This window comes from Lytechinus pictus, chromosome 12 (assembly GCF_037042905.1).
Source record: "Lytechinus pictus isolate F3 Inbred chromosome 12, Lp3.0, whole genome shotgun sequence".
NCBI lineage: Eukaryota > Metazoa > Echinodermata > Echinoidea > Temnopleuroida > Toxopneustidae > Lytechinus > Lytechinus pictus.
The window spans coordinates 26,358,353-26,502,531 of NC_087256.1; the positions used below are offsets into that span (position 1 = coordinate 26,358,353).

At 37.1% G+C, this 144,179-nt stretch overlaps 12 protein-coding genes and 1 long non-coding RNA gene across 17 annotated transcripts in view; 10 read left to right on the forward strand and 3 right to left on the reverse strand.

Annotated features, from left to right (window-relative positions):
• Window positions 1-5,466: 5,466 nt before the first annotated feature.
• Window positions 5,467-20,276, reverse strand: LOC129272343 (uncharacterized). Its single transcript, XM_064107443.1, has 10 exons — window positions 20,219-20,276; window positions 16,467-17,126; window positions 15,535-15,733; window positions 13,984-14,120; window positions 13,037-13,110; window positions 12,191-12,391; window positions 11,067-11,177; window positions 9,432-9,559; window positions 7,991-8,078; window positions 5,467-7,472 (listed from the first exon to the last, which is right to left on the reverse strand). Exons 2-10 carry the CDS (start codon window positions 16,654-16,656, stop codon window positions 7,308-7,310), a joined length of 1,293 nt encoding a protein of 430 aa, XP_063963513.1. The 5' UTR covers window positions 16,657-17,126; window positions 20,219-20,276; the 3' UTR covers window positions 5,467-7,307.
• LOC129272344 (BLOC-3 complex member HPS1-like) lies at window positions 20,001-58,492 on the forward strand. The gene is made up of 15 exons (XM_064107442.1): window positions 20,001-20,135; window positions 22,870-23,017; window positions 23,853-24,002; window positions 34,114-34,235; window positions 36,113-36,221; window positions 39,235-39,386; window positions 39,723-39,939; window positions 40,509-40,844; window positions 41,384-41,731; window positions 43,522-43,689; window positions 44,592-44,698; window positions 45,044-45,383; window positions 46,913-47,026; window positions 48,703-48,782; window positions 49,786-58,492. Exons 2-15 carry the CDS (start codon window positions 22,901-22,903, stop codon window positions 49,949-49,951), a joined length of 2,526 nt encoding a protein of 841 aa, XP_063963512.1. The 5' UTR covers window positions 20,001-20,135; window positions 22,870-22,900; the 3' UTR covers window positions 49,952-58,492.
• On the reverse strand, window positions 25,050-26,757 carry LOC135156167 (uncharacterized). Its single transcript, XR_010295321.1, has 2 exons — window positions 26,140-26,757; window positions 25,050-25,600 (listed from the first exon to the last, which is right to left on the reverse strand). It is a non-coding gene; the product is annotated as an uncharacterized LOC135156167 (long non-coding RNA).
• A 2,843-nt stretch (window positions 58,493-61,335) lies between the features above and the next one.
• LOC129273078 (ileal sodium/bile acid cotransporter-like) lies at window positions 61,336-64,112 on the forward strand. Its single transcript, XM_064107955.1, has 2 exons — window positions 61,336-61,463; window positions 62,092-64,112. Exon 2 carries the CDS (start codon window positions 62,104-62,106, stop codon window positions 63,556-63,558), a length of 1,455 nt encoding a protein of 484 aa, XP_063964025.1. The 5' UTR covers window positions 61,336-61,463; window positions 62,092-62,103; the 3' UTR covers window positions 63,559-64,112.
• Window positions 64,113-84,496: 20,384 nt separating this feature from the next.
• On the forward strand, window positions 84,497-113,999 carry LOC129272641 (zinc finger protein 271-like). 5 transcript variants are annotated; one of them, XM_064107536.1, is made up of 15 exons: window positions 84,497-84,662; window positions 90,417-90,497; window positions 90,618-90,704; window positions 91,980-92,045; window positions 94,485-94,565; window positions 94,748-94,822; window positions 95,898-95,978; window positions 96,258-96,338; window positions 96,898-96,975; window positions 97,367-97,450; window positions 97,570-97,650; window positions 100,982-101,068; window positions 103,155-103,241; window positions 109,459-109,545; window positions 111,664-113,999. In XM_064107536.1, the coding sequence occupies exons 2-15, from the start codon at window positions 90,431-90,433 to the stop codon at window positions 113,997-113,999; spliced, it is 3,378 nt and encodes a 1,125-aa protein (XP_063963606.1). In that variant the 5' UTR covers window positions 84,497-84,662; window positions 90,417-90,430. The 5 variants fall into 5 exon arrangements, with proteins under 5 accessions (XP_063963606.1, XP_063963609.1, XP_063963608.1 ...); XM_064107539.1 differs by lacking the exon at window positions 109,459-109,545; XM_064107538.1 differs by lacking the exon at window positions 100,982-101,068.
• Window positions 97,754-99,800, forward strand: LOC135156130 (zinc finger protein 84-like). Its single transcript, XM_064107542.1, has one exon. It carries the CDS (start codon window positions 98,897-98,899, stop codon window positions 99,440-99,442), a length of 546 nt encoding a protein of 181 aa, XP_063963612.1. The 5' UTR covers window positions 97,754-98,896; the 3' UTR covers window positions 99,443-99,800.
• Window positions 103,073-107,159, forward strand: LOC135156131 (gastrula zinc finger protein XlCGF71.1-like). The gene has a single exon (XM_064107543.1). The coding sequence runs from the start codon at window positions 103,337-103,339 to the stop codon at window positions 104,027-104,029; it is 693 nt and encodes a 230-aa protein (XP_063963613.1). The 5' UTR covers window positions 103,073-103,336; the 3' UTR covers window positions 104,030-107,159.
• LOC129272340 (zinc finger protein 84-like) lies at window positions 109,449-111,670 on the forward strand. The gene has a single exon (XM_054909493.2). The coding sequence runs from the start codon at window positions 109,641-109,643 to the stop codon at window positions 110,880-110,882; it is 1,242 nt and encodes a 413-aa protein (XP_054765468.2). The 5' UTR covers window positions 109,449-109,640; the 3' UTR covers window positions 110,883-111,670.
• A 14-nt stretch (window positions 114,000-114,013) lies between the features above and the next one.
• On the forward strand, window positions 114,014-115,833 carry LOC135156129 (zinc finger protein 268-like). The gene is given in 2 exon segments (XM_064107541.1): window positions 114,014-115,652; window positions 115,655-115,833. Coding segments are annotated over 2 exon segments (1,818 nt in total).
• Window positions 115,834-115,953: 120 nt separating this feature from the next.
• LOC135156080 (zinc finger protein Xfin-like) lies at window positions 115,954-119,346 on the forward strand. Its single transcript, XM_064107205.1, has 5 exons — window positions 115,954-115,992; window positions 116,118-116,543; window positions 116,646-116,915; window positions 117,097-118,417; window positions 118,622-119,346. Exons 1-5 carry the CDS (start codon window positions 115,954-115,956, stop codon window positions 119,344-119,346), a joined length of 2,781 nt encoding a protein of 926 aa, XP_063963275.1.
• Window positions 119,347-126,133: 6,787 nt separating this feature from the next.
• Window positions 126,134-135,522, forward strand: LOC135156188 (condensin complex subunit 3-like). The gene is made up of 6 exons (XM_064107833.1): window positions 126,134-126,227; window positions 128,988-129,140; window positions 130,064-130,267; window positions 130,909-131,137; window positions 132,197-132,342; window positions 133,225-135,522. Exons 2-6 carry the CDS (start codon window positions 129,033-129,035, stop codon window positions 133,324-133,326), a joined length of 789 nt encoding a protein of 262 aa, XP_063963903.1. The 5' UTR covers window positions 126,134-126,227; window positions 128,988-129,032; the 3' UTR covers window positions 133,327-135,522.
• Window positions 134,351-138,375, forward strand: LOC129274030 (putative nuclease HARBI1). Its single transcript, XM_054910894.2, has 3 exons — window positions 134,351-134,886; window positions 136,354-136,632; window positions 137,238-138,375. Exons 1-3 carry the CDS (start codon window positions 134,351-134,353, stop codon window positions 137,512-137,514), a joined length of 1,092 nt encoding a protein of 363 aa, XP_054766869.2. The 3' UTR covers window positions 137,515-138,375.
• A 535-nt stretch (window positions 138,376-138,910) lies between these two features.
• The window catches only part of LOC129274031 (uncharacterized), a 6,741-nt gene continuing 1,472 nt past the window's right edge, over window positions 138,911-144,179 (reverse strand). Inside the window, exons 2-5 of the mRNA XM_064107834.1 lie at window positions 142,371-142,507; window positions 141,727-141,851; window positions 139,991-140,097; window positions 138,911-139,279 (exon numbers count right to left, since the gene is read on the reverse strand). Coding sequence (XP_063963904.1) covers window positions 138,911-139,279; window positions 139,991-140,097; window positions 141,727-141,851; window positions 142,371-142,507 — 738 coding nt within the window. The remainder of the gene's footprint in view (window positions 139,280-139,990; window positions 140,098-141,726; window positions 141,852-142,370; window positions 142,508-144,179) is intronic.

Genomic DNA, 144,179 nt, shown 5'->3' on the forward strand with positions numbered 1-144,179 from the left:
TAAAAAAAAGAGTTATATGCACAACACAGTGACATGCAAAAGAGACAGTCGATGATGTCCCCCACCCACTATTTCTTTTGTTTTTTAATGTTTGAATCAAACTATATATATTTTTTTTTGAGATTTGACAATAAGGACCAACTTGACTGAACCATATAGTATTAAACAATTCAAATTCTACTGTTCAAGGAGGAATGACAATAAGGAGAAAATTATAATATTTCATATAATAAAATACAAAAGAAATAGTGAGTGGATGACGTCATCAGTCTCCTCATTTGCATACCAACCAAGATGTGCATATAACTGTTTAGTGAAACTTTAAAATGTCCTAACTTTCTTATTTTACATCCGATTTTGAAGAAATTTTCAGTGTTACGCTTGTTGGATTTTTATCTTTTTATTCAAATCAACTTTTTGTTGGGGTGGACTTGTCCTTTAACAAGTCCTTAATGAATTGTGTCTATTAAAATGACACTACTATTCAAAAAATTATATTCAGTGCTGAGAATGAAGTGTTTGGGGAATTCCTCCAGTACTCAAGTATTTTGTTATTATTTTGTATTAAGAAATAACTATTTATAATTATCACCATATATTTTTTCACCAAAATGTCTCTATGTCAATTACTCTGACATGGATTAAAACAGAAGGCACTACTAAGAGCTGGAACATCCAAATCAAATCAAATCAAATGATACCATAATATCTCAAGTTATTTTTAAACCAAAATTTATATTCAACAAAATACTCTGATATCAATTCAATGACAACAAAGTTTGGGAATGATGAATTTTATTGATATACCATATACTTTACACACCATTACCACTAAAAAGGAACAGACTCTGACATAAACTCCACAAGAATGATGAGTTTCTGGAATGATACATTTTATTGATATACCATATTCCTTCCAAACCATTACCACCAAAAGAAACAGACTTGCGTAGCCTTGCATAGAATAATACATTGACATAATCTCGACTAGTACAGAGCACAAAGTGCAAATAAACATTAAGTACAAATGAAAAGGATGCATAAACGACGAGCACACTATTTATTCTGAGTCAATATTCTTTAGTATTTGCACCCTTTATAAAATAAAATTCTTTGTATGAATTACAATGAGTTAGGAAACAAAGATATATGAGCTTTAGGGAGTGTTGAGACAAAATGTTACTACCAAAGTACTTTGGATAAGCTATCTTCTGAACTGAATCTGAGCATATTAATGTATGTCATGGGGGAAGTGATAGTATGTATTATTGCCTGGACCTTAATTGTGATTATTTGCTTTATATTCAGTATGTGTTGATTCGAATAAAGAAATGAAAGGGTAATATAATATAAACCTTAAGTAGGAAGGGTGAGGAGATCAATCCTTGGGGGGAAAAGGGAATCAATTTAAGCCTCTTTAGAACAAAAGAAGAATAGAATATCAACTATCATACACTCTAAAAATCAAGGATTTAAAATAAATCCAGCTCAGCTGTGGATAGTGACTAGCTGAATGTTGGATTTATTTCAAATCTTTAGGATTAACTATCAAATTTCAAAAGATTTAAATTCAAATCTTTTAGATTTATATTCAAATCTACAAGGTTTAAAACTAAATCTAATATTCGGCTGGTCACTATTCGCGGCCGACCTGGATTTATTTTAAATCCTTGATTTTTAGAGTGTAGTCATTATTCAAAACAAAAATGGCACTGGTTATCACAAAATGCAGCTGAATTGGAATAAACATCCTTGTTAATAAGGGACAATAGAATTCCATTGGATAACACATAATCTAGAGATAGACTATGAGAACAAATTGCTTTCGAAGTCTGTCAATAGGGGTGGGTTCTATCTCCAAACCGAATAACTTGAAGCCTCTTTGAAAAACAAGAATGATATTTTCCTGTCATTTTCATGAATTATCAACATGTAAAATTCTCAAATGAAAACATAATGTTTTTCCTTACAAAATGAAATCAAGAAGTTAACAAATGCTTGGGCTGATAACCTGGACATATTAGCAAGTTGAATATAAGGTCACAATAATTATGGAGTTTCACTTTAGTCAACGCAAAATTATTTTTTGAAAATGTTAAGACAGAAAATAAATATGCAAGTTGAGTTGAAAGGAAGTGTATACTCGAGACATGAAGACAGATAGAAAGATAGTATACGGGACTGTCATGAAGAACAAGGTGTGCATATAAACTATATCTTTCATTCTAATAAACAAAAGTTGTACAAACAAAAAGAAGCTCTCAACTTATTTGGTGGAAAGGTGTATCATACCTGAGAAACATACATTCATCTTCAAATTCGCAGCTATCCACATTGCACATGGTACATGATTGCAAATAGAGTTGTGCTTTCTGAATTTATGAAATCTGCCAATATACCCATAACAACTAAAGCCTGCCACCCACTCCACAATCGGCAGCGTTTAGAGTTGTGATGGGATGTTTTACCAAATATTTACGAGGTAAATTGACTTGGACTTAATCTCAAATGGCTGCATGAAATATCAATACATCAAGATTACAGAGTTCATTCTTTATTTACTTGAGAGAAATGTTTAGGTATTATTTTTGTTTGAGTTCATTTATTGATTGTGTATATTTTGATATTATTTGACTCAATAAAAGGCCTTTGGAGGGCTAAAAGTTGGAGAAAACAAGATTAGCGAGTGCTATGGCCAATCTAGTTCTAGACAAGGGCTAACCGGCCAAGAATTAGAATGACATCACTCCAACTGCAGCTGACTTGCAACTGGGGTCCAATTCCTCCCTTTCTATGACATGAATACTAAAAATTGTTAACGTTTTTCTAATAATTTCATTTGAATCCTTGGCCAGGGACCCGTTTCATAAAGAGTTACAACTGTTGTAACTTTGCCATTATGGCAACTACCATGGTAACTTTGATTTTGACTGGCTGCTGAGCCCTGTTGCCATGGTAGTTGCCATAATGACAAAGATACAACAGTTTTAACTCTTTATGAAATGGGCCCTTGATGCAATTTACAAATTTAAATCTGATCTTATTTCAATTTCTCTGAAAATCTTTTTATAGTCAGTCACAGTGTGAGGCAGCCATAACACACATTCAGATGGTAATAAGGGCATAATCATCTCTTTTCCTCAACAATGCTTACAAGGGTTAATAAATTGCCAATTCGTCTACTACCAACTCGTCCACTCACCACATGGTCTACTTTCATTAAGTCTAATGCAATTCTGTCCATCAACAGTTCGTCTACAACCATTTGGTCCAATCATCACTTCGTCTAATCACCATTTTGTCGTATAACCTTTTGATCTAATATCCATTTCCTTCTAATTCATTTTGCACAATTAACACTTAGTCCAATTAGACCAAATGGTACATATATATGGACTAAATGGCAATTGGACCAACTGGCCATTAGACGAAATGGTGAGTGGATGAATTGGCAATTAGACCATGCGTATAGTGGACAAACTGATGGTAGACCAAATGGTAGTAGACGAGTTGGCAACTGGACAAATTGGCAATAAACCATAACAAGTATTTTATAAACTATTGCCCCATACACTTCCAAATCAGATTTTTGCTCATGTGACATAAAGATATCACTACCATAAAGTAGAATTTTCAAATTTATAAATACTACAATTCAATTATAATACATTCAAATATAAAGGGAAATTGTGAATATTTAAATAAAAACATATTTAAGACAGGTGGAATAGATTATCAGATCAATCAGATTCAGCAGAATTTACAATTGAAGCACAAACCTTCATTACATAAAAATATAATGCATATATTTTAACAGAACTATCACTAGACTTGAGAAATAGAAGAATACTTTTTCTGCCAATATCAAATTTACAGCAGATGCAGAAAAAACGAAAGTAGCACACAGACCTTATAAGGAATGATTTGAAAGATCGTGCGAGGCAGTAAAACCTGGTGACGAGAACAAGAGGATCACAATTTTGATAGAAAAAAGGTCAATCCCAGATATAAACAATCATATCTGATCAATCTCTTATGATCAAATCCTTTAACAAGTGGAATGCCTCTGGCAGTCTCGCCTGCATTATGCGATTCAAAATACATGTAGCATCAGTGCGGACTTTAAAAACAACTAATATATAAGATGCATAATTATTTATTGAAAAAACACCATTCATATGATAATAATAAAATTGACCCCAAAAGACCTGTGACCTTGATCATGTGATCTGAAACTCATGCAAAATTATCAGTAATACTTGATTACCCTTATGTCCAAGTCAGTGGCGTAATGAGCCAAAAATTTTGAGGGGGCTAGATGTGGCACATCACGTAAAATTAATAAAAAGTTGCGAGCGAGCAAAAAATTTGACATTTTTCTTACAAAAATGTGATATATTTTGACATAATATTCAGAAAATAATATCATATTTCACCCTTTTCTTTTCTTGGTCGTAGTTTTTCTTTTGGGGGGAGGCAAGAGCCCCCCCCCCATCTGTATGCCAGTTGTACCAAGTTTCATGAAATAGGTCCATTTATGTTTAAAGCTATGACAATTAAAAAACACGTTCTGTAACCTTGGTTATTAAAGATTTCAATGTTGATACCACCAAGATGGTAGAAGTTCATTCACCTAAATGACCTTTGACCTTAATCATGTGACTTGAAACTTGTGTAAGTCGATCAGCGATACTTGATTACCTCTATGTTTAGGTTTGATGAACTAGGTTCATATACACTTTCAAGGTTATGATGACAATTCAAAAACTTGACCTTGTTTAAGGTTTCAATGCTGACAAAATGAAGAAATCAAATAAAGTACAACATTTGTTAGGCTGGCATCGATACACACATTTATCAGCCAAAAATATTTTTCAGTTTCAGTTTTGGGTGTATCGATGCCAGCCTAATAAATGTTGTACTTGTGAAGCATGAACTTTACAAAATATACCTTCCATTTTTCTATATTAATAATTGATTGATTGATTGATTGCATTTATTCTTTTTCATTCCAAAATTTAACAAAAGTTACAATGTATAGCAAAACACAAAAATATAATATACAGAAATGAAAAAAGGGAACCCACTGGAAAGCAAAGCTTGTTAGTATGGGTTCCCTGCAATAAATAGTTAATTAGAGTATATATTTGATCAATGAAATTCAAATCGTAAATTAAAAAGGTTTGTACAATGAAAAAGAATACTAGTGGGGTCAAGCTTTTTATGCCTACTATGTTACAATTAACAAAAAATATTATTTCATATATACCCCTGCTGTATAAAAAAAAACATGAGTTCAGGAGTGTGTGAACAGACAATCACTTGGACAAGACAGGACAAATACTAAAAACAAAACAAAGACAAAAACAAAAAAGGCACACAAACAAAAACAAAACAGGACAGAACAGGACAAGACAGAAAAAAAAGAAAAGGAAAAGAAAGATAAAGAAAAAAAAAGAAAAGGAAAATAAACATCCACCCTGATATAAGTAGTGTTTTAATACACAGCATTATGAAAATACTACTTTGTGCATTTTTTGTGCTTTTGTACAAAACATCTTCCAATATCAATTTTTAAAGAGTTAATGACAAAAGTGAAATTTATTACATGTATGTGGAATTAAATAGTATCAGGCTCAAAACCAGCACAAGCCTTACACTACATGTATTTTGAGCACAATAGACCCAATGAAAGAAAAGAGTAAAATGGTTTGAGGTATTTGGAAAGCCGAAAGAGAAAAAAAATATATAACTTTCAAAATTAAGCACAGAAAATGTGAGGAAATCAGTCTCATGTATAAATAAGAAAGCACCTAAAGGAAAAAGACACACATAGATATTAGTACTGCTATGAACATATATATATTGTTTAAAATATCAATAGTACAGAAAATGAAAAGGGTTGTACATAAAAAAGTTTTGTAACCTACGCAATATGTAAACAACAAATGGTAACTTATTTCCATTCAAGAATGTTACTTTATATTGTATTTGCTGATTTAATTGCTAATATAGATATCTATTTCATATTTTTATCAATAAATTTCTTAGAAAAGCTTTCATACATGTATGTCACCTGTGAAGAAGTTCATTGATATATCACTACATTGAAAAAATATATTCATATATGTGTTAGTTATTGAATACAATTTCATTTGTATCAAATATGAGTTAAATTGCAGCACTTTATAAGATAAATTTTAGAGGTTTATTCTATCAAAATTGTTGACTTTGATTACAAATCTATATTAAGGCATATATTTTAGGCAAGTCCATGCAAATAAGCTCTATTTGAAGAGTTTCTGTTTACTACAACACAGTTCATACAACTTGTTCTAATAACAAATTTACAAGAACAGTTATAAGCTACTGAAATCCTTCAATCTGATTGGCTGATAGTAAATTTGTTATAGAAATTGTGCATTTGTTATTATAACAAGTCTTTATGAAATGGAACTCAGATCATACAAATTATTTAACCCAGCAAATGTTTTAGTTTCAAACTTTCAAACATATATTTCATATCACGCTTGTGTAAAATAAATCTGATGATTAGAATTATAACATTTTCCCTCTCTAATATTGATAGTTTTGAAAAATTGTCTTTTTTTGTTTAAAATCACAACTAAGGAGTTTCTAGATTGCACAGCGTAATAATATATGAATTCTTCTTGAGATGAGGAAAAAGGAGCTGCTCTGAGTGCAAATAGAAATGATTAAGATGAAAGTTTTTTTTTTCAATTTGTCATTACCTTTGGTCACTTGCGATGAAAAGAGTTGAACAAGCTTCTTTCTACAAATCAACAACCAGTGCGAAATTATCTGGAGGTCTAGTTCATCCAGTTTATTACACAAGGCCTTTGATTGGTCGACTCGAGTGAAAGTGTTAAAAAGCCATCAGGCATTTTACCAAAGTCAGAGTTGATTATTTTCCACCAAGATCCAGCGAGTTTCTTTTCATGGCAAATCCTCATGCTTCATCATAGACATCTAGACTAATGTTGACAGAAGACAACAAGACTGATGTTGATGGAAGGTCTTGTGAATGACTATCAGCGTTACATATAAGGTTTGGCCTGGGGATTTGTGCTTTCATGGTTTACACATCAAAGCTAGCACATGCTTCAGCCTACCTGTGGACCAATCGCTTGCTGATTCAGACGAGGCCTCTGATTGGTCAATTCTGTACCTATAGGCTAATCCTTCCATGCTGATTCAGACAAGGCCTCTCAATTCAGTACCTGTAGGCTGATTATTCCCTGCTGATTCAGACAAGGCCTCTGATTGGTCAATTCTGTTTCAATAGATTAATCCTTCCCTGGTGATTCAGACAAGGCCTCTGATTGGTCAACTTTAGTGAAGCTCGCTGAGAGTTCTTTTGGCCTAGCCATGGGTAGCCATTTGTAATCAAGATCTTCATCTTGGTCGCCTAAAGTCCAGTTGTAACGTCCAACTAGGTACTGACTCACTTTCTGTATTTGATCAAAGAAGAAAAAATATCAATTTTTTAAATCATACACTTTGTTGACTGTATATATATCAAGAAAATGCATAAACAAGAAATATAAAAGGCTATGTTACTGTCTCAATACAAAAGACAGTACCAAGCTGAAAATAGTATCCTTTCTGACCCAAATTATTTACAGAAGCGACTAGGGAATAAATATTCAATGGAAAATAGTAAAAGAATGGGAAAATAAGTTTATAAGTATGAAAAAAAAATCATTATTACATTTAACAAAGGTGTACATTATGAGAATCATATATCAGTAGAAATATATCTCAGTGTTAAGGACAAATTATAGTAATGTACAAGTACATAGTCACTTATGAACATTCGAATATGCATAAATAAGGACTGGTTATACAACTGACACCATATATGTATTTTAATTCACTTTTAATCATTCCACCTGGAAAAAATCAAAAAATTCAATTTTCTACATGCAATATTTTATCTAGATACATGTAGTTCATTGACTATATTTACCTTAATCAAGTTTTTCATGAGTGATGTACCAACACAGCATCTAGGCCCATCACCATAGCAAAATAGCAGTTTCTCCTTTTCTTTGGAACTGTGAAAAATAATAGTAAAGAAACTTTATTTTTTACTTAACCTGATGACTTCTAAAGTCTCTAATTTCCAAAGGCTTTCTACAAGGACTAATAGGCTCTTGCCGTCAGAGGGTTAGCCCTTCTTGACTGATCCTGTATTTTCAATGATATACATGTAGGAGGAAATTTAAATCATTTGCTGAAATTCAAGGATACATATGACCAACTGTTACAAGACAATAAAAGGTATTGACCCTCCTCTTTAGTGGCAAAGACTTTTTCTTTTATTTACTGATTCATTTATTTTGTTTAAAGGCATAAATAATAATAGCTGGATTTATTAAGCGCTATTTGCCTGAGGATACAAAGTGCTGCTATTGTTACCCCGGCATTAGCCGAGCTGCCATATAGGTGCTAAAGCATTTAAGGAATTTCTTCCTACCAGGTACCCTTTCACATCACCTGGGTTGAGTGCAGCACAAAGTGGGTAAACTTCTTGCTGAAGGAAAACATGCCATGGCTGGGAATCGGACCCACGTCCCTCAGATTGAAAGACAAGCATCATAACCACTAGACCACGATGCCCCCACATAATAAATACATAATTCCAATGTCCAAGGGCCTGAAAGGCCCTTTTTTGGGGGGATTTTGGGGGATTTGTGACTGAATTCTATTTGATTGCATAAATCATTTCTACAGCAGGCAAAGCAAAAGATTTACCGGGTCTCAGAGCACATTGCCCCAAAATGTAACAAACAGTTATAGTTTGCAAAGAACCCTAATACATAATTCATTTTCTCTTGGTTTAGAAGCCAAAGCATTGTCCTTGTGTCTAAAAAATTTGTTTCCCCATAACGAAAAAAAAAATCAAGGCCAATGGCTTAGGATTTCTCTCTTTTTTTTAAGGTACAATGTATAATTTGAAAGAGCTCCCAAATCTACATTTAAATGAAGATCTGGCGTTGTTCAGGCAGGAGTGTACCCTGATTACAATATGGACGATGTTTTACAGCCCTTTGCCAATTGAAATAAGAATTATATTTGTTAGGGTTTGAATTTGAATTAAAATAAGTCGGAAGGTTTTATTAGAGCTGGTCGTTTTGGAATGTTAAAGGCTTGCTGGAGAAGTTTCACTATATTGTAAATACAACTTAAGACTTTCCACCCAGTAACTAAGATTGCATCGATCAATCTAACCGACAAGTCAGATGGTCTGGTGGTACAGTTGCTGACCGGCAATGGGTAGATGAGAGGTTCAAATCCTGCTGGTTCCTATATCTTTTTCTGACTTATCAGATATATCAATCAATGTGATCTCATTTACTGGTTTGAAAGCCATAAATTGGATTTCCAAAGTTTTGTTTCTTCCTTACTTGTCCGCCCATCTTGTTGGATCAAAGGTGTCTGGGTTCTTGAATACATCAGGATCTCTGTGGGCGATGGAGGAGACGTAGATGACTGCATAGCCCTTGGGCACTTTGTAACCATCAAGTATGAAATCCTAGAAATAAATAATTTTTTAATAATCATAAGAGTTCATCTTGAACAAGTTTAAAATCCTATACTTTCACTATGCTTTGTACTTGTAAGATGCTAACTCATACATTTACACACCCACCCATTATGCTGGTTCCGTGGCATTTGCTCTGGCAACAATTGCTCCGATGGAAAAATTTGCACGTTAAGTGAAACATAAAAATTGAAACCCTAACCCTTATCTTTACATTATTCTGAACCAAAAACTCCATTTTGATCCTATCGATAACCCGATGCCCTCGGAAAATTAAGACCGGGGTCCCATGACACAAAGGTTAGCGATTGATGGCTAATTTCAAAGGACAATTCTGATTGGTCCATAGTCAGTCTACTTAGCAAAATGCGCATGCAACGATGATCTTGCTTGGTCATTACATTTAGCGATTAATCGCTAACCTTTGTGTTAAGGCACCCAGAGCAAATGTTGCATGAGCATATGTTGTGTTACCTTATTTATATAGTTTCTCTCCCTTATTTCCTTCTACTCCCCCTCCTATCAACTCTCTGCCGAAGAATAGTAATGGTGCACTGAAAATGTACCTTTTATCAAATTTGTTTTTCTTTTAAAAGTTTAAAAGTTTTTAAGTTGTCTAACAATGATAAAATAAAGATGTTTAATCCCTGCATATTGACTGTTTCCAGACAAATTTCAGGGTTCCCAGCTTTTCAAGAAAACAAAATTCCCTGATTTTTCCCTGATGAAATTAATTATTCCCTGATAATTATTCAAACCCATTCCCAATTTCGCATGTTTTCTAAGTTGATGCAGTGAATTACACGTATTTTCAGTATAAACTTAAAAACAATAATGTAAGACTAATTAGTACCAACCTAACCAGTCATTCTATGGATATTGTTTTGATATGCAACAAAATATAACATGGTCTGACTGACTACCGTACTTTCGACTTTTGGGCTGATCAAAATTCCCTGATTTGAGGTATTTTTTCATCAAATTCCCTGATTTTTCCCTGACTGGAAAAAAGTCAAATAATTTTCCCTGATTTCCCTGATGGGCTGGGAACCCTGAATTTACAACACCAAGGATAGTAATTATTTGTCTCAGGCATTTGTGTATTTCAAAACCACATCATGCATCGCATCATCCTTATTCATCATCATCATCATCCCTGTAAATATTGTCATCATAATCATCACCATCGTGATCATCATCACCATCAATATCATTGTCACCATCATCTTCATCATCATCACAATCATAAACACTGTACTGTCATCACCATCAATAGACATTATGCATTGACGTCACTGTGCCACTATCTTAGCAACTGAAGCCACTGCTTTGCATGTGCTGGTAATCTGCACCTGGCGCATCTCTGACAACTCCCTTTATGAGTATTCCTATATCCTCTGAGGGAGGGCGCTATGAGATTATGACATCATATGCATAAGATTGATGGTGATGACTGTTGAGTGGATTTTTTTAAATGAATATAGGCCAAAAGGAATACCTCTCTGACAAGTCTCCTCCCTCCCAGGACTGGGGGCCATAGTCTCTCTGTTTCCAGCAAACACCATTCAAGATAATCGCTGCTCTCTCTTGCCATCTCTTGCATGTTATCCTATACAGTAAGGACAAATAGTCAGAACTTATTCATGTTAGAACCTATAAATTCATAGTGAAAAAAAGCAACAATAACGACAACAAAAAGGCAGTTTATCAGCAATTCTACTGCATAATTAACTTTTTGTACGCCCAATCCTAATTTTCCTCCATTCTTGCTAAATACCTCACGGAACTGTGCAAGTTGTGATCATTTCAAATTAATTAGAGAAAAAATGATTTCAGGAACGGCCCACAAAGCTGGTCGGACATACATATACTATGGAATAATTCTTATTGTATAGTGCTCCTATCTATGAGAAGTGACCGTCCGCATTCTCGAGCACTCCCCATCTTATTAATCCCAAATTCATTAACCCTACCGGAGCTATACAACATGTAGAGCTCGAAATTAAGAATTCAAAGGTGAAGGGCCATTCTCTATTACGGGCACTTCCTCGAAAGGAAAGGTGGTGCCCAATTTAGGGTCATCCAAGGCTATCAAAAAGGACATCAATAGTAAAATGTACTTTTGAAGGGGACACATGCACTGGGTTACCACAGGGCACCAAGACCTCAAGAAAAAGGGCAATTAAGTCTACAAATATCATGAATGCAAATCGGAGGGCATTGGAGGCCATATGGCCTTGGGTTACTTGGAGCCCTGAACAAAGTAACATTTTGAGGTCAAAGGAGCCAGTTCATGTCAAATACCAATTTACCTCACCTAGGTCAAGATATTGGTGTGATAAAACATGGAGTTTCATGAAATCTTAATATTCTGCAGAGTGATACAAATTAGACTACCATTACACATCATTTTGCTTAACGAGGCACATTGGACTTTTTTTTTCTCTTCTTTTTCTTAGACCCGATAGCTTAAATTAGATAGAAAATAATGTCACTTGATAAATTAATTGGTCAATGAAACTATTTGTCCCCATAATTGTGATTCTAGCAGTTATTTCATTATTCACTTGCCTAGTTTAAAACATGGTTTTAAAATTAGGTTTTTCCCATTTAATATTTCACCTTGCTTTTGGAGCAGAGGGCCAGTGTGAACGACGTCAGGAGTGAAGCGATTGCTTTCGGCACCAGGGCGGAAACAAAGGGTAGAATGTGTTGCTCTAGCTCTGATTGGTCCTTAAATCCAGCTTGCCTGGCTCTTGTTAAGAAAGAACCCTTGTCTGCCTGGCTTGCGAGACGAGTTCGTATTAGCTCCAAAAGTTTGTCCTGGTTTATAGGGAAAATGCAAAATGATGCACATCTATGTAAGACATCACTGATATGAGATCAACAATGTAGAATTATCATGAAAATGCTTTTTTTTTTATAATTTAGGCTGGCCGGGGACCCTCTTGGTCCCACATATTCAGTAATTAGTACATTTATCTGGCAATATAACTTATACTGTGTCAGCTTCAAAATACTGGAATGATTTGCCTCTCACAAGCAGCCAGTCCCCATCCCTAACAATTTTCAGAATGGCATTATAAACACATCACTTTCATAGTTTGTAGTTTGAAGATTATATAATTATAATATTCCACAAATTATTTCTTTGTCAGCACTTTGGGCCTTAAGGGAAAAGTAGTAATGATGACGATGATTATGAGTAAAAAAGCCCTGATTTATAGCAGTTTTATATATCAAAGAGGAAAAATTGTGATATTTATAAATAATACTGATTCTGAAATTATTGTGCACCTTGATCATCCGATCCAATCAAAGCTCTAGCTTTCCCCAGGAATAAACAGAGTTCTTATTCCAATCCCATGTTTTCTGACACTGCACTTGGCTGCACACAGAGGAGTAGTAAATACATGTAATATGGCATGCTTTTTTTGTGTGTGTAAGGGACAGTGTGAAGCAACATACCTTAGATTCCACAGCTTGTTTGCAGGATGAAGACCAATAAGAGACTTTTAAGTTCAGGGGAACAGATATCACCCCTGAATTAACCAAAAAAGGAAGAAAATACTCTTTAAACATATAATTATATCTCAACTTCTACTAAGTATCCCTGGTCACAGTGTTTCTTCTCAAAGATCCCTGCCACCATCATTGGGTCAGATGCATAAAAAGTAGAAATTGCACGCAAGCAATTACTTTAAGTACAAGCATTAGCTAGCCAAGCAAAAGATCATGCTTCAGCAATTGCTTTATTTCATATGCATAACCCTTTGCTAGTGCTTCAACCCTTTTCTTGCCTTCAGAAAGTAATTGCTAGCGGTTTGAACAATAGCGACGTCATGATGCAGCGTGCCAGCGCACTGGTGTAAACACAAAAAGCAATTGCTACTTTTTATGCATCTGACCCATTGTCTTTGCTATGTTCTCATTGTCTCAGCACTAATACCATCTTCATCATAATCATTATCAAAATAGTTACAATAGTCATCTGCATCTTCACAAGCACTATCTTCACCACAATCATCATTATATTCACCATCACCACCACTACCATCATCATCATCATCACCATGATCACCATCATCATCATCATCATCATTCATCATCATCACCATCATCATCATCACTCATCATCATCACGATCACCACCACCATCATCATCATCATTAATCATCACCACCAACTTCATTACCATAATTTCTGTTGTCGTGATCTCTATCTTCACAATGATATCCCTACCTCTCGCATCATCATCAGCATCTCTTCAACATTGTTACCATGGTCACCACCATCAACATCATCATCAAAACCATGAGATCTTCACTATGTTTGAACATCGCATCAACACCACCATCAGGTTTATAATCCCATATTAAAATTTTGATAACGATCTCTCAAGGTAAAAAACCTACCATGCCAATGTGTGGTTGCCAGCGACGCTACATCGTGGGCCAGGTCGGGAGAATCGGTAGCATCAAGGTCAAGGAACAGCGCTAGCATGAGCTCCGTCGCAAACAATTTGAATGTCTCGTAGACCTGAACTGAATCACTGCAAGAATTCAATATATAATCATCAAGGAGAGTAGGGTAAACTGATTTTCACAGAGTCATTTGATCTCTTCCATAATTTCAGGAATTAATAGCATAATCGCACTATCGATTAAAACATGCTTTTTGGCATGCTTATACTGCCTTCATATTTCTTAGACAAACTGACACCAACATTATGACAAAATCAAAGAGATTCTCATTGGTAATGATCACTGGATTAGATCAGGAAATTGGTTAACCATAAAGTTACGGCATAATGGTTTGGATCGAGGTATATATGAAGGATATAGTTTAAAGCTTCAGTGCTAGGGTGCACCATGAGTTCAATCTGCCTTGTCTATGTATATCAAATGAGGAAGAGTTATCCCCATGTGTGAGCTAACCAGGTTCTGGTACAGGTTAGCGGGACATTTCTTGAATGAACTTGTCAGATGATTTTATCAGAGAAAGACTGTTTTATCTAACAGTTACCACAGTAATGCACTAGTCAGACACTTGTGCTTCTCAGCCAATCAAAATTAAGGGAAAATATCAGATCTCACAAATGCGACTGGCCAAGCAAAAACCAACAATAAGCTGCAAAGTGAGGTTCTCTATCAATTGCCAAGATGGTAGGCCTAATTTGGTCTTCAAAAAGTAAAAATTATCTTATCTCGATACTGTCAAAATGTGAAGTTAAGTAAAAGACAAGATACAAGCATTTCTCCGACACCTTTTATTTTCCAGACTGCTTTAATAGGAGTTTCATCGAGATAGCACAGTATGCACATCTCATGCTTGACTGAACCCTAAACTTCAAACCTTCTTTTCTCCTATATTTTTTGAAGCTCTCACACAAATTCTTCTACCTTCAATCAAATACTTGTGTGGGTTATTGGTGATCAATTACAACATGTTATATATAGTGTGGAGGAGCCGTGGTGTAGTGGTTCTGACTCTCGCCTTGTAAACAGAGGGTCGTGTGTTCGAATCCCACCGCGGTCTGGCGTCCTTTGGCAAGGCGTTAATCCACACTTTGCCACTCTCGACCCAGGTGCTAAATGGGTACCCTGTGTGCGCCTCACCGGCGACTGACTGGAATACTCCCCAGGGAGTGGAGGATGTGCACACATTGTGTGCGGGAATGACTGATTGAATCTGATGACCGGGGTAATAATATATCTGTAAAGCGCTTAGACACGTCGTTCCGATGTATTAAGCGCTATATAAAAAACGGATCATTATTATTATTATAATTTCTAATGTTTAGGATGTGATTTTTCAAGCTCAATACAAACCTTAATGACTATTTTGGGCAACGTTTGTTTGTTTGTTTTGGGGTTGCAGGTCACAATTCGTCAAAATTGGAGATGAAACACTCTCTTGGACCACCAGTTAAACACATTTCCCTTCTCATCAAAATGACAACGAACCTGGAATGCAAGTCACTGAAATGCCTCTGGATGAACTTCTGGACGATCCTGTCAAACTTTGGCAAGGCGTTCTGGATGAAGACGTGGTGCATGAGGGCATGGAGTCTGTCTGCCTCGGTTGCCTCCTCAAACATGATGTTGTCGCCATAGAGATGGTGGAGCATGGCCTTATATCCCAGGCTCATCTTGGTATGGTGTTCTATGAGCATAGGAAATGAAATTCATAACTGGATCTATGAACATTAATGATCGAATACAAGAATGTCATGAACATATGAATTTCATACAAAAGTGTTTTTACTGGCTTAATGCCTATCAATGGAAGACTGTGATATTCTTCCTCATTAAAAAAAAGAAAGAACTATAATGCTTTCGCTCATGTGATTTTTGCAAATCATACAGAATTAAAAAAAAATCTCTTGTATGACATTCCTACTTGGCAATGTGGAGTGCACTGGTGCAAATTCAAGCAGTGAACCTGTGGTAGAGTGCAATTCCTCTGAGGACATTTCTCCTACTCTCTGATCCTCAAACTATCTCAAAGTAATTATAGTTGTAATTCATTAGCATTATATGCTTTCAATTCTGAACGTATTGCATTACAGTAATTATCAAATTGGCTGACAGAGAGCACAATGATAGAGTTTTACAACCTCCATAAACTTAATCTGGGGCCCATAACACAAAGCTTAGCAATTTTTTTAACGACAAATTGCATTGCCTAAAATGTACATTCAAGCGTACAATTAATCCCTTTAGTGTTACGGGACCCTGGTCCACTTTTCATGAATATTTTTCAATATAACTTTCTAAAATTCATCATAAATCTGCTCTCATCCGATTAAGCGCCATGATTTAAGAAGCTTATGATAATATCTTAAAACTTTTCATTGCTAGCAAGTTTCATGAATCAGGGCCCTGCACTGTCTTACCAGTCAACAGCTCCTTGACAGCACTGCATGAGCACACAAAGACAGTGGGTTTGTTGAGAATTCTCGACTGGAAGATCCTGGCACCATACTCCTCGATTCGGCTGTTGATGTAAAGCGGGACGCTCCGGTAGAACTCGAGAGAGCTGTCTCCAAGGATGGGGTAGCCGATCTTCCCTTTAGGGATCGCCATGGCGATGAGAAGAGGATGAGACTGATGGTGGCGAGGATGGTGGTTATGGCAATGGAGATGATGATGGTGATGATGGTAACTAATGATGATGATGATGACGATGATGGCAGTGATGGTGAAGATGGCATTGACTTGTCTGCAGATTCAGCCCCTACTTGATACCTTAATCAAAAGTTTCGAGAATCCTAGCATACAGTGTATGTTCAAATTTAAAGTGTGAGATCAACAGAGTATTAATACAAATCCTGATCAGATTAACAAGTCTGTGAATCTAGACCCCTTTCATTAAACCAGGCATTTCTTCCAAGTGATGGTGAAGCCTATGGCCAAACAGCTGCTGTGCTTTGTGGTTAATGCTGCCTGTAATTGACATGATCTGGTGTTTCTGCTGATGACAGTGGTTGAGGAACACATTCTTATATCTTGGGACATCATGAAACCACCCGACTAGTCACTCTTCCACTACTCACCTGGACAGAAAAGCAGAGGCAAAAGGGGATGGAGAGGTGGGAGGCAGGGAGAAAGTGAGAGAAAGATACATGTAGAATGGAACAGGGGGCCGGAGGGAGAAAAAAAAAAGGGAGAGAGGAGGGGAGAACAATAGGCCATCAGAAATCTCGACAAAATTCAAATGACATTTAGATCTTCCAATTTCCTGACACAGTTGAAGATTATAGAAGATAGTATGTAATATTTGACTTCTCAAAGAAAAGATTAACAAATATTTCCTGACATTCTGAGAGCAAATAGATAGGACTAACTATGTAAGTTACATTTCCACTGATAATGTTCAGTTGAGCCAAGCAATAGGTATTGTGACAGTCACTTCTGGATATCCACATAAACAGTGGTGGCGCCAAGTAGGGGTGAGGTCAGGATATTATAGGGGGGGGGGGCAAGACTTCCTAAATATGACACCATGGTTCCATCTTACAAAGAGTTATGATCGAACCGATCAACATCAGCTATGGAATCCATCGATGTCATAATTTTTTCATGCAGGAAATTTGCACAATGTCCCTTGTAAACAAAGAGGAACACACTGTATTGCCATAACAATGATGCAGGCATGAATCCACATCATATTTAGAATACATTTTTAACAGAAATACGCATTTTGAATGTTGAGATTGCTGGCTTTCCATAGTTGTGGTTGAATGGATCAATCACAACTCTGTGTAAGATGGGGTCAATATATCTAACAGAATTAGGCGATAGGGCTACATGTATATAATTGACTCCTCATATGGGTATTACAAACTTGTATGCTCTTCTTTCCCTTTCTCATTTCTCCCCTATTCTCTTTATTTTTTCTATTTGAAAAACCATATGGGGGGGGGGGGGTGGAGGTCGCCCCTGCTACTAGAAAAGGCTAGACATTTATCATAGTTTAGCCCTTGTTGAACTTACTTGTATTTGTGTTTTTATTGAAAGAAAACATAATCAGTGAATTAACTATGAAAAGTGTTTGGTATGATGATATACCATACAACGCTATCGACACAGAGTATACGATTCATGAGTAAGATGAAAAAACAGAAACTAAATAAATTAATGAAATAAACGAATAATGATCAACATCCATAACACTATTTTTAGAGGGAAACACAAGTTCATAACATCAGAAATGGCATGTAGCATACCCTGAATTATGAAACCGTCGCATCTTTTGGGTGAAATGACCTCGATCTAGATCCTACTCTTGGTTTTTAAGTTACATTTTTTAAGGTAATAAGCATCTAATATCCTTATCTTATTTACATTTTTGTTGTTGTTGTTGTTCGTTGTGGGTCGTTTCCACACCCAAATGATCTCCTCGGTATACCATTACGTCTTACCCCCGTTTGGGAACGGACCGCAGTTCGGATTGCAAACTGCGGTATTTCACCCCATTTTGCGTTTGAAAATCTAAAACATCATTTCCAAGCCCTGGGGGTCGTTTCATAAAGCTGTTCGTAAGTTAAGAGCGACTTTAACAACGACTGGTGATCATCGCCAGTTGTACCATTTACCGCAAGACATGATCACCAGTCGCTCTTAACTTACGAACAGCTTTATGAAACACCCGCCTGATCAACCCCGCTTGGCCAGGTAATCCCCACAGGCCAGATTATGAGCGTTGAGCCAAGGACGAAATGATAACAACAGCTGTGCTATTACGTAAGTCTTCTCTGCCTGTAGAAGGACCTTCGGAATTGAATTATTGTATTCGATATTTAATCACGTTTTCAAAGGCATATTGTATTCAGAAATTCAATGCTAGCCCATTTTCAATTTCGAACAAAGAAAATCAACCTCGAAATAAGGAAAGCCCGGAAGGAAAGTAAGTGAATAAAAAATGGCGACATATTTTCCCGGACCGCACTCGGGCTGTTGCGTTATCTTCGGACCGAGGTCAAGAAACAGGTGTTTTGATAATTACATTGCATGCCTGGGGCAGTAGGGTTTTCGTACTTGGAGAAGAGGGGTATAGTGTTATCAAACGGAGCTCTTTCGTCATGCTCTCAGTGTGTTTGTCACAAGGTTGATGAGCTGCTAGGTACTATTTGCTTAGATACTGGTGCTAGAAGTTGGCATTGGTGCTTTTGATGAAACGAGCCAAAGAAGATGTTATTATAGATTGCATTTGGGGTGACAATTTGGGGTTAGTCCCAAGGAGGGAAAAGAGGGATATATCTCGAAGATAGGAGGGGGTGCTTGTCAATACATTTTTGAACATTTAAAATGTGGACTGGAAGGTGTCAAAAGTTCCTAATCTAGATCTACCATATTTTTGCCAATAAGCACATTTACTGCGGTACTACTAAAGTTAGTAGGATGGGGGAGGAAGAGCGAAGAGGTCACAATTAAAGCCAAGGGCAAAGTCCGGAGAGTTAACTTAAGCCTCAAGGCAGCATCAGCCATCATCAGAAGTTCTCAACCGTCAACATAGTCATAGATCCACACGCATCAATTAGATCTAGAGCAGAAACTGATTAAGTGCATTTGGTATTTATTGCTGCAACTTATTTCATCATAACACACATAAGAGTTAAGACACACCATTTGATTTACATATGAAATAATGAAACATTTAATATTTATGATTTAATGTACGGTAATAATAAAGTCATATTAAGAAAAAGGAAAGTGGGGATGTGACATCATCAGCCCATCAAATGAATATTCATGAAGATGTGCATATAACTGTTTTCACAAAATATTCCTAAACTTTAAAATTCAATAACAGATATTAATTTAAACGTGAGACCAGCCACGGCCACCAGGCTAAATATATTTAGAGTCCGCCCGCGCCCGTGGGCGTGGCCCGCTCCACCAGCATATGCGGCCGGGTGTACCCCGACCCCGCCGGCCGGCGCGCCAGCCGGGATCGGAGCACTCACGTCGATCCTGGTCGGTTGCTCTTCGAATCTGACCCCAACGCCTGTCTTGATCTTGCGAAATTTCCACATCCAATGTTTAGTTAGGCGCCCTAATTTGTGAGTATGGAATTCGAATCGATCCAATTTAAGTTAAATGAATTTACTCGTCTTCTTAATAGCATTTACAAAATATTTTTTACCTTCGTTGTTGCAGAGTGAGAGGCTGTGCCTGCGACTGAGTGCGAGTGTGAATCATCTTCATTTCCTTAAATGTGGAAATGCATGAGATAGTCCCACTCATTTATTATTGTGTCATGTTAATGTTGACGTCGTGAAAATGCGTGGTTGGACCTTTTTATTATCTACTCCTCTCCAGGGCTAAAGTAGAGTAAGGTTCTAACTGTGTTAGTTCTGTAGGATGAGTGGTTTCAGTTTTGATTTGACTAGCTATCAGAATGAAGACAATGTACTACAAACTACAATACCCCCTGGCCCATTTAAAGTTGAATTAAGAAGGGGGTGAGTTTCCATAAATATAGGTTCTACACACAATATATAGTATATATAAGTTGTTCAAACAGATAGCATGTCACAAAAATCCTCTGCCTGCTCGATATTTTGCTTTGAAAGTCTATGAAATTAGCCACCTGTCAGAGCCCGAGAGACGAGTGTACAGAAAAGCCACTCGGAGTGTGACGTCACCGGGGGGAATTTAGTATAAGAGGTGCCTGAATGTCATACAGAAATGCTATGCAGAGAGAGAAAGATATTTTACAATTTTTTTTCAAATCAACTCAAATCAAACAAATAGGACTGATATGTACAAATCTTTACTTTCCCTGTATAAAAAACAGTATGAATAACCATCATGAACTCTTCAATCATGATGTAAGATAGCAAACAGTGAGTTATTGAATGATATTTTCACTATTTCTCATTTATTTTATCACGATGTTCAATCAAGTGAATAGCTGGAAAGTAATTCCGGCGGCTAGCTCAGCTCTCGCTCAGCGCGCGCTGAACGCATGATACTAGTAGACACAACACCCAGGCATTGAGTGTACTGTTATGGTCTGGTACGTCGACTTAGTTCATGGCCGTGCAGCGATCCCCTGGCGTTTTTTCTTCTTTTCTTTTGTCTTTGACTCCACTTTTATATCCTCTGGATCATTTCCACTCATAGCTCATTCCACAGAACAATCTTGAACCAAACGTATTATTCTTTCTCGGCCTTCTGAGTTGTTTTCTATATTTAATTACGCTAGGGGTCACCGTCACACATACAAACGCAATTCGCAAGTGAGTTGAAGACAGAGGGATATTATAGTAATTAGTATACATATCTATGGTTGAAGACAACAAGAAAGGTATGCGGTACGGTAGCTCGACAGCTAGCTGCGCCGGAGCGGGCGGCCGGTCGGCACAAAGCAATTCCGCAACCAACTGTGTTTTTTTGCAAGAGCCGCGTCACACGCGGATAAATATGTCATAATAACACGTCTGCTACGTTATCGACTGATGAGAAGATCTCGATCAAATTTCATATTATTCACCTTGAAATTATTCCTTTAGGGTCTATGGTATCATTCTGAGGGAATTTACATATTTGGAATAATAGTACGGCCACAAATATTTTAATCATTTCCTCTTTGCAAGTTCTATGGCTCGCAGATACAACTTCAACTGCAGTTATTCCATATGAAGGCGTACGTGCATAGTACACAAAGCGGCACTGCCTTGTATACTACACCGAGACCGAATACCCCCTGGTGACGTCACACTCAAAGAACACCCGTCTCGGTAGGCATTGCAGGAGCGAACTCATGGAAAACGGGTAGGGATAAATCGTTCAAATTCACTATTTTGAAAAAAGAAAATGGGGGGTCGAATCACCTCTTAGTGTTTGGGGGGTTTTAAGGTTGCTATTAATGTAAATATCTCAATATTTGGAATCGTCTTCTTAATTCAACTTTAACTAACTCATATGGAGCTCCGGCCCGCTTCCCGGAGCTTTCTGGCCTGGGTTAATTACGAACATGACTGAACTGACGTTAACTAACCTCGTACGAGACGACTAGTGTGAGAGTGGGCCCTGGGGCTGGGCCTGGCTTGCATTTTTATTTTATAATCTTGAGACAAGATCTAGATGAATATTAATACTATAGTAATTAGAACATCATTTGGTAGGTTTTTTATCAATTTTAATAAAAAAAAGTTAAAAAACCTGTCTATTATACTGACGAGTGACGTCAGTGTCCTTTTATGCTTTTTGTCTTTTCTTCTCTCTGTCTTTGCTCTGCCTTCATGGCCTTGCATTGGCTTAGGCTTATAAGTCATATTAGTTCGTAAAAGTACTTTCTTGACTACAGCCAAACATGGTGAAGTGAGGATTCTAGACTAGACCCCCTATGCACCATTTGTTAAATTATCATGTTTCTTATCCAGTGTTCATAGAATACTGAATAGTGCAGAAAGAAGAGGAAGATGACTCCACTTACCTTGTCAGACCAAAAAAATTATTTTATTCAAATTGGTTGGACTCCAGATCCAGTGCAGTTAGAATCTGTCATTTTAATTTGAATCATTCTCTTCATTCTCTTTGTGTGGCACTCGGCTGACTCGCACTTATACTAGCTCTATTGTTGGAAAAATGGATTTGCATATTACACAAATATGATGTTTATTATTTGTAAATATAATGATGCCTTGTCATTGCGCCAATAAGGCATAATGATGACTGGTCAGTCTTCTTGGATTGTGATATTGATCAAATTTGATGGGGAGAATTGATGGAAAGGCAAGAGTATGCTGAACTCAATGTCCATACATGTATTCTTATCCTTGTAAACAGAAGATCTGTGTCTGCCTGAAAAGACTCGAAGATGAAGTGCCTACTGGTAGTCCGGAATCCTAGCATGCCAGACATTGTCTTCATGTGGAATGATTGTGAGTTCAAGGCGCACCTTGCCAAGTCTGCATATGATCGGGGCCTGACAGAGGTAACAGACATAGGCAACAAATCCCCCCCCCCCCCATCTCCCCCTCCTCTTCCTTTTCTCTTACTCTTTTTCTTCTTTTCTTCTCGTTTTTCTTCCTCTTCTTTTTCTTGCTTCTCTCTTCCTCCACTTCATTTTATTAATTTTTTTCTCCCTCTCATCTTTCTGTTCCTTCTCCCCCTGTTCCTTCTCCTTCTCTTGCTCCTTCTCTGCTATCTTCCACTTCGTCCTCCTCTGTTTCCTGCACATTTGATATGAAATTAGTTAAATCTTATTGGATATGATGCAACCCTAGATATGGGGTACATGTAGGTCCATACGTATTAGCCTACTCTTTGAAGGTTGTTATGAAGATCATTTGATGGTAAAGCCAAGACTATTAGTGGGAGAGAGTATAGGGTGTGAGAATGAGGAGTTTAAAAGCCTCCTTTTTAAAAAGTTTTTCCTGATCTTGCTTCTTCATGTGTCTGTATTAAAGAGCTTGGTTCAAAAAAATACTACATAGGCCTATACTTTAAATGAAAAATAGAATCATTGTTGTCATGGTAGTGCTTCATAAGAGTGGTGTGTAATTATGCTCAACTTTTGGTTTTTAATATGGTATATAAGCTTAATAGCTTAATTTGAAAGGTATATAAGATAAGACTTGTGAGAGATAATAATTTTACAAACGAAGGTACGTATTAATTTACAATTGTTATACATTACACAGGTTTTCACTACACATGTATGTGCAGTGAACTGAAAACCTATTTGGTCAAATGCCAAATGGCAATACATTTATAATCAGTATGATGATCAGATCTTTGCAATCGCCTTTCCCATTTTTCTTTCACAGCCAGAGGAGATCCTTGGGGACTTAGACATCAGTGTCGTGACGCAGTATTTCTCGCCGATCATCGCATCCCATGGACTTCTCTCATCGGAAATGAACTGCCCTTACTCCAGTATTACCTGTAACAATGACTTCATCTTTGTCATGAAACAAGTGAGTAGTGTGCTACGACATAGTATTTCCACTACCTGCTATGCACTTGGCAGGATTGCCTAGTAATCATTATGATACTTTTGGCTTAATTTGAAAGGTATCGTGAAATTTGAAAGGGCGCGTCGTGGTCAAGTGGTTCTGACTCTCGCTTTTCAAACAGAGGGTCGCAGGTTCGAATCCTAGCCATGGCGTGTGGCGTGTTTTCCTTCAGCAAGATAGTTATCCACACTGTGCTGCACTCGACCCAGGTGAGGTGAATGGGTACCCGGCAGAAAGAAATTCCTCGAATGCTCGAGCGCCTGATCAAGGTAGCTATGCTAAAGCCGGGGTAATAATAATAACATTATCATGTTAAGCAGGGCCCGCTGGTAGAACAGTTTTCAGAACTGAAGTGGCTTCCCTTGGTAAAATATGACATTATTATAATTATTATTACTTGGCAACCCCCTGTCCTTGTATAGATTCTACATTTTATTGCATCGCAAAGCTTCGTTTCAATATAATTAATGCATTTTATAAAATGGTCGAATGATGCTCCTCAGGGAGTGGATATGGTGCACCTTATGTGTGAAATCGTGATGGATTTGATTACTGGGTTATATTATACAAATAATGAATGTTTATGAGTGCAATGGACAGAATACTTCATGAGGTTAAAGATGAAATGATCCATTCTACGAGGCGTATGCAAGTTGAATGGATCATTATTTCATCTTTCACCAAATGAAGTATTCTGTCCATTGCACAAATGAAAAAGCATTCATTATTTGGTTTATATGACACCTAAAAATTGAGGGTTTTTTCCATATGAAATTTATGAATTTGGATGCAAAACATGCTCCGAATGCAGTGCGAGTTCGGTCTGTTGATTTTTACGTCATTACAACATGCGCACTGGTAGTGCCTGCAACTGCAGTCTCGGTGCGCGCGTGCAATGGACAAAATCGTATGGATCCAAAATTGCACGATGAATGGATAAAAAAATGCATGGTTGATGACGTTGTTGGGACGGATCTGAGTATTTTGGTGAATTTGGTGGAGAAAATATTATGTTTCTTTTTAAAAACAAAGACAAATCAAACACACCAATCAATGGGACTAGGAAAAAACAGGGGGAAAACTAAACAAGCAACAACAAGCACGGCGACTCAAACACCCCAACTTTTTAGCTAAACGTGATCATTCAAGAAAAATAAGCACTTGACAAAATAATTAGTTCGATGACTTCGATTTATAATTAAAATGATTCGAATGTTTTCTTTGACAAATTTACAGAGTGTTTACAACTCAAAGAAATGCCTGTATGATATATCAAATATCTGAAGACAGTAAATAAAGTTATGTCGTATATTCAAAGGAATTATAACAGAGCAATTAATTATTTAATAAAATAGGATATAAACTCCAAAATAGGCCAAAGCGTTGAGAAGTTGACAGTTCGATCTACTTGGCGAATTGAGTTCGACCTGAACTTGGAATGGTGGAATACGTAGCTAGGCCTGTCGTATACAACGGAGAGTGGAAAAGCAGTCTAGATGGATCCTCGATCGATGTCATGTAGGACAAAAAATCGTCTATGGTGAGGGTCTCAGTGGAACCTGACAATTATCAAAATAAAACAAACAGTGTCCTAATACACTTATCGTCGTCGAACACAGATAAACGACCTCAAAACGTGTAAAGATATAATTTATCATCTCATAATAATGACAGTGAGAATTGTCTATTTAGCAGCAATTCTAAACAAAATATAAAAGTACATCATGTAAAACCAGGCTATATGCCTTTAAGAAATTCGACGAGAATGACTTTCATAATGTCAAGGTCAAATAACAATGTTCACTATCAAGTATAGCATACATCGGAAAACTCTCCATAATACCGACAACTGAAGATCGATTAAATACTAAGCTGTCTGCAATGACATATAAATCAACGTAAATAATTTCAAAGATCTATTTTTGCTTATAATATTCGACATTTCATGTGGATGACACTTTATACAAAAATAAAGTTGTCTACAAACGTACTCGGCATAATTTCTTCAGTACAAATACTTTGTCAAGAAATTAGTTATATCAAATATCTCTTTTCTCTTTTTACTATAAATGTTGTTATAAATATTAAACGTACATACCCGATAAACATCAGGAAAAAGAAGTAAAAAGTCAGCTAAACCAGGAGTCCATTAATTCTCCTTTACAAAATGACGAGCCCAAACAGCATCGGTGAAGTACGCTGTCGGGAGCTAAGCCGACGGTCTCGGGGGAGATATTGGTTCAAATCCCCATAGAAAAAGATGTAACCAAAATTGAACACAGACGACTCTGCTGAAGTATCAGCAACCGGGCTTTTTTCAAGAGTCCCGTATCGTTAATTAAGAACGCACGAAACCGCCCTTACAGGGCGAGATCTAATTGGTCATTTTTCGTAACCAAGAAAAACATTATTTACATATTATTACTAAGTCCGTGTCTCTTAGGGTTCAACACGTATTGGGAATGCTTTCTTTTGAAATTCACCTGCTGTTCCGGAAATACTGTCTTTAATAATAACAGGTGGAAATTTCTTTGCGTCCAACTAAAAATATCCAAATTGCTTTTGATTCTTTTTTTTTACACAGTATCACATAAAAGTGCTTTTGATTTTTGTTTTACACAGTATCACATAAAAGTATTTCAGGCTTCTTTGATATCCTAAAAATAAACTCAGAAATTGTCACTACATAAAATCCCCTCCTAGTAAGGAAGTCATGAATATGTCTACTTACGACAAGCTATTTACTATCAACAGAACTACACAGTATAATAGTCATACATAATTATGATAATTAATTAACAAACTGCAATATAACGTTCTGGAAATCGAACATATCGTCCAGATCGAGTTTTTCGGATAGGTGCAGTGGGTGTACTCGTGCGCGAACTCTGCACTGCACTCTTTACCGCAGAGCTTGGAATTCTGCCTTTAACGATACTTTAACGATAACTTTAACGAATGTATGCTACTTTCAAACGATCTATGCAAATCTGATCGCGTTTGCCATCAATGTCAAGCGTGAAAAAGCGGTCTTTGCGCTTTAGCACCTTATACGGTCCTTTGTATGGCTGTTGTAGCGGTTTGCGAACAGAATCTACCCTAACAAATACATGCGAGCACGAGAAAAGATCTCTAGGGATATGCGTCGATCCTTGCTTCGCTCTAGTAGGGGTAAGTGTACATGACGCCATGTGTCTACGTAACCGGGATATGTAGTCACTCGGATCTACATCAGTTCGCTCAGCCGTAACGAACTGTCCGGGTAATCTCAGAGTTGTCCCGAAAACTAGCTCTGCTGATGAGCATGACAAATCTGCTTTAATGGTAGAACGGATACCCAGGAGTGTCAAAGGTAATTGTTCACTCCATCGAGAAGGATCCTCGTAAGCCTTCAAAGCAGCCTTAAGTTGACGGTGAAATCTCTCTACCATCCCGTTTGCCGCAGGATGATAGGCGGTTGTTCGGATGCGGGTTGTACCTAACAACTTAGTTAGTTCCGCGAAAAGGCGTGATTCGAACTGCCTACCACGATCGGTGGTGACAGAGCTGGGTGCACCAAACATGGCAACCCACCTTTCTACGAAGGTTTTGGCAACTGTTTCTGCGCGGATATCGGTTATCGGGATGGCTTCCGGCCATCTGGTAAAACGGTCTATACACGTAAGTAGATATGTATAACCATTCGAATGGGGCAACGGACCAACGAGATCCAGATGAACGTGTGCGAAACGCGCATCTGGGGTACTAAAAGTCCCTTGTGGGGCTTTTACATGTCTATTAGTCTTTGACCTCTGACACGGTAGACATTCTCGGGCCCATTTGCACACATCCTTATTAATCCCGGGCCATACGTAACGAGCGGTAATCGCACGCTGTGTTGCTCGGACTCCTGGATGAGAGAGTCCATGGATAGCATTGAAAACTGCCCTCCTATGAATCTTCGGGACGAAAGGACGGGTGAGTCCGTGAGAAGTATCGCATACGATCGAGCCACCAGTGGTGAGCCTTGGTACTTTTTTGAGCACCATACTAGAATTGACCTCTGAATTGAGATACGCTTGCAATTCTGAATCGGTTTCTTGTGCTTCCGCAATATCCGTGAAATCGATCCGAGATTCGGTATGCAAGGCGCTGATATCGGGTCGAGATAGGGTGTCAGCCACCACATTGTCTTGACCTTTGACATATCTGATGTCTGTGGTGAATTGCGATATGAAATCCAACTGCCGAATTTCGCGGGGGCTATGACGATCTGGCTTGGCGTTTAATGCGTATGTTAAAAGTTTATGGTCGGTATAAACGCAGAAAGGACGACCTTCTAGCATGTACCTAAAATGTTTAATTGCCAAGTAAATGGCCAGCAACTCTCGCCCGAATGCGCTATACCTTGTTTCAGCAGGTAGCAATTTCCGCGAGAAGAATGCAATTGGCTCCCATGCATTGTCGTGGAGTTGCTGAATAACTCCACCAATAGCGCGGTCTGATGCGTCGACCATCAAGCTCAGAGGATAATCTGAATTTGGATAGGCCAATAACGTAATCTGCACTAGTTTCTCTTTGACTTCAACGAAAGCGGTCGTACAAGCAGGCGACCAATCTAGCGGTTTCTTAGATCGCTTCTTACGATTGCGCAGGAGGTCCGTGAGAGGCATGAGGATATGCGCGCAGTTAGGTATAAATCTACGGTAAAAGTTCACTAACCCGAGAAATCCTCGCAACTGCTTCAATGTCGTGGGGACAGTGCAGTTCCGAATCGCATCCACTTTGTCCGGGAGTGGACTGACTCCATCGCGGTTGATACGGTGACCTAGAAATTCTAGCTCCGATCGGCCAAAAACGCACTTGTTTGGGTTGACGACAACACCAAACTCCCTAAGTCTTTCAAAGAGCAGACGTAGGTGGCGTTCATGCTCTAGCTCACTATCGCTAGCTACAAGTAAGTCATCTATATAAGCATATACGAACGGTAGTCCACGAATGACCTGATCTATGAACCTCTGAAAAGATTGCGCAGCATTACGCAGACCGAACGGCATTCGTTCGAATTCATAAAGGCCAAAAGGTGTACATATAGCCGTCTTGCAAATATCGTCTGGCGCGACGGGTATCTGGTGATATGCACGAACTAAATCTATCTTGGAAAATATGCGCTTTCCATTCAAATTCGCGGTGAAGTCCTGAATATGGGGTACAGGGTAGCGGTCGGGTACGGTAGCCTTGTTAAGTGCCCTGTAATCACCGCAAGGTCTCCAATCACCGGCAGTCTTTTTCGGCACCATGTGTAACGGCGATGCCCATTGGCTACTAGACGGCCTAATTATGCCTACATGTAAATCAAGCATATGCTGGAATTCATTACGAGCTATGTCTAACTTGTCTCCGGTGAGTCTACGCGGCCTAGCCGTAACGGGTCGTCCTCGCGTTTCAATGTGGTGTACCACATTATGCTTAACGTCCTGCGAACGGTATACGGGTATCGTGATATCAGCGTATTCATCACGCAACATCTTCGTGTACGCATCAATAGCTTCAGGCGTGTCAAATACGGGACTAAGTGACACAGTGTCCGTATGTCTACCTGACACTTGCATGTTCGTTAGGGGATCAATAAGCCTCGGCTTTGCCATATCAATAAGAAATTGAAAATGGTGCAGAAAGTCCGCACCTAAAATAGGCATGGTTACGTCAGCTATGATAAATATCCAACGGCAGCTGCGACGTACGCCTAAATCTAGCGTAAGCGACTGTTGTCCGTAAGTTGTGATGCGCGAACCATTAGCTGCGCGTAGTTTCAAGGTAGAAGGTTTAACCCTCTGTTGCTTTGTCGGGAGGATTACCGACACAGCCGCGCCTGTGTCAACCAGAAATTTCTTTCGCGAATTAATATCATTAATGTAAAATAGGCGACTATCCGGTTGACCAGTTGGGTTTGTCGCCCCAACCCTCTGGTCTATGCGTTTCCCTGACTATTCCAATTGCAGGGTGCCTTGCAGCGATGCGCGTTCTCAGCATATTGAGAATGATACCAACAATATCCTCTATCTTCGGGCGATTCACTGACGGGCGTGGAATCACGTTTATCACGAGTCTTGCTTCTACTACGATTTCGACTACGACTACGGTCGTGTTTCAATTGCCCTACGGCTGTGGCTAACTCGCGAAGGAGCTTTGTCAAATCCGCAATTTGCCTTACAAGGTTTGAATTCGCACCCTGTATATCTCCGGATTGGGCTGGCTTAACCGTGATAGCATGTGACCCTGCATCAGTCACCGGCGCCACGGTGTTCACGACAGGCACGTGCGCTTCGAGAATTCTATCTGCCAATGCGGCCAGATCCGATAGCGCTAGCGACTCACTCGTGGAGGCTAAGATCAGTCTAACATTAGGCGGCAAGCGTTGTAAGAATAACTGCCTAAGTATACCGCTTTCTAATTTCTGATCTCCGACGAGTTGTTCCATGCGCCGTAATAATTGAGAAGGTTTTCGGTCTCCGAGTTCTTCTTCTGTGAGTAACATTTGTACTCTTCTCTGTTCCGATTCCGTCGTTCGCGATATGATCTTTTTCTTTAGCGTCGTATATGGCTCACTAACAGGGGGGTTTATCAGGACGTCGCGAATGTCCTGTGCTACCTCGGGTGGTAGTGTCGCGATAACGTAAGAGTATTTTGTACTCTCAACTACGATATTGCGCGTGGCAAATTGGGCTTCCGCTTGCGCGAACCATACCTCCGGATCGTTTCGCCAGAATGGCGGCAGCTTTAAAGCAACTGCTCCAAGTATGCTCTCAGAGTCAGCAGTAGACTTCGCGTCGGCATCTTCTTGTGACATTGTGAAAGAGCGCGAGCGTACAACCACTGCACTTACCTATTACACTGTTCCTATATTAATAAGAATATGACAGTCTTATTCTAATTCCTTCAACTCCAATGTGCGTTATCTATCCTGAAAGATCACGTCTTTATATGTATATTATATAAAATCTGTTTCGCCGCTATAAGGGTTAAGGGTTACTATTTTGTAGCTCCCTTTCAGATCACGTCGGGATCACCATTTTGTTGGGACGGATCTGAGTATTTTGGTGAATTTGGTGGAGAAAATATTATGTTTCTTTTTAAAAACAAAGACAAATCAAACACACCAATCAATGGGACTAGGAAAAAACAGGGGGAAAACTAAACAAGCAACAACAAGCACGGCGACTCAAACACCCCAACTTTTTAGCTAAACGTGATCATTCAAGAAAAATAAGCACTTGACAAAATACATTGTAATTAGTTCGATGACTTCGATTTATAATTAAAATGATTCGAATGTTTTCTTTGACAAATTTACAGAGTGTTTACAACTCAAAGAAATGCCTGTATGATATATCAAATATCTGAAGACAGTAAATAAAGTTATGTCGTATATTCAAAGGAATTATAACAGAGCAATTAATTATTTAATAAAATAGGATATAAACTCCAAAATAGGCCAAAGCGTTGAGAAGTTGACAGTTCGATCTACTTGGCGAATTGAGTTCGACCTGAACTTGGAATGGTGGAATACGTAGCTAGGCCTGTCGTATACAACGGAGAGTGGAAAAGCAGTCTAGATGGATCCTCGATCGATGTCATGTAGGACAAAAAAATCGTCTATGGTGAGGGTCTCAGTGGAACCTGACAATTATCAAAATAAAACAAACAGTGTCCTAATACACTTATCGTCGTCGAACACAGATAAACGACCTCAAAACGTGTAAAGATATAATTTATCATCTCATAATAATGACAGTGAGAATTGTCTATTTAGCAGCAATTCTAAACAAAATATAAAAGTACATCATGTAAAACCAGGCTATATGCCTTTAAGAAATTCGACGAGAATGACTTTCATAATGTCAAGGTCAAATAACAATGTTCACTATCAAGTATAGCATACATCGGAAAACTCTCCATAATACCGACAACTGAAGATCGATTAAATACTAAGCTGTCTGCAATGACATATAAATCAACGTAAATAATTTCAAAGATCTATTTTTGCTTATAATATTCGACATTTCATGTGGATGACACTTTATACAAAAATAAAGTTGTCTACAAACGTACTCGGCATAATTTCTTCAGTACAAATACTTTGTCAAGAAATTAGTTATATCAAATATCTCTTTTCTCTTTTTACTATAAATGTTGTTATAAATATTAAACGTACATACCCGATAAACATCAGGAAAAAGAAGTAAAAAGTCAGCTAAACCAGGAGTCCATTAATTCTCCTTTACAAAATGACGAGCCCAAACAGCATCGGTGAAGTACGCTGTCGGGAGCTAAGCCGACGGTCTCGGGGGAGATATTGGTTCAAATCCCCATAGAAAAAGATGTAACCAAAATTGAACACAGACGACTCTGCTGAAGTATCAGCAACCGGGCTTTTTTTAAGAGTCCCGTATCGTTAATTAAGAACGCACGAAACCGCCCTTACAGGGCGAGATCTAATTGGTCATTTTTCGTAACCAAGAAAAACATTATTTACATATTATTACTAAGTCCGTGTCTCTTAGGGTTCAACACGTATTGGGAATGCTTTCTTTTGAAATTCACCTGCTGTTCCGGAAATACTGTCTTTAATAATAACAGGTGGAAATTTCTTTGCGTCCAACTAAAAATATCCAAATTGCTTTTGATTCTTTTTTTTTACACAGTATCACATAAAAGTGCTTTTGATTTTTGTTTTACACAGTATCACATAAAAGTATTTCAGGCTTCTTTGATATCCTAAAAATAAACTCAGAAATTGTCACTACAACGTCATTGCAAAATGGGCTGAATGAATGATATCAAACAACCAATCAAATCACAAGGATCTATCTAGGTGTCATATAATAATTATTAAAGGTAAAGCACAGAAACACAAAGCATAAAGCTATATATGATTAATTATTATGAAATCTGATCGTACCTTAAAGAAGGTTAGGCTTATCAAGCTTGTTGCTGCCTGACAGAAAACAAAAACATAGTGAAAAATTGGTTATATAAGTCCGTAAGTCAGTTCAAGACCCTACACAAAACCTACCTGTTTAGTAGATGATTTACAAATTGTGGGTCGGTCAATTGGAGGTGCACACCAGTTTTGACTTTTAGTATTTGTATTAGTTGTGTCATTTTTCCCCCTAGAATGAACCATTTTAAGCAATACAGTGCGCTTAGAAATGTCTGTAGTACATGTAAGCGCCTAATAAATGTTATGAATTAATATATATAAAAATTGGAACACATAAGACACAGAGGCCCATATTCTGAAATCGGGTTTAACTTAAACTCAGGTTTAAAGTTGTAGTTTAAGTATGGATAGCCAATTGTACATAAATCACTAACAGTAGATAGATATATCATATTTCAGCTCATTTGGCTCTCAAATCATTCATAATTGTCTAGGAAGTATAAATAGATGATTGTCTTCACCATTGAAGAATCGGGAAAGAGCACAGTAAACATAAGAAACATAAAACTTAATAAAACTTTTGACACTTTTGGCTTCTCATAATTTTAGCACAGAGTTAGACCATGGTCTAAGTTAAACCTGACTTCAGAATACGGGCCATAGAATACTTGGAAGTAAAGCATACAACGTGCAATCAAAAGAATACATACTTTGATATTGTGTTATCCAAGTAAAATTCATGTATAAAAAAGATTACAATTATGATGAGCTTAATTCAAGAAAGTTTAATCTAGATGATTCCTTATATTTGGACGGTTATTTCACCATCCATGGTTTCAGGGTCTATCTGAAAAAAAAAATTGTAATGGATCAAAATAAAACTCGGACTCTGATTGAGATTGGCATCAAAGTATCAGTCTCTTTATCTTTGTACCCTTTAAGATTAATCTCAATTTTTTTAGTTTGAATTTGAATCAATCGCAACTCTTTGTATAACATGGGCCAGAAGTCCAAATATGCCACATAGATGTACCAGCCAAGATAGGGTTGTGAAATCTCATTCCTTGACAGTTATGCAACAGATTTATGCCAAAGATTAATTTTGTACACCTTTGTAAACAAGGGCCTGTCTTTTCTTTTTTTTCGCAGTTTGGACAGCACCTGTACATAACTGTCAATGGAGACGGAGAGGAGACTGAGCAATTCCTTCACAAGAAGCTCTTGGTCTTTCATCGCATTATTCAGTTCTTCTATGGTGCAGCAACAGAGCAGTAAGAACATTTCTCACCTTCTGTCACAGTTTAATCTTGAACATTGAATACAGATAGAATAATTGGAGACTAAATTTGGCCTCTCACTGGTCACCTATTAGTCTTTGATTATTATGTCTCTTATTGAGGTTGGTTGTATTTGTTGCTCGTTTTTCATTTAATCGGGTTAACGGTGTATTCATGTAACAAGATGGGTATAATGCGGGTATACTCCTAGGCATACAGAATGCTGCTGCTCGCCTGCTAATTGGTACAAAGATATAGGACCACATCACCCCTGTTCTCACGGAGTTACATTGGCTTCCAATTAAGTACAGGGTCAAATTCAAAGTACTCCTCACCGTCAAGGCTGTGCATGGTTTAGCTCCAGGGTATGTGACCTCCCTCATAGAAAAACGCTGTGTGCGTCTTGGCTTGCGCTCATCTGGTACTGGTGTCACTCTTCATGTACCCATCACACGCGATATTTCCGAAATGAAAAAAGATAACGCCGCAAAATTTTACGACTTTTCTTTGAGTCTCGCGCAACTTTTGAGACCAAATTCGCGACATATTGGTATGGCATCCTAACCCTAACGCCACTTGACTTTTAATGAGACGATGTCACGCTGAAAATGGCTCATTTTGATACTTTGTGTACAAAGTCTATGGGAAATGAAATTCATAAAAAGGGTGATTATTTATCATTCTAATTGGTCTGCTTGATTAATTTAGTTTTTAAATGGTCTGTAATAATTTCCATTAAAAAAAACAATGATAAACAAAGATAAAAAAACAGAGAAATACATGAGGAAAAAATTCACTTTCACAATTTTTCTTTGTGGAAACCTTTAAATTAGATTAAAAAGATGACATATGGAAAAAAAAGGAAGAAAATTTGCAGTGAAATTGGGTGTTAATATGCAAATAATGTTTTTCCCGAATAAATTTGAATATTTATTCATAATAAATAAAAAATTATCATTTTCAGATTTTTTTTTTGTACTTGCTTGTAGTTTATGTGGAAAAGAATGTACATGCCAAATTTCGGCGCGACCACGCAAACTGCGGCCAAGATCAGAAGGGGGGCCATAATGCCCCCCCCCCCGCCCTCAATACATCTCTTCTTCTATCACTCCATGCCTGAGGAACTCCCTCCCTTCTTCGCTCCGTGAAATTGACAGCATTGAGCTCTTCAAATCGTCTCTCAAAACTCACTTATTTCAGCAGTTGTGTAGTTATTAGCCTAATTGGATGAGTCTGCGCCTATGAATGTTTTTTAAAGAAATATGGTGCAATATAAATGCTGTGGATCATCATAATCATAATGCTTATTATGTACATGTTCATTCATGAGGGTGTGCTGTGTAATTAGGGACAGTTTATCTGTTTCATTTCTGCAAACCTGTACATGTAATTCCATTTCAAAGTTAATTTGAAGTGAAAATTCCATTTTGTTATAGAAAATGTACATGTACACAGCAAAAATATGAATTCCTTTTTGCAAAGTTACATGTAAATTCAGTGAATGTTCAGATGAAAAGTAAAGAATGGATTTCCTGTTTTGATTTACTTGCAAATGGAAAATCTCTGTCCCTATGTAATGTAATGGGATTTTTACAGATACATGTATGTATGATTATTTACATCTGAGGATCATATGGCTTGAAAAGAGCAAAGACCAATGCCTTGAATGCCCTATGAATTGGCCTTACTGCCTCTTTCACTGGCTTTGGATATTTCTGGTGTCCTTTTTCATTTTCCAAATTTTACTGGAATTATAATTTTTTTTAATTAGAATTTTTAGAAATGTGCCCTATAGAAAAGTGCCCTTGTCCCTGAAAATATAAAAATTTTAAAAATTTCATCATGTGATTTTTTGTTGTTGCCCTTTTCAGGTTACGTAAGGATAGTCCAAGTCAGAGAGATGTATTATGGGATACCTTAGGCTCTGTCTTGGACAGCTGGTGTGAGCTGTACCACAGGGAACAGTCCTTTCTTTTGGAGGTGAGTCACATACTTTGTCGCAGAGGGGCAGATCCAGGATTTTCCAAAGGTGGGGGGTCGCATTTCCCCGAGAAAAAAATTGACAAGCAAAAAAAAATGTAAGGTCTTCAATTTCAAAAAGGGGGGCACAATTCTGTTTGAACAGCATTTTTACAGTATTACAAATTTTCATTATGCCTCTCCCTGGATCCGCCAGTGCTTTGTCAGTATCTTTAAAAGTATCGTTTTCGTACTTGAAAATAGAAAAAAAATAATACAGATATTGCGTACCTAGAGATTGCATATAGGCCTACATGTAATATTTTATTTCCCTGTCAGATGTATGTTCTTCCCAAGGGATTATGTTATGCATGGAGCACACAGCGCTGAGGGAAAATATTCTCCTGAGGGGAAAATATAGTTTTGGATCGGAGGGAAGCTGGAATGTTATTTATTGAACAGATAGACTAGACAATATCTGTCATATCGTATACTGTGTTGTATGTAGTTTCACCATCAGAGTTTGCTGCAGCTTTGATACGTCCTAAAAGAAAAAACACGGCTTGCGTGTGCTTCATCCAAACTTCGTGTACACACTAGTTTGTGCATCATAAAAGCAAACTTCCTGACTGTGCAGTTTCAAAGCAGTGAATGATGTCACCTTAATTCCACCCAGGCCTGAGATTTCCCCGATATTTATCGGGTTCCCGATATTTTTTCACCAACATAGGTGGTCTTCGAGATCGATGTAAATCCCTATTTAAAATTAAGGGGGGTTAGGGTGTCTATTTTCAATGCCTTATTCGCAAAAATTGCTAGAAAATGAAGGGCACATTGGGCCCAAATTCACACAAAGTTATAAGTTCTGGCAACTTGCTGTCGTTACTTTTTATGAAAATTGCAAATGCATTCGAAAACTTGATTCTTCGACGGCTATTTGAAGTTTATTGCACACGGTCGGTATTGATCATGGGCGCTGCCATTTTGTATTACCCACCAGACCGTTCGCGCGTTGCAGTGGAGGAAACAGCGTGCACTCCGTGCGCGCGCGATGGCTGCATTCAATTCATGCATGCAGGCTAGGCGCTAGGATAACCCAGGGAACTCCGGCCCGGCCGCGCCCGCGAAGGGGGCAGGAGCTCCCTGGGTTAGCGCTAGCCGTGATTACGGTGATTTGTCGATACGGGAGTTCTTCCGTGCGAGCGAAAAAACAAGAAAAGTTAGTGAAAAATTATGGCTTTTCAACGGAAATTTCTTGATCGAGGTGAAGAGGCGAGGGTGAAAGGGATCGACGCTTCAGTTCGTGAGAAATGGACTTGGAAGTGGGTTGAAAAATCAGTGGATGGAAGGGTGGCAAGTGAGTGCATACGGAAAATTGAGGATCCCGATAAAGCTTTACTGTACATGGTGTAATAAGGAAGTCAAGTACGTGAATGGCGGCTGGGGCATGATCAAGCAACACATGGCCAAATCTAAATAAAAATCATAATCTAGATCTAGATAATAAAAAAAAAGGAATCAATTATCAATTAGATTTAGTTTAGACTAGATCTATGTAGGTAGATCTAGCCTCACTTATCCAATGTACAACTACAAGGTTATGATATAACCTTGTCCTCAATTAGAAACCATTGTGTGGTGAAATTACATGAATAAGATTGTCAATGTTTGCCTGTTTTTTCTCGTGATAGAATGGATAAATGTTTGATTTTTTTTTTGGTTCAGTCAGATTTTACTACACAGATATTTCATTACAAAATATGCCTTGGCCCAAAACTAAACTGAATTCTTGAAATAAAATAATTTTTTTCTAATTAAAAAGGGAGTCTGTGGAGACCCCCTCCGGGGCGTTGCCCCTGGACCGTTAGGTGCGAGACTATGGTCACTTCGCTCCCTACGTTCACAAAAAACAGATATTTTTTAAAAGGGCCACTCTCAGGCCTGATTCCACCGTGTACTTTACAATACAACACAGTTATAGTTACTGAGTAGATGTCAAATCCCAAGATACATGTATTACACCTTGCAGCTACATGTAGTATCACATGATGGCATATTGACTTATCACTGATTAAAATCTTTATAAGTAATAGTAATAGTAAATCTAAAGCTTTAACCCTATCTAGGCCGGGGTATTTTGGGAGTTCATATGGCCGGGGAGGGGGGGGAGGGCCTCCCAGGCCTGTCATCCCTCCAAAGCACGCGCCTATTACCAACATATTTCATTCTCCCTCGCAAACCGATCCACTGCTTCTTCCAAACCCAACATCTGCATCAAGTCCTCAAGTCTCCTTCCGATCCACAACCTACAGTTGAGGCCAGAAGTTTACATACATCCACGAAATTTAAAAAAAAGTTGACACTTGCCAAACATAAAATTTACTCTATCTTATAAAATATCTCTGCTATCATGACAGATTTGATATCAAACAAATGAGTATGTCATGCCCCTTCATCACATTGCTTTGTTTTCAGGGGCTGAAAAATGTTTAGGTGTCATTTTTCCCTGCAAAATTTTCATATTTTAGACAAATTAAAAATAAAAACTTGACAAAAACATTTCATATCTGTGCTAGTTACTTCTCAACACAAACATTTCAGATACACTTTTTTGTTCAGTGGTGACATATCATGATAGGAAATGCAATATACTGCGTAAATCATAGATTTGACTTTTATATATTTCTATGGAACGATGTTTGAAAATATAATAGCAAACGATAGAATACATTTGGCACAAATAATGCTTTTTTCTTCAAAGAAAATACCACCTGAAATATATTTTAATCCCAATGGCATCCCAATCATCTGAAAAAACTTAAAATGCTCATTCATTTGATACCAAATTTGTCATGGTAGTATTGATATTTCTGAAGATATAGTAAATTCAACGATGTTTGGCAAGCGAACAAATTTCACTGAATTCGATGGGTGTATGTATTATAAAACTTTTGGCCTCAACTGTATGTAATATCAGGTATTATAGCATTCTACATGTTATATTTTATTTTGTCTGCATTCTAACCGCCTTCAGGCTGTCGAGACTCTAGAAGTCAACCAAACCCTGAATGAACTCTGCATCGGTCTCTTGGAATCTGTCCTTCTCAAGTTCAGGTCTGCTGGAGATAAGAATGCAGCCCATGCCATGTTGATTACAGGAGCTAAGCTCTTGCAGCTCTATTCAAGGTAATCAGAATTTGATGTTTTTTCTTCATTTTTTCGCAGTCAACCTCACCCACGATCCCACGGGTGCTAGAAAATTTGGTTCATAAACAGTTCATTGAATCGTATAGACGGTGTGGAGTTTGACCAAGTGGATATTTGACGAAATAGGTATACTATAACCTGATTGAAAATTAGACGAAATGGTTAAAGGGCTAATTGGCAATTTGACCAAATAGTAAGCAAACAAAAGGGTTGTAAACTAACCCGGATTATATCATGTTGAATGAGACCAAACAAGTACGTGTAGATGCTGACCAAGTTGCCGTTTACCCTTTTATGTATTCCTTTTTTTTCCAGTCGTAATGCACCCGAGCTCCACCAGTCTGACATCCTCCTGATTGTGACGCTGGCTCGGTCCCTCTTCCCTGCACCAAAGGGCCCTCTGCAGGAGATACAAGACGAAGCATCGTCTCAGAGAGGTGGAGGAGGAGGATCCGATAGGGAGAACAGACAGTCTGGTGTCTTCAGCGATGGGGAGTTCATGAGTGCTGGAGAAGGAGGGGGTTCAGATGGGGTAAGATGTTTAGAAAGAATGGTCAAGTTCACCTGAAGAGGTTGTAAACAGGGAAAGTGTCTTCAAAATGATCAATATTGTTGTCATTTTTATTTTTGTTATTAGTATTACTGTTAGTGTGGTCATCGTTACTGTTTGTCTGATCATTGATATTATCATTAGTTGTATTTTAAGTGATAGTAATAGTAGTACAAGCAGTAGTCATAGTATCACCAGCAGCATTCAGTAATAATATTAGAAGCCCCAGTAGCAGTTTTAACCATTGTAGTAGTATTATTAGTAATATAAGTTGTAGTAATAGTAGTAGTAAGAGTAGTAATAGTGGTAGTTGTAAAACTAGTCATAATGGTAGTAATAGTAGCAGCAGTAGTATTGTCAGGGATGTAGTCGATGCCGTTACTTCCGTGTCACAAGGCCACTGAAAAAAAAACTTCTCCTGTAGACTTTGTGTACATGACACGGCTGAGGCCAAGGTCGGCAAAAATTGGCTTCAAGGCCGGCCATGACTTCATCCCTGAATGTCATGATTATCAGCATTATCGACATCACTCTCTGCTTTTCCTGTTCAGTCACAGTACTATAGTCCAGCCAACACGCATGAAGACCGGAGCCCCTTGCCATCAGATGACCCGGAAGAAGAGAAACCGGACGCCAGTTCCAATCCTCAAACCGAACAAGAACCAATACACGATGGAGAGCAGCAAGGGTCATCAGCAGGTCGAAGGTCAAATGGTGAAGGTCAGAGGTCGGGGAGTACGTCGGAGGATTCTCATACGGATAGCTGGTGTGACCTGGCCGGGGGTCATGGAGCAGACACGGCTAGTATACCTTCCATTGACTGCACTCCAGGTGGGCGTGTCCCGGAACCCCCAAACTCGCAAACCATCTGGTATACGCCCATTGAGGTAAGTCCAATATAAAGGGGATCATTACAAGAAGCATATTTAGACAAAATTGTGAATTTCAAGTGGCAAATTTGTGATTGATAGGTAATTTGTAAGTAGAAAAAATCATTATATTATTTTCTGTTATAAGGAACCAGAAAGCAAGTCATTGCAATACCTTGGATTGATTTTGGGATTTAAGAGTCTTACACTCAACTTGTAGTCATTGTAGAATAATAAATCTTGAAGAGATTTAATAAATGCACCTTTCCTTCTTGGACTGTCAGCTAAATCACTCTAAAATTCTAACTTCAACAAATCTGTATAATAATCATGGATTTTATAAAATCCCAACCTTGCTATGATCGTAAAGAAACGGAATGACCAGGATCAAAATAGGAGTACTTGACATATGTTTATAATGTAATATTAGTAATATAAAAACTATCTTACATGCATTATTAAAATGACTTGGCTTTATATATTCAAAACTCAATAAAAAGATGAAAATTTATGAAATTATGTGAAATATGATAAAATCCTTTCAATTTCTTATCAAGGGACCCAAACCCCGGGATGCGGACATCAGCAGCACATCCACCCTAAATTCCGATCAACCACCGACTCCCTCCAAGTCGGCCATGTCCATCCACAACACGACCCCATTGCATCAGCCTCGTCCGGCCCCCTCCACCCCCACCCAGGCCCCCACAAGCTACCATTCTACTTCTGCTTCACTATCGTCGGGGGCGGCAACCAGGAGGAGTAGGAGGGATAGGAGAGCAGGAGGGATCCTGGATGATGCAGCCCAGATGATGGTGTATCTCCAACAGTCTTGCCCCTGCAGCCCCCACGTTCTCCATGTCGTGCGGCTCCTCCCGAGCATCACGTTGGTGGTGGTGTCGGAGGTCAGTATCGCAAGTTGATATCCTCATGAACTAAATATTTGCATCATGTGATTAAATGATCTTCCAAATCGTGTCATGCAAATGAGCAATTTTGCCATTGAAGGTTGCAACATCTGGCATCATGATCTCTAATAACGAGACCTCTGTCATAACAATAAGCTTCCTTTTTTTTTTACCACTGCCCACCAGTGATTTTGTGGCAGAGACCAGAGGGAGAGAGAGATAAAGAAATAAGTAAAAAATAAAAAATTCAGTGTCATCGAACACTATGAAAATTAACCAGTTTAAAACTAAATTTCCATATCTACGTGTATATTAAAACTTAGGGAAATGTAACTATCGAGTTGGGTTTCTAAATTTTCATACTTAAATTGATCAGAATTTAGAGTTATGATAATGTTGCATTATAATTGGGGACTGCCATATTTGTTCTGTTTTTTTGCAACTCGTAATTGCTCCACTGCAGTTATAGTGCCATTTAGGGTCAAGGAGTGAAGAATCGTAGTAAATGGCAGTGTGCACTGACTTAGAATCTTACAGGACAATGAATTCAAGCAAGAGAATTGAGAATTCCTGCATTTTAATCCTATTTCCATAGTGCCATTTGACTGAATCAAATCTGATATCATATCAAACTTTTAAGAAATTTAGTTTTTAGACTGGTCTTCAAAATCTTTGACAATGTAAATTTCTTTTGTATTTCTTTATCTACACGTACTGGCCTTTGCTCATCTAATTCCATGGAATTAGGAAAACCCAGGGCCCCGTCTTACAAAGAGTTGCGATTGATCCAGTCAATCACAACTATGGACGGCTAGCAACGTCAACATCTAGAATGCAAATTTGTTCAAAATATTTTATAGATATGATGTATATTCATACATTCATTGTTCTCCTGAAGATTCATTGTGATTTCACTTTGTTTACCAAGGGGATTGTGCAAATTTCCTGAAGGAAAAATTATGATATGGATGGATTTCCATAAAATTGAGATTGATTGGATCAATCGTAAATCTTTGTAAGACGGGGCCCAGAACTAAAAGGGCATGGGGTGTGGGTGATAGAGCAAGTATCTGGAACTCTCGTCCCCACACAAGCCAAAATCTCATCCTCTCTACGGTTATTCCAAAGAAACTTGAAAACCTTTTTTATTTCTCATATTGTCTCTTAAAGGGGAATCCAACCCAAATAAAAACTCATTTTTGGAGGAAAAAGAAAAATCTGACAATTTGATAGGTGAAAGAACAATATCGGACAAACAATTAGAAAGTTTATAAATTTTTTAAATTTGTAATATTGGTAATCACTATACCCATGGAGACTTCAAGGTGGCCGCATATTTGACGTCATAGTGATGTAAGGCAAAGACTACTCTTACATGTACTCCAATACATAAAATGGCTAAACTGTCATTTTTTCAAAAGCTTTACTTCAAGTTGTATTTTTCTTTCATGAGAACATTAAACAATATACTACCTGGGTTATATTTACATTACTGCCCCAGGGGAATTGGTACTTAGGAGAAAACCACAAATCCCTGATAATTAAGTACATGGCCTATGGGAAAGTTGTCATTGCCCCTTGTCATAATTTACTTACCCAGTTGCCAATTTGAAATCTACATAGTCTTCGGAATCTCAATTTTAAAGCAGCCACAACTTTCTTATTGCTTGTCCGATTTCTTTCAAACTTTCACCATTCTATTAAGTTTGATTTTTCTCCTTTCCAACACAGCATTTTATGACCAAGGCTGGAGTCCCCTTTAACCCTCTTTTGTTATCTTATATCAGATAAACAATCAGGTCGCGACGTGGGTCAGTAACTGCTTGAAGCGCCTGAGTGATCTCCTGAATGCCCTGTCAAGGAAGGAGACCAGTGAAGCACTCCAGAGACAAAGCAGCGTAGGGAAACTGGATGCAGATCTCAAGCAGCTTGGGAATGCTGTCAAGAAGTCAAGGGTAAGTAGTCTTCAGGCGCAAACCCTGATTGAAATTTTAAAGTGGGTCTTCACACAAAGACTAGCACATATAAAACTTGCTGTTTCAATTTAGGAGGGCCTTCATTACACAAGACATTGTAGGATGCACATTCAGACCCCTTAACTCGAGTGAAGGGTTTGCACAAGGGTGTGTTGGAGATTTTGGCCCGTATTCTGAAGTCAGGTTTAACTTAGACCATGGTCTAACTCTGTGCTAAAATTATGGGAAGCCAAAAGTGTCAAAATTTTTATTAAGTTGTATGTTTCGTATGTTTACTGTGCTCTTTCCTGATTCATCGATGGTGCAGACAATAATCTATTTATACTTCCTACACAATTATGAATGATTTGAGACCCAAATGAGGTGAAATATTATCTCTACTGTTAGTGATTTATGTAACAATTGGCTATCCATACTTAAACCACAACTTTAAACCTGAGTTTAAGTTAAACCCGACTTCAGAATACGGGCCTTTGAGTGTGTGTTCTGGGACTCATTAGTTCAAATCAATTGTTACTATGGAATGCCGGTGATGCCGTGATTGATTATCTATATTTTGATATAATTGATTTATTTTCCATTAAAAGTCAAATTATGAAATACGATACATCGAACATTTTAAAAGAAGCTGTACAAAGTGGAGGGGGATCTTGGCCAACTTCAGGAGGAAGAAGACGATGTTGAAGAATGAGCAGCAGAGGTGGAGGAGGAAGAAAAAGAAGAGAAGGAAGGGTAAATGAAGATCTAACAATGAAGAGAAACTAGAGAATAGAAAAAGAAAATATACGTGGAGGAGGATGGGTAAGTGAAAAAAAAAGTAATAAAGAGAAACACAAATTGTAATCCTTGAATCATTGTATTTTCTGTGATTGCCTATGCAGATCCAAGGTGTACAGCAAGTCCACACAGGTCTCATCAAGCAGTGGACGATCGCTAAGGGGTGTGGCTTGACAACAAACCAGGGATCGAGTGCTTCTATGGCACCAAGGTAAGTTAACATGGAACATGTTATGGATTGACTTAAGCAGTGAAGTTCAATTCATTAAATGTTTGCTTGTTTATAAATTCAGGCTAGTATTGACAATCTGTGAGCGAGCAAGTTGGTGGATTTTTAAACATTGGAAGGAGAAACATATGGAATCACCATTCAGAGTATTTGTAGCTCGTTGGGAGGGTCATTCATTTCATTCAGATCGTTTATTTTCCTTTTTGAAAATTTCCAATTTGTTTTGTACATGTTCAAATTTATCCATTGATGGCCATTGCTTACAAACTCTGAACCTTGGAGTAAAGCATTCCTTAATTTTCGCACAATGTCTCTCAATTAATCCAGACTAGAATCCATTCTCTCGGAAATGGGCAAAACCCTCAAGACCATCTTCACCCGCTGCTACGTCCACCGCAACGCCCCCCTGATACGCCCCCCATCCCGCTACCTGCCGGTCATCGGGGACGTGCGTGCATCCCTGGAAGACTCCCTGACCCTCTACCACGAGTACCTTGCGGTGCGGGCGGAACGCAACATCACCATGACCAACTACCTGGAAGACTTTCCGGGTCTGGTGCACTTCGTCCATGTGAACAGGACCACCGACCAGGTGCTGGCGCCCTCTATCAGCGTCAGCTGTGAATCGGAGCATGTCGGTGGCAAGAAGAAACTTCTCCAAGAGAAGGTGAGTTCTCTAGATATACATGTAGGCCCGTATCCTGAAGTCAGGTTTAATTTAAACTCTGGTCTAAAGTTGTGCTCTAACTATGTATAGCCAATTGTGACATAAATCTCTAACAAGAAAGGTTCATAGTATCAGCTCATTTGACTCACAAATCATTCTTAACTGTCTGGGAACGATAAATAAGATAGTTGTCTTCATCAATAAAGAATTGGGAAAAGCACAGTTGACGTGAGCAACATACAATGTAAACAAATATTTTGACGTTGTTGGCTTTCTGTAATTTCAGCACAGATTTAGACCATGGTCTAAATTAAATCCGACTTCAGAATGCAGGCTATAAAGTCAGAAGTCAGAAATCATTCTTTTATTAAAAATTCTTGAGATACATCTGATCCAATGCTAGGGTCTCTCTGCTCCCTGATCAATTTGATCAAGCTGGTTGCTTGGTCTAGCTAATGATCACTTTGTGAACAAATGATTCTGTGTGCAACCAAAAGGATGTATTGTAGATTATTAAAGATAAATTCCAGTTGTGGGAACGATCTCAAAATGACTTTTTACAGAATTTAATATAATGATGACCGAAGTGTCTGTTTGTATGAATAAAAAATATGTGCCAAAGGATTCTGCAAGAAATTGTGTAATTGCTGAGAAATAAGCAAAATAAGCACGGATTCGGTCACTTCCGTCGGGTCTTTATTCCAGCAATAATAATACACTGTCCCACGTGTGCCTATCTGTGTTGGCGATCTTCAGTGTGATCGTTTTTTAGCTAGATATTATGATTTCACAAAGTTCAGTTTATGTAACTGTACCAGATCTAGATCCACGATGATATATCAATACTTTACCTTGGTTTTACAGACTTTCTCACGAATTCAGTGTTTTACTGCAACTACGTTCATTTAGCTTTAAATGAATATCCAACCAACAAAATTTGTCAGAAATTGTGATCAGGAACCTCAGGATTTTGGATTACTGTCACTTAGTAATATAATTATTGTTATATCTTATATACCAGGAAGATAGTGGATCATTGAGCTCGGGCGGTGGAGTGGGTGGGGCTTTGGGTTGAGGGAAAAGAGGTGCTTCCTCTTGTCTGCTGTCTGCACCTCATGTTCCGCTGCCTATATACATGTATAATCTGTTTGCAAATATGGGTAAAAAGGGTAATGCGGTAGGTTTACCAATATTGTCCCCAGTTACTCTTTATCCACTGGCAGCTACCCGCTGCTGTTTGATCAACTTGATGAAGGCTTATACCTTACCGATCAATGTAGCCCAGTAAGAGGAATTCTGGTACTTTGATCGACCCCAATTACCCCTGATCTACTGCTAGTCCAATCAACTTGATTATTGTAGTCCTTATTGGTTGATGTAGCTTATTGACTTTGATAGACCCTTTGGCTTTGTGAATTCCACAAATTGTTATTTTTATTCCGTGTGTATAAGGATAACATCTTTGATGTATCTTACTGTTATATGCAATCAAATGTGAAATGAAATGAATGAATTGCCCTTTCTTTCAGGTTTGGAGCATGGTTGAGCAGTGTCACGAGAAACTTCAGCAAGGCATCGTGATGGAGACGGTCCGAGAAGGAGACTTCACTCTCTCGTATCTTCTGTACTTTGAAGACCCAGGCGTAAGTTGCATGCCAATGTAACATTCAAGATCAGTGTGAGCGTTGGTGCTGAAAGTCGTGATAGTGATGATTGTGATTTTTGTTATTGTACGTGATGTTAAAGAGAGCATGAATGCTTGTAAGCAAGTAACCAGAGGACCGAAGGCTTATAGTCCTCTCCGAGGGACCTTTTGAAGAGGATAAATCCTGTAGCAGAGGGCACTAGTGCACCAAGTGGGAATTGAACCTGGGTCATCGGATTGCAAAACCGCCGCCCTGAGATATTACTACACTATCTACCCTACACAGGGGCCAATAAAACAGAGGGGGGGGGGGCTAAACCCCCCCCCCCCCTTTTTCTTCCAAAACTGTGTCCAAAAACATAAAAATTACCATCTGATTGTGATTTTTTGCATGTTCAGCCCCCCCCCCCACAACTTTTGGCTCAGCCCCCCACTTTCAAAATTGCTCTGGAGCCCCTGCTACATGTAGCTCCATCACTGAACATTGATTTTACAAAGTAAAACCAATTGCATGACTGGTGAGAACAGTCTGAGAAGACTCAATTCTCTGGTATCTCCTCTACTTTGAAGACCCATGCATAAGTGGCTCTTTGATAGAAGATTCAAGTTCAGTGGTAGTGCTGGTGCTATTGTTGAAAATGTTAATTACTACACTGCCTATTCTAGCTCCAACACTGAACATGGAATTAAAAATGTCACCGATTTCTTGACCAGAAGCTGAACACCAAGGCCCGCATTTTGAGCTTGAGTATAATTTAAACTCTGGTCTAAAGTTGCAGTTTAACTATGGATAGCCAATAGAAGCAGATATCTGACATTTGACACGCAAATCGGTCATAACTGACTGGGAATGATAAATGAACTAGTTTTTTACATCAATAAAACATTATGAAAGACCAACGTAAGGATTGGAAACTTATGTGAATGCAATTTTGAATCAGTTTGGCTTCCCATAATTTTAGCACAGAGTTAGACCATGGCCGAAGTTAAATCGGACTTCGAAATACGCGCTCTAGTATCATACTAGCAAGAATCACTTTTCAAGTTTGCACCTACAGTGTATGGCTGGGGTGAAATTGGTGCTACCATCAACACCAGTGGTCAATAATGAACTGGAAATAGCCAATTTAATCCTTCACATATCATGTTTCATTAGAATATGGCTGAACTCATAACCAGTAGGTTATAAACATTACATAATAAACAAAGTTGAATCTAACGAAGAGCCTGTTTCATAAATACTTTGCCATTATGGTAATCACCATGGAAACCATGTAGATGTTGCATGTATGCAGCCCACATGCATTGAATGACTTTATGAACTGGTTTATGCCACTGAAAAACTATGGGCATGATACGCATGATTTAAAAAGGTGACCTGAAACCTCCGTTTTTCGTAAAAACCTGTGCTTTATTTCAAATATTCAAAAACTTAATGCAAATTGCAAACAAATTTTGCACATTATAAAAAGATAGAATGTATACTTTCATTTGATATAAATAATTGCTCTGGTTTCTTTCAAAGCTTGAAGTTATGAGCATCTGAAAAAAACATCCAAGCTTCGAACGTAATTATCTCAAAATCTTGTATTGGAGACCAGCCAAGATTTGTGCCTGTTCCTAAAATCACTGACATGATTTGATTGTTGCAACACCTTTTCTTCCGTCCCACAGGGTCTGCTTGTTTTTAACAGAGGGCTCCCCAAGACTACGAGGAGCCCAGTTCCTGGTATACTAGCTGGAAAATATTTCAAGTAAGCAATTTGATGGGGTGTTTATCATCTATGCTTGCATGAAAATTGTCATAATTATGATATGCCATGAAAAGTTCCTTCTATCTTACCCCTAGTCAACATTATTTCTAACCAAAAAGTAGATGCTAAGATTCTATACCCCAAGATGGGCAATGCAGAAAGTAACTCAGATGAATTGTTTGGATTGTAATATCTTTAAATTCTCTGCCCATCGATTAGTGTGTTAATGACTGTAAAATATAATTTATAAGCAAGATCCAGTTTTGTGTACAAAATTTTTGCAAAAAAATTATCAAACAAATTTGTGTTGTCACTGTTGTTCACTCTCAGATGCATGTCAGATTGTCATAAATTAATTTGATATTGCTTTGACATTACAATTCATATTGAATCTGTTCAGTTCTGCTTGAAATATCTGGATGAGATTTTTTTTTTTTTTTTTAATTCTCCCCTCATGACAATTTTATTCTTAGATAAAATGCACTGCATCAATTCATTTACAAGATGAATGTCTCAGAAAGCAATGTTGTTTAAATTCACTGCCTAAACTGTGGCTATCGTTTTTGTAGGAAAGAGACGGATGGATTGCATTTTACGGTTGTTGTCATCATCTTACCATCATCTGGGTCGTAGATAGTGACAAGTTGGAAATAGATTCCCTAGACCAAATGGACAATATTCTCAAAAGAGGTTCCAATCGTACCATGTTACAAAATCATGGAAGATGCAGATTTTGTGCACATAAATTAGGCTTTCATTGCATACACTGAGAAAATTCCAATTATAAATGCACACTTTTGGCAAAGGGCACCAAATTTGTGCATGATAATCTGAGAAATCTGCATAGTCCATGGTATAATTGAAACCTCTTTTGAGAAAACGTGCAAATAGGTTTATTCCATGTGGTGTAAATTGTAGTCCAAGTAGACCAACTGCTTAATACCATATCAGTCAATTGCGTCTCTAATACATTATCATCCATTATTACTTTTGTTCTCTGCAGAGAGGTAGTGGCCCATGCCTTTCCGGGATTGACTGGGGTGACCTGCTGTGAGCTGTTCTGCATCCATCTTTCAGTGGTCCCCTCGCCGATGATTGCCAATCACATCCGGAGGTTAAGGATCATGCTACGCTCTGGCGATGCTATTGCTCCGGTAACCCTGCTTTGAGTCCTGATGACAGTGTGAGGATCATGCGTCGGTCAAGAGATGCAGCCATTCCAGTAATCTTGCTTTGTTTAGTGGCAACATTTCAAGGATCTTGCTACGCTCTGGCGATGCTATCGCTCTGGTAAATCTGCTTTGAGTCGTTATGACAGTGTGAGGATCGTACTTCACTCAATAGATGCAGTAATTCCAGTAATCTTGCTTTGTTCAGTGGCAACATTTTGAGGATCGTGCTATGCTCTGGCGATGTTATCGCTCCGGTAACCCTGCTTTGAGGAGTCATGAAAGTTTGAGGATCATGCTTCACTCAAAAAATGCAGTCATTCCAGTAACCTTGCTTTGTTTAGTGGCAACATTTCAAGGATCTTGCTAAGCTTCGGTGATGATATCGCTCCGGTAACCCTGCTTTGAGTCCTGATGAAAGTTTGAGGATTGTACTTCACTCAATAGATGCAGTCATTCCAGTAATCTTGCTTTGTTCAGTGGCAACATTTTGAGGATCGTGCTATGCTCTGGCGATGTTATCGCTCCGGTAACCCTGCTTTGAGTCCTGATGAAAGTTTGAGGATCACGCTTCGGTCAAGAGATGCAATTTCAAGGATCATGCTACGCTCTGGCGATGCTATCGCTCCGGTAACCCTGCTTTGAATCCTGATGACAGTTTGAGGATCGTACTTCACTCAAGAGATGCAGCCATTCCAGTAACCTTGCTTTGTTTAGTGACAACATTTCAAGGATCTTGCTACGCTCTGGCGATGCTATCGCTCTGGTAAATCTGCTTTGAGTCGTAATGACAGTGTGAGGATCGTACTTCACTCAATAGATGCAGTCATTCCAGTAATCTTGCTTTGTTCAGTGGCAACATTTTGAGGATCGTGCTATGCTCTGGCGATGCTTTCGCTCCGGTAACCCTGCTTTGAGTCCTGATGAAAGTTTGAGGATCACGCTTCAGTCAAGAGATGCAATTTCAAGGATCATGCTACGCTCTGGCGATGCTATCGCTCCGGTAACCCTGCTTTGAGTCGTGATGACAGTTTGAGGATCGTACTTCACTCAATAGATGCAGTCATTCCAGTAATCTTGCTTTGTTCAGTGGCAACATTTTGAGGATCGTGCTATGCTCTGGCGATGCTTTCGCTCCGGTAACCCTGCTTTGAGTCCTGATGAAAGTTTGAGGATCACGCTTCACTCAATAGATGCAGTCATTCCAGTAATCTTGCTTTGTTCAGTGGCAACATTTTGAGGATCGTGCTATGCTCTGGCGATGCTTTCGCTCCAGTAACCCTGCTTTGAGTCCTGATGAAAGTTTGAGGATCACGCTTCACTCAATAGATGCAGTCATTCCAGTAATCTTGCTTTGTTCAGTGGCAACATTTTGAGGATCGTGCTATGCTCTGGCGATGCTTTCGCTCCGGTAACCCTGCTTTGAGTCCTGATGAAAGTTTGAGGATCACGCTTCAGTCAAGAGATGCAATTTCAAGGATCATGCTACGCTCTGGCGATGCTATCGCTCTGGTAAATCTGCTTTGAGTCGTGATGACAGTTTGAGGATCGTAGTTCACTCAAGAGATGCAGCCATTCCAGTAACCTTGCTTTGTTTAGTGACAACATTTTTAGGGATCACGCTTTGCTCTGGTAAATCTGCTTTGAGTCATCATGGAAGTTTGAGGATCATGCTTCGGTTAAGAGATGCAAGTCATTCCAGTAACCTTACTTTGTTTAGTGACAACATTTCAAGGATCACGCTCTGCTCTGCAAATGCTTGAGTTACCATGCCGTGAGTTGTGTGAAAAGCTAGAGGATCATGCTTTCTTCTGGAGATGTTAATGCTCCAGATATCCCTGCTCATAGTCATGAAACTGATTGGAAGATCAAAACTACGCTCTGTGCTGCTATCGCTCCTGATGCTCTGCATTTAGGATCACCCTTTTCTCTTTAGGATGATATCGACCCAATCGCCCCTAGGGACAGTGATTTTCCGTTTCAAAAAATTGCCTTTTCCGTTTCAGAAAATCTCAAATTCCGTTTCAGCATGTCAGAAAACGGAAATTCCGTTTCCCCATAGACTTTGTACACACGGAAAAGTGACAATTCCGTTTGTAAAATCACAACACGCACACTCGCACTGGTCAAAATTTGTATCTGCTACTGTACCAACAACACAATAAAATCCGTTCTAATCGGATCTATGCGGGTGCATAAAATATTTTTACACACCCATTTTGCATGCATACATCCTCACCTTTCATATTATTAGCATTATTTCACGGTGAAATGATATTTCATCGATAATTTTGGGGGTTTTTGGACATCGTTATCATCAGTCAACGGCTTTTCCCCAATCCGCCATCTTGGATTTTAAGACCACGATATCGTGCTGTTACATCTTCAAACGTAGAGGGCAGCAACACACGACCGTGTACATGTAGTTGAACGACGTGCATATGTGAAGCCCAACCCGGCCGGCCGGGTACGGGTACGGTGCGGGGTACAAACGAGTGTGCTGATGTCGAGTGCAGTCACAATGTGTGAATTGTCATGATAGTAGCGAAGTGAGATCGTGTTTTCTGGGGTTTTTTGGCCATTTAATATTCTCATTTTGCTGTGATTTTGGAGTAATTTCTGTTGCTATTCTGTGTATTTTGAGGGAAAATACGTTTTCCGTGATTTTCCGTTTGAAATGCCACTTTCCGTTTCAAAAGGCCCTTTCCGTGAATTCCGTCCGTTTTCCGCGATCGCGGAAAATCACTGTCCCTACGCCCCTCTCTAAGCTATGACCAAGTAAGAATATTCTTGATTTTCCTATTGACCAGTTGCTTGAAAAACCAGGAAATAAGGTTAGCTCCACGGAGGAAAAACGATTATATCCATTGATTTAGAATTTGTCTTCATGGCTCTAAGGCCCTCGATAATGTAGATTGTTGTATAGTATTCTATTCATGCATATATTTATTAATCGGTTGCTAATAGACCAAGACCGCTCTTGCCAGGTGTACCCCTTCATTGATAGCTAGGCACATTGGTAGGATGAGGAACACTTCCAGCTAGCTGGGATGTTGTCATTCCAGATACCCTGCTGTGCTGTGGTTCATAAGAAAATAAGAATATATTTTATTGCTGTTGTTATTTGAAAGTCAAAAGTACATATACACTCCTTCAAATATGATTTTAAAACAGAACTAAACTTAAACAAGCATATAATTTAAAATCCCATCACGGTTGGATGTAAATAGGTAAGTTATGTAATTTTCATGTTTTATGTGTATACAAATGGCAAGTATTAAGTGCCAGTAATATACAGTGATACTCAATAGTTTGTGGACCCCACCAGAAAATGAATATATTTAAAGTTCTGCCATGTTTTAGATGATTGGGAAGTCTGATGATAACATATTACATTCAACAAAGTTTGTTTCTCTGGGCTTGTTGAACATCGTAGTGTTGTTGTCTGTATTCAATACTTCGCATGAAGGGGTGCATTTTGTGGTGGGGCTCACTACTTTTGAGCAAACTGTATGCTAAAAACAGACAAGTATACTTCCTGCAATTAAATGGTAAAAAAACAAGCTTTTAGAACTGTTTCTTACCAATGACACGAGATGAAATGAAGTTAGAGTTGAGTAAAGTTGTTATTCAGGTGTGTGTCATCCAAAACTATATTGCTTCATTGTTTTGTACTTGTTAAAGGTACATGTATGTGCAAGTGTTCTTCTCATGACGAGTGCAATTTTGATTAACTTTATTTGTACCATTGAAGTATAATCATTTGGAATAAGTTATAAATCATAATTTTACTGTAATTGTAAATGTCATATTTACTGGGGTATTGCATATATTTTATGGTCTCACTAACCAGAGGAGGCAACCTGAGGCATCATATATTATACAAATAATGCATGCAGCCGAGTGCGTTAGTGGAAATGCAGAGCACGCGAGGTTTCTTTAGATAGGTGCCGCACTGTGCACGAGCCGCTGGCGGCGAGTGCCCAGTGTGCACCATCTGAAGAAACTGAGCTTTCTTTGCATTTACTTTTACGCACGACAGAGCAAGTGCATTATTTGTTTTATAAAATAGCAACACAGAAAAAGTTGGATGTCATGTGACGAGTATTGGCCAATCGCGATGCTTGAAATAATACACCTATTTTATAATATTAATTCTTGGTTGTCCATATGTTCTGTTTTTATTCTTGCTTGATTACAAGGAACATGCCGCTCCCCACCATTGGTGGGTTCCAAAGAAATTACATTATCAACTTTTTTGTTTTTTTTATGTTTTTTACTTAGTTACCCGTAATGAAAGATATACAATATTGTATATTTGTTTGGCAATGCATATGTAACTGAAATGCAACTGTAACCAGAACAATGCTACTGTACATGTCTGTAATTTGAATATGTTTTGAATATTTTCTGTTACTTTCCAAAAGATTATATTTTTTAAAGCTGAATAATGAAGGTTTTCTTTATATACATCTCAGACTGTATAATTAAGAGTGGTCTAATTTTTGTGACTACAGTTATATATTCTTTCCTATGTTTTTATACTAACCAAAGATTTTAGATATTCTATGTATACCGCATTGCTTGCATATTGTCGGATTGTTCATTGTTGGAGGAAATTTGACACAACTCTCAAATTACAACTCGGCAAACTTGCCTGCGATTCTTTATTATTATTTGTTTTTAAAGCCAAGTTCGATTTCTGATGTAGAGATCTAATTTCGATGGGAAAAAGTTAGAAGCAATCCTGAAGTGTTTATCATAGGCCAGATTGCTTATTTTCAATAAAGTTTAATTGAAATAATCAAAGGTCATCTAGGGGTCAAAATGTCAAATGGTATGAGGTCATGTCCATTCTTTATTCAAGTTTTTGTTCCACCTGCTCTCATTTCTTTATTTCTGCATCAATTTTGATCACACTTGGTTCAAATGATTCCTGGGTAATATGACATGTGTTTTCATGGGAATGATTGGGTCAAAGGTCATCTAGGGGTCAAAAGGTCAAGTTTTTTTCAACTTCTCTCATTTCTTTATTTTTGGATAAATTTTGTGCACACTTGTACATATGATCCTTGGGTAATACCACATGTGTGTTCATGAGGATGATGGGGTCAAAGGTCATCTAGGGATCAAAAGGTCAAATGATGAGGTTGTGTCCATCCCTTTTTCAAGTTTTGGTTCAACTTGCTTTCATTTCTTCATTCCTGTATCAATTGTGTTTTCACAACTTGGTTCAAATATTCCTTGGGTAATACCACACTTGTGTTCTTAGGATGATAAGGTCAAAGGTCATATATGGTTCAAAAGATCGTATTGCATATTTATTGATCACGAAATCAGGCGAGACCTGTGGTTCGTAAGCCACCTTGTTTTATAGTGTGTTTGTAATTGTAGGTCTTGTTCAAGTTTGTGAACATTTTATTTTCTCCTGTTACTTGTACCAGAGTTTATCTTTAATGAAAAAAAAAAGAAATGATGTATCTTTGGGAAAAAATGTGAATGAGAGTAAACTTCCTTTGTGTTCAAACAAATTAGCGGTAGTTGTCACAAATAAGCCATGTAGTAATTAGCTTGAGAGCAACTTTTTGAAAATGACCCTTTTTTCAATTTGATAGGTGAAAGGAGATGTCATCATGAAAGCTTACTTGATATATCAATCTGTGGTATTTAACACTACTAAAGAAACCATTGCATAGACCTGTAGATGCAACTTGTGGTTACGTTGATTTAGAATTAGGAAAGCTTCTATTTCATTGTCCACTTTAATTAGCAATTATATGACACCTAGATAGATATCGTTCATTCAGCCCATTTTGCAATGACGTCATCAACTGTGCAATTTTGGATCCATACGATTTTTTCCGTTGCACGCGCGCACCGAGACTGCAGCTGCAGCTCATGCAGGCACCAGCAGTGCGCATGTTGTAATGACGTACAATAACTTTCAACAGACTGAACTCGCACTGCATGAGCATGTTTTGTATCGAAATTCATAAATTTCATATGAAAAGAAATCAATTTGTAGGTGTGGACAGAATACTTCATTATTATTCTGTCCATTGCACGAATAAACATTCATTATTTGTATATCATTTGACCCATTGCTGAATGCCAAACATGACTGGACGCTTTGTTGTTATTCTTTAAAATGATAAGCATATTTTTAAATGGCGTAAATAATCATGCTCATCTCTGTGATTTAACAAGCACTATTCCAATGTCCAATGGCCTTCATCTGCTCATGCCCAAATTGTACGTAGAAAATAGTTTATTCTATCCAAGGTTTGTTTACATTTTGTGTAAATTAAAGACTGGCTACTTGTGTGAGTTGTGTCTCCATATCTGCCATTTGACGTTGTTTGATATATAAGCTTTTTATTAATATGCAAAATACTATTATTGGGATGGGCTTAATCAGTTTGTAGCACAAATACAACTTAATTGTTACTTTTTGCCAGATGCCTTATTTGAGATTGGGGGGGGGGGGGGCATTCCATCAACCAATAATCCTTGATTTTGATTGGCTGAGAAGCAATGCTACTGTGGTACATGTAGTTGTCGGATGAAACAGAGTTTAATGTTCTGACAAGTCCTTTGATGAAATGCTCCTCTGGAATTTGTTCTGATAACAAAATGTTTTTTTTTATTTTTTTAATGATGATGTTTACAAAGAGTTTTTGGTTTCAGACAGATTTGGAGTTGCAGACATTTTTGTACATTTCATGTTCATTGAGGCACATATACATGTAATTTCAAATAAGCAAGAATTTGTATTTGAAAAGGATTATCAGATTATTTGGAAGAGCCGTGGTGTAGTGGTTCTGACTCTCGCCTTGTAAACAGAGGGTCGTGTGTTCGAATCCCACTGCGGTCTATAGCGTCCTTTGGCAAGGCGTTAATCCACACTTTGCCACTCCCGACCCAGGTGCTAAATGGGTACCCGGTAGGATGCGAAAGATATTGTATGTCTGAATTTGCCAGCGCCATAATGAGGCTGTGATGAATGCAAGGAATGATTCCCAGGGAGTGGAAATGTGCACTTTTCGTGTGGGATTGAAATGAATCCAATTACCGGGGTAATAATAACGCGCTTTGAGCCATTATGGGAAAAGTGCTATATAAAAATTGGCTATTAGTATTTTAGAGTGACAGATGCCCATGTTCTTTAGTCGAGTTGAGAGTCTGTGAGAAGGCACCTTATTTAAGAAAAACAGATTTTCCCATGAATTTGAACAATGATCATGCTGCTTGGCCTCTTATGTGCATGGCTTTTCCCCCTCTTCACATAGGATTAACGATGAAGAGATGCTTTTGAGATAACTGTCAAAAGATGCAGCTCTCTTGAGTTTTCTTGAGGTGCCAGAGATTAAAAATGCAAAGGTTCTTGGGTCAAGCTGAGAGTTTGGATTACTGTCAAGGTTGCAAAGGTCATTAATCATTAAAGGAGAATGAAACCCTTGAAACCAGCTGAATCAATATCAAAGAGAAAAATCAAAGAAACATATTGTTGAAAGTTTGAGGAAGATTGAATGAATAATAAGAAAGTTATGAGCATTTGAATATTGAGATCACTAATGCCATGTAGATCCTCCCATTGGCAATGCGACCAAGATCTGTGATGTCACACACGTACAACTCCCTCATTACTTTAGTACTAATTTCACTTTATATTCTCACTTTTATAGAGTCTATCACAAGGTGAGGTGTTCTCTTTATGAGACAACAAGTACAGAGGTTTCACAACATTATATCATTGATGAATCGTTTGTCAAATGATTAGAATGAGAAAAAAGAGATGTTTTGGGGTATATTTTCAGTGTCCAAAAGGGGAGAGTTGTTCATCTGTGACATAGATCTTGGTCGCATTGCCAATGGGAGGATCTCCATAGCATTAGTGATCTCGGCATTCAAATGCTCATAACTCTTCTATTGCTAGTCCTATTTTACTCAAACTTTTGTTGATCTTATTCTTTGATTTTTCTGCTTTCGCAAAAGCTAACTTGCTCCAAGAGTTTCATTCTCCTTTAAGGGGGCTGATTTGAATAGTAGGGACAGAGTGTGACAGGACAGTCACCCCCCCCCCCCCCTGTAGGATTTTTTTTTTTAGTATTGAAAAACAAATAGAATTTGAGATTAGGGTAGGTAAAAGAAGAGGGAAGAAAAACAAAGAGGCCTGGGTTGCATAACTCTATATTACACCTGTAATTCAATTAAGAAAAAAAAAGGTCATCTTGCTCCTCCTTCTATCAAAATACCATGGTGCCCCCCCCCCCCCCCTCTGTTGAACATATAAAATCACATTTTAGGATCTCTATGGTTTAAAATCATATTCATATTTTCATTGGAGGTTGGTGGTACGGATTGCAGTATTGATCAATTTGATTTTACAGATGTATTATAAACGCATTATTTTTGCTCAGTTGAATACAACATTTTATATTTATTTAAGAGAGGAAATAAAAGAACATGTATTTTCTTAATTTATGATGCAAATATTAAATGTGCAATCAGACGTATATTGCTTACAAGTATATATTGAAATGCAGCCCTTTGTGACGGTGTTTTCTTTCTGTGTGTGTTGAATGAATATGAAATAAATTGCGTTATGTCACTTGAGCTAGGAGAAAGAATTAACAAATGAAAGGCCAAAGAAAACATGAAGCATGGTTATTATAATTGAGAGAGAAGGCGCATAAACCTTGTACAGAAAATAATGAAGAAAAAAAACAAATGAATTGAAAATGAAATGAAAGAGAGAGAGAGAAAAATCTTGCATAAAAAGGAATGAAAGGAGAGAGAAAGGAAGAAAAAGAGAGAGTATGATGTTGGAAAGAGTTGTGACATTCTCCAAATATCCTCCTGCTGAGCCAAGATTTTATATTGATAACTTACCTCTACAAAAACTTCAATCTGTTAAAATTCTCGGTGTAATCGTCCAATCCAATCTAAAATGGGACCTACATATCATGGAAATCATCAAAAAATGTAACAGGAAGTTGTACATGTTTAGGCTTTTGAAGCGATATGGGCTGTCTCTATCGGATCTGAAATTGGTATACATGGGCTACATTCGTCCTGTTATGGAATATTGCACCCCAGTTTTTAATGGTGGGCTTACAAAGAAACATGTAAGAAGTTTAGAGCAAATTCAAAAAAGAGCTTGTAGAATCATGTTGGGCCCAAACTACACAGATTATGCCAGTGCTTGCCTATCATGTGAAATTCCTACTCTGGAATACAGAAGGGAGAAACTCAGCCTGGATTTCGCAATGTCTTTAACCAAACATCCAACATTCAGTACCTGGTGACCTCCTCCAAAAAACTTAACCATCAATCTCCGACATACTCCTAGATATCAGCAATACAAATGTAAGACAAATCGATTTCGCAATAGCCCCATACCATATTTCATAGATCTCCTGAATAAAGACATGCCCAATCAATAAACCCATTGCTCATTTGAAAGAAATATCAGCCTACTTGCAATATCAAGTTTTTTCATGAATGAGGAAATCAAATCTTTTATTTAATATCCATATATTTTTATTGATCTTTTACAGCTTACTTATTTTGTTTTTATTATTCTTAATTTACCTTTTCCTCATCTTATGTACATGTATGTAAATTTTCATTGCCTAAGTATTCTTGCCTATACACATATTTCTCATGTCAGTTTTTACAAAGGTGTACTGCTTTTTAATGTTTGAAATATGTAATGAGTCTTTTAATTGTTTTTACTTTGTATACATGACCAATTCAGCCATTTGGCTGCGACTCATGTTTTTAATAAACCTTGAATTGAATTGAATTGAAATAAAGGGGAAAAAAGAGGAACAGGGCAGTGACATAATGAGCAAAAATAGTCTGGGGCAAAGTTCCTCAAAAGTCGCTCACGTGCATTTTTTTACCCGACTTTGTCATAGATTTTGGCATGGCACAACAATCACGTTTACCTTTCTCTTTCCTACATTTCATCCCATCTAGACACAAGTAATGTGGAATTAACCATCAAACAAATTAAAAACACTGCAAACAGAATCTACTGAAACGGGATCTTACAAATAAAAAATAGTCTCTTGAAGTGTGGACTTCTGTCTGGTCTGGTGCATAGTTCAACATAAATCCAGACCTGCTTGACGTCATCTTGACGAAAATTTACACAAGTGCAAACGTGTTCATCACATTTACATAGCACAATTTACTATTTGATTGAAATATTGCTCACAGAGTACCTCCCCTTACATCAAATAATAATGACAACAAGAGGTATTTTCTTCGATAACACTTGTGGGCACTTGTTCCGTACGATACAGGGGAATTGTAGTTCTGCATAAGATTGCATGAGCTGGAATACTGACTAATATGTTTTTATAAAATTTCAAACTAATATTTTGAACATTTAATTACATTAAACTTTTCAAGTTCCATTGAAAACGAATCACGTACATGCAATAAAAGAGCATACGCACACAAATATCCATTATAAATGGAGATTTACGAAGTTGCTGAATCAGTAGTTACTGAAACATCGGTTGATTCTAGGAATATCAAAAATGGAGTTGAATAAGAATTAAGAACGAAAACTGAGAAAAAAAACGTTTGTCTATCGTACATCATTTTCGTAATTTATAAAATGAACGCTTTTTTTTTTAAAAGTCAAAACTTTTATCATGGACAAAGTCGATGGGGCCTGTTCTAGAGTAAGTCTTAAGCTGAATAGATAAAGTCTTTGGAATATAAAAACGGATCGAAGTTTCACTCAGGAGCATATTCTCAATGTAATAAAGTATTTATTTACCTTTTTGAGGGGGGGGGGGGTTAACGGATATCCGATTCATAATAATATATATTCATTTATTAATGCTGCATGGAGATGAATGAATACGGATTGTAATTCGAATATCTTCTGTTGTTTTAAATTATTCAAACTCCACGTTCCCTACTACTTAAATTTTTCCCGAAATCATGTTTCTCTTTCTTGTTTGGAATACCCTTGGATTTTTGTCTTATTATAGGCTTACTCGAGAATCTGATTGGCATTTTAACCATGGTGCCGTCAGCAGATAGATCTACCTGGCGTGTCCCAGCAGGGCAAATCCAAGTACTATTGTTGGTCCAAGGTTTCATACGCAATTATATTGTTTGCCCACCACTTTCCCACACATTGTTACCACCAATGCTTGGGGGAATCATGCTGATAGGAACCATAGCTCACTCTTTTGTTACCCCGCCAATGACAACGGAGGAACACAATACGGCTCATTTTGTTCGCTTATTTACTCTTTATGAATTTTTCAATATTTGCCCGTCTATAACATCGGGTAAAGAAAGGAAAAATTGCCATTTCATTCTGCGATGTCTTGAAGCTTTCTCAAATTGCATGTTTACTGTTTTTGGATCGATGGGAATAATAATGCTTTACAGACTTGTCAGGATTCGTTGTCAAACTTTCCGACGGTTACTGTAGAAAGAAGATATGATTTTGGTATTTCTTATTCTTTTCTCGTCTTAGGTAAGCTGGATATTTGTTTAACTTAATAAAATAAATTCTTTTCATGACACTTTTGCGTTCCCCTACAGAAGTAAAACAAAATCTCTATAAAAATGAATATTTATTTATTTTTTCGTTTGTTTATTTTTTTGAGTGAACATCACATCTAATAATTTGTTTCAATATCAGGATTAATACAGGTGAATTCTTCTATTAAAGTTTAATATCTCGGGAGAACAGAAATTCGTACGATTTTTTAGATTTTTTTTTTATAAGCGCACATGACATAAGTTGGTCTAAAAAAGTGCAGCATCAACTTGAGCGAATAAATTATATTCGACTTATATATGCAGGATTTGTAAAAGGGTTTCAACGGCCTCTGTTTACGAAATCCACACTACCACTTAATAATATGTGTTGCGATGATGAGAATATCAAAATCCTATCCAAAATCATTTGAGAAATCAATTTGATAAATCAAATCTTGACCATAAACAATTTGCTTTGAGGTTATGTTTTCAGATATAAATTGTACAAATTCATCCCGTACATTGGATGAAAATATTGTTGAATTCATGTTATGGAAATTGAATCACAAAGAATCTAGTTTTAAACAATCCTAGCAAGTAAACCCGTTTCATTCGTACAGGTGCCTTTCATCATGATTAAAATACAAGTCTTTCGGTCATTGCTAGCGTTGGCATTTGGAATTCATCATGTTTGCATCGCGAGCAGCGTCGACATCGCCTTCGACAACCACACCGATGTATACGTCACAGAGGGGGAACAAGTGGAAGTAAATGTGACCATGGTTGCTTATAATGGTCCAGAGAGTACAATGACCTTTCAAAGCGCCAACGAAGATGCCTTTGAGATAATTAATGCATCATCATACATAGTTTCCAACGGAACGGTGTTACCTCAGGTCTATCATGTGACAATCCGCGGAATCAATTACAGAGTCTCGAGTATGGAAATAATGGTGGCAGGAGTGGGATCAAGCGAGAAGACACGCGTCGGTGAAATACCCATCAAGATTTTACGACCGATCAATTACTTTTTTCTGAACATTCTGAACTATATTTTCTTCATCCCAATATCTGTCACGTACTTTTTGATGGGTTACACCATAGATATGACAATGGTTTGGAAGAACTTGAAACGTCCGTTTGCTGTTTTCATCGGGTTCGCCTGCCAGTTTGTCGCCATGCCAGCTTTGGCGTTTGGGATCGGGAAGGTGATGCAGCTAGAGCCACTTTCAGCTATTGGTTTGCTTCTAGTTGGATGCTGCCCTGGAGGGAAACTCAGCAATGACCTCTGCGTCCTTGTAGATGCAGATTTCACCTTGAGCGTCACCATGACGACTTGCTCAACGATCCTGGCCCTTGCAACGATGCCACTGAACATATTCATCTACACGCCTCTTATCACCGACTCCTCACTCGAGACACCCTACGACCAAATGGCTATCCAGTTAGTCGCCATGCTTTTTCCTGTCTTAGCCGGAATTCTAGCACGATACAGATGGCCACACTATGAGAAGAAGGTTCTAAAGATCTTCAAACCGGTCGTTGCAGTGATCATGATAGTGGTTATATGCGCTTCAATTCCGTTTCAGCTCTACATCTTCTTTTCACCCTGGCAGATTTACGTGTCTTCCCTGATTCTACCGTGTCTCGGGGCCATCTTGGGTGCCATCTTTGCCAAGCTTGGCCGGCTGAAGAATAACCAAGTGGCGGCGATTGCCTTCGAAACTGGCGTGCAGAACGCGATCATAGCCTACGTCATTCTGAGCAACGCTTACCCCCAACCTGAAGCAGATCTCGCCGGACGAGTCACCTTCATCACCATGATGTTACAGTTCTTCCTAGGAATGGCAGTTTTCGGGACCTACACCTTCCTCAAGCGATTCGTCTTTGAGGAAGACGAAGAACCCGAGAAAGACAAAGAGGAATTGGCCAACGATATTTCAAAGGACGGTTCGATCAACACTGGTATATACCGACCTACTACTTTAGATTCTCCTGTCCCAAAGGAAGATGAGGACGACGAAACACAGGGCCCAGCCCGTCAGTCCTCAGACATTAATTTTGCTTTCGGTGATACTGAACTTTAAATAAACTCTGCAAAATGTATGGACCTATACGATTTATTGTGCACATTCATTTCTGGAGCAGGGGCACATTTAATTTTTCAATTTGTTTTTATAAAGATAGCAATTTTTTTTTATTAAGCTCCAATATAGTTTTGTAATGATAAATTTAAAGTTCCTGCTTCTTTAACGGGAGAATTCTCTGGAAAAAGATACTAAAGATAATGTGCATATTTGGAAGCAAAGAAGTGGAGTCCAATTAATTCCTCTTGTGCCCTCTTCCCTCCGGATTCGCGCTTGTAGGTCTGCTTGAGTCTTGGAAAAAATGTCATTTTACTTCGTTTCAAGAGAAATTTGATAGGAATCTTCCAAATAAAAATCATCCTAGATGCTTCTTATTTTGTTCTTATCTGGTCCACCTATTATTTTAGGGGGGGGGGGGGTATTCTCCGCTTATATTTCACCTTTAGATGTTTTCTATCGTTTTAATACTGACTTTTAGTATATGGTTGCATGTCCCGGGGCATCATGTTCATGGTCAGTTATATACCATTGCTGGGTTATTATGTTATTATTATGGGTTAAAATGTAAATCTTTAGAAGGCAGCTCGATCAGAATGGATATGTTGGCAATCTTTGGTCCAAAACTTAACAAAGGATAATTTCGAAGATGATTGCGATATTATGAATCCCTAGCTCGTCCATGAAGATTTACTGAAATTCTAGTGAACTGGTATTAAATCAATAAAAGTTTAAGATAAGATACTTACCCTTTTCTTCGCGATAAATAGCAAGGATCCGTTGCCCCATTTCATTAAAATAAATTGCAATAATAACAACTCATGTTAAAATATTACCTTTCATTGGAAGAGCCAAGAGCAGATTTTTTACTATTGTCATGGTAGTTAACATAATATGAAATGGGGCCCTGGGCAACGTTTTAAGAAAGGACTTGTCGGACATTTTATCCGACAGCTACTGTATACTGTGGGTGCGTCGTGGTCTAGTGGTTCTGACTCTCGCCTTTGAAACAGAGGGTCGTGGGTTCGAATCGTAGCCATGGCGTGTTTTCCTTCAGCAAGAAATGTATCCACACTGTGCTGCACTCGACCCAGGTGAGATGAATGGGTACCCGGCAGGAGTAATTCCTTGCATGCACTGAGCGCTGGTGATGGTAGCTCGAGGTGAAGCCGGGGTAATAATAGCAGCGCTTTGTATCCTCTGGCCAAAAGCGCTTTATAAATCCAGCTATTATTAGGTGGTCTGTCAACGACAGATCACCTATTAGTTTTGTCAGAATTTTCTTTCTTCTTTATTATTATTATTATTATTATTATTATTATTTATTTTTATTTCCGCCAATTTTTTGTTCCAAGGATAACTCCAGATCGGTTTTGTCAATTTCTTTCAATTTTGGCACAGTCAAAGGTCATTGTCATAAGACGTGACAATAACATTTTCAAGGTCATCAGGTCATGATGACGTCATCTAGACGCCATTTCGTAAAATCACATTATCAATCATATCTCCATTATCAATTATCAAAAATTAACAATATTTACATCACATCAACATCAGGTCAAGGGTCAACAGTTCATGTCATCAAAGGTCACCTGGTGGTCACGACGCGCGCGTATGCGCTCGTCAAAATTTCAAATTGCTCAAAATCACTTTTTGACCAAAGTAGAGTACGTTTCAGGTCATTTTAAGCATTTCAAAAATTTGCGCACGCACACGTATGCGCGCGCGTTTCCGCGCGTAACGCCTTCAACGCAACGCATGCAGAAACGCCGTTTTTTATATCATTGCATTGATAATATAATTCTGAGCAATTTGATACCTTCATCAACCTTCTACGACCATTAATAACGAAATTAACACCCGTTAAAGTTTGCAGCACGTGTGCGCGCGAGCTCTTACTATAGGCCATATATGGGCAAAAACATGCCTATTAAAAATTCACTGTAGCTCTTTAAATAGTGCGTTGACCCCCATTTTTTTTCATATATCGATAGAGTATGAGTTGTAGATTTGATTTCATGTCACCATTGTCCCTCAATTTGATCATGACGTCATCATAATGGCGTCGGAAGTTAAAATATCAATTTTCCTTGTTATGACGTCATAATAATTATGCAAATTAGGCTTTAACTCCGTGAATATTGGTCAATTTTCGCCCAATTTTCGATAGGTTGTAGTTTAGAATGTACTCATTCTCCTTAGTTAACATGAATTTTCATTTTGAAAAACGCATCATGGCGTAAAATAGCGATCAAAAGAGGCATGTCATTTTTCCTCATTTTGCGTGTAATCTCTATGGGACATGACTTTTTCTCAAAACTAGATTCTACATTCCTCTATTTCGTGAGCTATATCTCCACTTTTTCTTGTCAGTTGTCTCTGAGCTTTTACAATGTTGTAGCTGAGATTCTAAGCTTTCGGAAGTGTGCCCTCTATTTTTTGATCAGATGCCGGGATCATGCCCGTTTTTCGCTTGCAAAATTGGATTTGCAATTCTCAAATTTGCTTACGTGTAATCTCTATGGGGAATGTCGTGGCTCAATGGATAACGCACTTGACTTGCGTTCTCGGGGGCGCAGGTTCGAGTCCTGGGGTAAACAAGATGATTTTTTTTTCTTTTTTTTTTCTTTTTTACCACCTCGTACATGATCCTTTATGATAATTAAAAGGTATAAAAGTTAAAATTTAGCAAGATAAAACAGACTATAATTACTTTTTTCATATCACATGTATTGTCATATATCAAAGAGACCATTTTCACAGTGCTTTATCATCTCCCGTCTTTCACAAGTATTCCATCCATAATGAACATTCCGTTGTCATCATGAAGATCATATTGATCTGCTGGAACATGGTAATGGTGATCATGATGGCGAGAATAAGGACAGACCACCTAATTCGTCCGCATGACGAATTAAAATCTAGTTATTATTATTATTATAAGAACTGTATGCTTCTCAGCGAATCAAAATGAAAAAAAAATGATGTCAGATCTGAAAACTTGTCAGAAGAAATTTTTGGGTGAAATGCTCCACATGGCGCAACTTTTGTAGGCCTACCAGAGGAGCGTTTCGTCAACTTTTGCGTCCGACAGTTACCATAGTAACAGTGCTTCTTAGCCAATCAAAATCAGGGAACATTGTCAGATTTGACAACTTGTCGCGGATGAAAATGTTGATGAAACGCTCCCCAGGACTTGGGACAAATTGTTTGACAAGTCCTGTCATAAAACGCTCACCAGTGGATTGTTTCAAGAAAGGACTTGTCAGACGTTTAGTCATCCGAATATACTGTTTTAACTGATAGTTATTATGGTAACAGTGGATCTCAGCCAATCATTATTAAGAAAAGTTATCAGACTTGACAACGAAAATGTTCATGAAGCGCTCCCCGGGACTTGTGGGCCTTGTGGGACAACGGTCTGACAAGTCCTGTCATAAAACGCTCCAATACAGATGTGTTATGCATTTCTCCTTGAGAAACTAAAGTCATCATTCATGCACAGTTTTCTATTTAAAAAGTGAATTGACTTTATATTCAGCAAGTCTGCTAATATTTTAACAGACTTAGAAAAAAATAAAGGTAATTTACCGGTTTTATTGTTTTGTTTTGTTATTTGGGGGTGTAAATCTCTTAAATTTTCTGTTATTCCTTTTATTTTATTTTATTCGTTTCGATATATAGCCCAATTGTGTCTTTTTTATTTAATGTCGCTGAAAACAAAATTAGTATCTTTTCATGTCATCATTAATTCTCTTTCAGTATAGGCCTATCCACGATCGACACATTGCAATGCATGCTGTGTAATTATCATATGTAAACCATAAGTCTTTTTGAAGCACATAGGGACGTGTTATATAATGTGAAATGCGGTATTGCAATACATGTGGTTATATGTGCAAAGAGCTATATTCCTGCTATATGAAAATGTTTTCAAAAATTCTTACATGCTTTGATTGCTAGCTGCAGTAGCATGCGCAAGATTTTTTTAAGGGGGTGGGTTCAAGCTGAATGAAAAGTTGACAATCCAAAAAAAAGAAAAAAAAATAGGAGGTAAATTTATACCCAAAAAATCTGACAAGCAAAAAAAAAAAAAAAATAATAAAGGTTTAAAAGAAATTTTAGGGGAGATTTAAACCCCTGTAACCACCTCCCTGCTTACAAAAAGGGTTATTAAAAATGGGGGGGGGGGTTGAACCCCTAGCTGTAACACCCCCCCCCCCCCCCCCCCCCCCCGCATACGCTACTGGCTCGTTGTGTATATAACTTCCCTGGAACTGGCTACGGCTAATGTTCAGCTGGGCCCATTTATTTTCTCAGCAATTTATCAATGTCATATTGTAGTGTGTGATGGGGTGTGTGAAAACTAAATACTTCCAAATTGTCATTAACGTTTCATTGCTTACTGTAAGTGGTCTTATGTCTCCATGCACAATAAAAACGCTGATTGGAATTTTATATAGCACTGTTTACCATACACGCCATATACTTTACTCTGTTTAGTTGCAAAACAGTTTTAAACAAGTGTATCTTAAACAATAAAGTTTAATTTTCAACATTCAGTCTTCAATAGATTAAGCTTGGATGGTTAAACTGTTAAACAAATACTGTTTTTTATGTTCATATCGTAAACAGCATTGTATAAAATTTTAAATTGTGTTTTTACTGTGTACAAAAAAGTTATTCGTTTTCCTGGAAGATCTTTTCCTGAATATGATATTTTAAGTGAGTTTCTTTCTGATTAAAATGGTTCTGAAATAATGTTTAACAATTAAGAACCTGTTAATGGAATCAAATATGCCCTATGTATGAGAACGCGTTATTACACAGTATAAATGCTGTTTAAAATTCTAATTTTTTAACAATTGTAAAAAATCTTGCTTAATTTATTGAGAATTAGATATTCAAAATTAAACATCTTGCTTAATTCTAAACACCTGTTTAAATTGTTAATAATAAACTACTGTAAGGACATAGAGTAGCTTTGTTTAAAAATTGCAAACGGCGTTTTATACTCTGTAGTTGGTCTCCCACATTTCTTTTGTTATATATATATATACACACACACGCACAATATATATATATATTTTGTGAAAGAAATGGACAAAGAGAACAACGGTAGGCGTAGCTTAAATCAAGGTTCCCCCGAGTTATCTGCCCTTTGGAAAATTTGGCAATGCCGAAAAAATGTCTCTGCCGGGAATCGAACCCGGGCCCCCAGCTTTGATCGCCGGTGCCTTAACCACTAGACCACAGAGACGGGTTAGTGGCTATAGGGCGACCCCGATCCGATTGACCGTCATATAGACAGATTTTCGACACTATACCAATTATAATTTCCTTTGTCGGGTGTAGGTGGGTTTTGAGAGTTGCCAAAGCTGTTGTACATGTATAATTTCACACATTTATATATATATATATATATATTTATATATGAATATATACTGGTAGTCCATATACATGTTTCAACAATTGATAAAAGGAAAACTTTCCAAGTACAATTTATTTTTAATTAAATAATGCCATGTATTTTTTAAATTGATGCAAAATGCTTGCTTATTGTTATATTGAAAAGTTATTACACTTATATAATTTTTGGAATGTGGAAATAACATCAAATCCAAAAATATGAAAATATCAGCATATATGAATTGTATCTGCCTAAATATATTAATACATATAAAACCAGAGCAGAGCTATCACTTATTTTTATATACTGTGTTGTATCACAAAATAAAATGCAAACAAAACACGTTATTTTTCACCAAACAAGTAGATGCAAGTGTTTGTGTCGGATATCTTTCTTGTCAACTGAAGTTACGTAATTCATTGTTAGTCAACTGAATATATTTCAATAAACATTTATTGCCAAGCAATGTGTGCCTTCCTGTTCGAGGATTTAATTTTCGTTTGTTCTGTTATGATCATTTAAGGGAAAATATTGTGAAATTTCATGTAATGATATGGTAACATATAAAAAGGTGATAAAAAGTAACTAACGGAAGCAGGAAATATAAAGAAATTTCCCAAACACATATAGCAAGACTTAAAAAAAAATCAAAATCTTCGGTCTGTAGGTCCTATGCAAGAACCAGGAGGCAAGGTAAAATGTTTTGTGGCAATTTTAGAAACAAACAAACAGCAATATTTGTAACGGAAATTCCTCATTAATTGCAGCTTAACCAGGCCTATACTGTACAGTATATGAAAACAATTCTTCTGGTTGGTATGTGGACCTATCAATTTTCCTAATTTGTATTGCTCACTAATCTGAAAAATAAATATTGATAATATATATTTGTCTCGGTCACCGTACTCACTTGTTTTTGTATAAAAGCTTGAGCCCCTTCAGGGGCTCGTCTTACAAAGAGTTACGATTTATCAAATCAATCGTAACTCTATGGAAATCCATCAGTGTCATAATTTTTTCAACAGGAAATGTGCGAAATGTCCTTTGTAAACGAAGGAGAACACACCGAACTGTCAAGAAATCAATGAATTTATGGATATACATTCATAATCTAAAAAAAAAAATTGAGCAAACATACATTTTACATGTTGACATTGCTGGCTTTCCATAGTTGCAATTGATCGGATCAATCGTAAGTCTTTGTAAGACGGGCCCCAGATTAACATTCAGGATATAGAGCCGGCGGGTAGCCCAGTGTCTGCCGTCGTTCTCCCGATCAGGGCCTCATATACCGTCGCAAGGGAAAATAAGATGACTGGTCTCCTCCCCTGGCTAATTCATAATTAATCATACTGGCGGATCCAGGGGGGGGGGGGGGGGTAAAGCCGGCCCATGCCCCCCCCCCCCCCAGTTGAGAAGCAAAATTGAAATTTGTAATTTTATGTAAAGTGTGCCCCCCCCCCTTTGAAAGTGAAGACTTTTTTTTTTGCTTGTCAACATTTTTCGGGGACGAAATATCCTTATTTTTTGTTATAACACCCCTTTTTTTGGTTGTCAAATTTTTCCTCGGAAAAATGTGAATCCCCTTTTGGAAAATCCTGGATCCGCCCCTGATTACCCAGATAACAAATTTGCATATTTTGACCTATATTATAATATAAAACAGACACTGTTTGCGTAATAGTGGCGGAGAGGACATTTCGGGGACATTTGAAGAAGAAGATGACAAGCTACAATGAGAGTATATATACTCAATCAGTCGCGGTATATCCAGGCATATATGATAAAACAGACACTCTTGTTCAACAATAACGGTTTGCGTCACTATTAGTGGTGGAGAGGACATTTGAAGAAAAAAAGATGATCAGCTAGGATGAGTATTGTATACTCAATCAGTCGCGATACTAGTCTGAGGCGCACCTGGGGGCTTGAGAAATTTTATGACATTGGTCGTTTAATACATGCCATGGCCTGCCATTGACAGCATGAGGATCATCATCGCGGAGACTACACACACAAAACGCGGTATAAAATTGCATAAGTTAAAATAGAATTGTATAAAAATTGCGAAAGTTGTATAAAAAGCATATAGTTGCTTTATAACTTTGCGTTGAATAACAAAAAATCGAACGATACATATTGATAAAAGCTAAAAATTATTCAACATTGAATAAAACGAGTCACGTGACCAATATTTTCGCGCCAAAGAATTATGAAAGTATTCAACATTGCATAAAAGTGAGCAGTCAGTCGGCAAGCCCCTGGGTTAATGAGCAAATGGGCAAGATTTATCCAAGTCCTCTCGTGGCTGAATTCATGTCCCTGCAAAATCTCGTGAATTGTGAGACTTTCTTTCTCAAAGAATGTAACCACTTTCTCTTTGAGTAAAATTGATTATTTTTGTACCATGGGGAAGAATAAATGTTACTCTTTTATATTGGTCATTTCTTTTGAATAAAATATTTTGATAAATAAGTGAATTTTTTACCTGAAAAGATGCATCATACACATTTTTTTTTCTGTTTTCACTTGCAAATTGTGCAATATTTTGTGTTTTAGGCACAAACATTATTTATATCATCAGAAAGCTCAAACTCTATATACTGACTAAAGCAGCTGAGAATTTGTATCTGTACTATGTGATACCTCCCCCCTCCCCCGCCCCCCCCCCCCGGCAAAAAAAATATTTCCAAATGTAATGCAGAGGAGCGTTAGCGCAGGGGAGCGAAAAAACATCCAACATTATTCAAATTACAGTGATTGTACTTTCACAGATGCTCGTAATCTATTTTTATCTCCAGCTTTCAACTTCTTGTGCAGTCAATTGGTTAATTCCTTCAAAACATATACACTCTCATTTCAAGATTTATGATTTAATTGTCAACTTCGATTATTGAGATAAGTACGGTTTCGTGTACGTTATCTCAAGTATTACACAACCCACATTATCAATCATGTCTATATTCACTTTCTCTGCTTTAAAGTTATTAGTTGTTTAACTGTGTATTTATCTTCCTTTTAATGTTCTATCAATTATTATTATTACAGACCAATTCTGGGTACATGTATAGCTTGGTCGGGGAGGGAAACCCTCGGGTCACAGTTATCAAGTTAGCTTTTCCCATATCCAGGCAGCTATAAGCTACATGTACCCATCTACGGCTCTGCTTTTATTCATATTTTGTTGAAATTTTATTGTATATTGTAATTGCCGAATTGATAATAAATAAATAAATAAACATAATAATTATTTAGAGTGTATTTAAGAACCATCTCATATGCATGTAACATCCATTGGGGGGCTTCAGGGCTTGGCATTTCGCTTCACGAGCTATTCTTCAATTCAGAGACCTTTTATTATCATTGTTATTATTTATTCGGCATTTCAAAATACATGAATTATAGTACAATACAAATTACATAATAATAGGATATATGTGACCAAAGGACCTGGAATAGAGATGAAGGGGCTGCCTGGGTTTGGAAAAGGTTAACTAAATTTCCTTCCCACACCCTTTGCCTCCATGCAGGTCAGTATAAAAGAAACATATAAATTAAAAGTATACAACTGAAACTGGCAACAGTTAATTTGGACGTAATAAAAAGGTACAGTATATAAAAAGGTGCAGTAGCGAATTGCATGGAAAATTGGGAATTTATGTGTGTGTGTATTTGTTTTTTAATAAGGTATTCAAACATTCCCCCCTGCAAAAATCGAAATGAATTGAATTGAAGTGATTTTTATTCAGACAGGTATCAAGATAACATGTCTCGAGGGGATACATTAAATATTAAAGTAACCAGTACGAGGCTATTTCCCGGAAGACTATATAAAATAAATGTAATATTTAAACTTAAAACATAAGTACACATAATAAGTGGTTCTGCCTTTCAAACAGAGGTTCGTGGGTTAGATCCTAGCCATGGCGTGTTTTCCTTCAGCAAGAAATGTATCCACACTGTGCTGCACTCGACCCAGGTGAGGTAAATGGGTACCCGGCAGACGCCTAGGCAGCCCAGTCAAAGCCGGGGTAATAATGATAACAGGGCCCGCAGGGAGAACAGTTTTTGGAACTGAAGTGGCTACCCTGGGTCCCGTCCCCCCCCCCCCACTCAGTGTTATTTAGGGTACGCCAATGCTCGTTCCCTTCCTTTGAAAGCACCCCCCTATTGAAGGTCTGCCAAAATTTCTGAACCCCCCTTTCGAGGGCTTCGCGGGCTTTTTCTGCCTTGGAGACCCCCCTAAATCCGGAACACTGCTCAATATGTACCCCCTATTTCAGGTGAGCTCTCATTCCAACAAAAGGTCCGTACTTTACTTTTCAAAATGAAATAATCCTGAATGAGCTTTCAAAACTAGCAGGAATTTCAGGAATTTGATCCCGGGATTTGAACTATTTTTTTATGTTATTCAAGATATTTCATAACCCCTTTTTAACATTTCTCAGGAGTCCAAAGAGAGGGATATAAAAAAAAACACCCCCTTTTAAAAGAAATCTCCGAGTGAAAATACAAATACACCCCCTTTTTTACAATTCGTGGGCCGGACTTGTCCCGCGAAAAAGCACCCCTTAATTTACCGGACATTATTTTTGGGGACACGCATGCGGTCCTTCCGACCCCGGAGTGGGGGGGGGGGGGGGGGGGGCGGGCCCTTGGTTAATATACCGCTATTATTATTATAAGCATAAATTGATTGATGAGTGTATTCGTCAAGAATATCTCAAGTCATTATGGGAAGAATATATTGACAGGATAACCCATGAAAACCGACAGGCTTATTTCCAATAGTAAAATATAACATTATTGTCACAACAAAACTATGATCAAGTACAAGAACATGATGAAAAAGAAGGACATATATCTATCAATCAAACAGTTTCCAAAAAACCTGAAGCAATCAACAATATACTTTATATCAAACAAGACCATATTTTGCTCTATATCATTTAAAATACTGGAAACCAACTGTACAAAAAATGTATGTAGGTGATACTGTTCTCGAGTAGATACACCCTGGAAGTGAGGAAAATTTTTACCACATTTGAATTGATTAGGAATAGAATTCCAAAATTGGATGCCATTGAATTGAAGTGTTCCCTATATGACATTCACGTTAAGTAATATAAAATCAGAATGAATATAGTATCGTACCTCAGGATATTTGAGACACGGGTGAAATTATTTGCTATGTAATGATCTAAGGTATTCGAATAGAATATTTTATGCATGTGGTGTAATACTGATTGTTTAGATCTGTGATCTACATGGAGTATTCTTGCTTTTTCAAGTTCATTATACATCCGACGTGTGCTCTTGGGCCTAAAATAATTATGACTCTTACAATCTTATTCTAAATTATTCTTAACCTTTTCTTATCGGTCACACCCAGGCTACCGTACCAAGCCGCATGCAGCATTATAATAATAACATGTCTAATGACCATATCTCTTTTAAGAATGTTAACTGGCCCATATTTGTATACAAGTGTGAAAATATCATAAAAGATGAAATAATTAAATCTGACGATGATATTAAGAACATTTTTTATTCATTTATGGAACGCTTGAAAGAATGTATTTATGAAGCAATCCCGAAAAAAAAAAGGCGGGAAAAAATCCTATCCCATGGTGGAACAAGGAATGTACTGAAAAGATTAAAGAAAGAAATAGAATAAGAAACTATCTATCAAGAAAAATCACACTTGATAGAATTAACGAATACAAAAAAAAGAAGGCAGAAGCCCAACGAGTTCTCCGCAAAGCGGAAAGAGAATATTGGCAAGCTTTTTGCAGAAGATTAGACAGATTCATGCCAGAGACAAAGATATGGTCATGTATAAAACGTTTAAATGGCGTAACTGTCAAAAAATCACAAAATATGCCTATTTTGATTGAGAAAGGTAAAGCCATTACGTCCTTACCAGAGAGAGTAGAGATTTTTGGAACTTATTTCCAATCCGTAGGACAGAAAAATAAAGATTTTAATAAAACATTAAATAAGGAAGTACAAAATTCTTTCTACCAAAATGAACATGTTATTAATGAACCTTTCTCGATCAATGAATTTGAGAAAGCAGTTAAATCTACTAAATTTGCTGCTCCGGGAAAAGATAACATTCCATACATTGTATATGAAAATATGCCAAAAAGTACAAAAGAAATTATGTTGAACATTATTAATAGAATATGGGATTCGGGGGATATCCCGAGTCCTCTAAAACACTCAATTTTAGTGCCAATCTTGAAATCTGGTAAGGACTCAAAAAATGTTATCTCCTACAGACCAATATCACTTACATCTTGTTTTGCCAAAGTTATAGAGCGTATGATAAAAGATAGATTGCAATGGTACATAGATAAAAATAACTTATTGCCTAATTTCATTAGCGGTTTTAGAAAAGGTCGTAGTACTACTGACAGTATTGTTTTATTAGAAAATGACATTCAAAAATCTATTAATTGCAGAGAGCACACTCTTGCAGTATTTTTGGATGTCGAAAAGGCTTATGACAGTCTTTGGATTGATGGGTTACTGTACAAACTCACTCAATGTGGTATAGCAGGAAATATGTTACAGTTTTTAGAAAATTATCTAACAGAACGTACCTTTCAGGTAAGAGTTACAAATACTGAATCCAGAACTTTCCAAATCCATAATGGACTCCCCCAGGGGAGTGTTCTGAGTCCCCTTTTATATAATGTCATGATGAGAGATATTCCAATTGATCCTGAAGTGACAATATCTATATATGCTGATGATTGTGCAATATGGTTTTCTGGAAAAAATGTAGAGAATATTAGATTAAGGATACAAACTTATCTAGATGTATTATGTACCTGGTTTAAAGACTGGGGTTTCAAATTTTCTATTGAGAAGACTGTTCCGGTGTTTTTCACTAAGCTTACAAACGTTATCCCTCCAACAGTTAAATTGGAAGGAAGTATACTCACTTATAAAAATAATCACCGTTTTCTAGGGATGATATTTGATAGTAAATTGTCTTGGCATCCCCATATAGAGAATGTAGTTTCAAGAAGTAAAAGGAAATTAAATATATTGCGAAGTCTGACAGGAACTAAATGGGGAAGTTCATCTAAGTCCTTACTTATGGTTTACAGGGCAATTATTAGATCAATTTTCGATTATGGTTGTCAAGCTTATGATAGTGCTCCAGTAACTACAAAAAAGTTGTTAGACTCGGTGCAATATCAAGCACTCAGAATATGTGCTGGTGGGCTACCATTGACATCGCTAGTTTCACTGCAGGTGGAAATGGGAGAACCCCCTTTAGATTTAAGAAGGCAAATGTTATCAAGCAAGTATAGACAAAATATAGAAAGACATAGTAATCACCCATTAATAACACATATCAAACCATGCTGAAAGTTCGATTATCTTAAAGGTAAGAACGTTAGTAAACCGTTTGGTTATAGGCTTCAATCCAAGATAGGAAAATAAATTAGTATTGAAAATATTATTTTTTTCAGCTTTTCCCCCTTGGTTATTTTGTCCACCAGTTATATCTACTGAATTAAGTTCACAAATTAAGAAATCGGACCATCCGATACAATTGCAACAACTGAGTTTGGAATTGATACATACAAAATGGTCACACCAACTCCATATTTACACTGATGGATCCAAAGCTCCTGAAAAGGGGATTAGTTCAGCCGCTTTCTATGTACCTTATTTTTCTTTTTACCAAGGAAAAAGGTTATCTAATTTTACCTCCTCCTATAGGGCGGAATTAATTGCGATTATTCTTGCACTGGAATGGATAGAATATTTAGATATATATACAGGTGTTGTTATTTTCAGTGACTCATTAAGTGCACTTTTATCTTTACAGAATCGGAAAGACGATCCTATTATCACAGAAATTCTGACTATTACTACAAGACTCAAATATAAAGGTTTAGATATATACCTAGAGTGGATCCCTGGTCACTGTGGAATAATAGGAAATGAAATAGCAGACTCCTGCGCAAAAAAAGCTTTATCAAACAAAATTGAAATTCATAATCAAATAACATTATCAGAAATTATGCAACTTATTTCAAAAAGTTGTAAGATAGTTTGGCAAGAAAGATGGAATAAAACTAACTCAGCACTGAAAGAATTGCAACCATCAGCGTTATCCACATATAAATGTAATCTAGGGAGACAGGAAACTGTACTCCATCGTCTCCGTTTTGGAGTCGCTGGTCTTAACCAAGATCTACTAAGATTAGGGATCCATCCAACAGGGTTTTGTGATAGATGTCCTGAGGTAGAAACTGTCAGACATCTTTTACATTGTCCAAAATATATAATTGAAAGGTCAATGCTCCTTGTAGAATTGAATGAATCACAGCCAGGACAAATAATGGAGTATTTAAAAAAAGATGACCCAGGGATACAGAAAGCATTTTTACGTTTCGTTTCAAGATTAACTAAACGTTTTAGTAAGGAGTGATGACCTACTATTCTTATATTGTATTGTCTATAAGAAATATGAAAGGATATGCTTGTACAAGTCTAATGTGAAAAGAAAAAAAATATATATAATGTATGATATAATATACAAAATGATATGTTCTGCACATATAACTAACAAAGCCCACAAGTGTTTTCGCCTTGTTGTTGTTGTTGTTTAAAAAAAAAAGAAACAAATTATTTTAATGTTTAACCCATCTGTAAGCACAGGTACACTAGCGCCCCCTCGTCTATGCATGGGTGACCTATAGGCATTTATGTCCGAAAAATCGGCACAATGTACCGTGCTGACCGGTATGATTGCATCTTTGAAAGGGCAGGGCAAGCGCAACTAGTTGGAACTGAGCTGAAGATTTTGTTTTGTTTTTGGTGAAGATTTGTTTATATGCCATTTTGACAAGAGTTACGACAAACTTTTGTACATACCATAATTATCCTTTTTCATATTAGAAGGATACACAAGAATAATATTTCATATATGTATACATCATATTGGTAATAATATCATTATGTGAGAAGTGAGATTTTTTATTAATAGAGTCAATGGCGACAATAGTCAAATATGACTAATCGCCACTCAAACCAACATAAGAAGAAGAAGAAGAATGCGTCTATAGACTTTACATTCAATAGATTGGTATCTATGCACAAATTTAAGCGCAAATTGGTCTTTATGGCGATCGAGTCTAGGCCCACCAATCCCGTCCAGCATGCATGGTGATAGGTCACTTATATCAAACCATGAAATCATGTGTATATTTAATTTTTCCTTTCGAACAAAATAAAACGATTTCCGTTTTCCCAACGAGTAAACTATAATCTTGTTGTTTGTCATCCATTCGATGCAATTTGCCAGTTCTGCACTAAGTTTTTCTTCAATTTTGTAAGGATTTGTATCTGAATATAGCAAGACACTATCGTCAGCATATAAAATATATTCAGATTTGTTAACACAAGCAAACATTGACAGGACATGGTGGCTCAGTGGTAGAGCACCCACCTCATGGACGGGAGGTCGCGGGGTTCGATCCGCGGCCGATTCATACAAAACTAAAGACTTTAAAAATGGGACCGTCTTGTTGTCAGGTGCTCGACGTATAAGAATGGAGAAGGGTAATAATAAAAACACAATTATGTTATGCAGGGCCCGCTGGAAGTACAGCTGAGAGTGCATGGCTGCCTTGGGTAACTCATAATTAATAAGTCATAAAAAGATGGGACCTAAACTTCTTCTTTGTGGAACTCCACATTAATAGGCAGTGAATCAGATATAACCGTCTGCATAGTATATACATGCATGATGGCGAATAGAAAAAATATGATTTAAACCATATGCCACACATGTAAAATCTTAACCCTGTTTCTGTTTGGTTTCTGTTTATGGCCTTCCGTATAGGAATATGAATTCTGCGTTCGTGCTGGTAAACGCCAAAGCTGGCATATAACCAATAACCTATGACACATTTACGTCTAGGTTAATCAGTCATAGGGCCTTTTTCACACATGAATCTTGAATCATCATTGTAATGATGATTGCTATTGTAATCGTGACTGTGATTAGCGTTCGTGATTCTAATATTGTTCTAGTTTGGTTTCACACGAGCTAAATATTCGTCGTTAGCCTCATTTTTCACTGGAATCATATCATTCATATTACGATTTTTTTTTTACCATGTGAAAGGGCGGATAGTACGTGGCTGACGCGGGGGCTGACGTTATAGACGACATTTTCTCTTTTTATCAAAGTGGAGACAATGGCAGAGTTGGGATTTTAACTCACAACCTTGCGATTATGAGACCCACCACTTCTAATTTCTTAAAAAGTATGTAATGATTTACAGTAGCAAAGGCTTTTTGCAAGTCTAGAAGAACCATTCCAACCATCATGACCATGCGCCCCTGTGAAATTCCATTCGTGAGGGTTTTTGATGCGTGCACCCCTGAGATCAGTGGTGCACCCCCCCCCCTGCCTCTTGGCCCTAGCCATATGGCTCCACCAATCATGAATTTTAAAAATGTAAAAAAAAATGGAATGTTTGAAAATTCCTCTAAACAGGATTTTAACTTTCTGAGACTTCATGGGAGAATTTTTTTTTTAAAAGAAGACAAGTAGAATGTGGTGAAAGACCTTTACAACTAAGAAGAGAACTGTCTGTTGACAAATACATGTTTTATCTGTTAACAAACAGAGATAGTCATCATCCTACTTTAGAAATTATTGAACCTTCCTGGTATACTGATCAATTTACTTGGAAATCAGGTCGTGGACCCTTTGTAATCAGAGCATGTAAGCCAAATGAAGAGATCCAAATTGAACAACTAAGCCAAAGAATATTACGAGAACCTTTTTGGTCATATGAAATACCTAGTATATCTTACTATATCCATAAGATTATCAATAAACAACGTAACTTAGTACAAGATATGAAAAATTGTGTCTCAGAAAGGATACATACAAGATGGAAAGGTTACTTAAATATCTACACTGATGGATCAAAACAAGAAGACAAGAGAACCGGCTCTGCTTTTTATATACCAGAACTGGATATTAAAAGATTCTTTAGATTAAATTCTGTAAGTATAATGAGAGCCGAATTAACAGCAATGGTAATGGCACTTGATTGGCTAGGAGATAACAGAGGTATGTCCGTGGTAATTTTTACAGATTCGTTGTCTGCTCTTCAAGCACTTGAAAGCAATCGTATACAAAACAATCTTATTGTTGATATCTTGTATAAAATCAAAGTTTTACAATTATCAGATATTTATGTCAATTTTGAATGGATACCATCCCATTGTGGTATTCACGTAAACGATGTGGCAGACCTTTTAGCAAAAAAAGGAGCATCAAAAGAACAAGTTGAATTAAACATTCCATAATGGAAAAATATATGTCAGGAAGGACGAGAAATAAGCTCCTGTCATCATATTCTCGAAAGAAGATATTTCGAAGCTGAAATAACTGTAAATATGTAATGTATTTATTTTTTCTTTTACGTAATACTTATGAACGTAATGGATACTACACTTATCAACAGAATTTCGCTTAATGATAACGAAGAACTTGACCCATTTCAAATAACAACAGCATCACTTTCTCCTAAAAATTTTTCCTCGACAAAAGCTTTTTCTCAGCCATTCTCCATTTCGCACGTGAATGTGAGATCTTTGAATCGCAATTTTGAAATGTTGAAAGAAGTATATGAAGATGAATTGAAATCATTTTTTGATATAGTCGCATTATCAGAAGTTTGGAATGTTAAAGACGTAAATCATTTTTTAATGCCAGGGTATAATCTTGAATTACAATGTAGAAATATTACAAGAGGAGGAGGAGTTGGTGCTTATATTCATTCAGGACTTAATTACAAACGAATGCCTAATTTGTCCTTGCACAATGCTGAATCATTATGGCTGAAAATTCTCATTCAGGATGTGAGTATCATATTTGGGGTAATTTATAGAAAACCAGACAGTAACTTTGAAGAATTTAGTCTTGATCTCAACGAGCAATTGCATAACTTGAATCTAGACAGAAACCATTGCATTATTGTAGGAGATTTCAATATAAATCTTTTGTCTCCAACTGAAAGTTGTCGTGATTTTATTCACATGACAGAATGTTATGGCTTACGTCAGTTGATAACAAGTCCAACAAGAATAACAAGTTCTAGCATATCTCTCATTGACCATTTTTATACTAATATGTATGCCTATCCTATTCAAGCAGGGTGTATTGAAGTAGATATTTCTGACCATCTCCCAGTTTACTCCGTTTTTAAGAACTTCAAGTGTGTTAAACAAAGAAAAAATAGTGTAACACGGAGAAACTTTCATAATTTTTCAATATAATTTTTCATTTTGTAATGATCTACATGTTACTACTAATTTTTGGAAAAGCGTTTTAGAATGTATGGATCCTAATGAAGCTTATAATATTTTCCAAAGACAGTTCTTATTTGTTTGTAATAAACATGCTCCTATTGAGACAAAATGTGTTAAACAGAAAAAGAAAAATAAACCCTGGATAACACGGTGTATTAAGCGTTCAATATCGACAAAGCACAAACTTTTTTCTCAAGTTATAAAATCAAATTATAATAAAGATTGTTTGAATAAATATAAAAAATACAGAAATCACTTAACAGCCGTCTTAAGGAAAGCAAAGCAAATGCATTATGAACATAAGTTTGAAGCAGACAAAAAAGATTCAAAGAAAACTTGGAGTCATATCAATGAACTTTTGAATAAAAATAGTGGCTCGAATCTGAATTCAAAAATTAACAAATTAGTTGTTAACCAAGAAAATGAACCTTCCGAAATTACTTCATCTATTGATATAGCAAATTCACTCAACAATTATTTCTCTACTATTGGGAAAAATCTAGCTGAGAAAACTGAAAAGCCAAATGTTAATTACCGAGAGTTCATGGGTCCATACATTAGTCAAACATTTTTCTTCCTGCCAATAACAAGTTCAGAAGTTAAAGAAATGTTATACACTCTTGATCAATCTAAAGCAAGTGGCTATGATGACATATCAGTTCGACTGTTGATATATGCTATGAGTTATACCAGTTTTCAAAAAGGGAGATATAGAATCACCTGGAAATTATAGACCAATATCGATTTTACCCGCGATTAGCAAAATATTTGAAAAACTAGTGAATGTACGATTGATGAAATTCATAGAAAAGAATGAAATATTGTATAAACACCAATATGGTTTTAGAAGTGGATACAGTACGAAACTTTCATTGATAAATCTGATTAATCAAATTACAAGATATACCGATGAAGGAAAGGTGACAGTAGGAATATTCATCGATTTTGCTAAAGCTTTTGATACGATTAATCATTCTATTCTCATTAAGAAACTAGAACACTATGGCATTCGTGGTAAGGCAGTAGAATGGTTTAATGATTATTTACGAAACAGAAAGCAATTTGTTAATTATGATGGTGTAAATTCCGAATACAGGTCGATTTCATGCGGTATTCCACAAGGATCAGTTTTGGGTCCTACTTTGTTCTTGTTGTATATAAACGATCTGGCAAACTCATCAAATTATTTCAATTTCCGTCTTTTTGCGGATGACTCAAATTTATTTCATACTTTCAATTGTGATGAACAACATATTGATTTATCAGAAATTAGTCTCAATTTAAACAATATAATAGCATGGTGAAATGCCAACAAATTGACAATCAATGTTACGAAAACTAAATATATGTTGTTTAAAAATAGACGAAAAAATATTATGATATCAGGACAATTGTCACTGAAAGGAACTTTATTAGAGTGTGTTGAATCAACATTATTTCTTGGTATATGTATCGACAAAAACCTTACATGGAAGAAACAGGTTGACATTGTCTGCAATGTGCTAAGCAAAAAAATTGGAATACTTTATAGATTGAGGAATTATGTAACAAAGAGAATCTTAGTTATGTTACACAACTCATTTATTTTACCACATATAACGTATGGTCTGGAAGTATGGGGTGGGACGTGCAAAACAACCCTGAACCCTATATTATTACTTCAAAAACGAATAGCTAGAATAATGACGTTCAACCATCATACTTATCACTCTGCTCCTTTATTTTATGATCTAAATATTCTCGATATTTTCAAACAATACCAATATTTGATAGGAGTATTTATGCACGATTTAATTAATAATCGGTTGCCGCATAGTTTTATTGATTATTTTTCATTTATAGACCATCCTTACAATACAAGAAATAGAGAAAAGCGAAATGTTAATCTCGACAAAAATAATACCAATTTGGGAAAACAATCAATTTCATTTTCTGGTCCTACTTTATGGAATCTTCTGCCAAGTAATGTTAGAAACACCCCCCAGTCGTAAGATATTTAGCAAATCGTTAAAATTAATGCTACTGGAAGATTATAATTAATTAGGTATGGTAAAATACTGCCTGAAAACAAATAATTGTTTATAAAGATTTTGTGAATAATTAAGATATTTTTTCTTGTAAATAGTGTAAATATGTTCATTGAAAATGATCGAAATTTTCTGCAACAGTATAAGTAGAATTAGTATTGAATTTGATGTACAATATTGAGATTTAGTTAAATTTATTGTTTAAACTATGATAATGACATTATTTGGGGCTAACCTCGATTAGCATCTTGCTATTATGTTAGCTCCAATTACCAAATGTTTTGTTTATATGTGATGTACTATTCCTTGTTATTGTACCTGACAGTGATATTTGGTAATAAATTCAATTCAATTCAATATATCAAAGAGGAATGGAAAACCCACATGTCTTTGATTTATAAAGAAATCTGGCAGGCTCAATGGGTATCCTCATCTAAAGGAAGACATTTATTTAGCATCCAACCCAACGTGGCAGATACAATTAGTTATCAAGGTCTCATTCGGTTTGAAGAGACTATGATACACCGTTTAAGACTCGGAAAATGTAAATTGAATTATTATCTGTATAAATTTAATCAACGTGAAAATGGTCTATGTTCCCATTGTCAGGTTCCTGAGACAATAGAACATTTTTTACTACAATGTAAGAAATATGAAAGAAAAAGAAGAATTATGCAAAGAAGCCTGAAATTAAACAAGCCAATATCAGATCTAGCAACATTATTGGGAAGAAATGCAGATTATAAAGTCATCCTGAATTACGTGAAAAAAACAAAGAGATTCGAATAAGGATATTCCACTGATCTCTCTCCATCTCTTTCTCTCTCTCTCTTCCTTTTGTTCTGATGATTAGTGATAATTCTTAGACTACTAAAATTGAGCTTCGACCTAGCTTCTTATATAAGTTTGCATACTATGAAGAACAAAAACGCACAATTTAATGGTGGTGGTAACTAATCATAATTATATTGCACCTCGCTATATGACAGGTCAGACTAGTCTAACGCCGAGAACATTGATGCGGGAATTAAGCAACTAACTCGGAAACGACCTGGCGCAGATAATCTACCAGATTGAAGAGCGCCAACTTAACTCCAACACCAACCAACCAAGAACCCTCCGATCAATATGGGGATTCCCCAATACAAAGACATCGACAGAGGGCGTCGCTACTCTAAAACAAAAGTGAAGTGAGGCCTGATGGTAAGGTCGTAACTTCAAATTAGAACTTCGGCTTTCAACTCAAGTCAAGACGAGTGGAATTGTGGAAAAGAACAATCATAGATAGATTTCAGTATCATCTCAAGGTAAGCTGCATTGGGTTTTGGAAGGTGAGAGTGAGATAGAGAGATTAAGAATGTAATTGTAAAAGGCTATTTATAAGTGATCCACATGCAGCTCTGCCCGGCCCAACGCCCTCTCAAGCCAGGGTAACCCAGGGAGCTCCCTGCTGACCCTGGGTTAATTCAAGGGTTCATTACATGCCGCCGCGCACAGAAAAATCAATCAAAATCAATGAAAAATCGTGTGTTGTGGACACCAGAAGTGGGATCGCAGCACGCATGACCCACTAGTTTGAGTAAAATATTAGGACTAGCAATACATAGAAGAGTTATGAGCATTTGAATGTTGAGATCACTAATGGCTATGCTATGGAGATCCTCCCATTGGCAATGCGACCAAGATCTATGAATGATGTCACAGATGAACAACTCTCCCCTTTTGGAAACTGAAAATATACCCCAAAACATCTCTTTTTGCTCGTTCTAATCATATGACAAACGATTCATCAATGATATAATGTTGTGAAACCTCTGTACTTGTCCTCTCATAAAGAGAACACCTCACCTTGTGATAGACTATAAAAGTGAGAATATAAGTGAAATAAGTACTAAAGTAATGAGGGGGTTGTACCACTGAACTAGAGATACGTGGAATGCGTGTCCCTATTCCCAACGTACACAAAGCCGTGCGGCAACGAAGAGCATCGGGCTTCACGCTCGACTGAGCGCGCCGCCATTTTGCTAGGTCAATACTGGCTGGTCGGCAAATGCTGCGTGTATATAGGCAGATGGGAGAAAGGAACGCAAAGAAAGTGTTCCTTGTGCTGTTTAAAGTTTTAGTTTGCTTTGTTACATCATGAACTATATGTTATCGAATACTTTCATAACTGAAAATGTTGATTTAGTCACATTTTTGTATTAAAGGGGAGTAAACATACAGTCATGAAATCATAAAAAACTCGACCTTTTTCACGCGCACGCTGTGACAAGGAAAGGCCCCACAACAAATATGCTTTCTGAGTAGGCCTAGCTGGTTGCATAAAAAAAAATCTTTTAACGATTAGAAATCATGTCCCTTTCTCTAGCTTTTTTTTAAAACCTCCCTTCTCATTCAACTATTCATCTCATCTCATTTTCTCTGATTTTCCTCTTCTGTCCATCTCTCTTATCCTCTCCATCCCCTTCTATTTCTTCCATTTCTACTTTCATGCCCCTCTCTCTCTTATTTCTCTCCTTTATATCATCTCGATCTCCCTCTTTATTATTTTCCTTTCTCTTTGGCTTCTTTCTCTCTCATCTCCTCGTCTTTCTCATCTCTCTCTCTTACATTCCCTCTCTCTCTATCCCCATAATTATATCTTTCTTTTATTTCCCCATCTCCCTTATATCGAGCCCTCTTTTATCTCCCTCTCGTCTCGCCTTTCTCTCCTCACCTCTTTCTCATTCCTCGATTTCCCCTCTCTCTCCCTCTCTCTCTCTCTTTCTCTTTGATCTTCCTCTTCTTTCCATCTCTTCTCGTTGATCGTCTGTTTCTTTTTCTCTCTCTCCATCTTTACAATTTTTCCTTCAACTTTCTCTATATGAATTTTGAGTAAATATTCCCTTCCCTCCCTCTCATACTCTTCAATCACACATTCAGGGTGAAAAATTGAATAGAAGTTTAAGGGCAAGAAGGTTGTTACTTTTAATGAGCCTTCAAAGTTGGACCTTCGTGTGCTCAGCAAGGAAATATCTACTATAAAGTACAGTGTATGTAAAAATGGGCACAATCGAATTTGAATTCTTATGAAATTTAATTTGGAAGAGCATGAATGTTGCACGACATGTGCTTACATCAATACACTTTTACATAAAGGAATGGGTGATGGATAAACAAAACCAAGTCAACTCTAACAAGTTTACTATTAGAGCACAAATCAGAAAGTCATAGCAATGGTAATTCCATTTAAAAAGTTGTTGCACTAAATTTCGCTTATTTTCACAAGTCAAAAATTGCACAAAAAGACCACTACCTCTTGTCAAATGACCAGACGTCCCGTATTTCCCGGGATCGTCCCGTATTTTGCTCCTTAATTTGTCCCGGCGTTCCGACAAATCCTTCCCGGGACATATCTGTCCCGTATTTTTAGAATATTGAACAAAATATAGTTGATAAATTAAAAAGTGACGAATTTTCATCACATAACCAAACAGAATGACGAAGCAGAGACAACAATAAATCGATAACTAAAACTTTTGCAAGTTCTGTGGGTGATTTTTATCCTAACCAAATACATTGCAAACGAGCTGGCTTCCTGCCTGTCACTCACACTAGTACGAGGTTAGTATTATTGCCTGCATGTGTGTGAAACAGGCTCTATGCATGTAGGATCGGAGCATAATGATGCAAACAATCTCACATGATAAACAGTTTTTCCACCAAAATAATCACAAAATCGGCGGAAAATTTTTATGATCATAATTCTCAGATTACTGATTTAATAGGATCGGAGGAACAAGTTTTTGTTAGTTTTCATAACGGGATCTACATGCAGTTGTTTTAGCTTTTTGAGTCTTGTTGTGTAGGATGCCGGCGCTGTTTCCTCTCATTTGTAAGTTGACAATGTTTCACTTTGAAATTTTATTCATTTCTAAACCACTTAGTTTTTACAAAATTAAAAAAAAACACCAAATATCATTATCATTTCTGTTAGATGACTGGATTGCTTTTGTTTGCTTGAAGTTTGAACTTTTTCCTCTTTCCTTTTTATCCTTCATCCTTCTATCCTTGTTTTTTTTTTTTTGTTCCATCTACATCTTTTAATATTTCATACCTTTCTTTCCTGATCCTTTCTGTGTTTTAATTTTCTTTCTTTCCTTCTTCCTCCGTATCTGCCATTTTTATTTCCGTCATTCTTTCTTTCCTTATACTTTTATTTACTCCCTTCCTCACCTTTTTCTTTTCGTTTTTTCTCTCCTTCCATTATTTTTTTTATTTTCTCCTCCCTTCAATCTTTCCTCCCTCTCTTTCATTCTTTCTTTCATTCTCTATTTTTTTCCTTCTTCTTCTTTCCCCTTATTCTTTCTTTCTTTCCCTCCCCCTTCCTTCATTTTCCCTTCCCGTTTTCTTCTTTCAAAGAAAAGAAAAAAAAATTATTTCCTTTATTCTTTGTTTCCTCCTCCTTTTTCTTATTTTGTCTTTCACACATCTTCCCTTTCTTTCTTTTCTTTCTTTCTATATTGGGTGAATTCAAAGAATGACGGAAACCTTTTTTTTTCTCTTTTATTCTTTCTTTCATCGTCCTTTTGATTATTCTAACTTTCCGCTTTTATTTTCCCCTTCATTTGTTCTTTCTTCTTTCTCATTTCTTTTCTTTCGTCTTTTTTTCTCTCCTTCATTCTTTCGTTATCCCTCCCTTCCAATTCTTTTTATTTTTTTCACAAGTATAACATCGTGTAGCCTTCTTTGATGAGGCGATTGTCCCGTATTTCATTTTGTGAAATCTGGGGGGTGTTTCATGAAAGGACTTGTCGGACGTTTTATCCGACAAGTCCCATTTTATCCGACAGTTACCATAGGAACAGTGCCTCTCTGCCAATCAAAATCATGGAAAGATGTCAGATCTGACAACTTGTCGGATGAAAATATTGATGAAACGCTCCCCTGGTCACCCTGATTTAGACCCTTTTTTTAACTACATGAATTACCAGGTCCCAGTACATTGTGCATATAGAAATATGTTTGTACATGATTGGCTTAATGACATTAAAATACACTTTGCCACACTATTAATTTTATATTTATAGAGAAAACATATTGCATCTTGCACATATTTTCAATTGCCTTCTACGGCGCGCTCTCGAACAATTGACCTAGCAAAATGGCGGCGGTCACGTGACTTATCGATTTCGCCGGCGCTGTTTTGCTTGGGTGAACACGACTTCCACGTATTTTTAGTTCAGTGGGTTGTACGTGTGTGACATCACAGATCTTGGTCGCATTGCCAATGGGAGGATCTACATGGCATTAGTGATCTCAATATTCAAATGCTCATAACTTTCTTATTATTCATTCAATCTTCCTCAAACTTTCAACAATATGTTTCTTTGGTTTTTCTCTTTGATATGGATTCAGCTGGTTTCAAGGGTTTCATTCTCCTTTAACCTCGCAATATGTGTGAGTGCCTAGCGCTCAGCCGCGCAGCATGGACTACCGTATTGCCTTGGAATTAAAGAAGCCGATTTGCCGCATCGCCATTGGGGTGCCAATGCAAACAATTACTGCTGGGAAATTTGCTCGTAATCGGCCAGTGCGAAACTGCATTTGCGCCCGAGACTGGAGCTGGCGCGCTGTATTGTGCGCGGCAGCGTGGCCATGGAGCTCTCACTCCCTGGCGGAGCTCCAGAATGTGAAGGTTACCTCAGCTTGTTTGTGTAAGTATGCTCCACTACTGCTACACTACATGACCCATCAGGGCTTGATAAATAGACTCCATAAAAATTGCAACTTGTCATTCACAAAGGTGGGATTTTTTTTGGGGGGGGGACTTTAGACTAGATTCTAAATTTGATGAAAAATCATGACCTTGCTAATGTACTCCAGCATTAAGACACTGTTTCACTCCTTGTCCATAATAAAAAACAAAAACTCTGATGAAGGCCGAAAGAAACAGATTTTTCAGTCTACTATGCACAAAATTGGCAATTTAAAGCCCACACATAATATCTCCGCACGTTTAAATTCACCGCCATTTTACTGGCGATACTTGTGATTCATGAATTTTGCAAACTATTAAAGTTCAAGTCCACCCCAGAAAATTGTTGATTTGAATCGATAGAGAAAAATCAAACAAGCATAACGCTGCAAATTTCATCGAAATTGGATGTAAAATAAGAAAGTTATGACATTTTAAGAAAAGTTTCGCTTATTTTTCACATAACAATTAAATGCACAACTCAGCGATATGTAAATGAGAGAGTTGATGATGTCCATCACTCACTATTTCTTTTGTTTTTTATTGTTTCAATAATACAATATTTCAAATTTTACAAATTTGACAAAAAGGACCAACTTAACTTAACCATATACTGTTAAAATAATGGTAATTCCACATGTTCAGGGAGAAATAAAACTTTGTTTCACTTGACAAGGAGGAGAAAATTAGAATGTTTCATATTTCACATAATAAAATACAAAAGAAATAGTGAGTGGATGACGTCATCAGTCTGCCAATTTGCATACCGACCAGGATGTGCATATAACTGTTTTGTGAAATTAAGCGAAACTTTAAAATGTCATAACTTTTTACATCCGATTTTGATGAAATTTTCAGTGTTTTGCTTGTTGGATTTTTTCTCCTTTTTTAAAAATCAACTTTTTGTTGGGGTGGATTTGTCCTTTAAGAAATAAAGTGACAAAAAAATGGGGACGTTTAGCCCCCTCGTCTTCATTTTAGTGAACACTTGCACATGTAAGGCGACAGATCTCAATTGCAGGAGAAGGAAGGGCTGCTGATCTTTCATATGAATGAATACAAGGTTTGCAGGTATTATGTTTTCATTATACGTTCTGTGTGCATACATGTAGCAATGGTAACGGAGAGTGGCGCTGTATTTGCATTGACCTACATTTCATAATAATAAGCATGAAAGTATTGGTGAAATGATAAGATACGTTGTCATTACTACATGTAGCGCTTTGATTTACAAATAAGTGAAGGGCTTGGCAATATTTCCCTTTATGGGAACTACTGTAAGTTAACCTTGATATTCTTTCTATTTTAACTTTGTTCATACTAGATCAAATCATCACTATGAAACAGGAAGTAAATGAAGGCATGACCCACGCTCATATAGGTCAAGACAAATGTACCACACAAGGTAAGATGAACCGATTTATTTATGTTCTTGAGCTAGCTTGATCAATGTTTAAAGGGTTAAAGCATGGCTTATTAGACTCTTATCTTAATTATTTCCTCGCTATTTATCTTTTCATACTAGGTAAAACCATCAAGGTCAAACAGGAAGTAGATGAAGACATGACCGTCACGAATACAGATCAAGACCAATGTATCTCTCAAGGACAAAGTAAGATAATTTGAGCCATATTCGCAAGTCCAAGCTATTTTGTATATGTTAGGCGTAATAGATTTTAAAGCATAAACAAGCATTCTACATGTAGAGTAAAGGTTCCCAGGACCTTTATCTTAAACCTACTTGTAGATTATTTTGAAATCGCTTATTGATTGAATGATTTTGTCTCGCCTGCATAACAGAGCGAGACTGTGCCACTTTTCCAACGACGACGGCTGGGTCAACATTGAAATCTTAACACAAGGTTAAATTTTTGAAATGTCACCATACCTTCGGAAGTGTATGGACCTGGTTCATGAAACTTGGACATGAGGGTAATTAAGTATTACTGAATATCCTCTCTCAGTTTCAGGTCATATGACCAAGTTCAAAGGTTATGTAGGACCAATGAACTTGGACCATGTTGGAGGAATCAACGTCAAAATCTTAACCTAAGGTTAAGTTTTTGAAATGTCATAACTCAAAAAGTGTATGGATCTAGGCTATGAAACTTGGACATAAGAGTAATCAAGTAACACTGAACATTCTATCTGAGTTTCAGGTTACATGACCAAGTTCAAAGGTCATTTAGAGTCAATGAACTTAGATTATGTTTGGGGAATCAAAACAAAATCTTTACCAAGGTTAATTCTTTTTTGAAATATCAAAACTTTGAAAGTACTGTATATGGATCTAGTTCATGAAACTTGAACAAGAGTAATCAATTACGATGAACATCCTGCATGAGTTTCAGGTCACATGATCAATGTCAAAGGTCATTTGACGTCAATTAACTTTGGCCATATTGGGGGAAAACTATTTGTTGAATTGTCATCATATAACTTTGAACGTTTATGGATATATTTCTCGAAATGTGGACATAGGGGTAATGAGGTATCCCAGATAATCTTGCACAAGTCTTAGGTCTCATGATCAAGGTCAAATGTCATTTAGGGTCAATGAACATAGTATACTGTTATATGAATACTTTTTTCGTGAATTATTATTTTAAATTCATTTTCAAAGTCAGCTCTGCTGCTATATTGAATCACATAATGCAGACGAGACCGCAAGAGGCGCTCCACTTGTTAGTAATGTTTAGATTAAATTGGGAACAGAAAAATACAGCTATTTCAAACTTTGATTTTGTTTTAAATTTCTCTGATTCTGTAATTGATATTGAAAACAGATGTTCCTTGCCTGCTCTGGAGCTAGCTTGAATGATTCTTTAAAATTTTTTTTAAAAAGTAATGTTGACCTCCATTAATTGTGATTATCTCTACAAACTAGGTCAAATCATCAAGGTCGAACAGGAAGTAAAACTGGACACGGGTCAAGAACAAATTACCACAAAAGGTAAGATATACTGATCCATTAATATGCTGGGCTAGTGATTCTTCATTGATACAATTAATACGTTAAAGAGTTTTAAGTAAGATCATCCTCGATCATTGGTGATTTCTACCAACCACTACACTGACAGCAGACTTTGTTACCCAGCATGCATTACAATAGAAAATGCCTTCTTTGGATAAGTTTTCATGCCATTACCTTTTCCATGACAACCTGTGAGTATGAGAATTCACACGAATCAATGCTAATTCAATTATTGTCATTCATAAATCGATAGGAGGGATGACAATGAGAACCAAGTAGATGAACCGTCAGATCAACACAGACGATGCAGTAACAGTGTAATATGGCTACTTGTGCACATACAGCCTGCATGCACAGTAATTAATGCTGTCTTGCATTTAGCATCTGACGCCCAAGGGGGGGGGGCACTGGCCAACAAAAATGAGAAAAATTCTGTTCAGAAGCCGCCGCGCCCCGCTCGCAAGACCCCCGTTACGAAACCTCTCAGTTCCCTTGCCCTGCCAAAATTGTCCAGCACGAGCACCGCATGCGAGAACTGCACACACGGCTTCACAACTCCTTTCGCTAGCAGCTCCATGCACCGCTAGCGCCCACATACATGTATACATGCACGTACCAACTGTACCGCGCACGTACCAACTGTTCCGCGATCCCGTTCGGTAGACTCTATTTTTCACATAGCCCCGTATATAGTTATTTCCCAAGACTTTGTATTTTACCCTTGTGGTCAGTTCCTTAGACCCCCATTTCAGGGTTTCGTCCCGGGTCACTCACCCGCAGAGGGGAACGTGTATGACCGTTACCACAAATGCAAGTAACCCCCTATTGTGGTCAATTTCAAGGACATTTTGTGAAATTTACCTCCCTATTTCCACGCAAAACAAGGACAAAATGGTACCTTGAAACACCCCTAATTATAAGATTGTAAGGACACTTTCGCCAATTTTCGCAAACTTACCCCTATTTACCATAATTCAAGGACAGGGCATTTATACCCTTTCCTCATTAGAGGAGATTGCAACACAGGCATCAGAGTGCTCAGTCCTTAAAGATGTCCAAGAGCCATGTCATACTGATACAATAATCTAAAAGAAAAATGAAGAAAAATTAGAATTCTTTGTAAAAATAAATGTAGAGTTGTCCACATAAAGATAAAGAGCTTGATCAGTTAGTATGCACTCCTGCACTCCTTATCCCGACCATTCACCATACAGCGAAAGGTAGGGGATGGGATGTGAGGCGTAGTCATACTAAGAATTCTCAATAAAAATTTAAAAGTAAGAGAGTTTACTAACCAGTCTTTCCCCCCCTAACCAAGGACACTTTCCTCTCTGATGGGATATTTATACATCTATACATTTAAGATTAAGACTAGTAACTTAGATGTTGATCTAGACAAGATGAAATTGTGCCTCCACCAGTTGGTGGCGCCATCCCTGCAATTAACCGCCTACGGCCTATAGGGTGGGCTAAGGTTTCTGCCGCCGAAAGCTCCGGGGGCGCAGGTCCTCATCTTTGGCTAGGGTATTGTGTATGGTAGTCCCATATGCTAGATATTAAATGGATTTCCTTAAAAAATAACATGAAACAACTTGTTAAAAGATAATTTAACCTTGACAGTCATAGTAAATCACTCTTTTCAACACGTTGAGGGACTTTGTGCAAAACATAATTACACAAAACTTTAAAAAATGAAATTTTTCTCTCATATCAAACACTTTTTTCGACATTATTTTGGAAGTCGATTTATGCAAAATAACAAGATATATCTACACAAGGGCACCTTTAAATGTTAAAATACTCACATTGGCGTCTAGAAAATATATCCATGAGTTGAAAGTGTCGAAGTATTTAATCACGAAATATGAGAAAACGTGTAATTTATTGAAATTGCTAGAGGTATGCACCTAGCAGAAGATCACAAGGGCAGAAAATTTGCCTGAGGGAACTAATTGGGGCTCCATGAAATATCTGACCAATCAGAGCACACTTCCGGTCTCGTCACTTTGTTTATTTACTACTCTGACATTGATATGAGCGCGCCCTCTGCGGCTGGTGCATCGGCGACAGGTTCGGGGATTTTTTCTTCCCGTGACCGTGTTTCTCCCCTTTTTCCTGACCCCTATTTCCATCAGATCGAGGACGGAGAGCACCCCTGTTTTCATTACTTCGAGGAGTGTGCTGTCTGCGGACGTTCCATGAAATTGACCCCTTTTCCCGCAATTTTTTTAACGGTCATGCGGTCCCCAAGTCACATTGAGTGACTGCACCGGGGGTTTCGTGAGGCACACCCCCATCAAAAAATAATTTGAGTGCCCCCCCCCATAACGATAGTATTGACCAATATTGATCACTTTTATATAGTACGTGGCCTTATCTGGTCTTAACTGTTTGCTATTGTATCTGTGTACATATTAGGTCAAACAATTCAGGTGAAACAGGAAATAGATGAAGACATGACCAACCCTGATAGAGGTCAAGTCCAATGTATCACACAAGGTAAGATGAACTGATTCATTTATGTTGTAGAGAATGATTGATGCTTTGAAGAGTTGGTTGATAGATAGAAAGATACTAGTAGATAGATAGATAGATACCCGGTAGATAGATACATGTACAACTGAATTCCATAATTGGTAATTAGTTACTTACTAGTGCTATGCAATTATTGTTCATTCTAGATCAAAACATCAAAGTCAAAGAGGAAAACACGTTGACCCTAACTGGTACAGGTCAAGGCCAATACCCCTTAGAAGGTAAGATAAACTGTTTCATGAGGGATAATGCTTTCACCCTCAAAGGACCGGACTAGACCGGAACTGTTATTTTTCAGTGGAAGTTGTGACAAACCAGTGAGCATCGAAAACCATTCCTTTAAAGGGAATGTTCATCCTGACAAAACATTTATTCTAAAAATATGAAAACAAATGAAAACAAAAATATGTTGTAACGAATCATTAAAAAAATGAAATTTATGCATTTTATATTACGTACCATATGGGGCAGCTGCTCATTAATGACGTCACAAATTCAAAATTCTAATAACTTTTTTAGTCTTTAGTGGAATTTCCTCAAACCTTCACCAATGCATTTTATAATTTTTTCTGCTATTTTTACAACAAACTTTTCTTTAGGTTGTGAACTTTCCCTTTAATTAAGAAACCCATGATGATGAACCTTTTTTGATTATGATCTTCCTTTGAATATTTGTACACAAATCACAAAAAATTGCCATTTTGTGATGCTTCTCTCTCATTGAAAGTCATGTGGTGTGTGGATACTATACTCATCTCATCTGGTTTACAGTCCTTTTCAGGACTTCACTCGCTTTCAAGAAAAGAATACTTCTAATTTCCTCTTTTCATCCTTGTCTTTCCGTTTCATTTTTCTGCCTGTATTTCCTTCTTTATATTACACATGGTGAACCATAAACCTTCTCCACGTGATACTAAACTTGTATGTCACCAGTTCATTCTCAGGAGTTGTGCGAGACTTCAGAGATTAAAATAACCTTTTGCATTATTAGATGTGTATCTGTGCATTAACGCTGCAAAGTGTTGTAGGGTGATCATGGCCTTGCAGTCTTTTTAGAGTTCAGGTGGGTGTTTCATAAAGCTGTTCGTAAGTTAAGAGCGACTTTGAGATCGACTGGTGATCCTTTCTTGTGGTAAATGATATATTGAATTGGCCATGGTTTAGTGCTTAAGAAGGGTTCACCAGCTGTTCTTAGAGTCGCTCTTAACTGTCAAACAGCTTCATGAAACGGCCCCCAGAGTGTACAAGATGGACTTCCATATAATTAGTTTATTATTTCATTTCTGTTCATACTAGGTCAAACCATCACCATCAAACTACAATTACTTGAAGACCCAACCCTCACCAATAACGGTCAAGACCAGTGTACTTTACAAGGTAAGATAATTGATTCATTGATGATAAGTGGTAGCCTGACAAGGTTACTCCCCAGGGAGTGTAGATGGTGAGCTTTATGTGTGGAGCACTGATCGATCTAATGACTGGGAAATGATTATTACAAAGCACTTAATAGAAAGACAAGTATTAACCGTTACATTAAGGTAGTTATTATGATCTCTTATTATGAATTATATTTCTTGTGTTACCATAGTTTGAAAAATTGATGCCTTGAAGGGTTATCTGCTTTAAAAAAAATTATATCTGCCTTCATATTAGACCAAACCATCATCATCAAACAAGAAGTAAATGAAGACACAACTCTCACCCATAAAGGTCAAGACCAGTGTACCACACAAGGTAAGATAATTTCCCCCCCCCCTTTTCCTAAATTTGTCTTGAAATTTTCTAATTTTCTCCTCATTGTCAAGTGCAACCACGATTTATTCCTCCTGAACATGTGGAATTAGCATTGTTCAATACTATATGGTTCAGTCAAGTTGGTCCTTATTGTCAAATCTGTAAAAATTGAAATATTGTCTAATTCAAACAATAGAAAACAAAAGAAATAGTGAGTGATGGACATCATCGACTGACTCATTTGTACGTAACTGAGTTGTGCATATCACTGGTTTGTGAAAAATAAGCGAAACTTTAAAATGCCGTAACTTTCCTATTTTACATCAAATTTTGATGAAATTTTCAGCATTATGCTTGTTTGATTTTTCTTTAAATATTCAAATCAACATTTTTCTGGGGTGGACTTGACTTAGAAAGACAGTATTAACCGCTTCATAAAGGTAATTATTATGATCTCTTATTATATATTTTTTAACTATATTTTTTGTGTTACTGTAGTTTGAAAGATTGATGCCTTCAAGGGTTATCTCCTTTTTTATTATATCTGCCTTCATATTAGACCAAACCATCATCAATCAAAAAGTAAATGAAAGCACAACTCTCACCAATAAAGGTCAAGACCAGTGTACCACACAAGGTAAGATAATTTCTTTTTTCCCCTTTTCTAAATTTGTCTTCAAGCATTTCATAAGCTCTTAATTACAGCACAGTAGAATATATGCACATAGATTCTGAGTTTCTGTATATTATTATTGTTATTAGTATTCATTGATTAGATTGGCATGTGTGCACTGGTCATAAATGGTTGCCTGACAAGGTTACTCCCCAGGGAGTGGAGAGGGTGAGCTTTATGGGTGGAGCAGTGATGGATGCACTGACTGTGGAAATAGCCATTTAAAATGCTCACTTTTAAAGACAAGTATTAACCGTTACATAAAGGTTATTATTATGATCTCTTCTTGTTATCTATTGATAGATTCATGTCTTGAAGGATCATCCGCTTTGTCTTTTCTTTTTCTTCATAATAGGTCAAACCATCGAGGAGGTCAAACAGGAATTAGATGAAGACATGACCAACCCTGATACAGGTCAAGACCAGTGTTCCACACAAGGTAAGATACACTGATTTATTTATGTTCTTGAGCTAGCTTGATCAATGTTTAAAGGGTTAAAGCATGGCTTATTAGACTCTATCTTAATTATTTGCTTTCTATTTTTCTTTTCATACTAGGTCAAACCATCGAGGTCATACAGGAAGTAGAAGAAGACATGACCGTCCCTGATACAGTTCAAGACCAGTGTACCACACAAGGTAAGATAGGGTGATCTATGTTTCAGAGTCCAAGCTATTGCATCTTTGTAAGACATAGGAGATTCTAAGCTTGGCTCTTTAAGCTGCATATTGCTGCATTAACCGAAAGCAGTATTCAACAGCAAATATTATGCAATCACTCTTCTGCATATGAGTTGTTATACAGAGTTAGAGTTGCATGAAGTAAAGCCATTCAAAGCAATGTAAATCTATGTAATTTGGAAAATCAAAAAGGGGCCTAAGCTTTCGATCCTAGCAGAATCTTCGTCGGAGGCAAAAATGTAATTTGAGCGGTAACACTGCGTTGGTCTGTTGGAGCGGCTTGCTGTTGTTTATTGCTCATCCTGAGACATCCTTGCTCGCTATAATTTTAATTGTGTTTAATTGCAGATATTTGGGGAAAAAATTAAACTACAGCGTGAGTAAACCTACAAGGTCTCTGCATTAGTCTGTGTATCGACCTTTTATTAGCTCTTTTCATTGCATTGTGTTGCCGCCCTTGGTTGGATTGTCTGCAGTCACGCAATACACAACCGAAGCCAAGTCCAAAACGCAGAAGTGTGAGCCGGGTTTTAGTGCAAGAAGATCGGACAGTGAATCATCAGGTCATGATGAACTTTCTAATTGCATGTCGGCTCAAAAGGGTTCGGGTTCATACTGATCTTCATATATTGCCACAATATACTATTATATTCATATGCCAAGTTATACTTCCTAATTCTATCATAATTCATCAGGTGTAATACAAAGTGGAGGAGCTGTGGTGTAGTGGTTCTGACTCTCGCCTTGTAAACAGATGGTCGTGTGTTCGAATTCCACCGCGGTCTGGCGTCCTTTGGCAAGGCGTTAATTCACACTCGACCCAGGGGCTAGATGGGTACTGTGAGAAGATATTTTCTAGAATATTACCCACCATATAAAAACACACATAGGAGAAAAGCCTTCTGATTGTTCTCATTGTGAGAAGATATTTTTTAGAAAGTCTTGTCTTATAATGCATATGAGAAGACATACTGGTGAAAAGCCTTATCATTGCTCTTATTGTGAGAAGAAATTTTCTGACAAGTGTAATCTTACCCGTCATATAAGGCCACATACAGGAGAAAGGCCTTATGCTTGCTCTATATGTGAGAAGAGATTTTCTGGGAAGAGTCAGATTACCCACCATATAAAAACACACATATGAGAAAAGCCTTCTGATTGTTCTCATTGTGAGAAGATATTTTTTAGAAAGTCTTGTCTTATAATGCATATGAGAACACATACTGATGAAAAGCCTTATCATTGCTCTTATTGTGAGAAGAAATTTTCTGAGAAGAGTAATCTTACCCGTCATATAAGAACACACACAGGAGAAAAGCCTCATGATTGTACTTACTGTGAGAAGATATTTTCTGTGAAGAGTGAGACTACCCGCCATATAAGAACACACATAGGAGAAAAGCCTTCTGATTGTTCTCATTGTGAGAAGATATTTTTTAGAAAGTCTTGTCTTATAATGCATATGAGAACACATACTGATGAAAAGCCTTATCATTGCTCTTATTGTGAGAAGAAATTTTCTGAGAAGAGTAATCATACCCGTCATATAAGAACACACACAGGAGAAAAGCCTTATGATTGTACTTACTGTGAGAATATATTTTCTGTGAAGGGTAATCTTACCCGTCATATAAGAACACATACTGGAGAAAATCCATATGCTTGCCCACATTGTGAGAAGAAATTTTCTGAGAATAATCAGCTAACCCGTCATATAAAAACACATATTGGAGAAAAACCTTGTGCTTAATCTCAATGTGAGAAGAGATTTCCTTACAACAGGGCTGCCAACTTTTGAGAAGAGTTTGGAGTGAGACATTGCGAGGGAGTGAAGCGACCAAGCCCGAGGGCGCAGAGCACCTGAGGGGGGGGGGATGGTGTGTAGGGAGCTTTTACAATTTTGTGATAATCTGCTGCTCCCTTAAGGAAAAAAGAATGAAGGAAAGAAATAAAGCAGGAAGCAAGCAAGCAAGCAATATAAAAAAGAAAGAAAAGGTAAAAGAATAGATGAAAGGAGGAAAAACAAAGAAAGACAAGGAAAGGAAGGAATGAATGAAGGAAGGAAGGAATGAATGAAGGAAAGAAAGAAGGAAAGAAGAAAGAAAGAAAGATTGAAAAGAAAGAAGGAAAGAAAGATAGAAAGAAAACAGAGGAAGAAGGCTAAAACTATCATCATGAATAAATTATCAGTTTCTGTTTGGCTCAATTAAAATAAAGCTACGAAAGAAACCTAGTGTATGTATCAACACACACACAAATGCGCATGTGTGGCTATCATGTATTCAGAGCGCCGTGCCGGCAGGGCCTGCAGGCTATCGCCATGGCATGGCCTCGCACAAAAACCCTGCTTCATAGTAAAATTTCGGCGTCACCAGCTCTCACACGTGGAATACAGAAAGCCAATCGCAACTCAATATTTTGTCTTTGCGCGGCAAACCGAAACCAATTTGCATTGATGGTTTAGCTTTGCGCTTGTGTGGTTAAAAACTTTGAAACTTTTGCCTGGCCGTGTTATAATTTTATTGAATATCCGATATAGGCTAATAGACTTTTTTCTCTCTATTTTCGGTGTTCAGCGTGAGAATCAGGTGAAGTGCGTGAGAGTTGGCAGCCCTGTTACAAACAAATCTAAAAGAACATTTAAGGACACATACTGGAGGAAAACCTAATGCTAATATGAGAAATGATTTTCTAAGAAGACCTAATGCTTGCTCTCACTGTGAGAAGAGATTTTCTCAAGAGTGAAATCTTTCCCTTCATATAAGAACACATGCTGGAGAGAATCTGTCTCGTTTGGTGTCATTGTGAGAACAGATTTTCTCCAAAGATTAATTTTAGCCTTCACATAAGAACACAGACTGGAGAAAAGTCTCATGCTTGCCCTCATTGTGAGAAGATATTTTATAGAAAGATTGAGCTTTCCTGTCATATATGAACCTCGGGAAAGGGGAGTGAGGAAGGATTTAGAAAGATTAATAGTTGATCTACACGGTTTAATTCCCTCCATTGATAATTCCCGGTGGGTGTTTCATAAAGCTGTTCGTAAGATATGAATGACTTTACGCACAACTGGTGATCCTTTCTTGTGCTATGTGATATTCCTATGTAATTGGTTTATGACCTAAGAACATGTTCCAGTCGTGCGTAAAGTTGTTCGTAAAGTTACGAATAGCTTTATGAAACACCCACCTGTAATGTAAACCATAGTAGTAGGTAACTATATATATAAACACTGATAAATAGTGTGAGAAAGGCATTCAAGATGAATACTATTTTATTTTTCTTCTAGATAAAGAGTTTGAGAGTGAAGAGGACAAGAGACAATGTAACATGACACAATGCAGTGGAGAGAAGTCATATCGGTGTTTACAATGCAGTAAGATATTCACGGATGAGAGCACTTTAATTGTACATCTGAAAGCATGTTTTGGAGAAGAAGGATCTGTTAGCAATCTTCGAACAAAGCTAGATATGAGCTTTAAGTGCCTCCATTGTGATAAGATTCATGATTGTGATGATAATCTAATGACCCATGTGGGAACACACAGTGCAGTGAAGTTGCATCCTTGCTCTCACTGTAAGAAGGGATTTTCTGTTAAAGGCAAACTTGACCAGCAGGGAAGAACACATACAGGAGAAAAGCCTTCTCATTCCTTTTATTGTGATGAGGCATTTCCTACCAAAAGCAACTTCATCCGTCATAGCAGATTACAAAGTGGAAAAAAGCCTTACCTCTGCTCTTATTGTAACAAAGGGTTTTCTGCAAAGAAAGACCTTACCTGTCATATAAGAATACATACAGGAGAAAAGCCTTATCACTGCTCTCATTGCCAGAAAGAATTTTCTGTCCAAAGCAATTTCCTCCGTCATAGCAGATTACATACTGGAAAAAAGCCTAACCACTGCTCTCATTGCCTGAAAGAATTTTCTACGAAGAGATATCTTACAGAACATATAAAAGCACATATCGGAGAAAAACCTCATTGTTGCCCCGATTGTAAGAAGAGGTTTTCTACAAAGAGTCTGCTGACCCGTCATATGAGGGTACATACCAGAGAAAAGCCTTTTGCTTGCTCTCATTGTGAGAAGAGATTTTCTAATATTGGCAACCTTGCTTCTCATATGAGAACACACACTGGAGAAAAGCCATATGCTTGCTCTCATTGTAACAAAAGATTTGCCGAACGTAATAATCTCTCCCGTCATATAAGAATTCATACTGGAGAAAAGCCTTATAAATGCTCCAAGTGTAAGAAAAGATTTTCAGAGAAGGGGACTCTTACCTGTCATTTGAGAACGCATACAAATGAAAAGCCTTATAAATGCACTCAATGTCTGAAAGGATTTATTTCCAAAAGCGCTCTTACACGCCACATAAGAACACATACTGGAGAAAAACCTTACGTTTGCTCTCATTGTGAAAAGCAATTTTCTGTGAAATGTAAACTTATCACTCATATTAGAACACATACTAAAGAAAAGCCTTATCATTGTTCTCATTGTGAGAAGAAATTTTCTCAGAAACGTTCTCTGAAATGTCATATGAGAACACATAACAAAACTTAAATTTGCTCTCATTGTTAGAGTTTGCTCGAAAAATTGATCTCTAAAGCATTGTTGAACATTGATTTTTCTTTAAGAAATTTGAGTATTAACCATAATTGGACTGGAAAAATATTACAAAGTGTTCAGGGGGCCAAACGTAGTGCCAGTATTTTACATATTAAGATATAAGATGAAAAAAATGGTTGGTGTTGAATCAGCCCCCATGTCTTATTAGGGTTAAAAAGATAACCATATAAGAACATAACTGAAGAAAGCACTATTGCTCCGATCTTGACTAAGGAGTTCCTTCAAGTAACAACCTTTTACATATCATCATGAATTTATCATAGGGGGTAATAGAGTAAGGATTTAGGAAAATTGATAGATGACTGATATCAGATCTACAAGGATTGATTACCTTCACTGATAATTCCGGTAATGAAAAACCTGTCAATTGTCTAGGTAACTGCATTATACAATGTGGTAAATAATGCGAGAAACACATTACATACAAAAGACAAAACTTAGCATTTTGAAATAATGGTGGCTCAAGATTAAAGTTTCTGGTTACCATGGGCCAACATGGTGCCAGCTTTACACATAAAGATATCTGACAACAAAAATTATTTGGGTTAAAATTTAAGGTTGCCACATGAGAACATACTTTAACTTGAGCATAACTAAAGAAAACTATTGCTCTGGTTGTGAGAAAGGAGTTCTTTCGAGTAACAATCTTTTCCATATCATCACAGGTTATTTGGGGGTAAGTGAGAAAGTGAGGATTGATTGAGGTTTTAAGGTTTCATTACCTTCACTGATAATTCTTTTAATGTAAACCATAATAAAAGGTAACTATAAACACACTGATAAATTGTGTGAGAGGGGCATTAAAGATGAATACTTTTTTTTCTCCCCAGATAAAGAGATTGAGAGTGAAGAGGACAAGAGACAATCTAATGCAACAGAATGCAGTGGAGAAAAGTCATATCGGTGTTTACAATGCAGTAAGATATTCACGGATGAGAGCACTTTAATTCTACATCGGAAAGCATGCTGTAGAGAAGAGGGAATTGTTAGCAGTTTTAGAACAAAGTTAGATATGAGCTTTAAGTGCCCCCATTGTGATAAGATTTTTGATTATGATAATAATCTAATGACCCATATGGGAATACATGAAAATGGAGATGAACCTTATCTTTGCCCTCATTGTAAGAAGGGTTTTGCCAAAAAGGTCTTTCTTATACATCATATAAGAACACACACAGGAGAAAAGCCTTATGATTGTTCTCACTGTGAGAAGATATTTTCTAGAAAGTCTCATCTAACATTGCATATGAGAACACATACTGGTGAAAAGCCTTATCATTGCTCTTATTGCGAGAAGAAATTTTCTGACAAGTGTGATCTTACCCGTCATATGAGGACACACACAGGAGAAAAACCTTATGATTGTTCTCACTGTGAGAAGATGTTTTCTAGAAAGTCTCATCTTACAATGCATATGAGAACACATACTGATGAAAAGCCTTATCATTGCTCTTATTGTGAGAAGAAATTTTCTCAGAAGAGTAATCTTACCCGTCATATAAGAACACACACAGGAGAAAAGCCTTATGATTGTTCTCACTGTGAGAAGATATTTTCTAGAAAGTCTTGTCTTACAATGCATATGAGAACACATACAGGAGAAAGGCCTTATCATTGCTCTTATTGTGAGAAGAAATTTTCTGAGAAGAGGAGTCTTACCCATCATATAAGAACACACACAGGAGAAAAGCCTTGTGATTGTTAGCTCTATGGCTGGAAGGGCCAGATGAACTTATGACGTGGTGTGTCGTCTGTCATCTATTGTCCGTCCTTAATTTCAAAATGCTTCGTTGTCATTTCAAGTCTGATTTCAATTCTGTTTGCTTTATATGATAGCAGTAGGTGGGGGATTCAAAACTTAATACCTAACTTAAACGTAATAATCCCTCCCGTCATATAAAAATACATACTGGAGAAAAGCCGTATAAATGTTCCAAGTGTAAGTCGATTTTCTGAAAAGGGGACTCTTACCTGTCATTTGAGAACACATACAAATGAAAAGCCTTATAAATGCACTCAATATCTGAAAGGATTTATTTCCAAAAGTGCTCTTACACGCCACATTAGAACACATACTTGAGAAAAACCTTATATTTGCTCTCATTTTGAGCATTGTGAGAAGAGATTTTGTACAAAGACCAATCTTATCCTTCACAAAAGAACTTATACTGGAAAAAAGCCTTATTCTTGCTGTCATTGTGAGAGGAAGTTGTAGAAAGACCAGTCTTATCCTTCACATAAGAACACAGACTGGAAAAAAGCCTTATAAATGCACTCAATGTCTGAAAGGATTCATTTCCAAAAGCACTCTTACACACCACATAAGAACTTATACTGGAAAAAAGCCTTATTCTTGCTCTCATTGTGAGAGGAGATGTTGTAGAAAGACCAGTCTTATCCTTCACCTAAGAACTAATACTGGAAAAAAGCCTTATTCTTTGCTTTTATTGAGAGAAAAGATTTTCTGAGAGAAGGACATTAATCCATCATGTGAGTACACATACTGGAGAAAAGTCACTGAACTGACCCATTATGAAAGAACACATACTAGAGGAAAGCTTTATGCTTGAAAAATCTCATTACTAATTATGCTTATATATGTATGAAATAAAAGATTTGCTCTTATTATTTAAATAAGGCACACAGATAGGTATTGTTTTTCACAGACTCTGTAAGATTTTGAACAAAGGTTCCTCTCCCAAATCATTATAATCCCAATTTTATTAATTTTGGTTGTTTTGAAAATTTCTTATATGTTTCTCTTTTTGTGCTTATAAATGTTTTATTGCTTTGATAAAAATTTGTTGGCAACTCTGAATCTAGTTTAATCAGTAATAGTAATGATATTTTTATAAATTTTGGCCAAAATCACAATTTGCAGTGGATTTGTACATAAATTCACGATTTTGAGCAATTGTGGGTCCGACATATTAAAGAGATATGTGATTCAGCCCTCCCAGTCTTCTTGTTATTATATACATGTATGACATAATTTTTCACATGAATGAATTTGCATATTCATTATAATAAAATAATTATTTAGGATTTTATTATATACTGGTTTGTATGGGAATTTATGATGTTGTATGGCAAAAATACCATGTTAAAACTTCAAATCCACAAAATGAACTCTTTATCACATTTGAGGTTGTTTCCAGCCCAAAAAAACAAAAAGCACTGCAAGGAGAGACACCCTGTCAGAGTAGCGACCTTATTGTGATAAATGAGGACAGAGTATGGGCCTAAGTGATGCGGTGCGCAACGAAACGTCACTAGAGAAAGGGGCTATTGGCGAGCGCTAAATCTGGGTCATTTTCCTTGAAAGTTTGGTTTTGGGTCTCCATCTACATGTACATTACGAGCACTTTCTGGACGTTTGGTCATGTTAGAACAAAGTAAATACAAATTTTCCTACTTCCTATTTCTATTCAGGCAGTAACGTAAGAATTTGTTTACTCTGTTACGTAAGATGATGAGGATTGCAGCTGACAGCGAGTTCAATTCAAAAGCATCAGCTCGCATGGGGCATAATCAGTTATCAAAATATCCCACTTTCAAATCTATAGAAATGTGTTAAACTGGTGGGGTGTTCTTAACTGGGGATTTTCCAAATAGTAAGGGGTGCAAATGCCAAATTTTGGTGCAATCGCACAAATGGTGGCTCAGATCAGAGGGGGGTGGGGCATATTGGTCCCTCCTTTAACCAGCCCTTTTGTCGTGTGAAGGTTCTACATGTATTTGGTACCTGTACTAAAACTGCCCCGGATATCATTTAGTGCTTTAACCCAATTTCATGCACAAAGTCAATACAAAATGTGTTTTCTGCAAAGTTCACATAATATTTACACATAGGAGAGTTATGTAGTGAATGAGAGCAAAAGTATGATTTCATGAATAAATGAGTATAATTTGGTTGTATGAAATTGAAGTGAAATTCAACTACTTGTGCGCATATGTAATATCATTTACTACCATAATGCAACATTTTTGTTGTGACAGCACAATTCATAGCCAAGATCATTCGGGAAATGACGAGACTAAATATACCCCGGCTCTATTAGGCTTAAAAAGTGAAAATGTACAAGTGACAGAAAAAGCCATATGAATTTAAAGGTAAATGCTAGTTTTGGTAACGATATCAAAATGAGTTCGTACAGAATCCAATGAAATGACCACCAAAGTGTCTGTTTGTATAAATAAAACGCATGTGCCAAAGGATTCTGGAAGAAATTGTGTAATTGCTGAGAAATCAGCAAATAAGCACAGGATTCGGGTAGAGCGTCGGGCCCGACGCTCAAAGCAATAATTATACACTGTCCCACGTGCGCTTATCTGTGTTGGGGAAGTTCAGTCTGAACATTTTTCAGCGTAGATTTCAAGATTTCACAAAGTTCAGTTTATGTAACTGTACCAGATCTAGATCCTCGATGATATACTGACAATTAAGCCTGGTTTTACAGACTTTCTCATGAAATCAGTGTTTACTGCAACTATTGGAATTTCTCTTTAATAACATACATGTGTTACAACACATTATTGAAGAAATTAAATGATGCTTTTTCAGTTGGAGATATTTTGAAAGTGTCTATCAGAACTTGCAGAATAAGACATTACAATTTTTTTTCAAGTTGTCCTCATAATCCTCTATGTGACCTGATATATAGCCAGAATAAATTTGCATCTCATTGAAAGTTTGGATTTTTAGTTTGCAGTTCATTCATGTCAATGGCTCAAGAAGCCAAAGAGGTTTACATATCACTATCAGCTTATTACATGTATTCCTTGTGGTTGATATTGCAAATAAAAATCGTAAAACTTGTCAACTGGACTTACTTTTTAGTGCATTGTTTCACATCCTCTTCAGATGGGAGGGGGTGTTTCATAAAGCTGTTTATAATTTACAAATGACTTTAAGCTGACTGGTTAACATTTTTCTGTGCTAAATGATGTAGCTGGCAATAAAAGGTCATCAGATATTTAAATATAAAGTATAAAGTTTATCATTTTGACTTTCATTTTTAGTGCAACTTTCCACATCCTCCCCGGGTAGGGTGTGGGTGAATTATTCATAAAGATGTTCGTAAGTTATGAACGATGTCACACACGACTGGTGACCATTTTTTTGTACTGTATGATGTAGCTGGCAATAAAAAAATGACCAGATGTTCGTAGAGTCATTTGTAACTCATTAACAGTATTTTGAAACATCACCCAGATACCATGTTATGTGAGTGTAAGGTAGCAAGTGTCATGTAGCACGTAAATAAATTTCAGGTCATTTAACAAATATTTCATAACTAGTGGGTTTTTCTAATGGATATCGGTTATTTTCATTGGATCAGAGCATGATCAGTTAAGATTAAGGATATAGTCAATCCACGACACTAATCACTGGTGTTCAGATGGGGTGCCATGCGTGACCCTCAAAAATTTTAATGACCAAGAAAAAAATTAAGAAAAAGAACAGAAAAGAGGGGTGGAATGTGATTTTATCTTTGAATACTTTGTCACATTTTGTCAAAAAATATGATTTTTTTTATCAAAAGGTGAAAGAAATTTTGCCCCATACGCCTTACCCAACCCCTTAAATGGTAATTCATGCTGAGAGACTGCTTAAAGTGATAGAAAATTATAAATTGTTTACATATTTGGACCATATTATATTCAATCAAAGAGTTTAAGGGGTGCTTGAAGCTGAAGTTACATAATTTGAAGATATAGAGTTAAATCAGACAAACAGAAAATTTGATCGAAATTGGATAAGAAATAATTAAGTTTGACAATTCAAAGTTTACTTCAATTGATTAATTACTGACAATAATTTCTTAAACATATTGTGTTGCATGAGAGACAAGTTCAGACACGTTCACATGCACAATGACAAAAGGAAATCATTTTGATCCCATATAATGACATACAGAAATGAAAGTAGGAGATCATGCCTTCATCGGCCCACCAACTGCATATTCATGAGGGTTGGGATGTAACTGTCTTTGCAATGTTGTGCAGAACTTTTGAAATTAAATAACTTCGCTGATTTTCATCAGATTCAGAGGGATTTTCAGCTTTTTACCTGTTGAATTTGTCTATATTCAGATATCTTTACACCAACAGTGGTGTGGGACTAAGCCTGTTTATCGATCAAAGTAGAGATGTCCATTGCTGCTCTCCTCCAGACAAAATCTATACAGATCACTACTTGTGTTGGCAGGTAGGGGTGGCAGGGGTATCGTGGACAGCTAAAAAAAATCCATGAAAACACTCGAAAATCTAAAATCACTAAAATCAAAGGCAATTTTCTCCCAATGCTTATCAAGTTTATTCTTGAATGCATTCACTGAACAAGCAGTAACTACATCTTCAGGGGAGACTGTTCCACACATCTATCTCTCTTGACACACACTTTTCAGCCTGGAGTGGAATCCCTTTAAAGTTGTACTTTCAGCAGAATCATTAGTCTGCCACAACATTTTTTAAAGCATTTGCTACAAAGGTAGTGAAATAAACTGATGGGATTGATTTAGAATGCAATTTATGTAAATAATATTCTTTGAAAAAAATCTATGACAAGGTCAAAATATTTGGATAGCAGTTAAAAGAAAATCAGGCATCTTATTCTCTTTATTTTTTGCATCATGGCGAGTTGGTTAAATGAGTGCAAATGTGGATTGAAAATATGCATCATAAAAACACTTTTGGTAGCCAGCATCCATCAAGCCACCACAACTTAGCATTTTGAAATAATGGTGGCCCAAGATTAAAGTTTCTGGTTACCATGGGCCAACATGGTGCCAGCTTTACACATAGAGATATCTGACAACAAAAATTATTTGGGTTAAGAAGGTTACCACATTAAAACATACTTAAACTTGAGCATAACTAAAGAAAACACTATTGCTCTGGTTGTGAGAAAGGAGTTCCTTCGAGTAACAATCTTTTCCATATCATCATTGGTTATATTAGGGATAAGTGAGGAAGGATTGATTGAGGAAAAGTTGATATCAAGTATTCAAGGTTTTATTACCTTCACTGATAATTCCTTTAATGTAAACCATAATAAAAGGTAACTATATACACACTAATAAATTGTGTGAGAGGGGCATTAAAAATGAATACTATTTTTTTCCTCCCCAGATAAAGAGATTGAGAGTGAAGAGGACAAGAGACAATCTAATGCAACAGAATGCAGTGGAAAGAAGTCATATCGGGGTTTACAATGCAGTAAGATATTCACGGATGAGAGCACTTTAATTCTACATCAGAAAGCATGCTGTAGAGAAGAGGGAATTGTTAGCAGTTTTAGAACAAAGTTAGATATGAGCTTTAAGTGCCCCCATTGTGATAAGATTTTTGATTGTGATAATAATCTAATCACCCATATGGGAATACATGAAAATGGAGATAAACCCTATCTTTGCCCTCATTGTAAGAAGGGTTTTGCCAAAAAGGTCTTCCTTACACATATAAAAACACACATAGGAGAAAAGCCTTATGATTGTTCTCACTGTGAGAAGATATTTTCTAGAAAGTCTCGTCTTACAATGCATATGAGAACACATACTGGTGAAAAGCCTTATCATTGCTCTTATTGTGAGAAGAAATTTTCTGTGAAGAGTAATCTTACCGGCCATATAAGAACACACACAGGAGAAAAACCTTGTGATTGTTCTCTTTGTGAAAATATATTTTCTATAAAGTCTCATCTTACAATGCATATGAGAACGCATACTGGTAAGAAGCCTTATCATTGCTCTTATTGTGAGAAGAAATTTTCTGACAAGTGTGATCTTACCCGTCATATGAGGACACACACAGGAGAAAAGCCTTATGATTGTTCTCACTGTGAGAAGATGTTTTCTAGAAAGTCTCGTCTTACAATGCATATGAGAACGCATACTGGTGAAAAGCCTTATCATTGCTCTTATTGTGAGAAGAGATTTTCTGTGAAGAGTAATCTTACCCGCCATATAAGAACACACAGAGGAGAAAAACCTTATGATTGTTCTCACTGTGAGAAGATATTTTCTATAAAGTCTCATCTTACAATGCATATGAGAACACATACTGGTAAGAAGCCTTATCGTTGCTCTTATTATGAGAAGAAATTTTCTGACAAGTGTGATCGTACTTGTCATATGAGAACACACACAGGAGAAAAGCCTTATGATTGTTCTCACTGTGAGAAGATGTTTTCTAGTAAGTCTAATCGTACAAGGCATATGAGAACACATACTGGTAAAATGCCTTATCATTGCTCTTATTGTGAGAAGAAATTTTCTGACAAGTGTAGTCTTACCCGTCATGTAAGAACACACACAGGGGAAAAGCCTTATGATTGTTCTCACTGTGAGAAGATGTTTTCTAGAAAGTCTCATCTTACAATGCAAATGAGAACACATACTGATAAAAAGCCTTATCATTGCTCACATTGTGAGAAGAAATTTTCTGTGAAGATTCAACTTACCCATCATATAAAAACACATACTGGAGAAAAGCCTTATGCTTGCTTTCATTGTGAGAAGAGATATTCTGTGAGGAGTCATTTTTCTGCCATTTAAGAACACATAGAGGAGAAAAGCCATATGCTTGTCCACATTGTGAGGAGAAATTTTCTCAGAAGTTTCAGCAAACCCGTCATATAAAAACACACACTGGAAAAAAGCCTTTTGCTTGCTCTCATTGTGAAAAAATTTCCTTTCAAGAGAAATCTTACACAATATTTAAGGACGTTTACTGGAGAAAAACCTTGCGCTTAATCTCAATGTGAGAAGAGCATTCCTTACAAATATTACTAAAAATTTAAAGACACATACTGGAGGAAAACCTTATGCTTTGATATCATTATGAGAAATGATTTTCTATGTAGACTGTACATACCCGTTTTATTAGAACAGATACAGGAGCAACATCTTATTCTTGCTCTTACTGTGAGAAGAGATTTTCTCAAGAGTGAAATCTTTCATGTCATATAAGAACACATGCCGGACAGAATCCGTCTGATTGGTGTCATTGTGAGAACAGATTTTCTACAAAGATCTATTTTAGCCTTCACATAAGAACACACACTGGAGAAAAGACTCATGCTTGCCCTCATTGTAAGAAGATATTTTACAGAAAGAGTGAGCTTTCCTGTCATATGAAATCTTTGGGAAGGGGGAGTGAGGAAGGATTTAGAAAGATTAATAGTTGACTGATATCAGGTCTACAAGGTTTAGTTCCCCCTATTGATTCCTTTATTTGTAAACCGTAGTAGTAGGTAACTAAATACATGTACATGTACACTGTGATGAAAAGTGTGAAAATGGCATTTAAGATAAATACCCTTCTTTTCCTCCCCAGATAAAGACTTTGAGAGTGAAGAGGACAAGAGACAATCTAATGCAACAGAATGCAGTGGAGAGAAGTCATATCGGTGTTTACAATGCAGTAAGATATTCACAGATGAGAGCACTTTAATCGTACATCTGAAAGCATGCTTTAGAGAAAAAGGATCTATTAGCAATCTTAGAACAAAGCTAGATATGAGCTTTAAGTGCCCCCATTGTGATAAGATTTTTGATTGTAATGATAATCTAATGACCCATATGGGAATACATGAAAATGGAGACAAGCCTTATATTTGCTCTCATTGTGAGAAGGGTTTTGCCCGAAAGGTACTTCTTACAAATCATATAACAATACATTCGGGAGAAAAGCCTTATCACTCTCATTGTAAGAAGAGATTCTTAACAAAAAGAGATCTTACCCGTCCCATAAGAACACATGCAGGAAAAAAACCTTATCATTGCTCTAACTGTGAGAAGAAATTTTCTTGTAAGGGTGATCTTACCATTCATTTAAGAACGCATAGTGGAGAAAAACCTTATGCATGCTCTCATTGTGAGAAGAGATTTTGTGACAAAAGCACCTTATCCCGTCATGTGACAACACATACTGGAGAAAAGCCATATGCTTGCTCTCATTGTGAGAGGAGGTTTTCTACAAAAAGTGAGCTTACCCGTCATATAAGAAGACATACTGGAGAAAAGCCATATGCTTGCCCTCATTGTGAAAAAAGATATTCTTACAGTACTTATCTAAAAGACCATTTAAGAACTCATTCTGGAGAAAAGCCTCATGTTTGCACTTATTGTAAGAAGAGATTTTGTACAAAGATTGAGCTTACCCGTCATATACGAACACATACTGGAGAAAAGCCTTATGCTTGCTCTCATTGTGAGAAGAGATTTTCGAAGAAGAGAAATCTTACCCTTCACATAGTAACACATACTCAAGAAAAACCTTATGCATGCTCTCATTGTGAGAAGAGATTTCGTGACAAAAGCACCTTAACCCGTCATGTGACAACACATACTGGACAAAAGCCTCATGCATGCTCTCGTTGTAAGAGGAGATTTTCTACAAAGAGAGAGCTCTCTTGTCATATGATTTCACATACTGGAGAAAAGCCTTATGTTTGCACTTATTGTCAGAAGAGATTTAGTAACAAGACCCATCTTACCCTTCATATAAGGACACATACTGGAGAAAAGCCTCATGCTTGCTCTCATTGTGAGAAGAGATTTTATGATAAAAGCTCATTAACCTGTCATATAAGAACGCATACTGGAGAAAAACCTTATTCTTGCTCTTATTGTGAGAAAAGGTTTTCTAACAAGACCAATGTTATCTGCCATATAAGAACACATACTGGAGAAAAGCCATATGCTTGCTCTCATTGCGAGAGGAGGTTTTCTACAAAAAGTGATCTTACAGTTCATATAAGAAGACATACTGGAGAAAAGCCATATGCTTGCTCTCATTGTGAGAAGAGATTTTCTGATAAAAGATCATTAACCTGTCATATAAGAACGCATACTGGAGAAAAACCTTATTCTTGCTCTTATTGTGAGAAAAGGTTTTCTAACAAGACCAGTGTTATCTGCCATATAAGAACACATACTGGAGAAAAGCCATATGCTTGCTCTCATTGCGAGAGGAGGTTTTCTACAAAAAGTGAGCTTACAGGTCATTTAAGAACTCATACTGGAGAAAAGCCTTTTGCTTGCTCTCATTGTAAGAAGAGATTTTGTACAAAGTCAGAGCTTACCCGTCATATACGAACACATACTGGAGAAAAGCCTTATGCTTGCTCTCATTGTGAGAAGAGACATTCTACAAAGGGTAATCTTGCCCGTCATATGACAACTCATACTGGAGAAAAGCCTTATGCTTGCTCTCATTGTGAGAAGAGGTTTTCTACAAAGGGTGAATTAACCCGTCATGAAAAAACACATATTGGAGAAAAGCCTCATGCTTGCTCTCATTGTAAGAAGAGATTTTGTACAAAGATTGAGCTTACTCGTCATATACGAACACATACTGGCGAAAAGCCTTATGCTTGCTCTCATTGTGAGAAGAGACATTCTACAAAGAGTAATCTTACCAGTCATATGACAACTCATATTGGAGAAAAGCCTTATGATTGCTCTCATTGTGAGAAGAGATTTAGTAGCAAGACCCATTTTACCTTTCATATGAGGACACATACCGGAGAAAAGCCTCATGCTTGCACTTATTGTCAGAAGAGATTTAGTAAGAAGGCCCATCTTACCCTCCATATAAGGACACATACCGGAGAAAAGCCTAATGCTTGCTCTCATTGTGAGAAGAGATTTTCTGATAAAGTTCATTAACCTGTCATATAAGAATGCATACTGGAGAAAAACCTTATTCTTGCTCTTATTGTGAGAAAAGGTTTTCTAACAAGACCAATGTTATCTGCCATATAAAAACACATACTGGAGAAAAGCCATATGCTTGCTCTCATTGTGAGAGGAGGTTTTCTACAAAAAGTGAGCTTACCCGTCATATAAGAAGACATACTGGAGAAAAGCCATATGCTTGCCCTCATTGTGAAAAAAAATATTCTTACAGTACTTATCTAAAAGACCATTTAAGAACTCATTCTGGAGAAAAGCCTTATGCTTGCTCTCATTGTAAGAAGAGATTTTGTACAAAGATTGAGCTTACCCGTCATATACGAACACATACTGGAGAAAAGCCTTATGCTTGCTCTCATTGTGAGAAGAGATTTTCGAAGAAGAGAAATCTTACCCTTCACATAGTAACACATACTCAAGAAAAACCTTATGCATGCTCTCATTGTGAGAAGAGATTTCGTGACAAAAGCACCTTAACCCGTCATGTGACAACACATACTGGACAAAAGCCTCATGCATGCTCTCGTTGTAAGAGGAGATTTTCTACAAAGAGAGAGCTCTCTTGTCATATGATTTCACATACTGGAGAAAAGCCTTATGTTTGCACTTATTGTCAGAAGAGATTTAGTAACAAGGCCCATCTTACCCTTCATATAAGGACACATACTGGAGAAAAGCCTCATGCTTGCTCTCATTGTGAGAAGAGATTTTATGATAAAAGCTCATTAACCTGTCATATAAGAACGCATACTGGAGAAAAACCTTATTCTTGCTCTTATTGTGAGAAAAGGTTTTCTAACAAGACCAATGTTATCTGCCATATAAGAACACATACTGGAGAAAAGCCATATGCTTGCTCTCATTGCGAGAGGAGGTTTTCTACAAAAAGTGAGCTTACAGGTCATATAAGAAGACATACTGGAGAAAAGCCATATGCTTGCTCTCATTGTGAGAAGAGATTTTCTGATAAAAGATCATTAACCTGTCATATAAGAACGCATACTGGAGAAAAACCTTATTGTGAGAAAAGGTTTTCTAACAAGACCAGTGTTATCTGCCATATCAGAACACATACTGGAGAAAAGCCATATGCTTGCTCTCATTGCGAGAGGAGGTTTTCTACAAAAAGTGAGCTTACAGGTCATTTAAGAACTCATACTGGAGAAAAGCCTTTTGCTTGCTCTCATTGTAAGAAGAGATTTTGTACAAAGTCAGAGCTTACCCGTCATATACGAACACATACTGGAGAAAAGCCTTATGCTTGCTCTCATTGTGAGAAGAGACATTCTACAAAGGGTAATCTTGCCCGTCATATGACAACTCATACTGGAGAAAAGCCTTATGCTTGCTCTCATTGTGAGAAGAGGTTTTCTACAAAGGGTGAATTAACCCGTCATGAAAAAACACATATTGGAGAAAAGCCTCATGCTTGCTCTCATTGTAAGAAGAGATTTTGTACATAGATTGAGCTTACTCATCATATACGAACACATACTGGCGAAAAGCCTTATGCTTGCTCTCATTGTGAGAAGAGACATTCTACAAAGAGTAATCTTACCAGTCATATGACAACTCATATTGGAGAAAAGCCTTATGATTGCTCTCATTGTGAGAAGAGATTTAGTAGCAAGACCATTTTACCTTTCATATGAGGGCACATACCGGAGAAAAGCCTCATGCTTGCACTTATTGTCAGAAGAGATTTAGTAAGAAGGCCCATCTTACCCTCCATATAAGGACACATACCGGAGAAAAGCCTCATGCTTGCTCTCATTATGAGAAGAGATTTTCTGATAAAGTTCATTAACCTGTCATATAAGAACGCATACTGGAGAAAAACCTTATTCTTGCTCTTATTGTGAGAAAAGGTTTTCTAACAAGACCAATGTTATCTGCCATATAAAAACACATACTGGAGAAAAGCCATATGCTTGCTCTCATTGTGAGAGGAGGTTTTCTACAAAAAGTGAGCTTACCCGTCATATAAGAAGACATACTGGAGAAAAGCCATATGCTTGCCCTCATTGTGAAAAAAGATATTCTTACAGTACTTATCTAAAAGACCATTTAAGAACTCATTCTGGAGAAAAGCCTTATGCTTGCTCTCATTGTAAGAAGAGATTTTGTACAAAGACAGAGCTTACCCGTTATATACGAACACATACTGGAGAAAAGCCTTATGCTTGCTCTCATTGTGAGAAGAGACACTCTACAAAGGGTGATCTTGCCCGTCATATGACAACTCATACTGGAGAAAAGCCTTATGCTTGCTCTCATTGTGAGGAGTGGTTTCCTACAACGGGTGAATTAACCCGTCATGAAACAACACATATTGGAGAAAAGCCTTATTTTTGCTCTCTTTGCAAGAAGAGATTTTCTAAGAAGAGAAATCTTACCCTTCACATAGTAACACATACTAAAGAAAAACCTTATGCATGCTCTCATTGTGAGAAGAGATTTTGTGACAAAGGCACCTTAACCCGTCATGTGACAACACATACTGGACAAAAGCCTCATGCATGCTCTCGTTGTAAGAGGAGATTTTCTACAAAGAGAGAGCTCTCTTGTCATATGAGTACACATACTTGAGAAAAGCCTTATGTTTGCACTTATTGTCAGAAGAGATTCAGTAACAAGACCCATTTTACCTTTCATATAAGGACACATACCGGAGAAAAGCCTCATGCTTGTTCTCATTGTAAGAAGAGATTTTGTACAAAGATTGAGCTTACCCATCACATACGAGCACATATTGGAGAAAAGCCTTATGCTTCCTCTCATTGTGAGAAGAGACATTCTACAAAGAGTAATCTTACCCGTCATATGACAACTCGTATTGGAGAAAAGCCTTATGCTTGCTCTCATTGTGAGAAGAGGTTTTCTAGAAAGGTTGAACTTACTCGTCATGAAAGAACACATACTTGAGAAAAGCTTTGTTCTTTAAAATCTCATTACTAATTATGCTCATTGATTAAATAAAGCACATTAAATTAACCTGTCATGTAAAAATGCATGCTGGAGAAAAGTCCTATCAGGATTATGCTATTGTGAGAAGATATTATCTTTCAAGGCCAATCTTACAGAACATTTAAGAATACTTAATGGAGTAAAGCCTGATGCTTGCACTCATTGTGAGAAGATATTATCTTACAAGGCCAATCTTACAGAACATTTAAGAATACTAAATGGAGTAAAGCCTGATGCTTGCACTCATTGTGAGAAGATATTATCTTACAAGGCCAATCTTACAGAACATTTAAGAATACTTAATGGAGTAAAGCCTGATGCTTGCTCTCATAGTGAGAAGATTTTATCTTACAAGGCCAATCTTACAGAACATTTAAGAATACTTAATGGAGTAAAGCCTGATGCTTGCACTCATAGTGAGAAGATATTATCTTTCAAGGCCAATCTTACAGAACATTTAAGAATACTTAATGGAGTAAAGCCTGATGCTTGCACTCATTGTGAGAAGATATTATCTTACAAGGCCAATCTTACAGAACATTTAAGAATACCTAATGGAGTAAAGCCTGATGCTTGCTCTCATAGTGAGAAGATATTATCTTACAAGGCCAATCTTACAGAACATTTAAGAATACTTAATGGAGTAAAGCCTGATGCTTGCTCTCATAGTGAGAAGATTTTATCTTACAAGGCCAATCTTACAGAACATTTAAGAATACTTAATGGAGTAAAGCCTGATGCTTGCACTCATAGTGAGAAGATATTATCTTTCAAGGCCAATCTTACAGAACATTCAAGAATACTTAATGGAGTAAAGCCTGATGCTTGCACTCATTGTGAGAAGATATTATCTTACAAGGCCAATCTTACAGAACATTTAAGAATACCTAATGGAGTAAAGCCTGATGCTTGCTCTCATAGTGAGAAGATATTATCTTACAAGGCCAATCTTACAGAACATTTAAGAATACTTAATGGAGTAAAGCCTGATGCTTGCTCTCATAGTGAGAAGATTTTATCTTACAAGGCCAATCTTACAGAACATTTAAGAATACTTAATGGAGTAAAGCCTGGTGCTTGCACTCATAGTGAGAAGATATTATCTTTCAAGGCCAATCTTACAGAACATTTAAGAATACTTAATGGAGTAAAGCCTGATGCTTGCACTCATTGTGAGAAGATATTATCTTACAAGGCCAATCTTACAGAACATTTAAGAATACTTAATGGAGTAAAGCCTGATGCTTGCTCTCATAGTGAGAAGATTTTATCTTACAAGGCCAATCTTACAGAACATTTAAGAATACTTAATGGAGTAAAGCTTGGTGCTTGCTCTCATTGTGAGAAGATATTATCTTTCAAGGCCAATCTTACAGAACATTTAAGAATACTTAATGGAGTAAAGCCTGATGCTTGCACTCATAGTGAGAAGATATTATCTTTCAAGGCCAATCTTACAGAACATTTAAGAATACTTAATGGAGTAAAGCCTGATGCTTGCACTCATTGTGAGAAGATATTATCTTAGAAGGCCAATCTTACAGAACATTTAAGAATACTTAATGGAGTAAAGCCTGATGCTTGCACTCATAGTGAGAAGATATTATCTTTCAAGGCCCATCTTACAGAACATTTAAGAATACTTAATGGAGTAAAGCCTGATGCTTGCACCCATAGTGAGAAGATATTATCTTTCAAGGCCAATCTTACAGAACATTTAAGAATACTTAATGGAGTAAAGCCTGATGCTTGCACTCATTGTGAGAAGATATTATCTTACAAGGCCAATCTTACAGAACATTTAAGAATACTTAATGGAGTAAAGCCTGATGCTTGCACCCATAGTGAGAAGATATTATCTTTCAAGGCCAATCTTACAGAACATTTAAGAATACTTAATGGAGTAAAGCCTGATGCTTGCACTCATTGTGAGAAGATATTATCTTACAAGGCCAATCTTACAGAACATTTAAGAATACTTAATGGAGTAAAGCTTGGTGCTTGCTCTCATTGTGAGAAGATATTATCTTTCAAGGCCAATCTTACAGAACATTTAAGAATACTTAATGGAGTAAAGCCTGATGCTTGCACTCATAGTGAGAAGATATTATCTTTCAAGGCCAATCTTACAGAACATTTAAGAATACTTAATGGAGTAAAGCCTGATGCTTGCACTCATAGTGAGAAGATATTATCTTACAAGGCCAATCTTACAGAACATTTAAGAATACTTAATGGAGTAAAGCTTGGTGCTTGCTCTCACTGTGAGAAGATATTTTCCCCAAAAGCCCATCTAATACTTCATACAAGAATACATACTGGAGAAAAAACCCTATATTTCCTCTCATTGTAAGAAGGCATTTTTTTCGATAGAGAACTCGCTTAACATTCTTATAAAAACTCATAATGGAGAAAAACTCTATCCTTTATTTGCTGTCATTGTGAGAAGAGATTTTCTCCCAAAAGAAATCTTTCGAAATTTATCACGACACCTGACTCTGGATTAAAAAAATATATGTTGATATTGTTAGAATGGGTTTCCCCAAAAGCTTTCATTTTCTGATATGAACACATACATGAAAAATGGCTTCATTATTGCTATCCTTGTGAGAAGAGATTGTCTAAGAAGAGCAATATAAAGTGTCTTATTGCTCAAAAATCTAATATCAAATGCTAAAGTAAAATCCCATCCTTGTCCAAATTATGAGAAATTGTTTTCTGCAAAGACATTTGAATTAAATTTGAAACGCAATGCAGGAAAGTCATGTGATTGATTCTTAGCAGGGCTTCTACAGTGCGTATCAAAAAAAAGTTTACTCTTAGAAAAAATCCTGTAAAATTATACATTTGTAATATCCTGAAGATTTTTCCACATTTTAACATTGGTACAGATCCATTTAACAAAATGACAATATAACAGTCGAAAAATATTTCTGCCTGAGTGAGCACCATTTACTTTTGAAAAGTTAGTGAAAAATTATTTGCGCAGAACTTGGAAATAGTTATGCGAATAAAAGTAGGCCATAATCATGAAGAACGTGTGGAATTTACCTAGTACAAGTGATTTGTAGATATCTTTTACCTTTTTCAAACTTGTTTCCTTGCCCAAAACACTTCAAAGAGTGCATTGCACCCCACCCCACTCCCCCACACACCGAGGCCATCGTGACGATATTTGATTTACACTGAGCTGTGATTTACATGAAATGGCTTGGGCTTGATTTTCAATTTGTTAATCATTGTCAAGCTTGGAAAAAGTGTGGAGAAACAAGTACTAAATGAAAAATGAAATGTAAACCCACTTTAAATGAAAAAAACTTAGTGAAAAATGCTGGTGATGTCTGATATAAAATTTTTGTTCAGATTCAGTTATGTCCTCAGATCCAGCTGGCACAAAAGGGTAAAGGTTGTGCTTAGTAAGTGTTGAAATTTCAATTTGGGTGGCAAAATTGTTACAAATTGTTGCGTGAATGTATCCATTTTATTTCAACTGAATAAAAATGCAAGGGAAATGTATAAGAAATGTTTTGCAGGACACGTTTGATTTTGCCCCTTCCCCTTGACTCAACGTGAAAACGAGCATTTCTGGGCAAACAGATTTCTGCGAGCTTTACAAAAATGGGCAGTGCTCACTCAAGTGTAAGATTTTGTCAAACCTTTTACTTTCATTGGATAGATGAGACCCAAACTCAATATTATATGTGAAAAAACTGGTGACACAACATTTGCTCCTGCGACATTTGCTCCGGTCTTGATATCTCAGACGGAATGGGGTTAGAGTTGGGATTGTAATAGAGTTTTTGTTTCAAAAGAGTGTAAAGATTATGATTAGGGTTTATTTAGTTTTGGAGGTTAGATTAAATAGTTGACTTAACGTGCAAATCTTCCATCGGAGCAATTGTCGCCGGAGCAAATGTCATGGAACCGAAAAAACTACCCACATGTTGTATATTTTTTAATTCCCAGGGCTTTTTCAAAGTGTAAACTTTTTTTGATATGCACACTATAAGGTTCAACTGATTGATTGATTGATTGCATTTATTCTTTTTCATTCCAAAATTTAACAAAAGTTACAATGTAAAGCAAAACACAAATATATAATATACAGAAATGAAAAAAGGGAAACCCACTGGAAAGCAAAGCTTGTTAGTATGGGTTCCCTAAAATAGTTAATTAAAGTATATCTTTGATCAATGAAATTTAAGTCGTAAATTAAAAAGGTTCGTACAATGAAAAAGAATACTAGTGTGGTCAAGCTTTTTATGCCTAGGTACTCACTATGTTACAATTAACAGAAAAAAATATATCATACCCCAATCATCCATCGTATAAGATGAGGAGATAACTTCTTCACCTTTCCCCATTTGAGAAAGGATTAACTGTGGAAAGTAAAATAAATCAACATCTTGGAACGCACACGTATCTTTGCCTGTATTTTGAGACCAGATTCCCTATGAGAGTACACTTTATTACCTGCCATATCAGAATATGTACGTAAGAAAAACCTCACCATTGCTCGCATTGTGAGAATGGATTTTCCATTAATGGTCTTAACTCTCATATACTGATAGAGAAACCCTCCTTTTGCCTCCATTGTAAGAGAAAGATTTTATTTGTCATGTAAGAAATCATCATTGTTCTCAGTGTAAGAAAATTTTGAGAGGCCATCAAGGCCTCAAGAAAATTCTGAGCCGTTCCAGACACCGAACCTTAAAATGTGAAATAGGAATTCTGAGAAAAGAATGGGTAAATAGTTCAATTTTTAGGCATGAAATTTCGATATTTTAAGGGCAAGGCCATTTTTTTTCTCAGGCCCTTTTTTGTTATAGCGCAATGGGGGAGAACTACACGTAAAAAGGGCCAGGGGGATGGTCATCTTGACACTAGGCAAGAGGGTAGCCTAGCCCTTAGTGGTCGTGGATAATAAATTGTACATTCAAAGATTGAAATAAAGAGAAGAATTTTTTTTTGAATTTTTCAATGTCACAAGGTCCACGCTATTTCTATATTGAATTTCATAATGCAGATGAGACCGATCTACTAGGTTGTTTCTAACATTTCTGATATTTCTAAAGTTCTTATCTTCAAACCAAATCAACATAATTAGTATAAATTTTAATTCACTGGCAGATCCAGGGGGGGGGGCAAAGCCAGCCCGTAACCCCCCCCTTTATAAGGCACGATTAAAGTTTTTAATGTAAAAATGCTGTTAAAATAGAAGTGTGCCCCCCCCCCTTTTGAAAGTGAAGACCTTTTTGTTATTTTTTTTTGCTTGTCAAATTTTTCCTCAGAATATGTGCCCACCACCCCTTTTAAAACCCCTGGATCCGCGGCCCTGTGTTAATCTTAAAATCAATTAATGTCGTAGCTTTGTAGACAACTGAAACCATATTAAAAAGCTATGTCATTTCAAAGTGTACAGCTGTGTTTACCTAAAGGTCGTTCATTTCACATTTTATTAGGGAGATAATCTAAACCATAATGCCATGATTAGGGTCAAGGGATATATTGGCCTGCCTATGTATCTTTACTTACTTGGATGTACTTGGATGTTGAGACGTAAAGCAATGTGCTCATGTGCCCCTCGTTGATTTTTTCTTATCTTTGGATGTCTGTACACTTCTTAAACTATTAATACTGATGTAAAGGATGTATTTAGAATTAGGATTTATGTTTTGCAACTGTTATGTCAATAAGGTTTCACTTGTATGTTCATTGTTTTTTGTTCAACCATCTACTGTGGACAAACACTAAGACACAAGGGTGTCTATTTTCCTCATTTTTTCGAATGAAAAAAAAAATCATTAAGATAAATTGATACCGCATGTTTGTTGCATGATTCTTTTTTGTATTACTGAGGTTCCCATGTATGAAATTTAGCGATATGGATATTTTTTTTTCCCTGGTTTGTGCACTGCTTAGTCCTTTGAGAACAGAATTTGTAAAGAAAGAAAAAAAAAAAAAAACATATGCAAAGAAAAAAAAAAGATTCAGTATTATGAAGGTGAGAGATATATTAATTCTGTATTGGGTTTGTTTGAGAAATTTAATACTAAGTGGATGTCAATTCATTCTTTATTTACTTGAGAGAAATGTGAAGTATTATTAATGTGTGAGTTCATACATATATATATTGATTGTATAATAATGTTTGCTTGTGTATATTTTGATACTATTTTACTCAATAAAAGGCATTTCGAGGGCTAAAAAGGTGACAAAAAAAGAAGAGAAGTTGTATTTTGTCCCGGAAATTGCCCATCCAATCATTTCTCCTTTTCTTTTGGTATTATGACTTTGTTTCTCTGTTCCTGCTTGAAAAGAACACATGTGACCCACAGTTTGTTCACAGTGTGGAACACGACAGTATTTTGTTTATTAGGTGTAGATATACCTATGCTTGGACTGGCTTATCTCGAAATGTTGCATTGCAGTGCAGTAAATGAATGGGTGTAAATAAATTTTAGTGGCACTGTGTCTCCAAGGGCTGTTTGTACCGCATACATTCTTAATTCCGAAGCTTCGTTATTCCGAAGGTTCGGATATTCCGAAGGTTCGTTATTCCGAAGGTCCGTATTTCCGAAGGTTCGTAATTCCGAAGGTTCGTTAGTCCGAAAACGAAGTGAGGTTCGTAATTCCGAAGGTTCGTTAGTCCGAAAACTAATGATTAACGAACCTTATTTCGTTTTCGGACTAACGGACCTTCGGAACAACGAACCTTATTTCGTTTTTGGATTAACGAACCTTATTTCGTTTTCGGATTATCTAACCTTCGGAATAACGAACCTTCGGAATAACGCCACAAATGTTCGGATTAACGAACCCTTTTACGTTTTCGGATTAATGAACATCGAGGTATAGGCAATTTACGTGTTTCGGAATTACGAACCGTCGGAATAAAGAACCTTTGGAATTACGAAGTGTAACCGTTTGTACACTACATACAACAATGCAAAATGAGAACTTGAACTATGTTCAAACCAGAACATTCAGTTCATTACTTGGCCTTCATAAAATATCACGAATTATGATGTATTATACCCTTTGTTTTGCACATGGTTGCAAATTGCGATTGGTCATGCATGAATGATTAAAGGACAAGTCCACCCCATCAAAATCGGATGTAAAATAAGAAAGTTATGACATTTGAAAGTTTTGCTTAATTTCACAAAACAGTTATATGCACATCCTGGTGGGTATGCAAATGAGGAGACTGATGACACCATCCATTTACTATTTATTTTGTATTTTATTACATGAAATAGGGAATATTCTATTTTTCTCTTTATTGTCAAGTGATACAACAATTAATTCCTCCCTAAACATGTGGAATGAGCATTGTTTAATACTATATGATTCAGTCAAGTTGGTCCTCATTGTCAAATCTATAAAAAATCAAATATTTCATAATTCAAACAATAAAAAAAAAAAAAAAATAGTGAGTGAGGGACATCATCGACTGTACGTGTCATTTGAGTTGTGCATATCAATGTTTTGTGAAAAATGAGCAAAACTTGTTAGTATCATAACTTTCTGATTTTACATCCGATTTTGATGAAGTTTTCGGCGTTTTGCTAGTTTGATTTCTCTCTTTTCATTCAAATCAACATCTTTCTGGGGTGGACTTGACCTTTAAGAATCATGCAATAATGCATATATTTAGACCTTTCTGTGATCATTGAAGCATTAACATGTCATGTTTCAATGATCACGACTCATTTTTTATTGATAATGCTTTCATTTGATATTCAATTCAAATGTGCTTCAGTCAATATTATGCATTTTGCAAATGATTTTTAATGTATGGATATCTGCCTGATGTTGCCTCGAGGTGCAATTAGATATTTCATTTTCTGTCAAAAGAAACAATTAAGGATCAGAACTTTATATGAAATTATGCATATCATTTTAACTCTCAGAATTATTTAAGAAATAATTATTGATCAATGAAGTATTGCAAGTTACGTTTCAATGAAAATGTGCATTATATTCATTCATGCATGAATATACTGAGGTGAAAACTGGGTGAAAACAAAGCTTAAAGGGGAATCCAGCCTTGACAATAAAAGTTGTGTTGGGAAGGAGAAAAATAAATCAAACAGAATGGTGAAAGTTTGAAAGAAATCAGACAAGCAATTAGAAAGTTATAGCTGCTTTAAAATTGAGATCACTAATACTATGTAGATTTCAAATTGGCAACTGTGTAAGTAAATTATGACAAGGGGCAAGGACAACTTTCCCATAGGCCATTTACTTTATTATCAGGGATATGTGGTTTTCTCCTAAGTACCCATTCCCCTGGGGCATTTATCTAAATATAACCCAGGTAGTATATTTTGTTATGTCCTCATGAAAAAAAATATAATTTAAAATAAAACTTTTGGGAAAAATGACATTTTAGCCTTAACATGTATTGGAGTACATGGAAGAGTAGTCCTTGCCTTACATCACTATGACATCCCATATGCGGCCAATTTGAAGTCTCCATGGGTATAGTGATTACCAATATTTACAACTTTTAAAAATTCATAACATTCTTGTTGCTTGTCCAATATTGTTCAAATTTTCACCCATCAACTTATCTGATTTTTCTTTTCCTTATAAAAACAAGTTTTTATTTGGGTTGGATTCCCCTTTAAGGATATACTTCTCATTCATGTAATATATAGTTCATCATTACATTTAATGAAAGCCAATTAACTAGGCAGAGAGTTTTTGTATTCCAGCATAAAAAAGACATAACATATAGGACCTACCAAAAATATGTGATACGCTTGATATTCAACTGATAGGAAATTATGGAAAAAAAAATCATTTAAAAAAAGCAAAAAGCAAAAAAAAATATCTGCAGGGGTGTGTGTGTGTGGTCTGGCTGATATCTAATTTTAGAGTGTGCAGATCGAGGAACACCTTTTGGCTCATATACCCATATTTGTTATTGCCTGATTATTTTTCAAGTTATTTGATTGATTGGATCAATAGTAACTTTTCAATTGTAAGACGGGACCCTGAGGGGATCCAGTCAACCGAAAAGAGAGATAATAATAATTATAATCGGCATCAACTTATGAAAAACCGACTGTTGTTGCGACGCCCCGGCCCCAGAGCGACGCCCGGTCTGCTGCCCTCAACGTTATACTGTGATATATCGCGGGTACTTTTGAAAATCAAGCCGAGCTGAGCTGTTGACTTTTGTGTGTCTGGGCCGAAGTCTGAAGAAAACACAAACTTTTTCAGGTAAAGAATGTTTAGATTTATCCTTGTCATTTACTTCATTCCGTGTATTAAGACAATGGCAGTTTTTACGTATAATTGAAAAACAAAATGATTTTTACAGCCGCACTGCCACTGGCGTCTTGCCTGGCTTGGCCTGGCTTGGGCTTGGTACGTTGTCGTTAAAAAAGACGTTAGCTCGGAGTCGGATAACCCAGGGAGCTCCCGCCCGCGAAAACAGAAATTATGCACTTACCATGATTATATTGATGAAGCCTGAATGTCTATCGAGTGGTAGTATCCTGACATCGAGGCACAGACTGGAACCTCAAAAAAAAGAAAAGTTCTCTCCTACCCCAGTCCTGATCACGATCATGTCGATCGGCCATTTTTGTTATACTTATAGGCCCTAAAATCATAACAAAAATGGCCGATCGGGACTGGGGTAGGAGAGAACTCGTTTTTTTGAGGTTCCAGTCTGTGCCTCGATGTCAGGATGCTACCACTCGATAGACCTTCATCCATATAATCGTGGTAAGTGCATAATTTCTGTTTTCACAATTTATCTTCAGGATCTTGCTAGATATTTTGACCATAATCTACCCTTGTCCCGTGATGGGTAAATACACGGTTAGAGTAGACAGCTGGCAGCCGTCTGTTTCGAGGAGTTTTTAAACATTTTTTTCCCCTTAAATTTCTCCTCGTACACAGATGGCTCGCTAGCGTGCAGCCACCATTAGGGGACTTGCAATGCAAAATCCCCCCGTCTGGGCTCTTCAATTTTTGTCTTTAATGAATAAAAATTTTGAAAATTAACGCGACCAAAATGCAAATTAATATTCCCTCTTGGCATATTAATTGCCAAAAAATGGAGAAAAATCAAGTTAAAAGGAACAAAAACAGTGACTTACCGCAGCTGTCGCGCAAATTCACTTCCCCGTTTTATCCGATCTTAAGTACATAAACATATGGCCACCGGCCATTGAGTCCCCTGTACAGATCGCGCTAGAACTTCGGTCTCTGTATTTGGTGAGTGAAGCCAACGGAGAGTCGGAGTTCAGCTCAGCTGAACAACCAACATAACAGAGACCGAAGCTTTTGGTCTAATACACGGTGAGCTCCTGGGCGCCGGCCTGCTTCGCGGGCCAGCGCTCCCTGGGTTAATTCGGTGGTGGCCAATTTTGCATGTGACCAAAGTCAAGTTTCATCGCCGATCCCTGAAGTAAAAAAAAGTTCAATGTAAATGTTGTTTTAATCGGCGGCGGACACCAATACCTAAAATTGATATCGGCAAAAATATTGAAATGTTAAGTTGTTGTTTACCATATCTAAAAATTTAGGTGTCTTTTTGTCTGGAAATGTTTTAAAGTGTTTTGAGGTGTAATGAGTTAAAATATATTTGATATGCCTTTCGCTATGGACTCCAGTTCTCCTAGAAGAAATATAATAAATCACACATTTTTCTGACAACCGCGGAAAAGAAAAAACAAAATAGAAGTCACAAACATCTCAGATCAATGAACAATCGATTGGGAATGTTTTAAAATTGTTTTGAGGTCCTAACGAGTTAAAATATATTTTATATATCTTTCCCTATGAACTCTCTAAGAAATATAAATGATGCACTATTCTGAAAACGGCGGAAAGGATTATAAAACAGAATAGAAGTCGCAAACGAGTCAGATTAATGAACGATCTATCAGGCATTTAACATTGTTTTATGATGCTAACGAGTGAAATTTCAAACTCCTTTGATTAGGAACTCTTGTTCTCCGAGTATAAATATAAATCACACATTATTCTGACAACATTGGAAAGGAATATAAAACAGAATATAAGTCACAAACATCTCTGATTAATGAACGATCTACATGTATCAGAACAGGTGTTAAATTGTTTTGAGACGATAAAGAGTTCAAATACATTTTAAATACCTTTCGTTATGAACTTTCTAAGAAATGTAAATCACACATTTATTCTGACAACAGCGGAAATAATAAAAGAACCGATGTCACAAACATATCAGATCACTTGGATTGTGAAGCGTCCCGGCTTCATAGGGAGGTATAAACCGGGGTATAAAATAATGATAGTATTACAGATAAATTCCAGTTCTGGTAACGATCTCAAAATTACTTTTTACAGAATCTAATATAATGACCTTTTTTATGAATAAAAAATATGTGCCAAAGGATTCTGGAAGAAATTGTGTAATTGCTGAGAAATAAGTAAAATAAGTGCGGATTCGGTCACTTCCGTCGGGTCTTTATTCCAGCAATAATAAAACACTGTCCCACGTGTGCCTATCTGTGTTGGTGATCTTCAGAGTGAACATTTTTCAGCGTAGATTTCAAGATTTCACGAAGTTCAGTTTATGTAACTGTACCAGATCTACATCCTCGATGATATACTGACAATTAAGCCTGGTTTTACAGACTTTCTCATGAAATCAGTGTTTACTGCAACTACTGGCATTTCTCTTTAAAATTGTTGAAGATTCATAACATATTTGTTAAGCGTTTTGATGCGATATCGATTTATGATATAAAATCATTCTCCGAAAAGCAAAATGAAGCTCACAGCCAAAGCAAGTGATTCGTCCTTCATCATCAGGTACATTGCGTAATACCTTGGGAGACCCAGCTGGGCCATTGTGGGGCAGTTCGCCCCCCTTTAAGAGATTGTTCTGTTAATTTCAATTTCATCCCCTTGTTAATGTTGATGTTTACATGACATCCTAAATAAATTGCACTACACATCTATGTGTTTTCAATTTCTTTCCAGACCATTTCTACGTTGCAAGTGTTCTATAAATAAAGTAGAAGCAGGATGGCTCCAAAGCGGCAATACACCATGAAGGAGGTCTTTGAAGAGTGTCAACAAGGTCTTCATACACACAGCAAGTTGATGACAGCACTGCTAAAAAATTATCAGCAGGTAAAATATTTGAAAATATAAAAATATATCCTTTGAAAAAAATATTCAAGTAAGTTATTGTTTCCAAGTGAAGCCAGACATGTCCCTGTCAACATCTCCTGAATGGTTCAGTTGACAATGCACAAAACACACACAAACTCAAACCCCCATTCCACAGAGAGCAAGACCTCTGAAAAACTGCTATAAGACTATGAAACTTGCTTGATCCTTCAAAGATCTTTCCACGAGCTTTTAAAGATCTCTGAGGTCTTTCACAATTCCTGATGGACCTTTCAGTGGTCTTTGTGGTTCGCATGATTCCCAAAACTTTTTGAAACAGTTTAAAACAGTCTTTCAGGAGAATGGTCTTTTGGTGGTCTTTCGGCGGTCTTCCAATGAACTTTCAAAGGTCTTAGTCTTTCCATGATCTTTCGACAGTCTCTCAAGGTTTTTTGCAGAGAGCAATTTAAGACTCATGAAACATCATTGAAAGGCCAGGAAAAGTCCATGGAAAGAATAATGAATGATCACTTATTGCATAAAAGATCTCTGAAAGACAATTGAAAGATATCTATAGGACTAGTCTAATTTCAGTACAAGAAGTATAAATTAGTCTTTCAGAGTTCTTTGAGGGGTCTTTCTGAGCCATGTCACAGAAATTTCAGTGATCTTGGAGACTGCTGTCTTTGTAAGACCTTGCCAATTTTTGGTCTTTCAAAGGTCCTTCAAAGGTCTCACCTCTGTGGAATGGGGACCTTACATGTATGCATTGAGTGAGGCCATGAGCTACAATATTGGACACCATGTTTCTTATTCTCAAATACATCCCATTTTCATTTCAGCTGCTGCAAAGTTGACATATAATATGCTTACTCTCAAGTAAATTCGTTCCAACATGAATTGAAATGATTGAATCACAGTTTATTCCTCGTTTTTCTTTTAAGGCCGAGGATAAAGCAGCATTCAATGATGAATTTGCTGGATACCTGAAGTATTCGATGGTCATCTTCAAGCGGGAACCCGCCGTTGAACGAACCCTGGACTTTGCTGCAAAGTTTGCTGCGTCGTTTGGCGTTGAAGAAGGAAAGGAGAATCAATCAGAGGACGAAGCAACTTTCCTCACGTTCCTCTTTGATTTTCTCTTGAAGGTAATACTTGCCCACCCAAGTGACTCACCTTAAAAAGTTGAAACCCACAATAAGTGGCAGGAATTTTTCTCTGTAATAAGCCACTAGGTCATGAATATTTGTTATTTGATCAATCAAGTGATGGTAATAAATCCTTTCTCCTTTTTATGGTAAACCTGAATCGTTAGAATCACCCAAAAAGTGTCGAGTGCAAAGTGTAAAATTGGGAAAAGAAACAGAAACCTGTACTGATACCAAAGCTTATTTTGTTTCTAGGTTCCATATCTGTCAGAAATAGTCTATTTTGGTTTCTGTAAGGAGTAAAGCTGTGCTGGTTCTCATACACATTGGTAATATTTGATCTGATACATTCAAAATTACTACTCTTTGATTTGAATGTGATATTTCGTATTTCAGGATTTTGAAAATTTTAATGGTGCAAGGCCACTTTCCATTAGGGCACTTTTCTACATAAAAGCAGAAATATGTATGAAACTTTAAAAAAACACAATATCCATGTCCAATGAGAGGGACATCTGGGGCAAACAATCAATAAGGGCACCCAAAGCCATGGCCTCTGGTGGCTTTAGATTAATTTGAGCCCTGCTTTATCTGAAGACACATTGTCATTGCAAATCATGTATGTATTTATCTTGGATTAGTCCCACAATGGGCGTGACCGTGCAGTGCGGTTCCGTGCTTGCCAGATGATCAACAAACTCCTGTCCAACCTAGGGGAGGAGGCTCAGATCGATGACGACCTCTATGATCGTATCTATCGCTGTATGCTGGCCAGGGTCCAAGACAAGTTTCCTGCCGTGCGAGTCCAGGCGGTCATGGCACTTGCTCGTCTCCAGGATCCTTCTGATCCCGACTGCCCAGTGATTAAAGGTTAGTTTTCTTCAACTTTCAATCCAATCACTCCTTGCAATAATTTCTCAAGAAGATAAAAGGGTTTTGGAATACCATCTTAGAACTAGGCCTGTTGCGATTGCCCTTTTTGACATTCGATTGTTCAAACAATCAAATATCTTGAACAATCGAGATTCCTGGATTATCCGAAATCACAAAAAATATTCACCTTTGCACATGACCTATCTGGGGTCTCACATCATGAGCTTGTTGACTCAGTTGTGTGTCCTGTACAGCTCTTACGACATGCACATCAACTCGGCTGAATGATGCGCGGTCGCCAATGCAGACATCATTATCATGTCTTGAAAGAATGACATTGTTGGAATTCATTAAATTTTACCATAAATTTCATTTGTTATCTTGTTCTTTCTTGTCAAATGACAAAGACTATAACCATACACTTTTGAAGACCGAATGTCTCGAATCAGTAATTAACAACATTCGATCAGTGTGAAAAGAAGTATTCAGTTGCCTAAAGTTGGGACACTGATTGAGTGCATCAATTGTTTGAGTTCTGCTCCCAAGCCTACCTAGAACCTCTGTCAGCAGAATTTTGAGGGCAGCATGGCATATGATTGCTAGCACGTAGGCTTCTATACATGTCATGCTCAGACCTCTTGGCTACACAGCAGCCAGCAAATATGAGTGGGGCTCTCTGTAAAACTTGTTACACCTCCTTTAAATATGCCCTAATTACCAAGGAGCAGTAAGAACCAGACCAAGTCAATACAATGGCCCAGGCTCTGGCCAAATGTTTGCTATTCACTTGGAGATGATATTCATGAAAGAAGAACCGAACCTCGTAATAATTGCTTCATGTGTTAGTTGAATTTCTGAAGCATTGTACATTCTGCCAAATGAATGGACACAAATATGCAATAAGAATATGAAAGAATAACCGAAATAGTACTAGTTATGATTGACAAGAATAGAAAAATTCATTGTAATAAGACCATTCATGGCCACATTAATATTATCAGAGGCATTATCACGCAACATTGATTTGCCCCTTCTTGATTACTCACTGCGCTATAGCATACCTTTATCTGATGGAGAAGGATGTGAACTTTGAGGTGAGGAGAACAGTCCTGTCCTGTATCGCTCCTGCATCCCAGACCCTTCCAGCCATTCTGGAGCGAACCAGGGACATCAAAGATACTGTCCGTAAGATGGCTTATCAGGTAATTGCAGGGAATTATTTTTCTTACCAAATTTTATTAACATTTTTGGTTTTAAGAGAAATTCAATTTCTGTACAGTCTTAAATAAAAAATCTGCTACACAACAGACTTTTTGTTCAGCAGTCTTTTTAAAAAATCTGGAGCAAATTGTGATGCGATACCTACATGTAAGCCCTGTTCCGTAAAAAGTTATTTCTATGGTAACTTTGCATTCCAATCGTAATTAGCATGGTAACATGACCAATCAGCCAATCAAAATAAAGAATTAATGAAAGTTACTATTGGATGGCAAAGTCGCTAGACTATTAACAGTACCTTTTATGCAATTTTGCCCTAAAAAAGTTATTCCCTGGGTAAAGACATTGTTCAATGTTAATAGTTGTAGTCCGTTAGGCTATTATTGCAGACTGGTTTGACTTGAGCTATATTCTTTGTATGATTGCAAATATAGCTTAGCAAGCCCCAAATTTTGAACACTTTTTTTTTCTTTTACTATCTACATTGTATGTTTACGTACATGTATGTTTATTAAGGGTTTTGTTTATATAATCATATTGACAAAAAAAATCATCACTTCTGGGCAGGTTTAAATTGTAAGAGTTTTGTATGTGGTAATTCCATAAAATATATATGTCTGACCTCCTATATATGTACATGTATGTGGAACCTTCTTGAACTTATCTGTCTCTGTTTTCTGCATGTAGTTTATAATTTGAAAAGTTGTTATTCCATCAAATCATCATGACTGGAGCTGTTCATAAAGGGAAATAAGAATGGAAAAACATGGGGGGGGGGCATGGACATTACAAAATGTGGATTGTTTTATGGAATTGCCCATTGATAGTTGAATCTGTTTGACCCTGTTTGATTTGTTTGAATTTAGGTTCTATCAGAGAAGGTTCATGTGAGATCCCTCACCATATCACAGAGGATCAAAGTCTTACAGTCTGGACTCACTGATCACTCAGGTATGAAAGTGTTTTGAGTTATAATATGTTCAATTCAATTCAATTCAATTCGGTTTATTAGATATAAAACAGAATACAATGCTGTAGTCCGAAGACTAATTGTGCAATGTTTACATTGATTATTATTTACATTTGAAGATTGTATATACACTTAAAAAAATGATTCACATATAAATGAGAAACAGTTGGTTGATTAATTGAGTCATGCATAAGTGAGATTTCAGTAGATATTACTAGCAAGAATTCTGATAATTGTGTATTGGGGAAAAACCTGTTTTAAACTTACAATTATACAACAAAAAGGTCAGAAATATAATTCAGATTTGATATTCATTATGAAGAGATTTAGAATCAAGTTATTGCAACAGGATTAATCATAGTTATAGAACATTTAAATAATAATAATAATAACATTTGAGATATGAAATCCATTAAGAATGGAACCAAGATTACTTTGAGATATGCGATTGAGGCTGATAAAATAATTCATAATAATTCTTTAAAAAAAATCAAAATTAACAATTAAATGTTGTGATTAAAGATAAATTCCAGTTGTGGGGACGATCTCAAAATGACTTTTTACAGAATTTAATATAATGATCACCAAAGTGTCTGTTTGTATGAATAAAAAATATGTGCCAAAGGATTCTGGAAAAAATTGTGTAATCGCTGAGAAATAAGCAAAATAAGCGCGGATTCTGTCACTTCCGTCGGGTCTTTATTCCTGCAATAATAATACACTGTCCCACGTGTGCCTATCTGTGTTGGCGATTTTCAGTGTGATCGTTTTTTAGCTTAGATATTATGATTTCACAAAGTTCAGTTTATGTAACTGTACCAGGGGCCTGTTTCACTAAGCGCTAAGACGCGTCTTAAGCATCCATAAGTCCGGTTATAGGACTTAGTGTAAGATGCATCTTAGCGGGAGTTTCACAAAGACCACTAAGACGCGTACCGTACTTTGTACCCATTTAACTAAGTTGCATACAGAGCGTAGCCTACGTCTCGTCGAGACGAGACGTAGGAACTGTTCTTAGTGTAATGTCATGTGATAAATTTCGCGCCAAATTTGAAAGTTTTTTCGAATTCTCGATGATGGCCGACCTCCAAATATTGATGGCCGATCGGGTGGCCAGAGGGCTTTGTCGAGAGCGTGTTTTTCGCGACAGGCAAAACCCTCTAGATAGATTTAATGAGGATGAGATGTACGAGAGGTATAGATTTTCCAGAAGAGGTGTTATGCAACTGTTAGATATCTTGGCTCCGCGATTGGATCGGGAGACATCCAGAAGCCATGCCATTGATGGACGGATGCAAGTGTTTACGGCGCTGCGTTTCTACGCCAGTGGCACCGTGCACCACAACCATGGTGACCATCACGGCATCAGCAAGGCCAGCGCAAGCAGGATTGTCCGCCGCGTTAACCGTGTTCTGGGACGGATGAAAGATGAAGTCATCAAATTCCCAACAACCCCTGCTGAAGTTGCAGCCAGTCAAGCCGACTTCTACGCTGTAAGCGGTATGCCCCGAGTTGTGAGTGCCGTGGATTGCACTCACGTTTTGTTGAGGGGTGCAAGGTAGGTCTATTTCATTTGATATATTATAACATGTATTTAAAGCATTATAGAGCCTGTGGTATGTCACACGCTAGGATAGGCCATCGGGGAGAGAGTACACCCTTATAAAAAGGTACCATGAAATTACCATGGTAACTATGGTTCTTTTTTCCAAATTACCATCCACCATAAGAACCATGAAAACATGGTATCAAACCATGGTAATTCCATGCCCTAAAAATGATCATGAAATTACCATGGTTTGATACCATGATTAGGCTTACCATGGTTTTTATGGTGGATGGTAACTTGGACAAAGACCCATGTTACCATGGTACTTTTTATAAGTGTTTGTGGGGTAAAATATTGTAACCATGCGCGTGTGAACAAACAAAATTGAATAACCTGCAAAAAGTTGCGCTGTGTAACATGTTAAACCCAGGTGTGGGTCCAGGGGGGGGGGCAGGGGGTCTTGCCCCCCCCCCCCCTCCTCGCCAAAGAGAGAGAGGGAGAGAGAGAGAAGGAAAGGGAAAGAGGAGAGAAAGGGAAAGAAAGAAGAGGAAGCAGAAAAGAAAAGGGGGAAATAAGAAGATCGGGGGGTGGGGGGGGGGGCGAAAGTTCCTTTCCTCCCAGGCTGTTGACTCCCCCCCCCCCCAGAAAAAAAAACAAGAGAAGGAAAAGGAAAGAAAAAGGAAAAGAGGAAATGGGAAGGAAATAAAGTGGAAGAAGCCAAGAAAAAGGGAATATCAGTTGCGATTTTCCCCCTTAACAAGGTGTGGCTCGGGGGGAGCGGGAGGGGCCGAAAAGCTATTGCTTCCCCCCCCCCTTCCGTAAAAAAAAGAGAGAGAGAGATAGAAGGAAGGGAAAGAGTAGAGAAAGTGAAAGAAAGAAGGGGAAGCAGAAAAGAAAAGGGAGAAAGGAGATCGGGGGGCGCGGAAGGGCCTTGTGCCTTCCAGGCTGTTGCCTCCCCCCCCCCCCCCCAGCAAAAAAAAAAAGATAGCAGGAAGGAAAGGGAGAGAAAAAAGGAAAAGAAGAGATAAAGGGAAGGAAATAAAGTGGAAGAAGCAAAAAAAAAGGCGGATATCAGTTGCGATTTTCCTTGCCAACAAGGGAAAGGGAAAATATAGAGGAAGAAGAAAAGAAAAGGGGGAAAATAAGGAAAGATCATTTGCGATTTTTATCGCTTCTTCTATCATCATTGTACAAATGTATTTATTTATTTATTTATGTCTGTTATGTCCTGTTTGATAACAAAAATATGAATATAAACTCATAACAGCAACAAAACAAAATGGAGAAAAAACTATTTTGCAGGCAGAAAGAAACGTAAAAGTAATCTTACTGCAATGGAGATTCTAAAATAAATAACATAATGGTTAATTTTTTCTCAACATTTTGCAGGAAAAAATTCTAGTTCACGATATATGGTTAAATAATTTTCTATTAATAACTGACTGCAACTTCTTTATTCATTAAACCAATCCATAGATACGGAGACGACGCATACGTGTATGTAAATAGAAAACGGCAGAAATCCATCAATGTACAACTGATGTGTACCACAAAGTACAAGATCACCAATGTGGTTGCAAGGTGGCCTGGATCGACCCATGATAGTCGGATCCTCACACACAGCAACATTGCTGCAGAGTTTGAGACTGGCAGAAAGGAAGGCGTCCTCGTTGGTGACAGTGGATACCCCCTCAAGCCTTGGCTGATAACACCAATCCCAAATCCACAAACACCTGCAGAATATGCCTATAACAGGCAAGTATTATAATACAATAAAATTGCAAACTCAACCCAAACTAGAAGGTGGTATTTCATAATATTGTCGAATCATCTACAATGCTATCTAGTGCAGATATTAATGTACCAATTTATTAGAATAGAAGAAAAATAAAGAGGAAGAGCGGGTGGAATGGAATATGATGAAGAGAAGAAGAGAAAAAAGGTGAAGGAAGTAAGAGGATGAAGAGGGGCAAAAGAAAGACAACTTGAATACCAAAGGAAAGCGGTATATTTTAAACACTGTAATGATACTCGAGACCAAGCGTAACATTTTAACGTTATGCAATGTATTTATCACATTTTTGAAACTGGAAATATGTTGAAATTTTCAATATTGTCTTTCAAAAAGCTTCAAAAACCAAACTTGCTTCACATCTACTGTAGATAGCAATGTCAAAATCCAAATAGCAAATCTGGCTCTAACTTAACATAAATTAGCAGTAGATCATTTGATAGTAATGGCAGGACCACCTGTTTATCGCTTTTATTTTTTTATTTCTCAGCGTTTTAAGGGAATTACTAGTGATTTAAGAGCAACATTCAACATTTTGAAAAGAACGTTTTTCATTTTATATTTTCAGAGCTCATCCAAAAACGCGGGTCTTCATAGAACAGGTGAACGGGCAACTTAAGGCAAAGTTTCCGTGTCTTGCTGTTGGGCTTCGCGTGGAACCGAAACACGCATGTCGTACCATCGTTGCCTGCGCAGTTCTGTTCAACATGGCCAAAGAGATGGGAGAACCACATGACTACTTTGTTCAGCCTCCTCCAGATCCAGCAGATATCAATGACTACCAAGGTCAACCTGGTGCAGTCGCCATTGCAGTTCGAGACCAAATTGTACAAGAATTTTTCTGAATGTTTATTTTGGTTCCAATTTTTTGAACTCTAGAACTTAGGAACGGAGTAAGGTATTGTGATGAAACTTGGTATTTGTATGTATGATTGTGTAAGTTTCAGGCGGAGGCATGTTTCTCAACTGCACGGTAAAATTGACTGATATCTGAATTATCTCATCAAATCAAATATCACTATTTATTTAACAGTTTTTTCTACAACAGGATATATTCAGGCTGGTACACACAAGTTGTACGTAATGTGACAGCAAATTTGAATTTGTTACATGCCAGTTATTTAACTTCATTACACTCAAAACTAGCAAAGAAAAGACAGCTTTTGCTGTGGATTGTCTGTAAAGCAGCAGTAGTATTTATTATTCTGATAAAAATAACATTCCATTTCTACCATAGTAGACCATAACCGTAGCAGATAATATTCTTCTTGATTGATAAGAGTAAAAACTTGATAATATCAAACAACCTAAATTACATAATATAGGAGTTGTATGATGCCTCACAAATGTTAGCTAAACATGTGGATATATTAAAATGCTCTCACCTGTCTACCCATTGAATGTCAAAGGTTTCCTGTTATTAACTAGTCTTTCGGTGTCATCACAAAATATCTTTAAAAATTTACAGAAGGGTGAACACTAATAAATTATGTTAAATGGTGTGGCTCAGTTGATTTACAGAAATACTGTATTGTTCGTAATAGACGCACCCCCCTCCCCCTTATTCTTCACTTGAAAGAACAAATGAAAGATAGTTTCCTTGAATAAAATGGGTCTGCAGTTAAGTTTCCTGTTCACAAAATAATACAGTTACTAATTTATAAATGATGTCCGTGTTTTGATCAGCACGTGACCTAACGAAATTGAACTGAAATTTGGTGTACCTTTGACTGTTGTTATTTGTTAGTCTTAAAAAACATGACTTGATATATATGACACAGAGACCTGTATATATCATATAATAAGACAGTAAAGGCTCTATGAAGTGTTGGGAACTCCACAAAATTTATGACAAAAATTCCCCTAAATTGCATAATGAAGTGAAAGAAGATATCATTTAACACACATTTATGCAATAGTTTTCAGAACAAATGTGTTAGAAGATAGATATTGATGAAAGAATACAAAATTGAGGTTTACTGCGTACAACAGAAAACCTGAATTTTTTCTCTTCAATCATATTTATAATGAATATCATTCCAGAAGTGTCTCTTAAATGACATCCTCTTTCACATCATTATAACAATTTAAGTGAAAATTTGCCATGAAATTTTTGGTGAATTTTCATCTCCCAACACTTTAGAGAGGCTTTAATAAAGGAGGAGCTGCTGAATATAATTAATTTGGGAGGTTGCAAAATTCACCTCAAAATTTTGTATAACATTATGGAGAAAAAAATGATTAATAGCGCCCTTGCTGAGTTGAATTAAGGAGATCTATGGCTGAGGGTTGATTTGCTAGGGTATTGTGGATACTCCTTAGCTCTTCCAAAATTGATTCGCTTACATGTAATTGCTTCTGTTTAACTATTAATTTGGCCTGTTGTATTCTCAGCAGCTCCTCCTGAATTTCTAATTGCCTGATCTGTGCAGGTCTCTGTGTCAAAATTTCTCGCGACTGATTAGACTGGATAGACCGAGGCTGAGGCTGAGGCAGAGACTGGGGTTGGGGCTGAGGCAGAGGCTGGGGCTGAGGCAGAGGCTGACACTGATAACCACTTGGGCCTGAAACATCTTCATTATACAAGCTCAGATCCGTAGCCTCTGAATCCTGTTCACAAATACACAACAATATAAATTAATTCATAAAACAAGAAAAAATTGGTATCTCAGATTTTGCAATTGCTATATCAATGAATAGGAGTTAGCAACTGTGATTGTAATGAGTCAAATTTAACATTTTTAGTCTTCCTGAAAACTTTACAAATGTAAAGATTCCCACAATTTTTTATTTACTGGTATGACCTAGTATGGTTCTGATTTTGTAAAATGGGACCAAAATGTTAACTGCCTGTGCATAACATGAAGACAACTAATGGTTTTCACAAGCAAAATAATTCTGACAAAATAAGACTGATGGATATTAGATGAAGACCTTATTATTGAACATGCCATCCAGACCCATCCCAATTTAAAGCTATCATCACTTATAGCTCATGTCCCATAACACTTGGTATTGATACACATATTACTTCTGGAAGTCTCCTGGGGGAGGGGTTAGGGGGGAATACTCAGAGATTATGAAACTGTAAGAATGCATGACACGCCCATTAATGAATAAACTTAAACTTTGCATAAAACGCCCATTAATGAATAAACTTAAACTTTTGAAAGATTCATTTCTTTCTTATTTGCATTCTCAAACTTTCACTGAATTCTTTCTCTAATATTTCTGATTATATTAAAACCAATTTAATATTACCGGGACTAAAATAAGAAACACTATAAAATTTCAATGCTTTTGAATGTCCTTAAAGAATACCTGTGAATTTTGCTCATCTTCTGGCAAGATTCCGTTGACAACTTCTTTGGCCAAAATTGCCAAAACTCGCTCGTGTATGTCATTGTTCTCTGGTGGTGGTCCACCACCTGGAAAGTAAAGAAATTGTAGAAATATATAATTAGGCATAAGAGTATTTGAAGTTTTGAACTATTGGGCTTTAACTTCAACAAGATTTCCACTGTATAGATGATTAAGATTTAGGACTGGCTGGGAGGGGGGGGGGGGCACACTCACATTGGGAAGCAGTACAGGTATGTGCCGCCCTCAAGAACACCCTTTTTTCAGGCAACTTTTCCGCTTCAGAGACACAACATTTCCAGCTCTTTTCAGTTCCAGAGACCCAACCTTTTATTTCAGACTTCTTTGGGTTTTTTTTTCTCTCAAAAAAGCTCTAAATCAGCTGAAAACTGCCGTTCCAAAGGACCAATTTTCAGAGATTGTAGTTGCGAAGATTCAACTCAGGGAGGCACATAATACCTAACCAAATAATTTTTAAGTACCCTCCCAAGGTAATGACTATAGTATCCTCCCAAGGTAATGGCTATCTGAAATTTTGCATCCCCAAAGAAAAACCAGCTTGACCCAGGCTAGCAGAGAGGTTATTTGTCTCATTGGTATCATTATGTACATAAATCAAATACTTTGGATTTAATTGGCCCTGGCAAGAATTATTAGTCTGGTCTGTTAGCGAAATTATGTGGACACGGTGGACAAAAGCATGATTTTTTCTCCAGACCTTTGTTTATGTATAAGAATTAAAAATGGGGTATGCTCCAAAAAATGGTAACAGTGTATTATGGCAAAAATAAGGTACAAATCTTGCAATTAGAACTACTTCCTCTGTTTTCATCCGATTCTCATGAAATTTGGCACACACATTGGTCTTGAGGTAAAGATGTCTAAAACACATTTTTGTGTGTCTTTCAGAAATCTTGTTGCCATGGTAACAACATATCATTTGGTGAAAATTGGTTTAAAAAAAGATTTGTACCTTATTTTTGCCATAATACACTGTTACCATGGCAACACAATTTCCAACACACACAAAAAATGTGTCTTGCACATCTTTACCCCAAGACCAAAATATGTATATACACACTAACATTCAACCCACTCCACCGCCACCCTTCGGCTTGCTTAGCATCTGCATTCAGATATTTAGTGCATTGAGATGCGAGGACAAACAGAACATCTGTTCAAAAAGGGTCTGATTTCAAGAACTAAACCAATGCAAAATAATGCACTGCTATTGAGTTTTGCACTAGCGCTAGTCTATATATCAGACCAATCTAAACTCATAAATTCTGACATTTTCACCCATTTTTTCACTGTTCCTGCAGCCAGATTTTTTGGAGCATACCCCATTTTTAATTCTTATACATAAACAAAGGTCTGGAGAAAAAAATCATGCTTTTGTCCACTGTGTCCACAAGTAGGGTGTTTTTTACGCTAACAGACCGGACTATATAGAATAGTCAATTTGACCATTAATGCATCACCTGTCCCAATCTCTGGCAGGTGCTAAAACGTGGTAAAATGAGAAGAGAAACCTTGTAGACATCTAGGTATTGTTTGTTGAATACAATTTGTCAGTGTTTTATATACATATTTCTTTTTGTTAAATATTTATATTTGTCTACTACTTTTATATTATAGTATAAATCCTAAAACTGTTCAAATTAACCCCAATCTCCTCTATTAAGCATCACACTTACCTGTCCTTGGGGCTTTATATGCTTTGGCTTTTGAAGCCATGTCTCGCCATTTCTTTCTCAATGTATGCCATTCTCTTTCTTGGCCACCAGCTGCTCTTAACGAATGTGTTGCTCTTTTCCAGGTTCTATGCATGGAAATAATGTGGAAGTAGACAAATTATAAATTTAGGATTGGTTGCACCAAGGGTCTACATGGGTTGCAAAAATAACATGGCTGTTGCCGTGTCACGATCTAAGCTTTTGGGCGTTTTGGATTTATTTGTAACTGATCGTTATAATAAGAGGGCGCATGACAAAAGTTTGCAGGATAAGGAGGGGTGTGTCACGTTGTTGCTAGTGTTGATTTTTTACCAAGGATGTAGATGCCTAGCACTGGTATGGAAAAAAAAGTTTCAATTGGATAACTGTACTTTTTTTTAAATACCTGAATAAGTGTCAGGTTTTCTAATTTATCAACAGACTACCATACCCTGGGATGAGATTCTTCGGTCGATCAGCTAAATTCCCCCGATTTCGCGATTTTAAGATTTTTTTCTCTTCTTTTTCCCCTTACACTAACCTTAACCCTCGCCAGGGGCATGCCCCCCGGACCCCCATTTAATCTTCCTCCTTTTGGAGAATTTCTCTGTCACATCCCTGCATACCTTTCTTTCAACTTTTCTTCTTTGCTGCTCCCCTTTCCTCCAGTTCCAAACAGTTCATGTTTCCTAGTGGCCACAAACTGCAGGAGCGCTTCGACTTCGACCCTTTGGAAGTCCTTGCTTCTTTTTCTAGGCGTTTCCTAAATTTTTTGAGGAAAATGCATATTGTTATTATTTATCTTTATGAATTGCCCAACATCATGTCATTGCCTGTCTGTACACTACCAAATATGTTTATAGTATAGAGAGGGAGGGGGGGGGGGTAATGAGCACTATTTTTTATACTCAACACCCCCCTTCCTCCCTTGAGAAAAATCAAAAAGATAAAATTTTGGTTAATCTTTTGTTTTTTTATGCCAGGGGTGGGGGCCCGGCCCCCCTGTTTCCCCACCCTGGATCCGCCATTGCAGTAATGGGTGTCACATTCAATGATACATAGAGTCGGATATCATACTCATAGACTATATTCATGTACAGTAGACCTATGTATCGTCTGGCATCATCATGATCAAATTCAGGGGCATGTAATTAATTAGACAGTGTGAATAGAAATGAGCCATAGTACTGCCATAGACTATATAGAGATCTAGGTCTAGTCTACATCCACACTATTTCTCACGTACGACCAATTGTGTACATCTAGGCCTAGAATCTAAAAAATATTAATTTCAATTTATAATAAATAGGTCTAGACCACTGGCGTAAATCCCGGGGGGATGGGGGGATATATCCCCCCCACTTTTCGAGGAGGGGGGAATGGCCTGTACAAACATCCCCCCCCCCCACTTTTTACGAAAGAAATAAAAAAAAAAATCACAAGAGATAATTGTATTATTGGTGAAAATTCTTCCAAAAATACCGCTTAACAAATAAAACAATATTATTGAATCATAAAATGCAAATAAAGAGCCAGTTCACCATTTACAAACGAAATACTTATGTCCTTATTATAACATTGAAGAGAAACCCCCGTTTCTTCCAATTCATCAATGTTGGGGTCTTTGGGAAGGGATTAAGATGGAATGTCAAAATTTTTTGAATGGAATCTCTAATAAAACCATTAAACCATCATGGGGTAAAAAAGATAATAATATTGGAGGGGTATTTGCCATATGGACATACAGTGGCGTAACTACGGGGGGCATGGGGGGCACATCCCCCCCCCCCCCCATCGGCTGACAAAAAAACGGGGAAAGGGGAAAGGAGAAAAGAGGGAGAAAGGAAGAGAAAGGTAGTGGGAAAGAAGAAAATATTATTCATTATAATGTTATATTATATTATAATTATGTTATGTTACATTACATAAGAAACATATTTATCATAAATTCATGAAACATAATTTGCCCAGGGCCTACGTCTTCATTGTTCCTGGTGCTCGCATTGTCTGTTTAACGCGATATATAATCCTGTTGTACTAAAACATCCCGTTTTCAAGTCAATATAAACCAAATATATTTCATAGCACTTGAGTTATCATTGTTTTATGTAGTGACATATGCTTCTTTTTCACGACTCAAAAAGTGATTGCCCCATGTTAAGGTCTTCGTATATATGAAACATTTCCTGTCCGTGATTACGTTCGCATTGGTGGATTGGTGAGATATGTCTGCTTTTCATAAATTCCTAAAATCAGTCCTTAAAATGTCCCTTCTGATCTGAATATCAAAAATGTTCAGCTCGCGCTTCGCGCTCGCATCATTTGGTTAATGAAATACGTATGGTCCTAGTTAATTCTTACAAAAAAAAACCTTAGAATGCCCCACTGCAGGTCTGAATTATCTAAATTTTCAGCTCGCGCTTCGCGCTCGCATT

Excerpts from the sequence above, each read along its gene's own strand:
- LOC135156188 (XM_064107833.1), top strand. The coding sequence starts at position 129,033 with ATGGCTCCAAAGCGGCAATACACCATGAAGGAGGTCTTTGAAGAGTGT. Across the intron at positions 130,268-130,908 it reads TCTTTGATTTTCTCTTGAAG|TCCCACAATGGGCGTGACCG; the intron begins GTAATACTTGCC and ends ATCTTGGATTAG. Across the intron at positions 131,138-132,196 it reads CGACTGCCCAGTGATTAAAG|CATACCTTTATCTGATGGAG; the intron begins GTTAGTTTTCTT and ends ACTGCGCTATAG.
- LOC135156080 (XM_064107205.1), top strand. The coding sequence starts at position 115,954 with ATGCTTGCTCTCATTGTGAGAGGAGGTTTTCTACAAAAA. Across the intron at positions 116,916-117,096 it reads AGAAGAGGTTTTCTAGAAAG|GCCAATCTTACAGAACATTT; the intron begins GTTGAACTTACT and ends TTATCTTTCAAG. Across the intron at positions 118,418-118,621 it reads GCCTGATGCTTGCACTCATA|AACATTTAAGAATACTTAAT; the intron begins GTGAGAAGATAT and ends CCCATCTTACAG.
- LOC129272641 (XM_064107536.1), top strand. The coding sequence starts at position 90,431 with ATGAAACAGGAAGTAAATGAAGGCATGACCCACGCTCATATAGGTCAA. Across the intron at positions 97,651-100,981 it reads AGACCAGTGTACCACACAAG|ATAAAGAGTTTGAGAGTGAA; the intron begins GTAAGATAGGGT and ends TTTTTCTTCTAG. Across the intron at positions 103,242-109,458 it reads ATATCGGTGTTTACAATGCA|ATAAAGAGATTGAGAGTGAA; the intron begins GTAAGATATTCA and ends TTTCCTCCCCAG.
- LOC135156130 (XM_064107542.1), top strand. The coding sequence starts at position 98,897 with ATGCATATGAGAACACATACTGATGAAAAGCCTTATCATTGCTCTTAT.
- LOC129272340 (XM_054909493.2), top strand. The coding sequence starts at position 109,641 with ATGAGCTTTAAGTGCCCCCATTGTGATAAGATTTTTGATTGTGATAAT.
- LOC135156131 (XM_064107543.1), top strand. The coding sequence starts at position 103,337 with ATGAGCTTTAAGTGCCCCCATTGTGATAAGATTTTTGATTATGATAAT.
- LOC129272344 (XM_064107442.1), top strand. The coding sequence starts at position 22,901 with ATGAAGTGCCTACTGGTAGTCCGGAATCCTAGCATGCCAGACATTGTC. Across the intron at positions 23,018-23,852 it reads ATGATCGGGGCCTGACAGAG|CCAGAGGAGATCCTTGGGGA; the intron begins GTAACAGACATA and ends TTTCTTTCACAG. Across the intron at positions 24,003-34,113 it reads TCATCTTTGTCATGAAACAA|TTTGGACAGCACCTGTACAT; the intron begins GTGAGTAGTGTG and ends TTTTTTTCGCAG.
- LOC129274030 (XM_054910894.2), top strand. The coding sequence starts at position 134,351 with ATGTCATGTGATAAATTTCGCGCCAAATTTGAAAGTTTTTTCGAATTC. Across the intron at positions 134,887-136,353 it reads GTTTTGTTGAGGGGTGCAAG|ATACGGAGACGACGCATACG; the intron begins GTAGGTCTATTT and ends ACCAATCCATAG. Across the intron at positions 136,633-137,237 it reads GCAGAATATGCCTATAACAG|AGCTCATCCAAAAACGCGGG; the intron begins GCAAGTATTATA and ends TTATATTTTCAG.
- LOC129272343 (XM_064107443.1), bottom strand. The coding sequence starts at position 16,656 with ATGGCGATCCCTAAAGGGAAGATCGGCTACCCCATCCTTGGAGACAGC. Across the intron at positions 14,121-15,534 it reads TTCAGTGACTTGCATTCCAG|TGATTCAGTTCAGGTCTACG; the intron begins GTTCGTTGTCAT and ends GAATTCTTGCAG. Across the intron at positions 8,079-9,431 it reads CCAACAAGATGGGCGGACAA|TTCCAAAGAAAAGGAGAAAC; the intron begins GTAAGGAAGAAA and ends TATTTTTCACAG.
- LOC129273078 (XM_064107955.1), top strand. The coding sequence starts at position 62,104 with ATGATTAAAATACAAGTCTTTCGGTCATTGCTAGCGTTGGCATTTGGA.